Genomic DNA, 130,030 nt, shown 5'->3' with positions numbered 1-130,030 from the left:
ACTTACAGATTTAAACGTTGCTTCGGAGCAAGGCGATCATTTTCATAACGACATCATTTGGAGACGCACGACATGAAACACAGCAGAGTGAGATCGCCAAGGAAACAATACCAGAAACTGCTTGACAACCTGAGACCGCGAGTGGTACAGATGGATTCAGACTTCAGGCGTGTGATGGCGCAGAGGACACCTGCTGCTCAATATCTTCCTCGGGTGCGAGTCAGTGCGCCAAGCCAGAGAGACAAATCCCCGAGGAGGAGCTACCAGAAGCTGACGGACCAGCTGAACCAAAAGCCAGAGGAAAGAATGACGATGGCCCCCAACCAGTCATGTGAACCTGAGCATCATCATCAACAACAAGAAGAACAGCAAAACACTGAAGTCAGGAAGGGAAGATCACCCCTGAAAAACTATTCCAAGCTGATTGTTGAGCTGAATCATAAGAATGCACAGACAAAGTCATTTAATAAGCAGCACATTCCAGTGGATGATGTCTTCCAGAACCTTTATTCCACTTTTGGCATTGAAACACAAAATTTGCCCGGATATGTACAGGAAGGTGGAGCATTGTCAGACTATGTTCTAGAATGTCGGGGGGCTCCATCTGAATCTATTGGGAGGGATTCAGTTGCTGAGTCTCACTCTTCCTTTAGAAACGATGACCCGTGCCCCGTGGCAAGGCAGCAGGTTTCTGCACCGTATCGCCCTGCATTGAGTGAAGTGCAGACCTGTGAGAATCATGCACCACACTCAAACCCTCCTGGAATAGTAATGGTGGGGAAAGACCCGCCTCCTCATTATGTCCAGAGGAACCCTGAGCATCCTGGATCCATGCAGTTCCTGCCAACAGAGAATACAAAGATGGAGGACATGGACGTCTCTGACACCTGTGACTGGCCAAGAATGGACGTGAATGCCCCTGCATCCGTGAGGCCTGATTCAGTCCAGGCGGTCCATCATCATGCAGGGCATGAGTTCAGGGGTCAGAGATGTGGACATTGCAACCCCACCCCGGTGCAGATGGTCGCTGCCCATGCAGATGGACATCAAAGCTTTGTGCAGGCTCATTCAATATCATTGCCTCCAAAGAAAAGGAGCTTCCCTGTGCTTCCTGCCAGCACTGTTCATATGCAGGCCAATCAGAGATATCCACAGTATGTGGGGCATCCTGGTCCTGGAATGCCCTGGAACAACAACCCTGCTGCTCACTACCCCCCGCCGCCCATGCACCTGATCCACGGACAGCAAAGGATGATGCAGTCTTATCCAACTTCAGGTCCTCCAAAAATGTTCCCTGTGCCTGCCGGGGAAATGCCCCAAATTCCATGTGAGCAAATGTACCCGGCTTACAATGGATGGCAAGGGTACAATAACGCTCCTCCATCAGCCAAGATGATCCAATATGTGTCAGGGAACGGTGCCTGGATGCAGCAGGTTCCTGCTCAGGATACTCGTATGTGGTACCCCATTCCCTCAACCATGAGCAACCCTGGTCCCAACCCAGGTGCTGAGACCTCTTCCTTCAACATGGAGCAGCAGGCAGAACATACCCGTCCTTATGAATTTAAGAGGATAAAGAAGATAGTACAGGATATTCTTGCGCAGGGTCCCATGCGGCCTGAACCAAATGTCTCCAATGAGGAGCCAGTGCCTTTTCCAACAGTTCAAAGATGTGTTCCATATGCAACTCATCCTTGGGCTGGAGAGACCTGGAACAACCCTGCTGCTCACTACTCGCTCCCTAGACAGATGATCTCTGACCATAGGAACATAAATGAGGGATCTATGTAGTCAGTCACTCAGTGGAGCCCAAACCTGCTGCTTAGAATGCTGCTAACTGAATGGACTTTCAGCTTCTGTGACCTCTCTCTCCACCGACCATCCAGAGGATATCGTAGAGGGCCGTGGATTATCACATTGCTATGAATCACATTTCAGTCACAAATTCAAACAATTAAAAAAATGCGACACTTGAATTTTATGTGTTTCATTCAGCAATGCCATCCAAATATACATTGCTGTGTACAGTGAGCTTATCGTTGTGTTTCTTTTTGTGGAATATGAGAAATTGATATGGACATGGTGACATCGGGCCTGGGAAGATGCCAACATCTGTCAATCACGATTGAATATTTGGATATACGCCAACTGTTTCAAAGTTTCCTGGGGCAGAATCTGTACCACGTTTTGGTGAAGATGTGACATCATTGTCGTAACTCCTTCCTCTTTGGATGACATCACTGTCAATTTGATGACTTCACTGTCAGTTTGATGACGCCACTCTTGGTCTAAGCTGAGAGTGCGTTTGACTTTGCAATTCTGTTTGTGAGGCTCAGACCAAGGAGTGGCACATCTAAGCTGAAGAGGCAGAGACCTGCAAATACACTGAGTCAAACAGCTGTTGCTTCAAATGTTGTTTACAACAGTGTCAGACTCGAAAGCTACTTTACTATAGTCATCAAAAAACCAAGTGATGTCATCCATTCCTGGATATAGTTCTTATTGCATTTTGTTGCGGCGACTTAAGTTCTTATGAATGGCGCACATGTCATCAACCAATCAAGATATGGTTTGATTCTGCCAACATGATTTTCGTGACTAGTCTTCTTCACAATGTTCTTTCTTGCGACCTAAAGCAAGCTCTGAAACGATGGGTTAGATGTCACACACTCCTTAGAGCTTCAGTGTCAGACTGACATCATCACACTGATACAGGCACAGAGATTGATACACATAGGACACATCAGATAGGTTAGGTAGGTAGGTAGGTAGGTAGGTGGATGCAATTTGCATCTACCACTGTATCAAGTAGTAGTGTCAATACTGGATGATCAGGATGCATGAGACACACTTGTAATAGTTACCCAATTTGGGATCAATTAAGTATATCTATCCATCTCAGGGGGGTCATACTCAGTTTACCCGGCGATTTGCCAACTTGGAAGCCCAGAAATGTAGGTTTTTATACCGTAGAATATGGAGTCCGGCCCGCGACTTAGTCCCAGTTTTGGTTTTGGCCCACTGTGTATTTGAGTTTGACACCCCTGATCTATCTTATCAATTAACTGCTGCAATTCCAACTTCTGCCAGCAGATGCCAACGTTGAGTTTCGAAACTTTTGAAAACATTAGCATTGAAAGTTCAAACCATATAAATGGCCATCTCTTTGTATGCAGGATAAAGAGAGATTGATCAAATGTGTGACTGCCACGTTGTATCACACACATCTGATAATATCGCAGAGATGGGGCTGTAAAAACTACGGCGCGCTGTTTGGAAATACTTTGTATTTGTGAAAACGTAAAGATCACGGTGCAATATCGCCATCTAGCGACCACTACATGAAACAACTTGTTCATGAAAAATAAAACTACGAAATGCAATAGAAACGTAGATATGATAGGATTCTGCAGTATATTGCACATTGCTTCTCATTTATGTTGTAGATACAAAAAAGTGTTTTATTTTTACACATTTGTAATCAATTAGCAAAGTAACAAGACATCCATCAATTTATGAAGAACTCGAAATCCATTTTAAAGTTATTTATAAACCCATGTATAGAGCCTTCTGGGGGCTGATCTTTATAATAATAATCACTGCAGGAGACGCAAAGGTGTAATTTGCATTATTGTTCTTAACTGGAACAGAGCCACCAATAATGTTGTAACTTACACCTCTGCTTTACTACCACCATGGGATTACACATTATTAAAAACATCTGGCAACCCCCCTAAAATTAAACTGCTTTCTTGTATTCTACTTATGTCTATACTGCAAACAAACATGTGAATACTTGGAGAATGTTTTGGTTTGAACTGTGGGCACACTATTGGCCACAGTAGGTTAGAATGACCCAATCCATAGATTTCATTAGATCATCCCCACTGCAGTGCCTGCTGTGGGCCTACAGGGTCTCAACTTGACCAACCAGTCTCAGCAAAAGGCAAAACAACAGGAAGACTTTCAAAACTCTTTATTATTTTATCAATATATTAAAAGCCTGGCAATAACTTAGATCCTTGGATATCAAAAACATTGTGTCATTCATTGCAACTGCAGTATAACTTTATAATAGGTCCTTAAAATAAAATAGGTGCGTGTGCGTGTGCGTGTGCATGTGTGTGTGTGCGTGTGTGTGTGTGTGTGTGTATAACTTTCTTTCTGCTCATACCCACATGTGCATATTGCTCTTGCGTGTATATTGTGTATACTGTTTCTTGTGTGTATACTCTATACTGTGTGTATATTGTTTATTGTGTGTATATCGTGTACATTGTGTATACTGGTTCTGGTGTGTATTTATCTTGTATTCTGTACCTTTGCTTCTATCTATCTATCTATCTATCTATCTATCTATCTATCTATCTATCTATCTATCTATCTATATCCAAAAAGGAGGCAAGATGGTCAGTTCCTCAATTATCAAAAGGAGGAGAAAGCTCAGGCAATACTTGTATAAGGGGGATGTGTGGAATGGAAGGTGTGTTCATGGTTACTCTGAGAGGGAGCACAAGCAGGATCACAGTCCCCGAATAAAAATGAGATTCTCTTTCATTTTCAGCCGATAGTGCAGATTTGAGTGTGCTCCGGCTTTTACTCCTCACCATTATCCATATAAATATGATAAACAACAGTGTGAGTCATGGCAACCTGTTTCTTCATGTAGTTTTTAATGAATTTCTTGTAGAACGTTATTGAACTAATAAAGACAGCAAATCAGATTAAACTGAATGCACAGCTGAAAATATTTACAAGAAGAAATAAGTGTGCTTAATGTGAGATGCAGCTAGTCATGAGTGTTATTTGGTAAATATTTGTATTCTGTACCTTTGCATCTATCTATCTATCTATCTATCTATCTATCTATCTATCTATCTATCTATATCCAAAAAGGAGGCAAGATGGTCAGTTCCTCAATTATCAAAAGGAGGAGAAAGCTCAGGCAATACTTGTATAAGGGGGCGCAGAGGGTCAGATAAAGGCCAAGGGCAGGCTGGTTGCTCCCACAGTTGTTAACACTTTTGAATAAGGCCGGTACCAACTTCAGCCTTCAGGAGGCACAACTCTGCCTTCAGACTGTGGCGTGTGGAGTAGACTGCACACAGAGAAACACAGGAAAGACGAGAGGCCTGCAGAGTGGAGACACACTCAGTCACACCTGCCATCAATCAGCACCTGATCACAGCCACTGAGACACGGGAAAAAGTCAAATCCCATACACACACAGAAAACCACAGAATGAAGGCGAGTTGGTGTGAATTAGTGTGAAGGTGAATCAGTGTTGAAGGTGACCATACAGGTCACTATGGTTACACACCATCTAAATAGTTATATTCTGTTGTGCAGGAGTTGATATTGAACTAAAGTTGGCTGGACCCTGGCTGGATCTCAAAGGAAAGTATCCATTTATTGTTGTCCCTAACTCCCGTTTTCAATAATGTGTAATAATGTGAGAGAGAGAGATAGAGAGAGAGAGAGAGAGAGAGAGAGAGAGAGAGAGAGAGAGAGAGAGAGAGAGAGAGAGAGAGAGAGAGAGAGCGCCAGAGCCAGTAGAAACAAGAAAGTACAAGGAATATTAGGACAAGGTCAGATCTTGTGGTTAACAACAAAAGTAGGAAGCTGTTGAATGAGGATAAGGTGAGAACGTGATATGTTGGGCCGGTGTCGCAGCAACGTTAGAGAGAGAGACGAGATCACTTTTATTTGCATTATGGTTTTGCTTCTTTAAGTGGAATATGGGCCATTAGCACACAAAACAGTGTTTATGAAGATGCCAACATCTCCCCTACTCTTCCACATGATGTGTGGAATGGAAGGTGTGTTCATGGTTACTCTGAGAGGGAGCACAAGCAGGATCACAGTCCCCGAATAAAAATGAGATTCTCTTTCATTTTCAGCCGATAGTGCAGATTTGAGTGTGCTCCGGCTTTTACTCCTCACCATTATCCATATAAATATGATAAACAACAGTGTGAGTCATGGCAACCTGTTTCTTCATGTAGTTTTTAATGAATTTCTTGTAGAACGTTATTGAACTAATAAAGACAGCAAATCAGATTAAACTGAATGCACAGCTGAAAATATTTACAAGAAGAAATAAGTGTGCTTAATGTGAGATGCAGCTAGTCATGAGTGTTATTTGGTAACTTGCAGGGTTCAACGTGGGTGTGATTCTTGGAAAGCTATGATGCATGATGATGATAGCAACATGTGTGATGTCACAACTATACTGGTCTAACCTTTGCCCCAATTAAAGATCTGAGATGATGATGTCGAGGAATCATTAACCTGGCAAGCCAATGATGTCAGAGAAACATCATCAATCACCTTCAGGAAACAGGAAGGAAACTATATTAACAGATTTAACATAATTTAATAATAATTCAATAAAGCCTTCTGACCTGTTTAATCAATCGCAGCAGGAAAAGCACAAGTGTAGTTAATGTTATTGTTCCTACTGATAATATTATTACCTACACTTCTGTTTTTCTTTTTAACAATAAGAAAAATCCACCCCGCTTACACATTCCTGAAAACATCTGGCAAACCCTCATATCAGTGTCATTATTCATGACATGGTACAGGCTCCCACATCGTTAAACATAACTACTCGTGCATACAAACATACAGTACAGGTACATCTCAAAAAATTAGAATATCATGAAAAAGTCCAATATTTTTTGTCACTCTTTTCAGAAAGTGAAACCCATATATTATATAGATTAATGACACATAGAGTGAAATATTTCAAGCCTTTATTATCTTGAAATTTTGATGGTTATGCTTCTCTATGGGGTTCACGTCAGTTTTCTGGCCAATCAAGCACAGTAACACCATGGTCACTGAACCAGCTTTTGGTACCTTTGGCAGTGTGGGCAGGTGCCAAGTCCTGCTGGAAAATGAAATCAGCATCTATATAAGCTATATAATATGGGTTTCACTTTCTCAGATGACTGACAAAAAATATTCAAATATGTACCTGTATATGTTTACATTTGGCTCATCAGTTTAGCACTTATTGCATTATGGTCTTGTTTCTTAATGTGTAATATGGGGAATTAGAACAACGGCATGAAGTTGCACCATCTCAATCTCAACCTCTTATTCTCTCTCAAATCATGACATCGCAGTGAGCGTTGGACTGTGGATGTTTACATGTATCTGCTTCAGACAGTCACACAGTCAGATGCGTGTGTAACAGCGTGTGTGTGTAATCCAATGAGCAGAATAACCCAGGTACGATAATATACGAGATACGATTGAAAGGGTACCGGCATTTACTGTGTAGGAGAAGCTTCACTAACCGTTTGGCAAACGAGCTTAGCGGTGCATTACCGCCACCTCCTGGCTTGGAGGACTCATCAATCTCGTCAATCAGAAAAATAAAAACAAACCATAAAACAAAACCTTGAGTGCGAGTTATGGCGACTCCTTTCTCAAATATGTACTGTTCTCACATGGAGGCCTGCACGAAAATGGAAAAGATAAATATTATTCGTTTTTTATCGTTTTATTTAATTGTTTCCCCCGAACGTTAGTAGACTAATAAATGCGTCAAATCTGATATCATTGAATGCTTCAAACAATTGGGACCTCTACACAAAGAGCCTGCGGGTCTTGCCGATCGCAGGTCCTTTAAAGTCCGTTTCTTTGGGGGAATGGGTCGTTTTTAGGTTGGCTCCGCTGGGCAGCTGGCGACTGTGACGTCAAAAGTCCATGACGTTGAGGTACGTCCTGTCCCCCCAATTTCACAGTGTCCTCGAGCTGGCCCCGTGACGTCAGAAACGGCCGCATACATATACGTTGGTAACGTTCCAGGTAATCATTTGCAATACGAGTGTTGGAGGGGAAACACTGTACTGTAAATGACAGACGAGGCTCCGAGCCAGACACAGATGAGCGTCCTGGAGCTGCCCACTGGAGGGACACACTACAACATGAAGGAGAGCAAAGCCAAATCACCGCGAAAGGAATACCAAAGTTTACTGGATACACTCAGAGCGAAGGAACAGCAAGATAGGGATTTCCGGCAGTTGATGGCTCACGGAAACCTCGCTGGTTCGTACAGCTCCATGACAATGACAGTCAGCAGGTCAAATCATAGAGAGAAATCGCCCAGGAGAAGTTACCAGAAGTTAACGGATCAGCTGAATTTGAAATCGGACGAAACACTAGCGTGGCTCCCAAAGCAGCCGTTTGATGACGAACAGCCGCATATGGACGCCAGGAGAGTAAGATCGCCCCTGAAGAACTACACCAAGCTGATTGTTCAGTTGAAAGAAAAGGATGCACAGCTGGAGACTTTTAACAAGCAGCATATTCCAGTGGATGATGTCTTCCAGTATCTTTATACCACTTTTGGCATTGAAACACAAAACCTACCCGGGTATGTGCAGGAAGGTGGAGCGTTGTCAGACTATGTTCTGGAGTGCCAGGGAGCTACAGCTGAATCTACTGGCAGGGATTTAGTTGCTGATTCTTGCTCTACCTTTAGGAGCGATGACACGTACACGGGGACAGGGCAGCAGGTTTCTACATCATATGTCACTGTGATGGGTGAAGTCCAGACCTGTGAGAGCCACGCAGTCGCAACCTTCAGTGGGAAAGATCCCGCTTCCCTCTATGCCCAGAGAAACCCCATCCAGACAAATGATCATCCTGCATCCATGCAGTTCCACCCAAAGCCAACAAAGAAAAGGATCCTGGAGGAAGTAGAAGTTCAAGTCTCTGAGACCACCAAATGGGCCAGAATGGATGTAGGACCTGCATCAACAATCAATAGTTCTTCCTCTGTCGGCCCATCTGATTCACTCCAGATGGTTCAAAACCATGCAGGGAATGAGTCCTGGGGGCTGGCGGGTCAGAGATATGGACCATACATGGGACATGCTGGAGCTGGAGTGACCTGGAACAACTCTGTTCCAGGTTACTACCCCCGTACGATGCAGATGGTCCCTGCCCATACAGATGGACATCAAGGCCACATGCAGAACCACACAAGCTTCTCTGTGCCGGCCGCCAGCACTGTACATCTGCAGGCCAGTCAGAGATATGCACAGTACCTGGGCCATCCTGGAGCTGTAATGACTTTGAACAACAACGCTGCTGCTCACTACCCCCCGCCACCCATGAAGGTGCTCCATGCCCAAATACAAGATGGACATCAGAGGTTTCCACAGTCTTATCCTCAAAATATGTTCCCTGTGCCTGCTGGTGAAATGATGCCAGCTTCATGTGAGCAAAGCTACCCAGCTGTCAGTGGATGGCCAGGCTACAATAACGCTCCTGCATCGGCCAAGATGATCCAATATGTGGCAGGGAATGCTGGCTGGGTGCAGCAGGTTCCTGCTCAGGATGCCTGTATGTGGTACCCCCCCACCTCAACCAAGAGCAACCCTGGTCCCAACCCAGCTGCTGAGTGCTCTTCCTTTAACATGGAGCAGCAAGCAGAACATACCAATGCTAGTGAATGTGATAAGGCTGAGGCAGACTGGATAGCCCAGGCCATAGATGAGTTCCTTGCAGAGGATCCAACATTTCTGCCCGTTCCTGAACCAAATGTCTCCAATGAGGGCTCGGCCCATTTTCAGACAATACAGACAGTGCAGACATGTGTGCCATACATAAGCCAACCATGGGCTGGAGAGAACTGGAAAGACCCTCCCCCCACGCAGATGGTCTCTATACATAAAGGATCTATGCAGTCCCATCCAGTTGAGCCCAATCCTGCAGCCATCGCTCTTGCCGAGAAATCCATGATGGAGCAGCAGGCTCCTCCAGTGTTTGTGTCTGCCTGTGAATGTGAGGAGCCACACCCCTCTGAGTCCACGGAGCAGCCTTTTCCTGTCGCAAACGCCTCCGATTATGGCACTGAACATACACAGCCAAGTCAGAGTGCTCAGGATGCTGATAGGTGGTACCCCGCAGCCCACACCATGAGCAACCCTGGCCCCAGTCTAGTTACCGAGACCTCTTCCTTCATCGTGGAGCAGCAGGAAGAGCGCGTCTATACATACGAATGTGATGACAGCTCCTTCGCCGAGTGGCTAGACAAGATGGTCGACGAAATCCCTGCAGAGGAATCCGCATTGCAGCCTCTTCCTGAATCGACCGTCTCCAATGATGACCCCGTCCATTACCCGACAGGTCAGAGATGCGTGCCATATCTTGGGCATCCAATGGCTGGAGAGACCTGGAACAACCCTGCAGCTCATTACCCCGCCCCATGCAAATGACCCCAGGCCTTACAAGCACCTATCAAGTAGAACTATCCAGCTGAGCTCAGACCTGGAACACTGTCAACGTCACTGAGGACCTTGCCTATTAATGTACTTTAAATGACTTTTTAACGCTTCGTCGTCATCATCATCTACCTTCCCCACTGCCTAAGCACTCGTTTTCTTCAATGTGATCAATAAATCTTTTAATGAATTTTAAAATAGTGTGGACATTAATTCCCCAGATAGTTTCCCCCCTGCGTGTTAATTATGGGATGTTGTACGGCACAAAGAGCAGCCTCACATTAGTCATTTAATTGTTTTACATTTAAAACATAGAAATACAATCTTTTAAAATAAGACAGGTGAACAAAAGTATTAAAGAAACGAACATGATGGAATGTCAACAAATGGCAATTAAAAAAAACCACAAGGCACAGACACACACACACATCTGTTACCGCAGTGCATAAAGTGAAGGCTGCACCCATAAAGAACCACAGAGTGCAAAGTGAATCAATTACATGGGTCAGGCAAAAAAAAGTGCTTTTCATGAGGAACATTCTCACCGGGTTCAGGCACCAATCACATTTCACAGTTCCAGTGCACCTCTCACAATCTAATAACCTACTTTACAAAAAGGAACGTACTCGGAATAGAACTGAAACGGTGTCAGTCAACATGAACACACACAGTGAACTTCTGTTTGTCAATAATATATTCAAATGTACCACATCCCAAGAACTGTGAAACCACTAAGTACAAAACATGACAATCCAAGGTTTTTGCCATCGGTATTTTCATAATTGGGAATTAATAGAATAAAGACTAAATTTGGTTTTGGTTCACCAGCCAGCATACACAGGTTCTGCATCACAGGGAATCCCATAGTATCGACCCTGAGGTCGCTCTTTGCGTAACAATGGAGCTCGAGACACAGACAGCTCTCCGTCCGTGTCTCTCCGTCGACGAACTACCATTAAAATGATGAAAAGTAAAGCCACTGGAAGAGAGAGAGGACAAGCACCAGGGAGTTATTCTGGAAAGCATCATGCAGTCAGCCTGAAAAGACACCGATGCCTGACTGATTTTGGTCCTTACTGCATTCCATATGTTTATGTTCCATTTGATTGTGATGACAAAAAAAATAGATTTCTTCTTCATTGACAAATATCTCTGTACTTCTCCCTGCAGTGTTACTCACCTCCACCAGCAATGACCAACAGAGCAATAGTGACAGGAGCCAGTTCACAGGTTTCTCCTGCTTTACGGAAGAAGGTTTCCATGCAGTAACCAGGAGCAGTGCTGCCCGCCGGACAGAACGCATCACTGGGGCACTTGATGGCGTTCACATCTGGACTCTGCAAGAACATCCTCCGTCACCAAACACACGCAGAGGCCAAGCATGTTTTCCTGGTGCGTGCAGAGGGTGCAGTACTCACAGGGCAGTAGTGATCCTCTGGGCAGACATCACAGCTTTCCTGGCCCCAGTGTATCTGGAAGAAGCCACTGTTGCAGATCTGACACATACTCTGAGGCGGAGGCTTGTGCATGCCTGTCCAAAATCAGAGATCAGCTGGATGAATGTGGGGAATCCACGCACCCCCTTTGGATCTGCAGCACACCTAAAATGCCGAAGAAGAACCTTGAAGTTTAAAGTTAGTGTGTTGTGAATTACCGGGCCGACAGGGTGTGCAGTTTGTAGCAGCAGCCAGGAGAGACTCTGTGCCTCCAGGACAGTTCTGACACCTGGGACAGCTGGATGAGCTGCCAGAGACACAAATGCTTGTTTACAACACAGACCAACACAACATGAAACAGGTATGTACTATTCTTCATTGAACAAAAATCATCATCACCATCTACCTTTATCTCATCTTGAAGAGGAGGAAAGAACCCGTATCGGCATCAAGTTAAACAGAAATGTCAGAAGCAGGATGCACAATAGCAGTCGGTCCACTACAATAGCCAATCTATCTTCTGTATTAAGCACAACTGTAGTGGAAATGACCAAATGTCGGCCATTTTCAGGCAAACAAAATAATAGATTTGCTTTTTCAGTGGTTCAGTTTTCTTGTTCCAATTCCCCTCAGATCTAATAACCCAGACTAATGTGGTGCATCACCCTGAGTTTCAGTGTCAGCTGTTCTAAACAAGGAAGGTGTGAAAACATTGGTCCAAACATGGTGATCTAAGTGTCTGCACATGCAGTCGTCCTGGATTTGGCCTACTTTTGATGAAACCAAAGTTTTCCTTTTATTATTTTTTATCAAATTCAAATGTCATCTTTGTGATGATTTTAACAGCTAAATATTTGGTATAATATTCATTACATTCAACTGCGACTTACCTGCAAAACGTTCCTCGTTCACATGGTTTACAGGAGGTGGAATTCTGTGTGGAAGAGAAACCTGAAAATAGCGGACAGAATTTAATTGAGTCATCACATCAACATCATTTTATTATTGCTAAACTTCGATCTAGGCAAGCTCAAGTTTAAAATATATTTGGCTATGTATGATACTGTGTTTGTCTGTAGAACTAAAACCAATTCACTATGTCCAAACTGCTATTAGTGTTTGTGTAATTCAAAGTAAACGTACCAGGGGAGCAACTTCCACAACTGTCTAAGCCGGTCTGATTGTTGAAGGATCCAGCAGGGCAGGGCTGACATAACGGGCTCCCAGTAAAACTGTACAGCAGATGTGAAATACACAAGAAAGACAATTATCAAAATCGACAGTAAAATTAATACCATTACAGTCGAAATATATTCGATCCATCCAAGTCATTTTGCAAGACACTGTGATAGATTGCTAGTCTATCACAGGCCTTCAATGTGGCCAAAAATATTGGCAGCCTTGCAATTTTCTGAGAATGTTAAGCACAGGAACGACTAAAATGAACACGACAGTCCAACAGTGTTCTGTACTCCTACTAACAGGTGTGGTTTCCTACAAAGCAAATAAACAACAGAGAACATGAAACAACTAATTTGACTACGCAAAAGAGATACACGACTACACGGACATGCTAGCACTCACATTATCCACTAGGTGGCACTCTAATACCACAATATGTGCAGCATAACGATGCGAGCGAAAAACAGGGACGAAGATAAGAATATTTGACGTGAAACAATCACCCAAACTAATAATGAATAAATCGTATTGAGTGAGGACGGCTATTTCTGATTTATGGATGGATACGAGCAGGTTTCACATTAATAAACAAAGAGAAAAAACTCAAACCCAAGTCAGGCTCGCATCCTCCGTCACCGGGGTTAACAACATACTGCCACTAAACAACACAAGGAAGCCAACTATTTAAAAACTTTATCTGTAAATCTTTAAACGAGCTTGCTGATTTCCAAAACATAAAACTTCTCCCCGCATCTTAGGTTCCGGTCTCCTGTGACATCACTTTCGGGCACACCTGTCCCTCATTATATATCCTCCCCCCTCACCTGTCCCTCATTATATACCCTCCCCTCGGGCGCGGCAGCCATACAGAGTTCCGCCACTAGGTGCGGCCTCTCACATACTGGATTAACGCATTAAATAGCAAAGCGTGCTAGCTAGCGAGCGTAACCACGAGGGGGCGCTATACTACCACGCTCAACTTGAAAGCTTTCACAGGGTAAACAAACAATGCGGGGAAGACTACCGATACTCATGAAACCCCCCAGTTACTGTGTACCACACCACAGAGAGAAGTAGGACAAACTCCAGGTGGAACCGACTGAGCTACATAACCACAGGCTACTCTGGAGATGCTGTACCACTAGCATAGGGGGCTAAAGATGGAAGCCTTTCAAACACCACTATTTCCAGAAAGTTGTGAAATTAAAACTCTTGGTATCTACATATATATTTCATTGCTTTGCAGACAAACTAAACAAAAAAGCTATAATAGTCCTATCCGAGAGATAGAGAGAGTCCTGACACCAGGACAATATTATTGGCACCTTAGAAGTTGATTCACCATGAATAAAAAATGTAAGCCTTCAAACAAAAGAACCCTGTACCATGTCTCAAACACAGAGGAGGTTTTTTGTCAATTGCGACTTCTTTTAGGGACAATTGTGAGTTGATCGTTTTTTTTCAAATGTGCAAGGGAACCAATATTTTCAGACACTGTTGTATGCAGACAAAGTCCTTGCTCTTACTCTGAGTAGAAGCCCCGGCTGCAGGGCATGCACTGTTGTTGGCCAGCCAATGGCTGGAAGAAGCCCTTAGAGCAAGGCATGCAGGCTCCAGGAAATAAACACATGCCAGATTCAGCACAACATGAGCACAGCAGGATGTCTAAGGAGGAAGAGAGAATCCTTTCTAACTTTACTGACATTTTCAATCATTACAGTGAGCAATTCTTTCTTTTGATTTGTGTCAAGAGGTTTGTCAGACTCAGCAAGTACATAGTAAACAAAAATGAGATTAGGCCTGATCATAAAGTATCTCGCAGAAGAGTAATCAGATCGATCATGTTAAACGTCACAGTGTGAGTCTCACCGTTGTGATAGTACGATCCTGGTGCACAGAGCTCACAAGTGGATAAGTTGAATGCTGAGCAGCCCGGGGACGTGGTGAACAGAGTCATGGGAGTCGGAGTCAGAGCAGTCACATTCTCACTGACTGTGGTGTTCATCACGGCAGGAGCGAGTGTGGTCTGGCTTACTACCACGCCTGGAATGGGATTTAACAGGCAGCCTTCAATGCGTTATTAAAAAGCATGACATCAAATAATACATAAAAAAATAGATGTGTCATCATCAAATTGTATCACTCCAAAAATCTGAAGTGTATTTCATTTAGCATTCTCTAACCACTAAGAAGTGGGGGCAACCTTTACAAAGACATCAGCCAAACAGAGCTCATATTGTAGCAGTAATCACATTAGCCCTGTGCTTAAGTGCTTTCTTGAATAAGAGCCATCCTCTTCATGAAATACAATTATTCAGAAAAGAGGTCATATGATTTCCCTGGGTTAGTATTCTCTGAGTTGGCAACATTTCTCCCTCAAAATGGTGAGACATCATTCTTGATTAAGATGGTAGAGGAAGAGGAACTGTTTTATTTTAGTCAAAATGTTTAGATGGATACAATACATACTTCAGCAAAGCTATACCTCCCTATAGGCAGAATATGTTCAATTAAACTCCATAATGTGGAATGAAGTAAAGTTGAGTAACACAGAATTGTTGTTGTTGTTAGTTTTATAAGGCAAGGTCATCTAACTTATAAAGCGTATTTCATAAAGGCAATTTTTGTTGTAAAGTATGGAGGCAGAGCTGAAATTACATCACGTTTAGTCAATTATTATCCCAATCTTCATCACAATGCAACTACAAGCAAAGAATCCTCTTATATATTAACTCAGATCGTTGTACTATTTCACTGTTCAGGAAGAAAACTCGTTCCGATATCAAACATAGTAAATCAGTGTAAATGGTGAATAAAGATTTAAATGCAAGGATTTTTGCAAATGTTTTGTGTTTTATGTCAAGTTAGAGGAGTACATGCATGTAAATCTTACCTAAACAAGCGGCGGCTATCACAGGTAGAACGGCCCAACAATCCATCCTCCACATTTTATCGAAGACTACCACTAAACAACATGAAGCCGCAGCATCTTATCCCTGACAAGTGGCCAAGTCGCCTTTGTTTGTGCAGAGGACGCAGCAGCTCGCCTGCAGAGGTTCAGTCCTCTCATCAGAGTCATATGACAAAACACACATCATGTGATTCTGCTTTGGAAGGCAACACTGGCTAGAAATTGTTCAATCGTAGCAAGTTATGGGCAAGTCATGGGTTAAAGTACGATGGTCTCGTCCAGTGCTCGGGCTTTTAGCAAATTAGATGACAATATAGAGAAATACTAACCAATAAGCCAACTCCATATTCTTTATTAAAACTAAATTAGTCTACATTTAACCAAGACAACATACAATAATGTCTAAATCAACGAGACTGCTCCGCGCACAGCCAAACAAACGAGGAAACTTAATAAACAACTTTATGGATTCGGGACGCTCTCCTGTTTTTACCCAGCACAACCTACAGGGGCGCTAATGTTTCTTTTATATTACAACCCAAACTGTGAGAGGTTAATGGAAGTATTAAGTAACAAAATAACAAAACAAAACAATTACTCATTTTGCTGTTCTCTCCTGGCTGATTACTAGAAAAAATTGTACTTCAACCCAATTAAAATGAGAGTTCTCAAGTGTTCAATCAAATTCAAAAACACAGTTCCCCTATTCCAGAAACAGAGTCTGTGAGAGTAGATAGTGAGCAGAAGAGAGAGTGAGTAAATTATACTACATAAATGTTCCTTGTAGAATTGTATAAAAGTAGATATTACTGTAGTTCTGTCTTGTAAAGGGTTGTCCTGATGTCACTGAGTCACAGTTAGTACAGCAGCTTATGACTGACACATGTGCAGAACAAACAAGATATAAAAATATCCTCAATGCTACTTTTAGGATGAAATTAAATTTCCAGAGAAGCATCCCATCAGTGTTCTAGTTCCTGTTTCACGTCTCTTGGGGAAATGAAACATTTCTTATGGTTACATGACATAACAAACCTCAGACAACACCCAGCAGAGTCATTACTGCTCTAATGTATCATATAGTGAAGATTCAGATAAATAATAAAGAATAAATAAAGAATCCTGGAATCGCACTGTGACAGGAGAAATGCTTCAATCGCAGTTTCATGCTAAATTATTCGCATTAAGATTGTAACTAAACGTGAAATGTAAATTATTCCATGCATTTTTCTTGCAGCAAATGTGACCGAAGCTTCCAATGAGCATTCCTGTGGAGAGTATAAGCACATAGTTATGTAGTGAGTGTTTTCCTTGATGAAACAATGTCAGTTGCTTCCGTCTGAATTTGAAGCTGTAACTCCTTCTCCAGCTGCGCCCAGCTTTTCACCTTGGGGTTATTCTGGAAGGATTGGAATAAGGAGATGAGCAAGGCAGATTATTTATAGGTAAATGCACAAACAACACTGCAGTAACAAAAACAGAACATACTTTGACCTCGCTTACAAAGAGAAACAAGCTGATCTTACTTCTGAATTTCAAACTCACTTTCTGTGCTGCCACCTGTCCAGAGGTTTTAGTCTTGTTGATTTCAATTTGCTTAAGTCTTTGGCGCTCTTCCTTTATCTCGTCAACCTTCTTCTTTACAGCCAACATTCTCTCATCCTGAGCGACTGCCTGCAGAAGATCCAGCCTGGTGGTCCTCTTCACTTCCGCTCTACACATCAAAACTCTCGTAAGCATTTATGATATTTGTGGGTCCCAGTTTTACTACTGTCATACCACAGAGCCTGACTTTTTCCTGACCTGAGAGCAGCAGCCTGTGCAAATGCTTTCTTGTGGAGGCTGACGGCATCAATACTTTCCACAAGATACTGCTGTTTGCTTTGCTGCTCCTCCACGACGCGCATCCGTCTCTCCTGCAGCTCACTTTGCTGTGCCACTTTAAGAAGAGCCAGCCGCAGCTTGAGCTCTTCCAGGGACATCTCTCCCAACACACTGTGGCCTTTAATCTGACACAAGACAATAGCTCAAATAAAACACAGAAGCACCACATCTGTGTGAAGTGAGATGTTTCTTTCACTCACCTCAGTGTTGTCGAAAAGATTCCCTCTGATGTAAGGAACTGTTTCAATGGCGTGTAACTCCTGAACAATCTCCCATCTTCTGCGTTGATCAGCCTGTGCTTCCTTTAGTGCTTGGTGACGAAGAGCTTGATTTTGCTCTGAGACTTCTTTTACTGTGACATTTGCATGACAATCGTGAGATTAAAATGATCTTCATATCTAAACCCAACAGAACCACACTTGTTAAGTGAGATGACTTACCTATATTCCGTTTCAGTGCAAGCAATTTCTCTTGAGAGGCCTTTGACTTCTGGCGTCCTTGTTCCGCTAAATCTCTTATTTCTTTTTCCTGTTGCAGCTTTCTCTGAGCATAGCTCCGCATCTGCTGGGCAAACTGCACAAAACAGCATGAAACAACCATGAAAAAAACATTTTTCCTCCATAACAACCAACCCTTTCTGATTTTCATCTTGAAGGCCTATCTATAGAAGCATTTGTCCATTCATTCCTTTCTTGACACACTTAAAGCACTGTGTAATCTTCTGTAAATGCCTTTTCTGACTGGCCACTGGGTGACCTTTACAGACCTCTTCTTTGTGAAGCTGTGCAGCCTTCTGGTTGTGTTCCATTAAGTAGGCGCGAGCTATAGCTGCCTTATCATTACTGATGCGACCTTCCATACGTCTGGCCTCACTCTTCACGACCTCCTCCTGAAGGTCCCTCTCACGCATCTCCTTCTGCCACTGAAGGAAGGAAGACGGCTCACCAGCTCCTCCAATCAGATGGTCCAGTCTTTTTCATCACACACATAAACACACAGCAATGACCCTTGAACACTGATCATGTCAAGCCGTCAAATATGCAGGTATATAAAAGATTAGCCTAAGTGATGTTTAATGTGCTGTACCTTTGGTGCTCCTTCTCTGCCAGACGCTTATGCTGTGCCCTCTGTCTGAGGATCACTGTGCTGTTCAGCTTGATTGGCATGCTGTTCATCTATCACAATAATAAGCAAAGAAAAATGGTTAAAGTTAAAAGAATTGTGGTTCTTAAAGTTTAAAGCTGTAAAATGTTGAAATGTTATTTTTAGCTGAAACTATGCTGAAGTTTGAAGGTCTAGTATGAGGTCTGGTGAGGTCATGAGGGATATTTCTCCAGTGCATTTAAATTGGCTGAGACATGCAGAGCATTTTGATGTTTGAACAGTGTGTGAAGGTTAAAGTATTGAAGTTGTTAAAAACTGTACAGAACAAAAGTAATAAAAACAGAAGAACATTGGCTGTGACTGCCTGCAGCAATCACAGAAATAATACGACACACGATAAGAGATGGACACACACCAAGTTACATTTCCATAATATCACATAGTGTCATTAGATCTCACCACCTTGTGACTGGCAGGAAGTGCAGAAGATTGAAATGAATCAAATCTGAGCTTGGAATCAAAGTCTTCGTGAATCTGGGACAACACTTTCTGCAATACAAGGAGTGGAACAAAATGTGGGCGCTCATGAAAAAGATTCACTGAGAGAACATGTGCTTACATAAAACACTATGGACATTAAGGACTGGGAAGGGGATTGCATAACTGGTTTTATTTTTGCCTTTTAAAATTAGACATAAAACATAAAAATAACTTTAGAAATCGATGCAAAGAACAGAAACTATAGTGTACCTTAGTGCGTTCAGACTTCTCTGCATTTCCACATCGGAACTGTTTCGCATTTGCTTCATACAGGATTTCCTGGGGGAAAGTAAGCAACAACGCTATATGTATAAGAATAACAATAGTTTTATTTGAGTTTCTAAGGATGGATTGGATAACTGCATGATGCACTTACTTTAATGGATCTTTTTTGTTTTTCTTATTTGCAGTAATGCCTCTTGTGCTTCAGGATTTTAGCTTTTTGTTGGTTTCGTCAAGTGCCAAGTATTGATTCTGAACTGTTTGATTTTCATCTCTGTGCCAGTTACTTAGTTAGGCTTCTTTTGACCCAAATTCACCTCCCCACTGTTCTTTTATTCATCTTTTACCCTGTAGATGGACTTACCTCAGCCTCTTTTCGATTCCTTTGTCTGAGCTCCTCCATCGTCTGCATCTCTTTTGGAGTCTTGTATGTGCTCTCTGGTACCTACAACACAGAAAGACAATTGTACATTTTGTTTCTATGATATTTTTCAGGATTGAACTGGTGTTAGAGAACAATAGAAGGCAATACACACTTGTAAAAAAACTCTTCAAACATAGTGCGACAGAGGTTAGAAGAAAGAGAGTTTAGTCATGTAAACGGGGCTGACTGGTTTGTGTTGTTCCTGCAGTGGGATGAGTTCAGGCATTGGCAGAGGACGAGGTTTAGGTTTGGTGAGGGAGAACTCCTGCGGTGTGGTGATGTTTAATACTTTCTTGACTTCACACATGCTAGAAATTCTGGCAGCAAGTTGGTCCATGAGAACATTGATCTCTGGGCGCCATCTAAAGGACAGAAATGGCAGACACATAAATATTCATCATTCTTTGACTTTGGAGTTGTGAATGTCTTTGCCTGAACATGAGCATCATCTTTCACCTTAGCAGAGGGGCAATCCAGGTTTTCTCCACATAGGTTGCATCATAGATTCGACTCCACTCCCCCTGTATCCACGTTGTGAGGTTTGTGAAGAAAAAGCCCAGGAACTGCAGCCAAAGACATTGCATAGATTTACACACATAAGCAGGGTGACCTATAATATATACATTGATGGTTATTTCTAATAAAATAACACATATGTCTTGTTTCTTACTAAGTGCATCTTCTTGCTGCCCAGAGATTTCACAATGCTGCTAAAACACTGAAGTCCAAGATCATCAAGGGCAAACGTGAGGAGGTAGCAGATGACTGAAGCACAATGTAGAGTCATAGATTGCTCAATCCAAAGTATAGCTGATAGTCAGTGAAAAATGATAAACAATAGATAAAAGGTCTTTAAGTTACTAACCGACATACTGACTGCGATCACCAGCAGATACGCTCTTCCACTCCTCGACATAGAAGACGTCGATGACTATGTCCAGTAACGTTTTGTACTCGATGCATCCAGAAACAATATCTAATATGAACTCCTTGTCCATAGAATCGTCGCTCTGCAACAAATGACGTAGTTGTGTGACAGTGTGGAGAAAAGCAGCGCTGGTGGGATCCAGGCTCGTTGGACGTTGTGTTTTGTTTTTACCTGCAGAGCCTCCGAAGCTTCCTCCGCCACATCACCTAAACACCCCCCGTCAGCGCCCAACTCATCGAGCAGCACACAGACCCTCCTCACCAATAATCCATAAATCGATGCCATTTCCAATCAAAGTCTGGCAAGCGAACGCGCGATAACCGAGGTGACTGAGCAACTTTCGACCGTTGCTTAGCAACACACAGTCGTAAACAAAGACCCTAAACACGGAAAGCTGACAGAGGAATAGAGTCAAGTTGGATTTTATTGCTGAGGGGTTTTTTTTCCAATTGGACAGTTTTTTATCATGATTTTAATGATCTTGATTGTTTTACTTAGTTCGGTGTTTGTCATGATAATAAGAATTACGCAACATGAGCGTGACCGCAGGCCGCTATGAGGTCACCGGACCTCGGTAATTATTTCATACTGAAAAATATAAATTGGCTATATTAACTGTGTAAATTGTCAGGAACGTATCTTAAGTAATGTTTGCCTGGCCGGTGTGTGTGTGTAGCCCCGACCTCACCCACCCAGTCCTCCCCCAGGTCCGCCACTGACGTGAAACTGACAGATAACAAGCGATAACTCGTGTTCACTGGTAAATCAATTGGACGAGGAGTTCTGAGACGGTGCGATGCGTCTGGCCACAAGAGGACCCGGGGAGCCCTGCATGGAAAGGTAATACATGTTTTGAAGATTAGAAACCCAAGATTTCCCAGTTGGTTTTCCTCTAACTGATTACCATAACCCACGTGTGTGTCTTATTGTATGTGATTTCAGTGGGCCACGAAGTGAGAAGTTGAGGGAATGACCAAGGGAAATGTCCAATCAACACAGGTTCTTGCGTACACACGTATAGAGAACAACACACACACACACACACACACACACACACACACACACACACACCCTGGACCCCACTCATTTCTAAACCCTGGCTACGTCATATTATGCAACGAGTATTCAAGTCTTATGCCGCCTTCTTAACAATTACAATTTATAGTATCAACATTTATAAATGGATATATAGATATTAAAAATACACATACATATATACATTACCAATGCAACAATCTCAATCATTCATTTATTTTCGTACACGATAGCAATTCTGTATGTAACAACAGGTAAGTCTGAGTCACTTAATTAAAAACTGCAAACTCTCACTCAAATGTCATATTTACAGTGGCTCCTTCGTTAGTATTCCTAAATAAAGCGGTGGAGTGGGTGGTTTACGTGCAGTCCTTTAAGGCAGCATTTCGTTGGAAAGTGGGCGGTGAATGTTGTCAAAGTGAGCGTCATGAAGCAACGATAGCGGGGCAGAGAGCAGCAGAGCCGTCGCTGTATCGTCGGGACTTGTAAAGTGGCCGGGCGGGGGAGACAACCAGCCAACCCCAGGACTGAGAGAGAGGATGGGAATAAGTCATTCTTTTCCAGTGATTTATTCCTACGTTTTCAAAGCCGCGTTGTAGCGTTTCATTTTCTACTTTTATTGTCTTTTGTTCATTTTACCCCTTTTTGAAAGCCACCGCCTCTAGCTAGCTTAGCAACAACCCTACCGCTGATACCGCCAGACACAGGTAGGAAGCGGAGGAGGGCTCGGTGACAAAGGAAGGTGGCGAGGTAACGATGAACCGCTTCCGAAAGTGGCTGTACAAGCCCAAGGTAAGTCCCGCTGCTTCCACACGCCGTGACAACTCTCTACTCGGCTCATTCTTTAATAATGGCTTTCCAAATATCTCTGTCATTGTGTCTGGCTAGCACTTCACACACTGACAGGCATCTGCTAGCCAGCATTAGCCTGAGCTCCTGATGTTTCACTGTATTCACCAGCTGCTCCTTTGTTGTTCATGCTGTTGTGGTCATTCTGGAAGCACCGATCACGCACAGCCTCCTCCAGCTGATCGTGTCATTCATTCAGAATAATAGTTTACGATATCAATCACGTTAATGGACCTTAATGGAGGTATTTCAAAACATTTTCCTCCGCTAGAGGAGTTGTAGTTCCTCGCTATAATAATAATAATAATAATGACTTCAACTCTGGTAGTATGCTGTATGTTCATTGTTGAGAAATGTCTGTTATTAACTGTATAGTCCTTTAAAAATGCATCGGCACAGCTAAAACGCAAATTCTTCAGCTGGATTGTGTGAATTTAAGGTAAACAATTAAGTCAACAAAAATAAAAATGTTAAAATTTCCATTATTCGCCTAATTGAATGATTGTTGTCTTAAACCTATATGTGTTATTACTGCTATGTTAAAAATGGCCTTTTGCTACCCTAACAACAACAACAATACTAGTTTCACTGTACAAAATTAACTAAATGTAGTGAAATATGTTCTTATGGAAGTAGAAACAAACATTTCACGAGTCAACACTCCTCATTACTGCTTGGGTGAATGTTTGCTTAAAGCTCAAACGTTTCAAATCCACACCGGCTCAGGCCCCGGTCACATTCTTTGCAGGCACCATCATTTTGGGGAGACGGTTGGGGTGTGATTCTTTAAATCAAGCTCAGTGTGTGGAAACACGCCTGACACAGCAGAGCATGTATCGAATGCTCGGTCGCTTTGTTAAATGAACACTTTTTCTTTATGCCAACAGCAGCGGTTTTTAAGACAAGTGAATGTGCAGATTTCTCCAGGGAGGGAGTTCTTGTTAACCCAGTTTTAGGGGGAGAACTGTGGACGATTCATCTGACGTTGTGCATGAACATATTGCTGCTTAATCTCCCGGCAGGTTGTTGCTGCTTCTCTACAGTATCACCTTAATACACTTGGATGCTTTAAAACACCAGTGGTAGATTCACAGGCTCCTACTCTGCCTGCAGCTGGAGCTTTGACTCTGAACCTTGGTTATTTGAATATTTAACAGGTTCACAGCTAATGTAGTCATTACCTTAGTCCCAGTATTCATATGGAAAGTTTGGCATTTACAGCGAAGATTAACATTAAGTGTCCAACTCTTTTAAAAGGAAATTCAGCGTGTGTGTGTGTGTGTTCGTGTGTGTGTGCGAGTTGTGTCACTTTGGCTATTTGCGTATGAACATTATGGACTAACATCTTGAAATCCATGTCCCCTTTTTTGGTCCTGATCCTTATCCAAAGCTGGCTCAAGGTGTAAAGTTCAATGCTGCAGCTTACAAACCATAGAGCAGACATAACAAGAGCCTGAACAATATAGCCTGGGCATTAACGTGGCGCTTCCATGCTTTGTGCTCATCACTATTCACACAGAGAGCCACATATGAAAGAGTGAAGTACTGGTGACTGTACTGCTGTGTGACTGTTGTAGCTCTGCTAATAGAAAACAAACTAGACCCTGTATATTTACGTGTCAGCTGGTGTTGATCAGTCTATCAGACAGGCTGTCATATCAAACAGTTTGAGCAGGCAGACAATGACATTACTCAGAGGTTTTTGCAGCTCTAATGTCACACAGACCTGTAATGAAATGCTTGAGATTACAGATAAGCCATTTATGCCCTTCACCACAAGCAAACACACACAGACACACACACACCTCACCTGACCTGACCTGACCTGCGTCACAGCCCTTTTCTCTGTGTCACCGTGTTTGCTGTCACAGCGTTTCTGCGGTCTATTGTTGGGGTCAGGCTCAGGTGTTGGGGTTCACCAGAGCATTGTGACGTTCATGCCTGACTCCTGCCTCTGAAGCAGGGCTGAGCTATTACATCAGAGCCTTTTCTGCCAAATCACCTCCTCGGTAAGAATTAAGCGAATTACACATAAGTCTGTGGTTTTTAAAAGACCTGTACTGCCTGAGAGGGTGAAGAGAGAAAAAAAGCACTAAAATCCTGGGTAATTATGCCAATCAGGATGAAAAGAGAACAGCAAGGAAAGGCTGTCTGAGGTCATCTGAGGCTCCGGCAGTTCAACTGCAAGCTTGCAAGTTTCCTTTTTTTCTGCTCCTCAGAGAAAAATATTTCAGTGTTGATGAGAATCTGCGGCCGGCCCTCAGCGCCCTGGCATTCATTGTTGAGCACTGCGTAGTGTTGTCATTGTGCATCACTGTAAAGCTGTTTATTATTGAACGATGTTGTCCTGGAGATAGAAAACTGTCCGATCAGCATGTTCCCTTGACTGAAGCAAACCTATTGATATTTCCAGAGCTGCTCTTTACTCCCCCCTCCCCCCCAGCCCCCCTCCAGATAAGTCTCACTGAGGAGGACTTTCTTTTTGCCCCTGCTACACTATCTGGTCCCTGTGCTGTAGAGAGGACTGTGCAGCGCCGCACGGGACATAATGTACCTGTCTATTCTGTCTGACTGGTTTGTCAAAGCGCCGGCTCCTGGAGGAACATTGGTAGGCTGTCCTAGTCGACTGTTAGGCTGGAGGACAAAGGTTTTAATAGCTATCTGACCCACATTTAGGCTTTACTGCTTTTCTACATCGGTCATTCCCTTCTAGTCATTTAAACAGGTCTAGCTGGTTTGTGTGTGTGTGTGCGTGCTGAGCCAATCTTCCCCTAAAGGAGATATCACACTCATGGGTTGCTCTTTGAATGAGCATTGTTTAGGTTTTAGGTGTGGGCCCTGTATCAGAGCGCATTGCTGAAGGCACTAAGACGAGACCTGGCTCAGGTTTCTGAGCTGCCAAAATGGCAACTATCTATTCACCTTTCATTCATCAGTGGCATACATGCAGAGTGAGTGATGGAGAAAGATGTCATGGGGCTAAACCTGTGCTTTTCCTCTGTAGCCTGTGTACCTTTCTCCTTTCTTGGTTGCTTTTCCATCAGGCATTCAGGGGCTGACCTTCAGCTCCACATCGCCTCATCCGTCAGAGTGACAAGGCTCACAGCTCGCACCGGGCCGAGTGCACTTCCCTCCATCTGCGGCGTGCTACTCATTTGTCTTTCGCTCCCTCCTTGCCACATGTTTAGTGGGTGGGTAGCTGATACTTTCCGCACTTCCATATTTAAATGTCAAATAGATATCAGTGGCACGTCTCTGCCCTCTTCGGCGTGGATGTGTGACTTCTCCTAAGTCTGGCAAACAGCTTCTTACTCCCACAGCTAGACGAGGTGATGTCCCGCTGTGTTGTCAAATTAGGAAACACAAAATGACAAATTTCAGTGTACTTCCCAATGCAGTGTACTCCAGACAAACTGTGTCGCCGCTTCCAATTCCAACAACGCTATCAACAGTGTCAGTCTGTCCAGCTTACTTATATAAGCAATGTTGATGCCATCCACGTACGTCACAACAATGATGTCATCCAATCATAGTGACTGCAGTGATGTCACCACAACAGGTATGTCATCAAAGTTCATAGTTCGACAATGATGTCACATTTATACGCCACACAATTAGAAATTCCTCTCCCTTGTTCTTTCTTACTTCCACATGTGTGATTTTGGTATTTAGGAGGCACTTCTGTTTATCTGCCTCATTGGTCTCCAGCTTGGTTTGTTTGCGATTGTCGTTAGCATACAAGTGGAAGAAGTGGGTCTAGGTAAAGCAATTAGGAGCTTGTCTGCCCTGGGTGAGGTCTGCACAGTTGGCACGGAGTCGATAGAGGGAGCAGCAAAGTGCTGAGCGGCGGCCGGCACGGCTTCATATTTACCCTGCTTTTCGTAGCTCTTTGTGGAAGTCCCTTTCTGCTTACACACCAGTCATGCAGTAATTGATTTGGTGTCAGCTGGTTCGATTTAGAGAGCTGACCCCAGTGCGGATCGAGACGGGCCAGGCGTTTGAAGGCCTTTTTAAATTCATGGCAGGAATGGAAATCAGAGCCCTACTGTCCTCAGTGTGAGGAAGGCAGAGATGGAAGGAAAGTACTGTGAGTGAGGTTTAAAGGTGCCTTAGAGAGAATCAGCTCCATCCAAAAGTCACAGAAAGGTCTATAATAACTGGTACCCATGACGACACTGACTGACACACAAAGCATGGCACGATACATATATATGTCCTTTATGATGTATCATGAATCTTAGAGCACTTAGCAGAAGCTCTAGAGCAGGGGTGGCTGACCTGCCTCTCTGAGTTAAACAGAAATCATTGAAGAGCTTTAAAACCCCCAAAGTCTTAAATGATGACTTTAGGGGTCAGCGTAAACAACATTTGGTTGAGTCCTGAAATCTGTGATTTGTAGGTATTGATGAATCAATAGGTGGTATCAGCCCTACTGGACTCTGAGTGCCAGCACATTGTTTGGGCTCTTAAGAGTTCAGTTTCCAAGAAGTGATAGATTTTCATAATCTGCCAAGCGGGAAAGATCGTATGAATCACAGTTTTCACATCAAGCACCGCCAGGCAAAACAAAACAGTCAACACCTATTTGAAAGAGTGGAAAGATGCAAATTGGGTTCTGTTGGGATCTAGAGACGATGCAATTTGGTGGATTTATCAGTTTACAATTATCTGTGAACCCCTACTTGAAATAGGAAGAAGAGTTTGTGCGAACATGTGATCTCAACACGACGCCGACTCATTCTCAATAACAATGACATGTATTTGCACACAATTACCCTGAGGGTGAACTGTGATTCATCCTGAGCTTTACGAGGGGATATGGGTCAAAACCACAGAGAGACCAAGCCAGCGTTTACAGCAGTTTGTGTCATTCTCATTTGCTGTAGGTCATTTTTAATATGTAGCAGTGTTTTACATATGAGACATGCATCTTCATCCCACTCGTCACTCCTTTTGTGTACAATTCTCCACTAATCTCACCATCTGAGTAGTGTATAATCTGATTATTTGAACATAGTAGGACAGTGTTGTTTCTGTGTGCCACTCTGCCACCAGGGGACCCAGGGGATTCTTGTAGCCGTTTAAATCCTCTTTGTCCCCGGCCGTGTGTGTGTGTTGACTTGGCCTGCCCTGCTCCACCGTGTGCCAGGCTCAAGCACGGGTCATTGCATAGTCCACATACCAGGTCAGGGCAGGGCAGAAGAGACAATCGCATCATAGCATGACACCAGATGGACAGACGGAGGGGGAGAATTTCACTGAAGGGATATTTTGTCTCTAGTTTGCTTGTATGGATTCAGCTCAGCCACCAAATCAATCTGCAGTAAAACTGGGCTTTCTTATCAGTTCCATTGACTGCTTTACATACTAGCTTTGTAGAATGTCCCAGAACTCCTTAAAGTGTGAGAAAAGATTGCAGACAGCTGGAATGGCATGTTTAAAACCTTACTTTACCTAATTATCTGTCAGTCCACCTCAATAATCAATAATGGGGCGATTGTAACGCTTCTAAAACACTTAACAGCAAAAGATAAATTGCTCTCTCATTGTGAAAATATGATTGAAAAAGAGCCTACATATTTGGAATATATACTTGGTATGATCTTACCAGCTATTAATCCATTATTGATGAATCTAACGTCCCAATTTCCCGTCACTAACTACAGTCATTGAGCTGGGGGGGGAAAAGTCCTGATGCAAGATGAGAAGAATGACTCGACACAATCAAACCTGCCTCAGTTGAACGCCTCATGCACGGTAAACCCGGTGTGAATAATGTTTGAAGACGTTTCCCTGTTTACCACAATGTTTGGCTCTCTTGGCACAGCTTTAACGCCTAGGCCTGAATTATAAATAAGGTGATAAACTGAGTACAGCTGCTCTTATTTGCCAGTAACTGAGTGGATGAAGTGGAATGAACTGGTTTCCCCCTACAGTATTTGCCTCTGATCCTTGGCAGGCAGCCAGAAAGCAGCAAATTGAGCCTGGAATAGAGTTATGGAGGGCAGAGGCAAGGTTTCTCTTAAGTCCCCTAAGTGGGCTCAGTGTGCAAGCACCAATGCTTTGGATGCTTATGAAGCATTAGCCTGACACTCTCCGTCATCTGCATAGTCTGAATGGAAATGAAGCCCAGAATTAGTGCTCAAAGAGAAAAGAAATGATGAGTGTTAATCATTCATTTGCACTCTACACTTTAAGAGACAACAGCACATTTTAATGAGATCAGAATGTGACTGAGTTTTATTGAGAAACAAAAGAAGAATAGAATAGAAGAATAGCAGCTTCCTTATCCTTGTGTCACTGTCAATGTTTGTGATTGAGAACGTTTAAGAGTAAGAGTGACTCTGGGTAAAATTATGGCAGACTAATGATCCAAGATTATAGGTTTGTCATCTCAATGGATAATGTGTTGTCTTAGAGAGAGGGAGAGGGAGAGAGAGAGAGAGGGCACCAGGGACACCTGACAGCAGGAGAGTGGCAGCCCACAGGGGGCTGGAACACAAACTGCTGAATCACTTCCTTGCTTATGCAAGGTATAGTTGTCATTGGTAATGGTAACACAGTTTGTAGCCCCCAGACGGTCACACACTTACGTTTTCAGGTTCTTGCTCTGAATATTTGAATAAGATGAATAAGACTGTAGTTTCTTTTGCTTGCCTTGCATTCTTGCGAGTCTCATGTTTCAGAGGTTCTTAAAATTGGGTCAGAAATTCTTTTGTGACAGCGTTCCAGTTTGTTGTTATAGTAACTCAGTGAATGTGTGTGTGTGTGTGTGTGCAGGCCAGTTTCTCCTCAGCACTCCACTCTGTACCACATACCTGCTACATATGTATGAGAAGGTTTGAATAAAGCTTCAGCCTAACGTCACTCACTTTGTTTTCATGCAGTCAATACTCATCTGTTCATACTTGAATGACAGGGCAAGATTAACAGGATTCCTATGTTCCAACAACTTATCAAACACCTTATTGTTACTGTGGTATTCTGCCATATTGTTGCCATAGCGTTGTACTTGTGTCAGCTGGAACCAGATCAACAAGCTGTCACTGAGGCTGAACTGAAGCCCAGGCCCTGTATCTGCATGAACGTATTGACTGCACTCTGCTACCACACGATTGCGTGAATGAGCATGTATGCACGTCTTCCTAATGAAGTGGTCGGTCAGTGAACACAACACACTTTAGTTACAACTCAGAGGTGAGCAGGTTAACATGCCTGAGTACTGTAAATATTTCAGGATAATCCAGCTGTGTTAAACGCACTGACTCACTCACAGTCTATGTAACAATATACAGCACGGTAAATATTGATATCAGGGACTTCAGATTAGCATATCGGGCTACGGATGAGTCTGTGTTTCATGGTTTCGATGGCCTCCTGTCTGGGATGTATCCGCCCTAATTGGCTTATGCTATTGAATTTGACGTTTACGTAGCATAGCCGCTTTGCCAAATATTGATGTCAGAAATGCAGCGGCTCTAATGGAATGAGCGCAGTGAAGGATCTGTAGTGTTGATTTAAAGATTCTGGCTTCTGTTCTCTTTATCAGGCGTGATTTCTTCTCCTCGTACCTTCAAATTTGTCTTAAATCATTGTACGATGCACCAAACGTGTCGCCCGTGTGGAACATAGTTAAGGTAGATCAGCGGTCTTGAACGTTGCCTTACGACCGACTTCCTTCCCGTGATGCCACGCTGCAGGAATGTTCCCTCTCCAGTGTGGAATGCAGCACGAGGAGGTTATAGGATGCTTCGGTCTCAATCGCTTCTTTTCTTCCTCCATGGCCTGTGTGCTGCAGAAGTCTGTGAAGGAATGCCACCCGTCTGTGGGCTGTGTTGTGTGTGTGTGTGTGCTGGAAAAGGTCAGTGTAGCCCACACTCCCAATTTCCTACTTGTCCGTCGGGACATTTGAATCATTAACTCACTCCCAGTTATGCAGTTGTATAAAGTCCAGTCAAAGCTGACATGGCACTCTGAATCTAGGTCCTCCCATTGTTTAAAGGTTACGTCCTCGTGCCAATGGGTTCATTTGTTTTCTTATCTGTAATTAATTTCAACATAGTTTTAACTTAATATCCTCTAGCCTTCAGCCCTCACTTTCCCCTCAGAAAACCCACTTCTCTCCAGAGCCATAACCCACAGCATGTGAGCCATCAAAGCCTAATGTGCACCTATAAAGAAGTTATCTGATAATAAAGTTTGTGTGAGGTTTTGACATGATTTCACCGATTTTACATCTTATTTTTACTGATTTCCCCTTGTTTTGCTATAATGTCTGAATTCTTGTTCTCCACAAATGGATTTACTGTATGTGTGTGTATGAATATATAGAGATAGGGAGAGAGAGAGAGGGAGAGAGAGAGCACGTACTTATGTGACCTTGTTAAGAAAGAACACTTGAGATGAGTGTGAAACATTTGCTATATTTGCTGGCTGTAATAGAGACTCAGAAGTTCCATAGGATTGTTTATATAACATGCCTTCTCTCTGTCCTCCTCTTCATCATATGCAGTCAAATCTGAAGGATTTTGCAGTCCCTTTTTGTCCATAATCTAATCAAACTGGCTGCAGGGCTGATTGTGCAGTGGGATCTCGTCTCTGTCTGTGACGACGAGACAACGGCAGGGATGAATCTGGAGTCGGGTCGAGTTTGTCCCCAGAATCAAAGAGATAGAAGGTCTTTCGGTATCTGCCCTGCTGAAGTTCCCTTGAGCACTTCCTGCTCTGTTACAGGCCGCTGTTGTAAGATCACGCCCCCTATAGGTGCAGTAGGTTACATTCCTGGATCAATAAGGAATCACACGTTGAGATTTTGCACTACTAAAATACAAAACTTGGTTAATTGTTGTTATTATTATATGATATTTTATTTTGTCCTTTCCAAACGACAGTGTTGCATCGTTGTCTCACCAAGTCAAAATGTGACAAGTAATGTAGCTGTAGGTTGCATCTCTGTGTTTCCTTCTCGCTGTTTGATTCATTATTGATGAGAGGGAGTGAGGGAACAGCGCTGTGTATCATATTCAGAGAGAGAGAGAGACGCGCTGCAGGAGCTGCACGCAACAGGAAGTGTGGCAAAGTTGAGGGAAAGGGTCCTGCAAGAGGTTTCAGTAAACGGCAGTATTTACCTCAGACAAAACATTTCCAGTCTTTCACATGGCGAGCCGGCCTGTTGTGTTCCAGTCTGCAGAGTCATGCTGTCGTCTTTAACGGCCCGCTCCTGAGCCGACATTGGCTCCGTGTGGTTTGTGATGATGCACGTCTGCATGTGGTCGCCATTTGCAAAACCATTAACCTTTCAATCAACCTAAGCCCTCTCCAGGATGTGTGTGTGTGTGTGTGTGTGTGTGTGTGTGTGTGTGTGTGTGTGTGTGTGTGTGTGTGTGTGTGTGTGTGTGTGTGTGTGTGTGTGTGTGTGTGTGTGTGTGTGTGTGTGTGTGTGTGTGTGTGTGTGTGTGTGTGTGTGTGTGTGTGTGTGTGTGTGTGTGTGTGTGTGTGTGTGTGTGTGTGTGTGTGTGGCTTGTTGTGTACATGACTACAGAGAAAAAGCATTTGTAAGTAGGGTAACTAGCGTCGTAGTTAAGGAACGGCTCTTGTTTGGATGGATTTAATATCAGTGATTTCATTCTTTCATTTATTCACTTTGTAATGAAGCTCAGACATGAATTCTTGTATTTACACTCCTCTGCCAGTCTGTCGGCTGTGATTGTACCTGTGACTCATTCGGAAGCAGCAGCTCTGTTGAAGAAATATGTACCTGAGAAGCTGTGAGCAGAAAGTGTGTGTTTTGTCTTGACAAATGATTTGATAACTGCTTGATTATGGAGATGGATCCATAGATTAATGGACTGATTGTTTCCGCCGTAATTTTCAGCCAGCTGTGCTTTATTACTTCCTCTAAATCCCCCCTGAATACCTTTGCTAAAATGAGAGCCATCTGTTGTTAACCTGGCCTATATGACGTCCTACTTACCTGCTTTGTTTCTCTCCCTATAGCTCATCACTAGGTTGCTGTGTTTTGCTGCCTGTGTGTCTAAACTCTGCAGCTAAAATCATCAATAGACCTCTGGGTTAGAGCGTTCTGTGCTGGGCTCAGGACTTATCAATCACTTAAGAATTTATTCCAGCGTGGACACAGTGACACCGGTCCATTGTCGGTCGCCCTGCCCTTGAGCACAGGATGAGTTATAGTCACCTTGGCTGGACGCTTTCAGCATCCAGGAGCAGCAGAGCAGTAAAGCACTCTGGGTAGAATCTTAGAGAGCTCTTCGTCCACCAAAGCCAACGCTGCACTATATTACAATCACACCCAAAATATAAAGATAAAGCTAAATAATATAATACTGCTTGCAATGTGTTGTGCGTGGCAGCATTGAAACTGAACTCCCTGTCTCTCTCCTTTGTCTTGGTGCAGAGGACAGACCCGCAGCTCCTGGCCCAGTTCTACTACGCCGATGAAGAGCTGAACCAGGTAGCCACCGAGCTGGACAGCCTGGATGGCAGGAAGGACCCTCAGAGATGTACGCTGCTGGTCAACCAGTTCCGCTCCTGTCAGGTCAGTTGGAAAGAAACCAAACTCATCTCTCCTCCCAAGTCTGTTTGGATTTCTGTTTGTTTTTGTTTCCTTTGTGGCGCAAAACTGGATCAAAGGTATATTTAACCCCCGACGGTTTAGAACTTGACCTGGAGGAGTTGTTTGTTTTTTTAGATTCCTCTCGTCTCACACGGATAAACACCTGGCTGCACTTTGCTCCGGCCTGGGAAAGCTGAAAATAGACAACACCCTTATCACTTTGTTCCGGATATAGGCCCGTGTTATTAATGCTCGGGCCAAGTTCTTATATCGAGCAGCTTCACAGATAAGGTGAGATAAGGAGACATTGTTAGGAAGCGGCCAGGAGGCACCGTCCTCTTTGCTTTGATACAATCAGGCTCTGTGTTATGTAGGTTAGTAGTATAAATGGTTACTACGGTGACCAAAGAGGTGTGCAGCTGTGGTAATTGGGTCCATATCAGCACATTGAATTGGTTTAGAAATGTTTTTATCAGCTCATTCAGCTATGTTAAAACTCCTGAACAGAACAGCAAAGCTTCAGTTGTTGCAGCTGTCTTATTGTCTGGATGCTGATGTGCGTTTAGAGGAAGTGGGCAGGAGTGATGGCTGCCACGCTGCGCCCCGCTGAGGGAGAGCTGGAGGTGGTGGAGGGAGGTCTGCATCTGGCCCCTCGCCCCTCAGCTTCCCTCCCACCGCCACGGCACACAGGGAAGAACCGCTTAATAAGGTCATCACTCTGCGTCCAACTGTTCTGTTTCCCCTCTGTTCTTCCCTCCGCACAGTGTCACTTCATTTTGTGTGTCTCTTCTGTGTTTCTTTGTCCTCTCTCATGCGCTCACTCACTGTTTTGCTTTGTTGCTGTGTTCCGTTATCAAATAAATTCCCAAAGGCCTTAAACCATTTAGCTTAATGGAAATGCAAAATCTGAACCTTAAGCTTATGTCTAAACCTTAGACTTGTCTCTGATTACTACGCTCTATACGTTGCCTGGCCTGCCTCCCCGGGCTGAGGAGAATAAATTAAGCTGCATGAAACCCCACAACCCGGAGGCCCCAAGAATAGAAGGCAAGGGGCTCTGATGCCCAAATTTGCACTTGAACCTGCCACTGCTGCTATCAACTCTCCTTCAAGGCTCTCTGTTGGGGGGACGCTGGAATGCTTCTCATATTATGTTGGCATGGCTGTTCTCACAGTCAGTGCGTCTACATACACTTCCATCAGACTGCTGTGGGTGCAGTGGCACGCCGTCGCCCTCCTCAGCGTAGGTGGGCCACTACTTTGGTAAACATGGCAAACAATGTTTTGTCACAAGCACAACAGGACTAGATTCCTTTGGTGTTGTTTATTCAGAAAACACAAAGTCAAGTGTACTTTCAGCTGCTCTTATTAATGTGCGGTCAAAAAACGTCTGCGTCCAGTTCCTCACAAGATGATGCCATGGAACTACCTGATGTCATCTTATCAGCAATGACAGCACTGATTTTGTCTGAACAGATAGATTTAACTATGACGTCACACTGGATTTTCCCACCTATTTCATGGCTTTGGCGTCCACAGCAGAGAGACAATTGCATACAATTATGTAGAGGTGTATTCATTTTGTTTATTTCATGTTTCACCCCAGACTTTCCCACCTCTGTGTATTTCCTGATTGGGAGGACTCTCATACTGCCATTATATAAACCACACATACCCTGAGAATGATGGCATTGTAGTGCGTGTAATGTATACGGCTTAGTAACATTTTAAATGGGCATTAGGATGAAAACAAAAGAATCAGTATTGTGTGCATGTAAGCATACTATCTGTGGTCTGATGGAACAGGCAAGTGTGTGTGTGTGATGCAGCAAGAAGGAGGTTAAATCAAATGACATACTGCACACATGAGACGCAGAAAGAGAGGCTCAGACAGTAAATCAAGTAAAGTAGGCTGCATAAAGCAAAATCCATTCTTTTGTCAAATGCTTCTGAGCCAAGCAGAATGATTTGAAACCAGCAGCGGTGAAGGTTATCACCGGGTCCCAACTGGGAGAAGCTCAGAGAGAGAGAGAAGGGTGGTGCTCGGACTGTGCCAAGACACACACACACACACATAGCACACAGCCATAAAGGAAGCCGTGGTTAAGCTTTTTAAGGTTGCTCCTGGGGGTGACCACAGAAAGACGCAGTGCTGTGCATAACAAGATTACAGTGAAGGCTGCAGAGTGAAAGGCTGAGTGTAAGGCATTGTTAGGGGCTGTTGTACATGCCAGCGGCACATAAGCTCTTGATTAGCTCTCGCTGTGTGTGACACTGTGTTTTCACCACTGGAATAATGTGCTTTCATAGAGGGATCATGGAGCTGTGACGGCTCTAATGGGCCGTGTTCCTGTCAAATTGTGTTCATGTTAATCTCATTCAGTGCTAAACATCACATTACAATGAGCGTCCTGGAAGAGGTGAGTCCTTTCTCAGCTCGGGTGATTAGCCAACATTAATTAATCAAAGTAAACACTGAGAATATTGTTTTTAGTAAACAGGCATTCCTGCCCCGCCACCGTTTTCACTCACCTTGATTGAATCTCAGATTTATACCTGCAGGTCCTTTTGTTCAAGCTTGTTTTCTGTCATCCTTCTGTTTATCTCCAGGACAATGTGTTGAATATTATCAATCAGATCATGGATGAATGTATCCCCAACGATCGGGCCAACAGAGACTTCTGTGTCAAGTTCCCTGAGGAGATTCGTCATGACAACTTGGCGGGCCAGCTGTGGTTTGGGGCTGAGGTAGTGTATTCCCCCTAGCATCAGCCTGGAAGAAAACAACCTCACACAAGACCTACAGTACACACGTACAGTCACACACATACAGTCACACACATACAGTCACACACATGTTACACACACGAACATGAAATACATAAATGTTAACAGATGCGGTTCCTGTTGCTCATCAAACGTGACAACATAAACATCACTTTCTGAATTTAAAGCTCTGTATAAATAGAAGTGAAGGAGAGAACGTTTCTGATCTATGGTTTCCTGTGCAGTGTTTGGCTGCAGGTTCCATCATCATGAACAGGGAGATAGAGAGCATAGCAATGAGGCCTCTGGCTAAGGATCTCACTCGCAGCCTGGAGGAGGTACGCAACATCACCAGAGACCAGGCCCTGAGAGACCTCAACCTGTACACAGACCGCATGAAGGACGCATTGCGTCATTTCGACAGCCTTTTTGCTGAGTTTGAGCTCAGGTAAGTCATAAGTGCTGTAGATGTTGTTGCGTTCTGGAGTATCATCATGAATCATCCCCTCTCTCTCTCTGTCTCTCTGTCTCTCTCTCTCTCTCTCTCTCTCTCTCTCTCTCTCTCTCTCTGGTCGGTTCTGCAGTAACATCTTTTCCATCCTTGTTCCGTCCCTTTCTCCAGCTATGTGTCAGCCATGGTGCCTGTGAAATCTCCCAAAGAGTACTATGTACAGCAAGAGGTGATCGTGCTCTTCTGTGAGACGGTGGAGAGGTGAGTTGGCAGAGGAACAAACAGAAGAAGAAGAAGTTGAAGACGAACAGAAGAGATGAGCGGCGCCTAATTTGATCCGGAATTTTCCCCGAAGCTAAATCTGACTTGTGCTGGGAAATAACGTGGTGAATTTTTTATGTTGTGTTTTCTTTTGTACTTTGCCTTAGAGCCCTGAAGCTGGGCTACCTCACACAAGACATGATCGATGACTACGAGCCCGCACTGATGTTTACAATTCCCAGACTAGCCATTGTGTGGTAAGTGTAGCCTGTCCCTCTCCATTCTCCTGCCCGCCTCCTCTCCACCCTCTAAAGAAACTCTCCCTGTATTGATTTGCAGTGGGTTGGTTGTGTATTCGGAAGGACCTCTCAACCTAGACCGAAAATCTGAGGACATGTCTGAGCTGTTCCGTCCTTTTCGCACGCTGTTAAAGAAAATCAGGTAAAGTTGAACCATGCAAACATGTAGAGCGGTTTAATGTCCCCGCCTGTGTAAATAACAATGTTTGACAACGGACAAAAGAACAGTGTTTGAAGGTTGTTGTCATGCTTTTCCAGAGACCTGCTGCAGACCCTGACTGATGAAGAATTGGTTACTCTAGAGAGGAACCTCTGTATCTCTCAGGATGGGGAGTTCTCAGCAAGCCAGGCGGCGGAGACCAGCACCGCACCAGCACTAGCACCAGCACCGGCACCAGCACCAGCACCAGTCCAAGAGAATCAGTCTTCCTCCTGCCTCACTAATGGCACTTTAGCAGGGGAGAGCGAAGAGGAGCAGGAGAATCTGGCTCCGTTTGTCTGTCCCAGCCAGGAAGAGGAGTTGGTGGAAGTGGAGAGGGGCTGGGAAAAGGTGGAGAGTGAGAGTGGAGAGGAGGATCAGGAGCAGATTCTGTTGTGTGAGGAGGCAGAAGAGGCTGAGCTGGCCTGCTCCATGCAGTATGATGAAGAGGAGCTGGAGCAGCTCAACATGATGGTGTACCGTGTGGGAGACGAGATGTCCACTCTGCTGTCCCCTCCCAGCCAGGGTCACTCTCCTGCTCACAACCCACACAGAGGAGTATCAGGGAGCTCCAGCGGGGCTTCCAGCACTGAGGCCTCTCCCCGCAGGCTTCTGAGGGGGCGGGGAAGGACAGGCATCTATGTAGAGGAGGAAGATAAGGTCTTCTTCATGGAGGACCTGGATGCAGCAGGTGAAGGCATCACCAGCATCTCAAGAGAGTGTTGTCTGGCGTCGTCCTCCAAAGCCTCAGATCCATCCTGTCCTGTGCAGCACAGGCAGGCAGGACTCCTGTCAGAACCAGCTAGGAACGGCTGGCACCCTGAGGCCCAGTCAGAGCAGCCATGTCCACAGAACACACTCTGTCCTGGCACAAAGCGTCCCCCCTGCATCTCCGCCCCCGGCTCTGAGCCCCTGCCTTACACCAACGGCTGGGAGACGGGTTTGGAGGGGACTGCGTCTGAAACCGCTGAGGTCATCGCCCACCGCATGGGTGGGATGAAGCTCTCGGCTACCGTCATCTTCAACCCTCGCTCGCCCAGCCTTACGGAGCTGACGGTGGACAAGCTGCTGCTGCCTCAGCCCGCTCCCTCTGAGATCGAGCCCTGCGGCCCCCTGGTGGCCACTCACTGCCTGCTCAACTCCTGCGTCTGCTGTGGCAGCTGCGAGGATGGCCACGAGGATGCCATCTCCATGGAAACCCCTGGACTGGGTCTGGGCCTGGCCTTGGGATTGGACAAACATGGCAAGACTCCACCCTCCAGCGCCGTCATCCAATCCTCCGCTTGCTGCCTGCCTCCCCGCGGTCACGAGCTCCTCAGCAAGGGGGAGCTGATGGCGGCGCCTCCCTCCCGCTGCTCCGCTGAGCCCCCAGTAGAGGAAGGAAGCTCTCCGCTCTGCGAAAAGTGCCTGGTGGTGGCGGCTCCGGGGCCCAGGCACCAGGCTCAGGACTGCGGCTCTAACGGAGGATGCGCCTCCTCCCTCTGCAACCACCAGCCGAGGCCTGCGAAGAGGCAGCAGGCGAGCGGCGGCAGACAGGGGGACGGGGAAAAGGACAAGCCGGGGAAGAAAGACTCGGACAAGGACGGCAAAGAGGACGGCAGGAAAGCATCCAGGTGGGCTTCATCTGCACGGGCCTGTAGATGAATGAGGGGAGAAGTGCCTATGAACTCCACACACACTTCCATCTGTTTAAGCTTTCATTTCACCGTATTTCATCATAAATTCAGTTTTTCTGTTGCTTTCATCTACGGTTTGTTTTCATACAGCTCTTCGCCTTATGTTGCCTCAATTACTTACTCTCTCATTATTTATTTATTTTCCCCCCCTTCTTTTTGTTGTTTTCTCCAGTTTACAGAGCTCCCCCCTCAGCTCAGTGTCAGGTAGTGACTCTGAGAGTGTGTCAGTCACCACATGTAGTCTGTCCAGCAGTGAATACACTCACAGGTAAACCTCTCATGCATCATTGTTGTATGCTTTCTGTGCATATATAGGATTTCCTGATCATAAATCTGACTGCCACCCTTTCTCCTTAATTGACTGAACCTGAGTATTCGGTCAGATTGAACTCGAGGCGACATCAAGACAGGAAACGCAGCTTTGAGCGAGACGGATATTTAGGGAGTAGATATGTTAGTTTCGATGTCTGTTTGCCGTTTCCATACACGTGTGTCCCTGCTTCCTGCAGCCCTGTCAGCAGCCTGACCCCCAGCTCGGGCACGTCAGACGACCCCGACCATCAGGAGATCCAACTGGCGCTGCAAGATGCCAAGGTGGCTGCACGCAACAAGATCCGCTCCCGCTTTCACAGCAGCAGCGACCTCATCCACCGCCTCTTCGTCTGTATATCAGGTAGAGTCACGCTCCTGGTCGCCTTCCCTCCGCCTCTCTGTGTCCCTCAAGCTGATATCCGTGTCGCTCTCTTGTAGGGGTCGCCGACCAGCTGCAGACCAACTACGCCAGTGACCTTCGTAGCATCCTCAAGACGCTTTTTGAGGTGATGGCAACCAAGTGTGAGGAGGGAGACAGCGATATGCAAAAGAAAGGTGAGGGACAAAGTCTACATGGTCATGATCAGGTTAGAGGAATATTGCATGTAACACTGCCCTTCTTGTTCTTTGGTGATCTGGGAACTGAAACTCTTTGTTGTTGCTCTGAGGGGTGTAAACTCATTGCTTATGAAAGGATAATGTGTATAAATCTGCAGATTCTGCTCTCTAAGGTTGTTTTTCTATCCTTCTGTGTTTTCCAGTAGTACCTCCTCTGTGTAATGCAGCGCTGGATGACTGTGCTCTCTGTCAGGAGACCATTTCCTCCTCTGAATTGGCAGCGAAGGCCCGAGAAGGCCACTTCGAAGGTTAGCACACACACAGACACACAGACAGAGCACACAAGCGATACACAAACATGACTCGCACATAGGTTGCCGGGGTGGCCGTGGGTCAAAGGTATAGAGTCTTGCACCCAGGTTACAGGAAGTGAGTGCTGACTTGATGTGTCAGGGACTGTAATGCATCCAAATCCAGAGAAAAGGGACAAAAGCACAGAAAGGAAACATCAGCTCTTCTCTCCTCCTCCCGTCCCTCAGCAGCAGACATACTGATGTATCAAACCTGCTTAGTGTGAACTCTTTCTTGGCTTCATGCAGACCCTCCAGACTGGGTTCCTGATGAAGCCTGTAACTCCTGCATCGCCTGCAAGGCTCCGTTCACCGTCATCCGCAGGAAACATCACTGTAGGAGCTGCGGAAAGGTACCAGCCTTCTGTTTGTGTTTAACCGACTACAGTGAGGCCAGAGTTTCATCTTTATTCTGCTGAGTCATTCCTAAGATAGATGGCTGATGTCTGATGTGTCTCTGTGTCTTTTCAGATCTTCTGCTCCCGCTGCTCCTCCCATTCTGCTCCTTTGCCCCGGTATGGCCAGGTGAAGCCAGTCAGGGTCTGTACACACTGCTACATGTTTCATGTCACACCCTTCTACAGTGACAAGACTGGCATCTGACCTCTGGTGATGAAAAGCACACAGCCCTGCCTCTCAGAGAGTGTATGCAAAGGACAGATCGGACGCTGTGTATAAAGAGACTGCCACGCTGCTCTGGTCCTCTGTAACGGCCCCCCTCATCGTACCTGCAAAGAAAGGCTTCAGAATAAGGCTGCCGTGGAGAAGAGAGCAGAGAGATTGGACACAGCCACGCAATTAATTAGACCCTTTTCTGTTGCTTCAGAGATGCAGTGCCTAAGCAGGAACAGCAGAGGCTCAGAGGGAGGAGGGAATCAACGGCAATAACAGATGTTGAACTGTTTCTGTCGCGGTTTGCAGCACAAAGTCAGAGGAGCGGGCCGCCTAATGTTGCTTTGGTGTATATGAAAGGACACGTGACATTTTCCTATGCTTTAGCGAGCTTCCTACATTTGTGCCAGAGCTCCCACGGGACTCGGATTATTCAAAAGAATGTAAATCATGATAACCATGTAAATAAGGATAATTCTGGTAACTCCACTACATTATCTTCAGCTAACAGACGCTGTATGCAGGATGTATATGGGAATTGTAAAGCAATCTTCACCAGGCTGCCGGTCTCAGCAAAGCAAAAATGACAAAACAGCTTTTATATGAGATCCTTTGCGCTTTTAATGGCAATGAATGTAATTGTGTATTACATTGCAAAACCGTGTCTTGATCCCAACAGGATTGATAGAGAGCCTTCTATCAGTGACTCTGGGCTGTGCCCATTGCTTTTACAGTTGCACCATAGCATGTTTAAGTAGTTTTTTCTTCGGGACTCTACTGCACACTGAAATGGAGTAAAGGGATTCCATTAGTCATCGCTGACAGGTCTGGAAGGCCCCCTAGTGGAGAGTTGACCTCTCTTCATTCACTGAAGCGATGTGGTGTGCACATTTCTTTTCAACCAGAGGCCTTCTCAGGTGCTGGCCGACTGAATACAGGCCAGTTATTGCCCATGGATTTTCACTTCCTCTCAGCTGTTTAGTGCAATATTGTGACTACTAACTGCAATGGTCCTGCACATGTTACTAGAGACAACCCTGCGTTATTTAAATGATAAATATTGTACATTTCTAAAGAGCCTTTACAGAATTTAACTAATTTAATCTTTGGTTCTGGACGATCCATCTGACTTCCATTCTTTCTTACTTCCTCTGTGCTGTTGGTTCTGCTTCCATTGCAGTGACCAATTAGAATAATCTTCCACGCTCTTGATACACAACAACTCCGACACGTAAATGGGCTAAAGTGGCCAATCTAAGATACAGACCTCCAGGCGGCACCGGACTATTTTGCAGTTTATGTGCAGTTAGCTCTGACCTAAGCAGTTTCTCAGGCATTACATTGTTTGCAGTTGGATCATCCTTGTTTTTTTTCCATGTCAACTGTTTTTCAAAAGGTATGGTTTTCTTTTATAAAGGACAAAAATAATGTATGGAGCTAATTTTACGTTTAAGAAGGAATCATGCAGTAATTAAGGGGTGGGATATCGTATTTCAGAGCTTGATCTTATTTTGTAAAACTACACTACATTTCCATAATAAGAGCTGTGTAAAATACTACAAAATAAATAATGTTATATAGTTTTAAATGCGATGTAAATTAAAATAAATTACTTTTTCCTGATTAACAATGCTGACTGATGACTTGATGCTACGTGTTACTTCTTTACCTTTACAGCATAATGATATTACATTTTCTTCAGATGTATCATGTTGTGGACAGATGTAATGCCACACTCACGGACAACTCCATAGCATTTTGTTTACATATACAAATATTTTGTTAACCCAATCATCAGTGGGACATCTCCAGAAATGGCGGGACATCTTCTAGTGTGTGGCTTTCAGAAGTGCTTCGTTTTGAATGTCAGCCGTGACTGATCTGAGCTGCACTTTGAGGACTGACCGCTAGGTGGCAGCACTTAGTCATGGTCTGTCTTGCCGTTCATAAGTCATAAGAAGATGCTACAAAACGTAGAAATCGTATAAAAGTATTGCAAATAAGTGTGAGATTAGAATTTCCTTTAAACGCTTATGTGCATTGAATTTCACACACATGTCACACTTCTTACTTTGGGATGTGAGAATGAAACAATGTAAGTATTTAGAAACCACAGCCGCCAGGTAATTTAATGGAGTGAGAAACTAGAGGTATGAAAAGCACCAAGTAAGTACCTCTTAAATCCAGTTTATGAATAATTTAACAGTTTTATGAAACATTTTTATCATCCTCACACTGAAATATAGACCTTGCGTATGAAATGATAAGCAATTTAATTTAAATGTGTTTTTCCAAGGATACTTTACAAAAAACGAGCAGGAAAATATTATGAAGTCAAACAGGACAGAGATTCTACAAAAATAAGTGAATAAAAATTAAGTATTAAAACATCGTCGACGCAGTTTGACAAAAAAATTGAAGAATCACACCGGATACGCCTTTTTGAGAAGGTGATGCGACGCTGAAGGCGCAAGACCCCCATGGTGTGTGAGTGTGTGTGTGTGTGTATGTATGTGTGTGTGTGTACGTGTATATATGTATGTGCGTGTGTGTGTGTGTGCGTGTGTGCGTGTGTGTGTGTGTGTCAGAGAAAGAGTTAACCGTGTCCGGCCTGTGCACCGTGTGATTGGCCCGGAGCTGCAGATCTGGGCCGGACAACAAGGCTCCGCTGTGCCGCTCTGGAAAAGTCACTTGTGGACTAAGCGGACTGCACACACTTACACACACACACTTACACACACACTGGGTCTCCTTCACCGCGCTTCAACGTCACTACACGGGACTTTTTCTGTTGTTGCGATTTACGTGAAAGTAGCGTCTGGACCTTCCCGCTGTTTTTCCATGAGTGAGAGCCGAGCGCGGTGCGGTCAGTCCGGGTCGGTGAGCCGTCGCTGTCACGGTTGATTCATGGACTCTCCGCGGACTTTAGCTCACAGCGGCTGATCCGAGGCTTACTCCATTCATACACAACACTCAGGTAACGACTCACATACACACACTTACACCCAACTTTCTGCCTTTTACAGCTGTGATTTATGTCTTTATTTACTTTCGCCCTGCGTGTAAACAACAACAGGAACGTTTCCCTCCATGTAATAAACATAAATACGCACAAAACGAACAGTAGCTTCACAAAAAAAAACGATTTATACGAATTTTCTCGACTTAATTTCCACTCCAAAACTCTTGACACACTTTCTCATACTGCTAGCTTATTACAAAGGTAGAAATATTTGAATTTACATCCCAAAAGGACTCAGTCTAGTCCTAAAACTGAGGCTAAACACTTCAGATTTGTTGTGACCTTTTGTGTTCCAAGTATTTCTAAATTCTTATATCGGCTCCCAATGGATTCTAGTTTTTGCAGTGTGTATTTATAGCGTGTTGATGTTTGTGCCTCTCAGATTTGGGGAGCATGAACTTGTCTGTGGTTACCATGGGAGCCTTGAAGCTCCTGATGTTCATCTTCCAGGCTTTTCTGCTGACAAACTGCGCCAGAGGTAAGAACAGAATGATCTCTATGTCTCCGTTCTTCTTGTAGTCTGGGGTCTCATTAGATCCTCACACATTCATAACTTGGGATAAATGAGGTTCACTGGTTCGCTGGTTGGCTTGAGGAACATCTCAGCGGGCTCTGACGTCCTCACACCCACGGAAAAACCAAAAACTAAAGACCCTCTAAACACGGCCCAAAGTCAACACGGGGCAGGGGAACGGGAGAGGGCACAGCCAGCACTTATGGCTCTGTGTGTGTGTGTGTGTGTGTGTGTGTGTGTGTGTGTGTGTGTGTGTCCGCTCTCTCACTATAGCTTAGCCAAACAAACATCCATCAGCTTCCCAGAGTGAAAGAACACAAGTCAGTGTAAGTCCAGCTCTCCCAGGGTTGGCCCAGGGACTCTGTCACATCACCCTGTGTGTGTGCGCGCGTGTGTGTGTGAGCGGAAAGTAGGGGGGGGGGACCTCCGTTTGACCACAATTCACTGCGCTGTTTGTTCAGTGGTGCCAATACCAATACTTTGCTTTACACAGACAGCTTGCAGTGAGCTTGTCAACAGGTCGTGAATAACTGTCGAGGCAATTTGTGTGATTTCATCCACCATCAGCGCTACCGAACCTCGTCTGATGCAATACAGCGCCACCAGTGAAAGACGGGAGGCCAAGCGCACACATACATCTGAGCTTTAATGAAAGGAATCTGACTGCCAGACACTTTTCCCCCTGGAAGACCTCTGACTGGCAAAACAAGCTCAGGGATCTGGAGCTGCGTCTTTATTCTCTCACTCAGCGTGGAAGTGAATTCAAGAGGCGTCTGATAAGTACAATACCTGCATGTGGCTATCAGGGCTTGGAGGTAGAGGGGCATGGGGGTGGGGGGGGGGGTTGGCGGCGGCGTAGAGGGGGAGATTAGATCTGCGGGCCTGCAGACAAAGCCTTATTCACAGCGTGGCAGCAGAGCCTTCACGGCGCGGAGAAACCAAAAGTAAACAAGACGTGAAGGCTAAATAAGATTAGACAGGCAATTTTGTATGTTTACAGATTAGCAGATGTCAGAGAAGGACAAATCCAAAGGGGAAGCTGACGGTGGAGTAGCTGCCTGACTGACTGGCTGACTGACTGACTGACTGACTGGATGGATGCTCTGTCTGTGTTGCTGATTTAATCTCCCACAAAAGCGAGACGTTGTGTCCTGTTCTTCATAATTCCTCTCTGAAAGTGGTTGCAGATGCGCAGACAAATCAATTGGTACGATGTGTCGATGGCTGACGCTGCGTCTGCGAGGGTTTTTCGATGATACTCCACAATCTGTGGAGTGTAAATATCCCAGAGTTCTTCCAGATGAATCCGGCGATACGGTGAAGTCTGCGTCTGTGAAATACAGCCGGTAGTTCCGAGCAGAAACCTGCGCTTTTACGGCGAAAGCGAAGGCCTGCAGTGCCGTAAAACTGTCCCAATAAAAGTTAACAATGCATGATGACATCTTTGACAAATGCAAATTGAATTATAGAAGACAAACACCCTTTGGCTGGCGGTGTAAGAACACAGTGGACGTGTTGGTTTACTGCCGCTATCTAAACATGTGTGAGGTGAAGCCTGTGGCTGTCACTCACAAGATTACATCAGACCCCACAACCCCTGGGATCATGTCACACACACACACACACACACACACACACACACACACACACACACACACACACACTTCTGGGGGCTTCCTTCTCTACGCTGCAATTGGCTTAGAAAGTATTATTCCTGAACACACTTCCTCTGTCCCAGCCTCCCCTCCCTCCCCTCCTCCGCCCCCCCTGGTGGTCCGCCGGCCCCCCAGCAGCTGGAGGAGGTGCTCAGTGATGTGTCCCAGCAGAGTCTCTAATGTGGTGACAGGCCAGGGGACCACTGGGCTCCACTGACTGAGGAATGCACCGGGGCTGGACACATGGAACCCCTGCAGAAGTGCATCCTGGGAGAAAGAACCAGGCGCCAGGTGTCTCTGTTATGTACCAGGGGCTCACTAACAATGCAGCAGACACACACACATACACAGAGGGAGGCAGGCAGGCGGGCGGGCGGGCGGGCGGGTTGGGCGGGCGAGCGACACACACACACACTGAACAGAGCTGTTTTGTTGCTCTCTCTCATTACAAACAGGCGAACACCGCATCAAATAGTGAAGTGTCTTTTTTCCTCAAACGCTTGAATGTGACTCTGGTTGATTGAAGTTGTGTGTGTGTGTGTGTGGGGGGGGCACATGTTTGCTTTCCTTTACCTCTGAAGCCATCTGGTGGAATTTAGAAACACGCAAGCTGCTTTGAAACCATTTTTTGGGCAAATATACATCTTTAAAGCAGAGTAACTCCGTGGCTTGGTAACAAGAAGGTAGGAGAAGATAAATTGTCTGCCAAGGGCTTTTAAAAATCACAAGGCCATTTGGATTCCAGAGCGTTTTCCATTTCCTTTACACATAATGAGGCTCGTTTCCCAGTAACCAAATGCCCCAAAGTCCTCTTATTTATTTAAATGGGTGCTGAATAATAAGAAGGTGAAGCAGGAGCGCTCTGACTCACGGGCCGAGCAGGAGAAAAGGCACCGTTGCTTTTATTATCCTTGTTCACGTCTCGCTTTTAGGCTGCGTTTCTGCTTCAAAACTGAAATCCGCTTGCTTCATCCTTCTGTCAAATACATCAGAACACAGAATCCAGTGAAGCAAACGTCCCCGTCGTCCTCATCACATCACATCCGTCCTCTGTGGAGCTGCGTGCTGTCCCCTGACACACGTCCTCCCCTGCCCCCCCCTCCTGTCTCTCTACCCCGCGTCTCTCCGCATTTCCTCCCATTTATTACTAGTGTAAAGTCGCAGGAAGTGAGTTAAGTTAATGTGCCGTCGTTAAAGCAAGGCATGAGCTGACCTTTACTCCCGCCCCGGCCTCTCGCAGCTCTCTGGCTCCATTTGCGGGGAACAATGGGGTGGATTATTACGGGCGGCGGGTCCCCCAGGTTGGACAGGGCGGCAGTAATTAATTTTAAACACTCCTCATCCCTGCAGACCCGGAGCGGGCGGCAGCAGCTGAGGGAGTCGCTTTACAGAGGCGCTGCCGTTTAGAGGTGCGTGAGAAGAAGTTACGAGTGCAGGAACGCTGCCTTAGTACGCCTGAATACAACTCTGTGTGTGTGTGTGTGTCTGTGTGTGTGTGTGTACCCTAACCAACAATTCCCTCTTCATCCCACTTCTCCACACCAGGTGGAAATAATATTCCCCCTCGCTTCGATCCCTCTGGCTCCTTCAAGGAAATTATGTTACCACTTCCACAACAATCCGTGTTCCCCATCTATCAGCGCAAGCGGCTGACCCCCCCCCCCCTCCTCCCCTCTGTGCCGAGTGGGAGGAATGTGTCAGACTCCCCTGGCTGGGGAGAGAAAGGAAGGAGGTGGAGGATGTGATAAGTAGTGGTAGTGGAGGTCAGTGTGTGTTTGCTTTAGCGGGGTCATATAATCCCCGTGAGCAACACTCGGCTCATTCACACACTAATGGCCACTTCAATTAGCATTCATGTGGAATTTCAAGGTATTTGTCCCCCGGTCAGTGTTCGTCTCTTTCAGCTGCATGTAAACGCTCCGACGCACAGAGGAGGATTCTTGTTTCTGGAGGGGAAATCCTGCGGAATAATATGAAGGTCTGTCTACAATGCTCATTAGTTAGTTTGGGGCAGTTGGCTCTGGCTGAGGTGGTTTTCAGACCACACACACACACACACACACACACACACACACACTCCCTCCCTCTCTCTCTTCCTCTCTTCCTGCTGCTTGAATGGGTTTGGGCTCAGTTGAATAGAATTCCATTTGTTCCCGTTAACCTTTCTGAATCACCATGCAAAGGATAATCGTCTTTATGTGCGCCCCTGGGTTGAGATCCACACGTTGCGCCACACGCACCCAACGGGTTTGGATCAGCGGAGCGTTTGATGTGGGGGTCGCTGAGCGGCGATAACAAATAGCTTCTCAGTCTGTGGAGTGAAGCGTCCATGGCGGATCACATGCAGGAGAAGCAGTCAGGGCTGCTGTGTTACACACTCGGCCAGAGAGCTGCTGGAAGCGTGCCGGTGGAAGGTGGGGGGGGCCGGGAGGGGGGGCCGGGGGTCCCGCCTCGCTTGGACCCTTACAAGTGACCTTACAATAACATTTCAAGCTCCACAGTGGGAAGTGTTTGTCTTGCGCAACCCCTGTTTCCAAGCCTCCGTCGTTGTTCGTGCTCTCTTATTCTTCCTCCTCCTCCTCCTCAGCGACCCCCCACCCCCCATACACACATACACACACTTTCTCACCCGTTTTGTGCTCCACAGCTGTTCACTCGCTCACTCTTTTTTCTCTCTCAGTGAAATGATGAGATTCCAGCAGCTCTTCCTCTTCCCCCCTCCATGGGAGAAGCCGGCCTCGTTTTCCTGTAGATTCTAACGTGCAGATTTACGGTTCAGACTCGGGGGGTCTGAGTGCAGCTGTGGGTGAGGGGAGCAGAAACCAGAGCCCCTGTTGTTACTGTGGCGCTGCTGCTCTCCTCCTCCTCCTCCTCCTCCTCCTCCTCCTACTCCTTCTGCTTCTTCTCCTGTCCCTACCTCCTTGTGGCATCTTCATAACCTTGTGTTGTCTCTCCGTTGCGTTCCTTTATTTACACAGTGGCGGTCTGTTGTTTGGACTGAGCAGGTCCCGACAGGTTTTGGGAGTTTTCCTCGTGTTGTTTAGTGAAGAAGAGGCTGATTTGTAAATAGCAGAAATATTATCTGCCTCATCTTTATGCTCATGTTTGCCGTACTTGCAGCGACCTGCTTGACTGCTTGACTCCGTGCTGTCGTTGTGTCTTTACTTATCTGAACACTAAATCAGGTGTCTCGGTACCTGTTGCATTTAATTTGAAGATTCTTCTCTAGTTTCTTCTCAGCATGTCTCTGTCGTCGCCCTGTCTGTCTCTCTCTCTCTCCTGTGCCATCAACAGTTTCATTGTTTCATGCTGTTTATGCCTTTGGGTAGCTGTGTGTGTTTGTGTCTTAGCAGCGAGAACACACACACACACACAGCGTCCCCATGTACTGCCTCCCCCTCCGTGTGTTTTGTTCTGCAGTTAAAAGGTTGATTGAAAGTTATGGTGGCAACAGCGATGGCTGGCTGGACCTGAAGAAAGCCGAGCCATGGGACGGCCGGGATAACGAGCTCTGAATGAGGCCTCCGCTGCCTCCGACACACACACACACACACACACACACACACACACACACACACACACACACACACACACACACACACACACACACGCACACACACACACCCCCGGACCCTCCTTCCAGTTTCCATCCTCCCCTTTGCCCCCTTCTTTCAGTTCACCTCCGATGAGCTTCAATGAGACCCCACATGGCTTTCTGGCTTTTTCACTTCCACTTTGTTTTTCAACAGGGAATTCTTTTGACCGAGCTCTGAAATTCTTTGTGCATTGTCCCTATTCAGAGCGGCGTTTGGGTGATTCCTCGTCTCTGTGTGTCAAAATAGCAGTTTTCATGCAAGTGTAGCCTGTCAGGAGGGAATTTGTGTGTACTTATTTTCAACTCTGGGCTCGCTCAGCGCTGGAGCGGAGGCGAGGAGACGAGGAGGCCCGGAATTTTTGGTGAAGGGGACCCGCTGCATCTATAATGAACGGAAAAATCTGCCCCTGCTCCGAGCTGCAGAGTGGAACAGGACAGGGGAGGAAAAATCATTTCTGAGTATAAGAGTCATATTTTACAGCACAGCTACCGGTATTCCAGACTGGAATTCTGCACCATGCAGTGAAACTGATTTGATTTCCTGATGCAGAGGGATGTGAGTTTGGGCCTTGGAGCCGGCCCCAGTCTGGCACATAGGGACACTGCTCCATTCATTCATTGTTATTCTGCATTAGATTCAGCTGAACTGACTTTTATTCTCTTATTCTAACTCTTTTTTTTCCAAGGCATTTTGGAAAAACAAAGACAAACAACCCATAAAAGTCTCATCTCATCAAAGACTCATCACCTTAAACACTACAGACACAGGAGGGAAGTATGGAAGGATTGAAAGTATCAATACTGACATTTTAAAGCCAAACTTTCTACTACTTCCAGAATTGATTTGAACTTTTAAAATGAAGCTTTTGTCTTTTGTGTATTTTCTCTAACCCACCCCCCGGTGTTCAAGTTGTTATTGGAATGTCAACCCTTTATTGATATAAATGCTATACCTTTGACAACGCCACGCCGCAGACAGCAGCTTAATGGGGGAGACGGGGAGAGAGACAGGCAGACGAGGGGGGGGGGGGGGCGGGGCTGGTCTGGTGGACGGAGGGGCAGTGACCTTTGTGCGACTGAGCCGTAAGGTGAACTGGCTAAGCACTGAACAAATTGTCAGTGTGAAAGGGCGAGTACCACGTCGTAATGACAGGCTCAACAGCTCCACGCTGACAGATTGATTTCAGACAATATTCCCGGATTGTCAAGAGGCCCTATTGCTGTCAGTGAGAGCTTTGCCAGCTCCTCCACCCCCTCCGTCTGTCTCGCCCCCCTCCGCCCGCCCTGCCCGCCCCTCTCTCACCGCTCTGTCTCGCCTCTGTCTCACCCTCCCTTCTCTTTTCCCTCACCCACCCTTCTCCTCGGCTGCTCACTCCCTCCCTCCCTCCCTCCCTCCTGTCTGAATCGCTCCATTCTGCCCAAACACTCCTGCTACATCACATTCTGTCATTGGCTCGCTCCTGAAAAAAGGCCTTGTTGACAAAGGCGCTGGTGTAAAGCGCTTCCCAGTGTCATGGAGACGAGCCGGTCCTCTGGTGTTGGGTTCCTGGAGAAAAGAGGCTCGGCCATCATCATCATCATCATCATCGCCGCCGCGCAGATGTGACTCTGTGTGTGTGTGTGCGTGCGACCACAACACACGCTGGTCTGCCGGTGACAGCATGTCTGTCTCCAAACGGCCTTGTTTATGGCGTCTGTGCCTCCGTGTCAGTCAGTGGAACATCAGGGAACGGTGACTCTACTTAATAAGAACATCTGTATCTCATTCCACACCTCCACAGCCACAGACTCCCCGCTGTGTCAACAACACGCAATCGGCCGATTAGAGGTTGGATTGTTGCTTTCCCGTGCCGTGGAATGCGGGAGAGACACGGGGACGGAGGAGGCGTGCAGGGCGTGCAGGGCGTGGCAGGATGCACGGCTTTGTTGACTGATGGAGGCCCAGGAAACAACAAAAACACACAGGGGAGGCAGAGCAGGCGGCTGCAGGAAGGAAGGAGTGTGTGTGTGTGGTTAAAAGCTAATCTAAAGTAAAGAGTTTAATCTTTAACAGCCTTTTGTGTCTCAGGCAGGTGGACTAGAGAGCAAACGTGCAGATTATGAGTTTCCACATGGGTCCAACTTTCCAAAGAGACAATATACACACAGCAGCCACGTGTGTGTCTGTGTGTGTGTGTGTGTGTGTGTGTGTGTGTGTGTGTGTGAGCGTTACCACAATGTCTCATCTGTGCCGAGGGGGTCAAGCCCTCCTCCAACCGCATGTGACAGACAGTAGTAAACAGGTGCTTGTTTGTGCCCCAACTCTACTCTCCACACACACGCACATGCACACACACACACACACCCTGCACACAGAGAGAGAGAGTGAGTGTGTTTGACTGTGTCATGTGGCTGAGGCTGAGTCCAGGCCAGGGAGTGGGGTGTGAGATTGTTGGGATTCCTGGTTCCTGCCGCCTGGGCCCACCTAATCCCCCCCCTCCCCTCGCTCCCCCGTCCCTCCGCTTCTTATGAGCTGTGTGTTAAACAAGGCCTCTGTACCATCTTAGCCTCTGCTCTCTCTAAACCAGACGCTCATTCTCTAACCCCTCGGCTTTCCTTTCCCTCCATCGACCCCTTCTTTCTCTCCCTCCCTCTTCTCTCTCTCTCTCTCTCTCTCCCTCTCCCCCGCTCGCTCCCTGGTCCTTGCCCGACCTTCCTCCTCCTCTCTCCCTGCCCTGCCCTGCCCTTCCCAGCCGGTTGCCCCGTCCCTGATAAGTGGCCCTCGGCACACACTCAGCCCCTGTGTGTGCACCGGGCCTTAGCCTAATGGAGTGAGATAAAGCCGCTAGAGTGCCACTCACCCTGCGCGCTCTGTGATTGGCTGAGAGCAAAGAGTGACACGCCCACAGTCTGCAGGGAGACGATGCCAGGAAACGGCTCAGAGGGTAGAATCCAAAAAGTCTCATCGTACAGGGATGTTGATGGTGATGCAGTTTTGACTTTGAATTAGAAGCTTAATAATGTTATAGATCCTTATTATCCTTATTGAACTTATTATACGTATTAACAATCAATACTTGATGTTCCACAAGGGCAAGAAATGTACTTATACAACTCCTTCTAGTACTAAAAGAATGGAATAAGTGTAATATAACTGCTACGTGTTTACAGCATTCAGTAAGAAGACATAAATATAGTTTGTTTATGTGTTTATGTATGTTTAACGTCTTTATATTTTACATTAAAGTCCAAACTAAGCAGCGTTTCTACTCGACTGTATTCACGCCTCATCCAGGGCTCATTAGCCGAGGTTAACAGTTTCTCATGCTTACACAGAGAGCGATCAATGAATTATGCAATGAATATCATCAATCATGAAACTGCATCACATCAGGGTGCAATCACACTGAAACACAGCTCAATCTGCTCCCTGTAACGTTTACTTCTAACTGGATATCATAGCCGCAGCCTGGATCTGTGTGTTTCATTCGCTTACACACACACACACACTCACACACACACACTCCCTTCTCCCCCCACAGAGGCAGCTGGGGCCGGGAGAAGGCAGTGGAGTTTAATGAAATATAGCAGCTTAGAGTTCAAAGGCTCCCCAGTAGGGCCTGTTAAGGGTTTTTGGCCGCGTGATGGAGATGTTGCCAGAAGCTTTATGACGCTGGAGTAATTTCTCTCTCCGCTTCTTTCCTGTTCGTTTGATGCGGTCGGCAGGAGGCTGTTGTTCTGGAGCCATTAGGGGGAAGTACAGCACAGGCAGATTCACTGACCTTTTACCAAAAACATTGCAGCCGCAGCCGCCTTCTCCCGCCGCACTTTAATCACACGGATCGACCGGAGCATCTCATTCTCTCTGGCCCTTCTCTTTTGATTGCGGCCCCCCCCTCTCCTCCCCATCACACCCCCACCCCCACCCCACCGCTCTTTCTCTAGTCTCCACGGTCCCTCATGTCACCCAATAGCGTCTCCCCCGAACCATTCCCACCACTGAAGCGGTCGCTATTCAGCCCCACATCAGATGGTGCCGAAGAAAGAGCCATTGTCTGCGGGCCGGTCCTAACCCCGGGCTTATCTATTGATTGGAAAGCCGAGAGGGGAAAATAACAGGTATTGATTACCACGCTGGGTGAAGTCGCCGGGCAAAGACGTCTGGGGTGGAGTAAGAAAAGACGGCGTTCTTTACCCTCCGCTGCCTTGCTGCGGTCAGGACGCCCTCTGGCCACCTATCATCCAAAACCCCTGCCGCCGCCACCGCCGCCACTGCCTCACCCGCCCTCCTTTCTTGAATTGCCAAGGTGTCTCTCTCTCTCTCTCTCTCACTATCTTGGCGATTTCTATCTCTTCCTTGTGAAATCTATAGCCAACACCAGTCTCCTAACAGAAGTTCTGGCCTTTCACACACTCCCCCAGCCCGCCGTGTCTGCCTCACCTTCCTCCCCCCCTCCCCCTCACCCACCCCTCCAGTCTCCAGTGGAATCACAGGGCCTGGATTTGGTTTCTAGCTTTCATGTTTCCCTTTTCCCCCCCTTTTTTCATGTCATTCCCCCCCGGCCCTCCCTCTCTCCTGCTCCTTTCACTGCGTTCTATCTCCATACGAGGCCGCAGCGTCCTTCCCCCCCCCCCCCTTTCTCTGTTGATTTGTATTCCACAAGTGCCCCTGAGGTTTAAATAGACGTATGATAGAATGTGTCCCTGGAAGCACAGGGTCCATTAAACTGTAGTTCCTTCCTCCCCTCACGCTGCTGCCGGCGTGTTTGTGTAGCGAGTCGGGCTGGTCTGTCTGCTCTTGTATGGTCTGCTGAGCGAACACAGAGCCGCCCAGCCGAAAGGAGAAATTCTCCAACTTTCATCCGTTCCGTCTCCCCGTCATCCTTTATGTACGCGGAGGCAAATTCGGTGCGATGGGTGTTTATCTCCGTCGTGAATCATTACAGATTGGCAGTGTGCAAGAAGCCTGTTGATGCGTAAGAAAATCTTGCATCTGGCTGATGATTAAGGGCCAAATCCTTTTTATGAGTGGATGTTTACAGCGTTGTTTGAGTAGCCGTGTCCTGTATGGGGCAGGCAGTGTTGCGTGCCTTATCGAGTCGTTCTCATTGCGGTTGGTAGAGTTCCAGGTGTTCTCTATTGGAGCGCCTGTCAGCAGATGAGCCGGCTCTTTATTGACATGTTTGCAATGACTAGAAAGATCAAGGCAGTTTTTGTATGGAAGAAAAAATGTGAGCACACATCGTTACAAACCCACAGGTGTTTAGTAAAAGAGAGAATAAATGAGAAAGAGGTGCCGGCACATCTGAACATCTCTCAGGTCAGGCAGTCTGTAGAGCTGTTTAGGAGTTTAGGTGGATTCTTCTTTCTCTTTCTTTGGCGTTGGGTCATTTCTTTCTACGTAGATTTCCGTCTGCAGGTCAGATCAACAGTTCATTAACTCGCCCAGAATGTGTCACATGTCTATATTTAGTCTGAATCACAAGAATGTCCCTTATCGAATCCCTTTCTCTTAAAATAATCCATCACCAAATTGAGCTTAGAAAAACAGAGCTAATTCTGTGAGTCGCCAGGCCACCTCCTCCTCCCCCTCCTCCTCCTCCTCCTCCTCCTCCTCCTCCTCTTCTTCCTGCATTATGAAAGATTCCATTCACACATGAAGCTGGGCTAAAATAAGGACGCGTCGCGACCCTGCAGTGCGGGGAAAGCCCATGCCCCCCCTTTACAATGCCGATAACAATTCTAACAATTCGCACAAACATTCTGAGATACTCACCAGGTTTGTCCGATTCCCATCTTTCAGCCAATCAAAGCCTTTATAGGACAGTGAAGCTCTGTTCAGTTCCAGGAGCTGAGAGAAGAACAGCAACAGCAGATTCTTCCCTTTAATGTGATGTGATTACATTTTGGGAATCAGACATCTTGAACTGTGTGTTACAATCAAGCAGATAAAGCAGTGAAGTCCCCTCTTCTCCCAATGAAATGTTCCACACTGGGCCTCTGTGTTGTTTTCCAAGGTTAAGAGAAGTTGTCCTTGAGAAGGCGGAGGAGTGTGTTGCTTTTGAAAGAAGGAAGGTGGTCACGCAGACGCAGACGGCACAAACGCTTATTAAGTCATTGAGACGCCGGCCTTGATTTCAGCACCTCTTCATGCCTTGTTTTTCAAAAGAAACTTCAAAAAGCTTTTAAGAGCGGCGGCGGCGATGGAGGGAGGAGATCATTTGTAGCACATTCCAAATTATGAAGGCCCCCCGAGCTCAGGAGCCGGCCTGGGGTCCTGAAGGAAGAAGTTCAAGTTCAGTTATTTATATAAGGAGCAGGAAAAACAGCAAAGAGAGACACAGATGGAAAAAAAACAAATAGAAAGAAGAAGAAGAAGTAATTAATGATCAGGCCGCAAAATGAAAATGTCCCGATGAGGAGACGGATCGGTGGACCGAACCTGATTCAGCCTCAACGTTTCCTGGCAGCGACGACATGCGAGCGCCGCAGCGGCCAACACAAATAAATAAATAAAAAGAAAGAAGAAAAACCTTAATAGGAAGAACCTCCAGCTGGCCAAAGCAAAGACGGATCCTCCAACAGAATAATGGAGCCGGGGAGTACGTGTGTGTGTGTGTGTGTGTGTGTGTGAAGAGCACAGAGATCTCAGAGCAACACGGTGGAGACCTGAGCTACTTACAAAGAAGGAGAAAGGCCTTGAGATGGACCTCTGACTGTCTAAAGAAGCATGTTGGACTTTAGTAATACCTGAGTGAATGTGTTTTGTTACAACATGAATCAGTCCTTGTTTGTGTGTCACATGTCCGCCCCACCTCACCCTCCCCTCCGTGACGCTCTAACACAAACAGAGCCGGTGTTTTACGACCCTCCGGACCTTAAATCACAGCAGATAACTGAGCCGTATTTGTTCCTGCGTTCTGGCTGAAACGTATTTATGTTTCCCCGGGTTTGCTCTTTTTTCTTTTTTTTTACGAGCGGCCCGCTCCAGTGTAGCCCCCCGAGCCGAGCCGTGACCCGTTTGTGGTCCTGAACAGTGAGCGCCTGTGTTTCTGCTGCTTTCCTGGTAGCAGAGCGCTGAGATATGAGTCCAGCTGACAACAGCCAGAAAGACTGCGGTCATATTTTCTCCACAGACATAAACAATGACACTTCCAATTTCCTGTGCACGCTGTGGACCGGGAAAGGCCATCATCCAGAGAGGAAGGGAAACTCGGAGCGCCGCTGGTATGCGTGCACGTGTGTGTGTGTTTGGGAGAAAGAGAGAGAGAGAGAAAATAAAGGAGATCGAGGCTTTTCGCTTAGTCTACCCACGATTCCTCTTTGTTTCTGTCTGTCTTTCGCTGTGTTTCCTTTTCAGGATGTGGGCGATTGGCGTGACGGCGTGCGTGTGTGCGTGTGTGTGTGTTTGCTGGGCGAGTCACAGAGCGTGTCAGCGGCATGCGTGCCCGGCCGGCGGCTCACATCCTGTACCTGCATTCGTAGATACATCTGTTGGCAATGTGATGAATCAAAACACCAGATGGGAGTCGGGTTACCTGGGCGCCCACCCCATACACACTCACACACACACACACACACACACACACACACACCTCCCCCCATCCAGGCCTCATCCATGTAGCTACGCCGCTTGTTTACCATATGTGTAAAATGCACCAATGGAGTGTGTGTGTGTGCATGTGTGTGTTGGGAGAGGCCATGTATATTTACCCTCCTCATTGTTTTTACTGCTGCCAGACTGACCATTTGTTCCGAGGCACAGACTGAGCTCTGTGTGCTTCTGAGGCCTGCTGGAGCTTTAGGCTTTGGTTGCACCTTCCCCCCCCCTCCTCCTCTTCCTCCTCCTCCTCTCCTGTTTCTCTTTGGTGCACAGTCTGCTCAGTAATTCAGGGTTTTGTTTAGCTTTTTTCGGGGGGTTAGTTCAGGGCCGGTGCTGCTGGTGCTTCAGGCCTCCTAACACCATCACAGGGCGTTTCGGCCCGCTCCACTTCACCAGATCTGAGGGAGCAGACCTGAGCCAATTAAGAGCAGAGAGAGCAGGGAGAGAGCGCGCCGCTGTCCGTCTCGCTGTGGCACGCCCCCCTCCCCATACTCCCCCCACCCTCCTCCCTCCCCTCGTCCCCCACCGTCGCTTTGATCTCCCGCACGCTACGGCAGAACCAGAGCCAGAACATCTTACCCTCTCTGTGCTCAACGGACAACAGAGCTCGTCCAATTACTGCAATCTGGTTTCTACATTTTTGGGGGTAATCAGACAAAAAGATGACAAATTGCCTTTTATCTCATTCCATCTGCCCAGAGCCAAGCTGCTCTGAGTCAGGGGAAAGTCAGACGCAGAGGTTTGTCTCCCTTTAAACTCGGGTTCCCGCAGGTAAACCCAAAACTCAGAACAACGCTTGCTCTGGTCACTTTATGCATTTAACTCATTTGTGCTTATAACCAAATGTCCTGTTGCTATTTTGGGACATTGTGTTTCAAACAAACATAAATCACCAAATCATGTTTCTAAAAATATTTGCCTTGAACATGGTTAAATATGAATCTGTTGTGTGTTTGTGTGAACCTCAGAAACCAATGTTTAAAGTTATTATGGTCTGCAGAATCAACCACATGATCTGTTTTCCCAAAAACCATATTAAGTCATTATGCCTTCAAGGTTGTACAGATTTCAGCATCAGTGCGTGTGTCTGTGTGTGTGTGTGTCTGCCTCAGGACCTCCTCGGGTGGCTGAGAAAGTGGCTCACAGACAGACGGCTCGGCTCGGCAGTGCCATCAAGCTGCCCTGCCCCGTGGACGGAGACCCGCCGCCCCTCATCATGTGGACCAAAGACGGACGCAACATCCACAGCGGCTGGATCCGCTTCCGAATCCTCCGCATGGGCCTGAAGATCAAGGAGGTGGAGGCCGACGACACGGGCACCTACATCTGCAAGGCCACCAACGGCTTTGGGAGCGTTAACGTCAACTACACCCTCATCGTCATCGGTAGGAGCAGATGGAGGTTATGTGTGTGTGTGTGTGTGTGTGTGTGTGTGTGTGTGTGTGTGTGTGTGTGTGTGTGTGTGTGTGCGTGTGCGCTTGTGACATCAGTGTGTATAATTAGAAAGTGAGTCTAACCTGTTACTCTGCAGGTCTTTGCGATGACATCATTGCGGGTTATAAAATGTGTCCCTCTTGTTAAAAAGCTACAGTTTGTTGGATTGAGCGTCTATAAAGGGTGAAGTCACGTGTCTGCTAACCATGAGCAGAGACCACATCGTCTTCCGCAGCGGACATGTTTTCAAGTCAGACCTTTTTTTCCCTCAACACTTCCCCGCAGTCAAACATCTTACCACATATCAGATGTTAAAGACGGAGCCCCTCATGAAGGGTCAAGGTCTCAAATAAGTGGATTTCTGGAAGGTTAGTGGTTGATCCTCTCATCTATGGGATGTGTTGCAGCCCTCCCACCTCTTCCTGCCCAAAATCAACATGGACACGGGATATTGTTTCATACTACTTCATCCCCTGTGAGTCGCTGGGATCTGAAGTTCTTCCTCTTACCTTGGGCGAGTGCAGCAGAAGCAGGAGGTCTGCGGCTCGCCAATCAGAAACACATTCGGTGTAAAATCGGCGGTTTGTCCCTGAAACTCTGACAGAGCTCTTCAATGGGACGTAAAGGATTTAAGTGGAGTCGCTCCAACGCGGCGCTTGAGTTTGTTACTCCGGCTTTGTCCGTGTGTGTGTGTGTACTACATTTTTTCCTCTGCACTGGAGCAGAGCGTGATGAATGAGCGGAGTGGAGCGTGAAGGCTGTGTTTAGTCTAATTACACTAACATGCCTAATTAGGGCCAGAGTCTCTGCGAGGCGAAGGGAGGCCAGGGGCCGGACGGAGGAGCGGCGGCCGGCAGCAGCCCGGTCTTATGACAGCCCGGGAGTTTAGAAAAAAAATTGCCCCGAATCAGGCAGATGTGGTAAACAGCAAACGGATCATTAGTGCAGAAGCTCCATATGCTCATAAGTGGAGGAATAGACTTGTTTTGGAGTCTTAACACAATGTGACGCCAATCAGATCAAAGGGAGGGTGTCTGCTGAGTTTGCCCAAATGAAAGGCACCCAGACGGCTTTAATGTCAAGGTTCACTCTGCAGTCCTGCCTTTTGTGAGTTAGTTGTGGGCGTGTGTGTGTGTTTCTGACAGACAGAAAGACCGAAGCATTTGCAGTCGTGAAAGAACGTTGCGAACCTGAAGGAACGTTGATTTCTGCGTTTAAACTCGTTAAATGTAGGTCACAAGAATAGACGAACCCAATCAAACCACACTCGTCTTGTATATGTGGAGTCACCAGCGCCAACAGGAGGTGGATGATGCAACAGGACGATGTCATCAGACCAGACGGCGACCCAATAGAGCTGCACTTCATTATCATTACAGCGTTATGAACCAAGAATCTTTCAGTTTGGAGATAATACTGACTTATTTCACACACACACACGCACACACACACACACACACACACACACAGTCAATTAATCAGGCTGATAGATAACAACTTTCTCCCCGTGGTGCGTTTATGTGACAGATCATTTGTCTGCCTTGGCTTCTGCTGCAGTGTGTGTGAGTGTGTGTGAGTGACGCTGGCGGGGGGTTTGCAAACGCTATACACCCCTCACTCTCTCTCTCTCTCTCTCTCCTGCTCGGCCATTTACAGCAGATTTGTATCAGCTCGTGTGTGATGAAGTTACCTAGAGACCGTTTGGCCCGAGAACCCTGCAACCTTCAACCTGATCTCCGGCTCGCTTTGTTTCCTTCCATGTAACGGTGGCGTGTGCGTGTGTGACATAGCAACAACACACATAACACACACGCTCGTTTGGGTTTTATAAGACCACGAGGACCCCCCCACCCCGCCCTCTCTCTCTCTCTCTCTCTCTCTCTCTCTCTCTCTCTCTCTCTCTCTCTCTCTCTCTCTCTCTCTCTCTCTCTCTCTCTCTCTCTCCCTCCCCTCCCCCTCCTGCATTTTCTTCTTTTTTGGTCCATCATCCAGCACAGGCCCTGGCAGCCATCACGCCAGGTTTGTTTTTATAGGTAATTGTTCCATTAGGGGCGCGTTGCATTCACAGAGCCATTTTCACCGCCGAAATTAAAGGGGGCCTCGTTTTCGAAATACTTACAGGGCTGCAGCCGTGCTTAATACGGCCAAACAATGTGTGCAATTATCATGAGTAACACTTTCCATCAACGCTAGATGAGCTAATTGTCAGCCAGTTTTGTTTATTGTGTTGCTCATTTTGCTGCTTTGTTGCTTCAAAGAGAGAAAGAGAGAGAAAGGGGGTGGGGGGGGGCGCGTCGTCGCTCTGCATACAGCATCTATATCTGTGTATTATTTTTACTGGCTCGCAGAGTGAAAGAGAAACAGAAGTAACTGCATTTAGTTACCGAGGCGGTCAGGGGAGCCGGATCAGTGAAAACCTGGCGTGGTTACAACTTCAGCCCCAACGTGGAAGACCTCCATATTTTATACATGGCAAAGCGACATGAGGAGAGAGAGGAGAGCTGAGGAGTGGAGAGGAGAGGAGAGGAGAGGAGAGGACAGGACAGGACAGGACAGGAGAGGAGAGGAGAGGAGAGGAGAGGAGAGGAGAGGAGAGGAGAGGAGAGGAGACATGAAAACCCCGGCAGGGACGCCAAGGAGGATGAAGAGGCTGAGACAGAAACAGGAAAAATGGAGTGAGATAGAAAGTGAGAGAGTGAGGTTTTTGCAAGGTGATGTAAGGAGTGTGTGTGTGTGTGTGTGTGTGTGTGTGTGTGTGTGTGTGTGTGTGTGTGTGTGAGAAGGAGGGGGGTCTGGAGAGATATCCCTCTCCCCATCTGCCAGCAGACAGCCTGTCCTCCCCCTGAGCTATCTGAAGAATCTGGTCAGTCAGTGCAACATGGCGCCTCCTCAATCCCTCCAGCTGGCTGTTTGGGCCTGTTTGGGGTGGTCTCCTGACAACTGGGCCCATCACCTCCCAGCACCCCCACCCTTCCCACCCCACACACACACACACACGTATTGACTGATACATGCACCTCCTATCAGTGCTCAGCTGCTCGGGCTGCAGGAGGCGGCACATTAGCATTAACACAGGATTGTCATATTAGCATTGACAGGATTTTAATGCTTATGTCTGCACAGATACACATTACAGGGCGGTTACGCGGCTGGCAGCGGCTCTAATGTCTGCACGGATACGCCGGCGCTTCACCGCACAGACATATCATACATCTCCTCTCCGGGCGATGTTGTCAGGCCAACTGTTGGATAAACGGCGGCGGGTGTGAGAGAGTGTGAGTGATTACATGTGGTAACTGTTTGCAGTCTGCTCAGTGTGATGCAAGGCCACTGTGTGTGCATAACTTTCCCCTTGGACGTTACAATGTCCCTAAGACACATCTGGAGCTCATTGTGACCCCAAATCATCAGGGCTTTTTCCTGTGATTCCGCTGGCACATCAGGCCAGTGTAGTAACCTGTTTCCTGTGGCTGGATTTGTGAATGAAGCGAGTCAGAGCGCTCACAATGAGTGGATTCAAGTCGGCAGCGGCGGCGGCGGCGGCTGTGCAGTGGAAGGTCCCACTTTCCAACAACACGAGCGTATCACGGCGGGCGTTTACTGTAATCGTATTTCCGTTTGCATAATGATCCATTCATTTAGGCTTCACTCATGTACAGATTGCGGTTTGTCGACAGGAGATCTGTAAGCGTTCCTACACGTCCACCTTTCCTCTCCTATACTCGCTCCTCATCTATGGATTATTGGTTCCACAAATAGCAGTCATATGTCAGCCGTGAGATGCCCTGCCTCTCCCTGTCTGCGGTGTAGTGAGCCAACATTGTTTGCAGACAATAGCGGCTGGGGGGATAGCAGCACCAGGGCAGATGCATAAAGGGCACCATTGTTCCCTGGAATCGCCCAAAAAGTAAGAGAGGAAATAGAATGAGGGGGAAAAAAGTCCAAAAGAAAACCCCGGCAGTGTGGGACCGCGTTCTGTTTGGATTGGGAGGTTCAGGAACCGGGAGGAATGTGGAGAGCCCAAGTGAGCAACAGAGAAATATTTCTTTCAGTGGAGGCTGTTTTTTAAAGGAATGGGTTATTATAGTTGGCCAGTTAAACCTCTTCAAATAGCCATGACATCATGGCTGGGCCCGCTGCTGCAGGGGACAAACAAAGGAGGGCTTGTACCCGAAAGAACCCATGAGAGCGATTGAGGGTTTTGGGGAGACTTGGACTTGGGGTGGGGTTAGAAGTCACATCTGGTCCTCTCTACCTGGACCAATCACAGCCGGAGAGGGAATCAAGTGTGCCAGATGAATTCAGCTCCAGGCTGCGGCGAGGCTGGAATCATAAATGAGACGCAGAAAGTACAGAAGCTGTCGGTGTGTTGCTCCTGTTGCTCTGCTGCTCGGACGACGCTCACCTGGGCTTTGACAAGGTCGCAACATCTCACTCACTTATGGTCGCAATGTTTTTGGGAATATTGTGACTCCTCAGCGGCTCAACATAAACTCTTTAACACCCTGAACTGGAGTCATTACCTGCTTTCTGTCACTTAGCCTCCACATATCAGCCAGAAACCTGATACACTTCATAAATTCATCAATAATCGACAGGTGTCACAAACCATCTATTGGGTTTCCCACTATATTCTCTCTAAGCCCCGGTCTTAGCTCCGCTGCATGATGTCAGCCAATGACATAAACTCCACAGCTGTCTCCTGGAGCAGAGCTCATGAAAAGCGATCGTGTTACTTCCAAATGCTGCAGTGTGTGTGCGTGTGTGTGACCTTAGCACGCACCTCAGGCTCAGAGGGCCGTATCTATAAATGTTAGATTTACTCAGATAAAGCCTAGACCTCTCTGCTGGGGTCACTCTGTGTTTGTGTGTGTGTGTGTGTGTGTGTGTGTGTGTGTGTGTGTGTGTGTGAGACAGTGAATATACAGGAATGGAGCGGCAGATTACAGTGTAGAAACTGGCGGCAATCTGTGGAACAAAATGGAAAATGAAAAAGTGTCTCTGTTTATCAGCCCAGATAATCAGATGACCTCATATCGTCTCTATCATCGCTGTCATTGAAAGACTTTCTAAGACCTTGGCTGCCTGCTGATGAAGTGCAGCAGCTCTCATCACTTTGACTCCAGCTGGAATTCTGTAAAGCTGCAAGTTGTCTTTTATCTTAATGTGTGTTTGAGTCCTTAAATGCTGACCTGTTGTCCCTGTGTGTGGACAGATGACTCGGGGGCTGATAAGCCTGAACCAGGAGTCGCTGATAGACTGGAGTCTGAGTTGGGGACGGATGTTTTGTCAGAGAAACTAGGTACGTAAGCAAAACAGAATCTACTGCCATGTTAACTGCATTGAGTTCCTCCTTCCCCTTTAACGTTTTGCCTCCGTGTTGCCTCCAGTGCGTCCCCGCTTCACCCAGCCAGCTAAGATGAGGAAGAGGGTGATCGCCCGTCCCGAGGGCAGCTCGGTGCGGCTCAAGTGCACGGCCAGCGGAAACCCTCGCCCGGACATTTTGTGGCTGAAGGACGACCGGCCGCTCACAGAGCAGGAGGTGGGCGAGGGCCGGCAGAAGAAGTGGACTCTGAGCCTGAAGAACCTGATGCCCGGGCACAGCGGCAGATACACGTGCCGGGTCTCTAACCGTGCGGGGGAGATCAACGCCACGTATAAAGTGGAAGTCATACGTACGTGCTTTAAAGGTTTACATCTGCAAGTATTATGAAGTGATTAAGTGATGAGGTTCAGTAAATCATCTTCCATTAAATGCTTAACTTCTGTTTGGACTGGCAATGGTGACATTTTGGTTATTGTAGCATGAGATTAAAGTAGTGAGCATGGACATACGTAGTGTGAGTGTAATCAGTGTAATGGAGGCCTGAGGAGGAACTGTAACCTCTCAAATATCTCCTCTCTGATCTACCCCCCCCCCCCCCCCCCCCGACTTCTGATTGTGATCACCGGGTTGAATTCATATCCCTGCTGCATTGATGAATGTGCCGGTGTAATCACGTATATGAAAAGCACATTGAGGAAGCAGGAATGAGAGTGAGAGCTTGTGCCCTGGTGTTTGCACAAGGGGGAGAGAGAGAGGGAGGGAGGGAGGGGGCCTGTTCAACCTAGAGACCCTCCACCCAATCTGGAGCTGATTAAAGCCCAGCTGTCTGCCAGATCTGCAGCCCCCCTCCTCCTCCTTCTCCTCCTCCCCATGAGAAATGTGTGCTGTACAACCAGGAGCAAAGAGAGAGAGAGAGAGAGAGGAAACTAATCACACATACTTCTTGTGTTACATGTGGTATTCCTCCTTCTCCCTCAATTATAACTTCTAAGTCTGAGGCTAATAATGGCAAAGACAACCAAGGCCTCTTCCATCTGCCGTGACAAACCCCGTCTGTGTGCGTCCTGACCCCCGTGTCCCTTTGTGCGTCCCTACAGAGAGGACAAACTGCAAGCCCGTCCTGACCGGCACCCATCCCATCAACACCACCGTGGACTACGGCGGCACCACGTCCTTCCAGTGCAAAGTGAGGAGCGACGTGAAGCCGGTGATCCAGTGGCTCAAGCGCGTGGAGTCGCACGAGGAAAGCCGCTACAACTCCACCATCGAGGTGGGCGACCACCGCTTCGTGGTGCTGCCCACGGGCGAGGTGTGGTCGAGGCCCGACGGCTCCTACCTCAACAAGCTGCTCATCACCCGCGCCAAGGAAGAGGACGCTGGCATGTACGTGTGCTTGGGCGCCAACACCATGGGGTACAGCTTCAGGAGCGCCTTCCTCACCGTGCTGCCAGGTGAGACCACAGGAACGTCTGCTAACAGCACAGCACAGCACATCACACACACACTCTGTTATCATGTTTTATTCCCCATTAAAGAAATTAAAAACCAATCTAATCAGCAGGTACAGAAGGTGTTTTCGTTCGTCATCTTTCTCTTATTTGTATGTTTCATGCTGCAGTAGTTGGTGGCGTTTGTTTTGATCTTCCTCTTCCTCCCCCTCTGCAGACTCTAAGCCTCCCATCACACCCATATTTGCTCCGGCCTCCAGCTCGCTCCCCTGGCCTGTGATCATTGGCATCCCCGCTGGAATCGTCTTCATCTTTGGCACGGTGCTGCTGTGGTTCTGCCAGAGCAAAAAGCACTGCCCCCCTCCCAGCGCCCCGGCCGGCCACGCCTCCCACCGGCTGCCGTACCGAGAGCGGGACAGGGTCTGCGCAGCGACGACACCGGCGGCGGCGGCGGCGACGACCTCCTCCAGCTCGTCCAGCCCGGACAAAGACTGCACCGGCTCCATGAACTATGAGGACTACCTGGCGCAGCAGCAGCTCCTCCTCAGCCAGGGGGGTGGGCCCACGCTGCCCACGCTGCCCACCAAGATCTACCCCAAAATCTACACGGACATCCACACGCACACACACTCGCATGTGGACGGGAAAGTGCATCAGCATCAACACATTCATTTTCAGTGTTAGCCTCCGTGCCAAACCTCCACCATCGACTGCTCCAGCGTCTGACACGGACGCTGAGCTGCCGGCTGAACCGAACTGAACTGCAGCTCTTGAGTGATATTCACCCGCCATTATTCTGACCTCTGCTCAAACTCTTCCTTTAGCTGGACGTGGTGTGGAAGTGTGTGTGTGTGTGTGTGCGAGATGTATGAAAACAAAACAAAAACAGTGGCCAGTCGTACAAAACTTGTGTGATCTCATCCAAACTTTGATACTCGGTGCTTTATCTTTACGTGTCAAACTCTCACACCACTAAGAATCCATGTATCCCCGTCGTGCACTTAGTATGATGAAACGACAACGAGGGATTCTGCAGCGTTGTGTGGGTTTCATTGCAGCTACACGAGCCGAGCTGGAGGGTTTCTTACATTTACCTAATTGTCTGATACTCTTCACCTGCTGTGGGGAGAGCGGCAGAGTTTGAACCAGAGCTTGGCGCGTCTTGATGATGATGATGATGATGATGAAAGCGGTACTCAAGATTTGCAAAAAAAAAAAGGGCTGGAGAAGATTCAGCTTCTACTCAGGTCGTCCCTTTTTGTTTGTTTAAAAGTTTGGAATGCACATGCGTTTAATGCTGACCACTATCCTGTACATGGCCTCCCTGACTGTCCTTCCTCTGTTCATAGTGACACAATTAAGTCTGTTCAGCTTTATTCAAAGGTACGAAACCCTTTCCTGCGACTGCAAGGAGAGGAAGCGAGTAATTAGTCGTCGTTCTAAATCAAATTGACTTCTCGTAGGTTCCTACCGCTCCCTCCCTCACTCACTCAGTCAGTCAGTCAGTTGCATGTTCCCCAGTCAGAGTTCCCTTCTTATCCAAGCTGTCATCCTTTGTAATCAATTGGAGTCATGAATATTTAATTTATTTTGTTAAGAAAATGTATCAAAAGTTTTATTTTTCAGAGTAAGGCGTTTTACATATCGATGTAAGTTAAAGTATGCTGTTGTTTGTGTTTAGTACATTTGGAGTACTTTGTCCCCCAGGTTAATCACATTTACGTCATGCCATTATGTAGGTACTTCTGTATGGAATTGGTTGTATTTGACAATCCTGTATGATATATTCTGTCCAAGGCTCAAGAACTAAACCATCTGAAGTTTGATGATTTAGTCGTTTGATTAAATAATGACCTAAAAACGACTCACACACTCCAATGCCTCACACAGATGAATGGATTTACTCAGATTGATTTCTTTACTGTTTCTTTAACTCGCACGTGTGCACGGAGGCATCTGGTGGACAGCCGTGAACGCTTCTTCAAAGGCCGCACTGATGAAGACATAGAAGCGATGAAGAGGAAGAGGCCTCTGTGACGGTAAACGTGTCCCGGGCGCAGACAGGTGGGCTTTTTTCCTCTTGTGTGGGGCTCTGACTTGTCTGCTCAGGGTGACGCAGGGGGCAGCCAGCAGAGGGGACACGGGTTTTCTTGGATGAATGGACAGATAGAGTGCAGAGACAAGAGCGGCCTCGCAATCCTTTTTAGATGAGTGATGGCCCATGCAAGACTACACCCAGCGACCAGAATCTTTACCCCCATTTAAGTGAGTCGACCCTCTCTGCCTCCCCCTGGTCCGCACCGCCACCTCATTCAACTCCAATCTAGGTAGGATTTCCTTTCACCATTTAGGAAGTGCATTGTCCTGGTCTGGGAGTGATGGGACAGAAGCCTGTGATTGCTCTGGAAAGAAGGGGAGCTTTGTGTCAGGAAAGCTCTTGTTTTGTTGTAAGCGTTGCAGGATGGGATGAGCTTTGGCTCCAGACAGACCAGGGTGGGGTGGGATTGGGGGTGCAGCTCTGAAGGTTAAGTTTAAATGCACGTATAGAGGTCATAAAATGAATCATCCGAAGAAACGCTGTCTTAGGTTGCACAAAAGAACCAAAGTACTTAGACTAGATGGGACCAAGTCTTTGTTTTGTTTTGCAAGGTGCCAACGCCAGAGTACAAACTATAGATGCTGTAGTTTGATCTGTATTTATTATTTTCCACCAAATGTATTTATCATTTGATGGATAGTTTCAGGTCATTTCCATCTGAACTGGGTCTCTGACATTGTGTTGTGTCTGTTGAAGCATTCTGTCCCTGTGTCCTGTATGTTCACAGTATCTGCAACATTTTCAGCTACTTCATGGTAATATGATTGTATAACTTCATGTTGTGCGGCTTTTGTTCAGCACAGGATCCCTAAGTGTGCATTCAAATGCATATGGACCTGGTAAGTGAACACCCAATATCTCCAGAATGCTGCAAGAAAAACCCCAAAACAATGACAGTGACCTCGTTCAGATGCAAGTTACCTGAAAAAATGTTGTAAAATCCCTGGAGTCTGTTTGGCTGGAGGTTTATATGAGATCCAGTCCCTTTTCTCTGTGGTTCTGCATCATGGAGCCTTTTTGTTGTTGTGAACAAAAGCGTCCATTTATTTTTGGCATCATGGCTAATATTTAAAAAGCATCCCTGCTGTCGGTCGTTGTTTTGTGCTTTCTGGTTTGTAGACTGTGGCTCTGATTCACCACATACTTTACATTTGTATAACTTAAACTGCTTTGATCCGAAGGTTCAGGTTCACAGAAAGTCTCAGATATTTAGAGTCAGAGTGGAGTTGCAGGTCTGCTCATGTGAAGACGACTCTCAAGTTACCAAATTTAGGACTCGAGTCCAAGTCATGCGACTCCACACTCCCGGTACATGGGTTTCCATTAGTAGAGTGCTTAAATGTAAAACCCACTTGACGACTTACACGCCAACACTGCCCCCTGCTGGAGTTAACCAAGTAAAACCAGCATAGTCATATTCACTACAACGATCATAGACACCAATGAAGGAATCATAAGAACTTTATTTAAGTACTTTAAGAACATGAATAAGACAAACAAACATCTGAACAAACAAACAATCAAAAGATCTGAACAACATGGATAAAGAACACAGACAGTAGAAACATGGAGCTCAGACTTTCTGGGTGTTGGCGATGAGTTCGTCACAAAGTTTAGTGAGTTCTTCAGCTTCTTTCACCTGTGGAAGAGAGAAACAAGGTTTATAACATCTAGATTCTATTCAGACAAATCTGACTCGGGCATAAAGTCCCATTCTGAGTCACACACACACACACACACCTTCTGGTCGAAGCTCTTCTCCAGTGATTGCACCTTCATCTGCTCCCTCCGCAGCTGAGCTTGGAACGCCGCCGCCTCGCCCCTGAACCTGGACCGCACCTCGGCGATCTCTGCGTTTGCGCTGATGATGACAAATAAATGAGCTACTGTAACGCTAACGAGGGTCTGCCACGCAAACACGGAAGAGTCTGACGCTTCTTACTGGTTAAGTTTCTCGTCGGCGTGGGCTCTCAGGGCCTGGTAGCGCTGGTTCTTCTCTTTGATGTCGTCCAGATACTTCTGAGCACAGGTTTTCAGGGTGGTTTCATTCTGGTGGAAGGGGGAAACCAAACACAGGTCAACCCTCTATAGTCATTAGGAATCACAAGATAGAAATGTCAGGAATTTGTCAGTTATGTGGCAAGACTGCAGATTTCCGTCTGTTCTGACCTTTTTGTAACCTTCGATGGCGTCCTTGTACTTCTCCATTCTCTTGAGGAGGTCGCCGAACGACCTCTCCAGGGAGTTGAGCTCGGTGGAGAGTTGCTCCTTCTCCAGCAGAGCCTTGTTGACCTTGACCTGGGCCGCCTCCTTCACCGCGTCCTGGTCGGCTGAGGAGGGCCAGAAGATTCACCTCCATTTAAACTCAGGGTTAAAGCGAGGAGACTTAGCGGCATCACTTTGTACCCGAGGCATTCACTCACCTTTGTTCGTTGCAAGATGGCGCTCCAGTTCATTATTCTGTTTCCTGGAACAGAAGGGAAACAATGCAAAAGGTTTGAAACTTTGATATTGAGACAGAAAGTGTGTGACCGATGCAAACAAAGCACAACTCACCACATGAGTTCAGCTTCTCCAGACAGTTTGTCATATTTCACGGCCCACTCCTCCTCTTTCTCCTTTGTCTAGTCAAGAAAAGGAAAGCTGCGTCTTAACACCGATCCTCAAACCTGCAGTCTACTTGACGTACATCAGGACTACTTCCTGTCAGAGCGATGAAGACTTGCCTCAGCCTGCGCCTTGGCCATGGCTGCATCCATGTCCTTCTGACTGTACTTCAGGACTTCGATGATGTCCTCCTCCGTGCTGGCCGACTGGCAGAAAGGTGGGACGAGGCTCACGAGCAGCAGAGGATTCTGGGTTACAGGTACGTTCTGAACAAATCAAGCGGGGAGTTGGGTTCAGAGTTCAGAAGCTTCATATTTGACACGGTGAGGTTTTGATAAGATGAAGTCTCAGCTTGTATCGGTTCAGGAGACTTACTGGTGCGGCTATGTCAAAAAGTGGGAAGTCGTCCCTCTGCGGCCCGTTTGCTGCCTGTTTCTCTGGCATGTGTGCGGCATCCAAACTGAAAATAGAGCAGCACACTATGGTGTCAGCCTTTGGGGACATCTTAGTGTTTGCTCCACAGAACAGAACGGCCCAAAGCAGGACAGATTAGAGTTTAACTGCGCGTGAAGGCAGCAATTTAACTGAGTGAAAACAGTGGAGCATGTACCGTGACGCAAAGGCGGCAGGCAGAGGGCCGTGGGCCTGCGGGGCCGGGCCGGGACCCTTCTTGGGGCTCTCTCTCAGGAGGGGGTCAAACTTAAGGTACAGAGACTGTTTCCTCAGCGCAGACTCTTTGAACTGGGAACAGCAGAGGAAGAAGCAGATGAAGTCACTCACTGGCAAGAAAGAACGGATTTAACTCACGTAAAAGAAAAGTAAAATACTCACACTGCTGGAGCCAAACTGCTCAAGGTAGTCCATTTGTCCATCAAAGTCAGCGGACATGACTGGAGACAGAAAAAGGAAGTTACCATCTGAACATCAGGGTCAAGACCTCATCCTGGTAAACATGGACACCATCAGTGAGTCTGGCAGGTTCAGTTCTTGTCTTACACTCGGTTGCGGGGACAAAGTTGTCCTCGCTGAATTCCGGCTGGTTGGCCTGCGTCGTCTGCTCAAAGGGATGATCTGGGAAGCTCTGCACGGGTCGCTCCCGTTGAGGCTGAAGCTCCGCGTCTTCGCTGTGTGCGGCCGCGGCGTCCTCAGCCTGAGAGAGTTCATTTCAGACGGGCGGGAAAACATTTATCGTGAAGAACGCACAGTTCAGCGGAGGCCCGTTTATTTAGATAGAATCAAGCTGGGTTACCTCTGGTACAGCTGGGGGGTTCAGTTGGGTAGCCAGGGCGATTTCTTCAACGCTGCAGAGGGAGAAAAGCACACAGACGTTACAAAGATAAAACAAAGAGTGCAGTTTTTAGATGACGAGCCTGTTTGGTCTCCGTTTGTTCTGGCAAAGCTCAAGTGTCTGTTGCAAATGGATTCTTGGTACAGTCGGGACAGGAGGTGAACATACCTTGCTGCTGATGAAGCCTCCTCCTCTGACAGCTCCTCCTTGTGCTCGGGAACAGATGTTTCAGTGCCCGGAGGGGAAGGAGGAAGAGCAGGAGGAGGTGTGTGAGCTGCAGAGGGGCACTTCCCACTGCTTTCTGGAGAGTTGCTCATTTTTGCATTTGAGCCAAAGGGATTGAAGTTCGGGTCATCGAAGTCAAAGGCGTAACAGCCCTTGGCGGCTGGAAGGACGTCCATGTCAGGATCGACAGGCTTCACCGCCGCTTCTTTAGGCGGTTTGGAGTCTGATGCAGCGTTTCCCTCTTTTGGTTTTGGGCCGGTCGGCCTCTTGCCTAATTTCTTGGGTGGTGGTTTACGTTTAACCTCATTCCCGTCGTCAAAGTTAAACTCAAGCTTGACTGGGCCGGCCTTGGCTGGGGCGGCTGCTTGCTGGACGTCCTCAAGCTGAGCAGCGTCACTGGACATGGGAGCCACTGCAGCTGTGGGCTTCTCCTCCGCCTGGACCTCCGCCTGGACCGCCGCCTGATGGGCGTTAGCAACACTCACTTCCAACGCCTCTGCAGGTGGACTTGCCACTTTTCTCCCAACGGGGGAGTTCTGAATTTTAGAGCCACCTGTTTGGAACGGGTTAACTGAATCAAGGTTGTCGAAATCAAAGTTGTAAGAGGCTCTAGGAGGAAGAGGGGCTTTTTCTTCTTCACCGACACTGGCCCATTCTTCATCTTGATGCACACTCGGACACGTGGTTTCTGGTTGTTCTTCAGGCTTGGAAAGAGACGAGTCTTGCTCATCAACATCTGGTACCTTCGCCACCGTGACCACACTGCTGTCTGTGGAGGCGATGTCAGCAGAGACATCGGCCAGCGAGTTCTCCACAGACGCGGTGAAGGGAAGTGTCTCGTCTAACGCTGTATCCGTGTTGGCCAGCTCCTCCGACAGGTTCTCTGCCTGCTCACAGTGGGACTCCTTCTGTACTGCAGGAGGCTGCTCAGCTGCAGGTCTGGGTGGAGACAGGACCATCTGAGTCGAGCCCTGGAATGGATTCAGCGCGTCAAGGTTGTCAAAGTCCAGATGATAGCCACCTTTGCTTTGTATTGGCATTTCTTCGTCAGGATATTTGGCTCCTTCTGTGGAGAGAGGACCGAAATTATTATTTGTTTTTCAGCCGCTGCGACACGTTTCAGGTTGTCATCTTTATGGATCATTCAGTTACCCAGTGCAGATGCATCAGTTTGCTTGGTGACCTCTTGAGGCAGACTGCTGTAAAACACAAGAGGCTTAGTCAGCCGACTCAACCATCAGGTCATCAGTCATGGTGCAACATGCCACAGACACTTGTATTTACTTTGTTTTCTCCAACTTTAAGCTTTCCATAGCTTTTGTGCACTCGTCCACGATTGCCATCTTGACAGACTTTGAGGGAGACATTATTCTTTTGGTCACTGGGTCTCGTCTCGGAGTCTGAAAACAAACCTGCGGACGAACGATGAGGTCAACCTGTGTGTAGTCAAATATAACAATCAGATCGGCCTGCAGAGAACGGAATCTATTGTGAAGTGGGATTTCGTACCTTCCCCCCCTTTGGCACAGTCTTGCTGGGTAGATTCTCTGTCTGACGCAGGATGGAAGGCCTCCCTGTCGGCTGCTCCAGGGCAAATATGTCATCAATCGAGCTGCTTCGCTTTCCTCCGAGGTTGACCCCGTGATTCTCATCATTCACAGCACCACAACTCATCCTGGAAGAACAAACGGCACGTTAAATAACACAAAAGGCGAATTTCGCATGATTTGACGAATATTCCGGCCCACCATGTTTGCGTAAAAATGTTCTAAGGCAGCTCCGAATCTGAATCACACCGTAAGATCAAACACAAAATTCGGTAATCGCAGGTAAACTTAATAAACAACCGTACACAAACTTTTAGCACATTGTTTGCGTAGCCTTTGTGCGTAGACGCTGGTCGTGAATTAGCCCTCAGTAAGAAGTCATGCGGTTTTATGAGACAATCTGCGTCAAGTTGTTTTTTTTGTTCAGTTTGTTTACAGTCTAGTAGTTAACATAAGTAGGTTTGAAATGTGAAGTGAAGAGTAACACAGGAATTTTGATCGACTCAGCGTTGGCGTAATTTGAATTCAACAGCTAACTACGTCATTAACCGTAACTTCCAGCTATTAAGCAACCAATGAATTAACATAAATTACAATCTTAGCTGGTTTGGCTAACTTGACTATACGTTACCAGGAGTTTGTCTGAATGATGGCAGAGATATAAAGAGATGTTACGTTGTCTAACTGAGAGTAACAGTGGCAACAGCATTACACGATCTGGGGGTATAAATCAGGTTCCGTGAATATATCGCGTTACTACACAATCAACCGCGCGATTTAATGTCTTCCTTTATACACCACCTACCTGAAAGTTGGTGATGTCGCTGGGGTCAAATAAGAGCACAAAGAAGAGTATAGAGCAGTCAGAATGTAGAGCTTTTGAAAACCCCTCGTCTTCTGTGACGGCCGTTTAGAATTTAAAACTTATCGACCAATGAAATCGTTGGAAACATTCGATCCCAAGCGCTTCCTTGTTGTTCAACCAATAGCATGAAGAGTTGACGTGCCCCAAGTGCGACTGCGCGACCGAGCTCAAAGAGTATGTAAATACAAAGATTGTTAAGTGCTTGGGACGATGTAGCTGTTAATTACAGCAAACAAATACATTACATTCAAGTCTTGTTTGTGCTTATGCGAGAAAAATGTAGCTGAAGACGGCAACAGTATTGACATTGCGGGAAAATAAAATGTGTAATATAATTGTAAACGTTGGGAAACTTGATATACAGAAGTGAAGGTAGGTGACTTTTCTTGTTACGCTTTTAACTATACTACAAATACCATTGAAAGTGTCGCACTGACCAAATGAATGTTATTGAAAAGCAGTGTTAAATATTATTATTATTATTATTATTACTATTATTATTATTATTATTACTACTACTACTACTACTACTACTATTATTATTATCATTATTATTATTATTATTATTATTATTATTATTATTATTATTGTTGTTGTTGTTGTTGTTTTTGCTGTTTTGAATCAGGTTACGGGGATTATGGCCGGGAATGAAATTGTAGACACATTTGTAAAACAGTCTTTAAATTCATGGGAAATTGCAGAGTAATGTCGCTATTAGTATACCAGAAGCTAAAGGGTCGATTAAAAAGTCTGTGTTAACGTCCAGTGGGTGGCGGTAATGCACTTTTTACTCCTCAAACCATCGTCAAATACCACAGAAGAAGAATAATACCTTTTCGCAGTTCAGCCCGCCAATTTGGAAGGATGTAAACAGATCCGCTGCTTTCCTGCTGATGCGTGTGGTCGACAAATATGTTTTGAAGAACGTTTACGAGCCATTTGCGAATATCTCTTTTTAGCAATGAGTGCAAACGGGAAGGGTAAGCTCATCTTACCATATTATCTATCAATTCTTTATATTCGTAAACCGATCAATCAAACTTTACGGAAGCTGCCTTCCTCTTGTTGGTCACGTTAGCTACGTGTGTGACTCGGTTTGCTAGCAACATGACTGTAGATTGTTAGTTTGAGCAAATTAGCCAGCAGACGCTAACCAGACCTAATTTTGCTTCATTAGTTTTAACTATTAACTAGTGTAATACAAGATTAAGTTAACGTGTCGCTTAATCAGCTCAAATACTGTATATGCCCACTTACAGTCAACTACATAACTTAAAAAAAAACAAAAACAAAATAAACCCTCAACCAACTTAACAACCTTTTCTTATTTTGTTTACAGGGTTTGGCGATTGCAGCCAGCTTGCTGCCTGGTAGGTACACAGGTGGCAAACGCTACAGCCTATTTATTTATTTATTTGCAACATTTTGTTTATCTCTAATGTTTCTCTTCTTTAATGAGTTTTCAGTTCATCTGTGTCAGGTTTAGATTGAGAGTATGAACTGAAAATACACCCAGAGCTCTGACCTGCTGACACCAGTGATGTTTGAGTCTTCCTTGTTTTCTCCGTCGTACAGCGGCGACAGTGATTCCATCAAAGTGTTTGTGCGGGTGCGACCTCTGACCCAGGGCAGGGGGCTGTCCACAGATGGAGATCAGAATGTGTGTCTCACGGTCACCTCGGCCAACACCATCCGGCTGCTCTCAAAGCCAGAACCACGAACCTTCACCTACGATCACGTGGCTGACATGGACACGTCACAGGTTGGTGGGACAACAAGGACATTTGTCTCTGCATTGATGCTATCTTGACTAAACTGACTTGTATGAGTTAAAGGAGTGTGTGTTTGTGTGTGTATGATGTATTGTTTATAAATATCCCTTCATCTTTCACTCAACAGGATTCTGTATTCAACAGTGTGGCAAAGAATATTATAGAGTCTTGCATGAATGGATACAATGGGACTATTTTTGCCTAGTAAGTAACCTTCACATTGTTTGTATACAAAATCCAACCGAACTTGCCGTTGCTATGACCACCATGTAGTGCTCCTTATATACAGCACATGTTCAGTTTCTCCTCTCTTGTGTTTGTAGTGGACAAACAGGCTCAGGAAAAACGTTCACAATGCTCGGTGAGAATTCCCTTTACTCTGTGTACTGCTACATTCTTTAAGCTCCAATGATGATGTCACACCAATGATAACTGCTCTTTTCTCTCTAGGACCGTCTGAATTGGATAACTTCACAGATGAACTACGGGGTGTTATTCCCCGAAGCTTTGAGTACTTGTTCTTTCTCATCAACAGAGAAGTGGAAAAGGTGGGTAGAATATTTGCAATGTGTGTGTGAGTAGTATTCTGTGTGGGAGTAGTATTCTGTGTTTATATGCTAAAGGGATTGTTGTTTTGTTTCTTCTGTTGTACTTTAACAGTCTGCCAAGGCCAAGAGCTTCCTATGCAAATGCTCCTTTATTGAGATCTACAATGAACAAATCTATGACCTCCTGGACACGGCCTCAGCCAGCCTCTTCCTCCGGGAGAACATCAAGAAGGGTCTGTTTGTAGAAGGAGCTGTGGAGAAGTTTGTCACCTCAGCTGCTGAAGCTTACCAGGTAGGAGTTTCTTGCTTGTTGTATCATGCACGTCATTTGTTGTTTCATAGGAGTCAGAGAGGTGTTTCATTTTGATTTTGTCCATACTCAGGTGTTGTCTATGGGATGGCGTAATCGAAGAGTCGCCTCCACCTCCATGAACCGTGAGTCATCCAGGTCCCATGCAGTGTTCACTATGACTCTGGAGTCCAAAGAGTCCGTTAATGCAGTGGTGAACATGCGCATGTCTCAGCTAAACCTGGTGGATCTGGCCGGGTCTGAGAGGCAGAAGGACACACACACTGAAGGTTCCAGACTCAAGGTGCAGCTTCCTGCCTGAATGCTGATTGGTGAAGTGGTGTTGCAGTTTATTGGTGAGTGTGTTTGGTGTTGGTTGCTTATGTCTGTGTGCACTTCTCTTTCAGGAGGCCAGCAGCATCAATCGCTCCCTCATGTGCCTTGGTCAGGTGATCATGGCCCTGGTGGATGTGTCCAATGGAAAGAGCCGGCACATCTGCTACAGGGATTCCAAACTTACCTTTTTGCTTAGAGTGAGTTACTCTGTTTGGTTAGAAATGAGACGAGAAGCAGTTTGCTTTGTACAAAAACTATTTCTAGGTTTGTATGTGACTAACAAATGTCCTGTGGTTTCAGGACTCGCTTGGAGGAAATGCAAAGACTTACATCATAGCCAATGTGCACCCAGGTTCAAAGTGTTTTGGAGAAACTTTGTCCACTTTGCACTTTGCCCAGAGAGCAAAGTTAATTAAGAATAAGGTATTTGGGGTGAAACGGGACTTAAGCCAAGAACACATAATTTGTAAGTCCAGGCCTGTGTTGTTTCATCACCCTGCTTCTTTTTTAATAGGCTGTGATCAACGAGGACACACAGGGAAATGTGAGGCAGCTGCAGGCTGAGGTGAAGAAGCTAAAGGAGCAGCTCGCACAGGCGCTCACTTCTCAGGCACACGTGGTGGAAAACAGCAGAGATGTGGCAGCAGGTGGACCCGAATTCCCAACGGGTAACGGGACACACACGAACACACACACTGTTGTTATCCTTATTTCACTGTCTTCCAACAGCAGTCCTTTGGTATGTTGAGCAAAAGTAAATCCCCTTTTCACTCTCTACAGAAATCCACCCTGATGTCTCATACAGAGCAAAGTTTATGGCTGCTGTTCATCTGTGGAGAAAGCAAGAAGAGGAGAGGAGGGTATGTGCTCTCTCTCTATCTCTATCTCTCTCGCTCTCGCTCTATCTCTTTCTGTTTTATGCTGAGACAAGAATGCTTAGACGGACTGTTGACTGCACTCAGATGCTGCTGGGGAAGGTGGCTCAGCTGGAGGAGGCCTGGACCCAGAAGGACAAGTTCATCCACTCCAGCCGTATGATTGTCAAGTTTCGGGAGGACAACATTGCTCGCCTTGAAAAGAAATTGAAAGAAGGATCGGGCTTAATGTCAGACGAGGAGAGTCAAGCTCTGATTGACCAGCTGAAAGAAGAGATCAAAATCTTAAGACATCAGGTACAACATCAAGTGTCCTTTCAGCATAGTATTGGAGATGACTGGTGACTAAACAATGGCCATAAATCTACTAAAATCTCCTTTATTTGAGCATGTATTGTTGCATCTGATTGACACCATTTCTTTGTACGTTGGTCTGTATCTTTAGGTTGAACATCACCCAAAGATGACCCGATATGCAGCAGAGAACTTCAGCTTGAGAGAGGAAAACCGTCACCTCCGTTCTCTGGAATCTGTGAGGAACATCGAGGAGGATGCAGCTCATACTGCTGCTGAGCTGGAGGAGGCCTTCCAAAAAGCTGTGGAGATGGAAGGAGTCACAAAGAGTAAGATTATCATCATTGAATAAACTCAACAAAGGTTCATCACATCCACTGTACACACGTTTAATCATTTCATTTGGATCCACAGTTCAGCCAGGATTCTCAACCCCAGCCACTTCATCGGAGAAGCTGAAGGCTCAGTTGGTTCAGAAACAGCTCGCAGAAACCATTCAGGCATTTGAAGAGTACAAGGAGGTCGCCAAGTAAGGAGACAAACCAATGTAACAAACTAATTCACATGTGTTTAATCCTGAAATGCTGAAACAGATGTGTGAGCGTCACGTAAGACACGTAAACGTCCTGTCATCAATTCAGAGCCCCGTTGTATACAGGCTTTATTTTTCTGTTTCCCATGCACTGATTTGATGGCATTAAAGAATGTGTGTGTGTGTGTGTGTGTGTGTGTGTGTGTGTGTGTGTGTGTGGTGTGGTGTGGTGTGGTGCCTTGTGTTTTAGGCAACAGATGTCTGAGTTGGAGTCTGAGAAACGATACCTTGACAAGTCCAACAAGCATTTGGAGAACATTCTGGAGGCCACAAATGCTTACAAAAAACAGGAAGTGTCGCAGCTGAACAGAATTCACATTGAGACGATAAAGGTGAGAGGGGGTTCAGATATTTGGGAACCAAATTCTTGCTCGTGTTTTGTGTTTATGCTGATACCCACAATAAAAAAGAATGTTGCAGTTGCAAGACCAGGCATAAAATGATTCCAGAGAAGACACAAAGATGTCCGGTAGCGGCGTGGAGCAGAGATTTCTTCTTTTATCCCTGTTTAATGATTATCCTGTCTGCTGTTAATCTCTTGCACTAGATACTCACCACACCCACAAAAGCATACAACCTGCGCTCCAGGATAGTTTCTCTCTCTAGTCCTGAACACTTATACGGCAACGAGGACAGTGCAGAGAACATCTGGGGAGAACTGCCTCCACCAGGCATGACCGAGATGGCCTGCGAGGCCCTGACGGAGGAACTGCAACAGGTGCAGGTACGGTAACGAGGACCATCGCTCAAATGTACTGCGTGTACATCGAGCTGTGAGCCAGTTGTTACTCTTCATCTATCCTACATATGACATTTTCTGTGGTTCCTCACCAGGAGCAAGCGAGTCACGTGCAGACCCAGCTGGACGAGGAGGAGCTGAAGAACAGCAAGCTGGTGCTACAAATTGCAAAACTCGAGGAGCAGATCACTGTGTTATCTCAAGAGTCTGACCGCAAAGAAGAGGTGGGATATTTACAATTTTAACTTGTATAGAGTTTTTGAGAAATATATGTTGTTTCTTTCCTCATTAATTATTCTTTACACCTCGTGTAGCAACTTTCTACTGAGCGAGCCAGCAGGAACAGAGAACAGCTCAACCTGCAAGAAACTATCTCCAACCTGCAACAGAGCCTCCAGTCTGAGCAGCAAGCAGCAGCAGGTGAGGTAGTGGTGGGGGTGCACGCGCTTCGAAATTTGCGCTGCAATCTGCCGGTCTGTCTCGCTCTCCGGATCGGCTCGTAGACTAATTAAGTGAAGTTGGATAATTTCCCAAGGCACACCTGACGATCTCTCATGGCACACTAGTGTTACAGTGTTTGGAAAAACACTGCTCTTGGGATTAGATGGGTCCAGGTTTGATCCCGGGCTGTTGAGCAAGACACTGAACCCCTATCTGCTAATTAGATTTGTATTCTGAATTGTAAGTGACTGACCCCTTTCCTCTTTCTCAGTTCTGAAGAGTGAGATCCGTGACCTCCGCGTGGTGCTGCAGTCGTCAGATAAGGAGCTGGCTGCTGTGAAGATCCAACTGAGAGACGGCCACAGCGAGCAGCAGAGCGAGATGAGCCAGCTCTCCAACAGTCTGATCAGCACGCAGCTACAACTCGACAAAGTCCAGTATGCACCAGTCCAAGACTTTTCTCAACGATTCTCTGTCTGATTTGTCTGCATTTATCTGCTCACAGTAACTGTTTGTGCCTCCCAGGCTGGAGTGGGAACAGCTTCTGGAGCAGCACACGACCCTACAGGATTCCTTTGACCAGCTGCAAGCCGAGGCCAAATTTGAGGCAGATGAAGTGCGACAGCAGTTGCAGGGCAGGCAGCAGGAGGTTGATGAACGAAAGGCAGAGATCACTGTAAGTAAGCTGATAAAGGTGTATTAGTTGATTTCATTTTTGAATTTCTTGAGTTTTGATTCATTTTTATCAAAGGAATTGAGGAATTCTCTGCAAACCGAGCAAGGACAGACGAGCGCCCTGATGTCCCAGTTAAGAGAAAACAAAGAAAGTACATCAAAGTAAGTTCAGCAATGTATAATTTATGTATTTACCTTTTTGGACAGCCAACACAGTGTTTTATATTAACACACAAACTCTTGTGTATGCCTTCAGAGAACTCGTTGAAACTGTGGAGCAGAATACTCAGCTCAGGAAACAAGTCTGTGATCTGACAGCACAAAATCAGCAGCAGGTCAGTACTAAGTAACCACGCAATGCAGATTTGTAAAGTCTAAATATGTTCTTTTAGTATTTTAACGATTGCGGCTCAGTGGTTCACCCAGTTTTGACACAATCTTAACCTTTTTCAAGGTGGTCAAAGTTGCCAACCTGGAGCAAAATCTCACCTCTACAAAGGAAATCCTAACTGGTCTGGAGCAGAAGATGGAACAGAACAAAGTAAGCCTGAGTGAATAGTTCCTTTTCTGTCTTCAGTTTAAATTGAATCATATCTACTTTAGCTCTTAATATACGTTGTGTTGTTTGACAGGGTTGTATTGTAGATCTGATTAACAAAACCAGAGACCTGCGCTGCGAGCTGGGCGAGAGGGACCAGAACATTACCCTCCTGACGGAAGATAACAAAGACCTCACTGTACTTTACTTTTCCTCACACTTCGTCCTTGATTGCATTTGTTTATTTGAAATCCTCTTTAGTTTGACTCTGGGAATTTTTTTTCTTCCGCCAGACCAAATACCATGCAGCGTGCTCTGAACGAGAGGAACTCTATGACCAGAACTCTAAGATGGAGGCTGAACTTTGTGACCATAGGGAAACTTTAGACCGGGGGGTGGCATCCAACAGAATAGAGGAAAGATGCATTCTATGAAACTCTGCTGCTGGTGCTCTTGGGTAGCAATTGATGAATGCTATCTTCATGTTATGCTCTGTAAATGTAAATAATAATATCTGTGTAACTCTGTAGGTGGAACTCTTACAGGAGGATGTGACTTATGCCACTGAGGATGTGGAAAGACTCACCAAGATGTTGGATGAGCAGAACAGCCTCCTCCAAAGCTCTCAGGAGCAAATGATGCAGAAGGAGGCCACCATCAAGAATCTGCTGCATCGGGTAAATATTCCATCTAAGTGTAAACGGTGTCGAATATTCAGTCGTGTGGAGAAAAAGTTACAGCTAACGTCTGACATTAAAAGTACTAATGTAAGAAAACCTCTCTTGTACCAGCTGAAACAACAGGAAGACGCTATTGAAAGAACAATTAGGAATGGAAGTTTGAAACCTGTGCTTGAGGCAGCAGTCACACCTAAATCATTACCTCGGGTAAGTAAACATGCCTGCACTTTGTTCTGTTTTACTTGTTTTTTTGTAACCACCCATTAAATTTCAAGTCAAAAACAGCATATTTTATTTCTCTATTCTCAAGACCCCTTGCACTCCAGGAAGCTTCAACAGGGATCTGTCCCAGGTCCTGGAGAGCCAGGAGAGGGAGTTGGAGAACCATCGCTCCTCCATAATGACCATGGAGATTCTTCTAGCAGAGCTGAACACTGAGAGAATGGCCAAGAATGAGGAGATTGAAAGACTCAAGGTATTTATTTATGACTGTTTTATCAATTAGTAATCAGTTTTTCATTGTTACACCCATATATTCACCCAGCTTAATAACTGGAGGTATTTTCCTTCTATGCATTGTTTATTTGTAGTTTTATGCAGCGTGGTGTTGGTGGACTGAAGTTTAACATGATTTAATAGATTCTATCTTCTCTGTCCCCAGACACAGCTGAATGAGAAAGAGATGGTCAGAATGAAGATTCAGGGTTTGCTTGACAAGTTTTGTACAAAGCAGCCGGAACAGACAGGAAACACAAATGGGTTGAGTTTATTAATGCAATGATTCTAGCAACTACAGTAAAAAAAAGCAAAAACATGTATAGCCTGTGTGAATTATTGTTATTCATAATTTGTTTTGATGTTTTGCAGCGAGTCTATGGATGAGGCCACTGATCAGTCCATACTTAAAGAGCTACAGGAGGAGAGGACAGAGAAGGTTTGTACCCCTTCTTCCCCTGTTTCTGTTCTTTCATTTGATACAAGAAAAGGGATTTATTATTTGTTTTATCTGTCATCCATTAACAGAGTAAAATACTGCAGAGGCTGTCTGAAACTCAGAAAAGGTGAGTACTTGTGTGCAGGCTTGTTCTGATCCTCCAGAGATGCTTCATGTTTGACAGGAAACTCTGTTTGTGTTGTGGGTTAGACTGCAGGAACAGGAGTCCATGTTTGGCCAATCTCAGACTTGTATCCAGGAGCTGACCACTGAGCTTAGGAATCGCTGTTTAGAGCTGAGAGAGCACAACCAAAGGGAACAAGACGATGAGAAGCTACACCAGGTGAGTGTCCTGCCGGCTAGAGTTACAAATTCAAAAGTATTTAATTACACGATACATCTTCGCAATGGCTGCCCACCATTGCCAACTTGACTAAGAGAGCCATTTGTGTTATTGTGCTGATATTTTGTGTTTAACAGGAGATGGAGGTTCTCCGTATGCAGGTCACTCAGTTGTCTGAGGAGAATGGAAAGCTGGTGGGCCATAAGAACCATAAACAGAAGATTGAATATCTGGTGAAGCTAAAAATGGATAACACCAGGCTTCAAGAGGTAAAAGATTTAATCTCTATTATGATCAGTGCACTCCTCTATTCAGTAATGAAAATACTGTGAATCCATTACATTAATCTATCACATTTCATTTGTTTCAAAGGAGATGCAAAAGCTCAGAACAGAAATGGGCATAATCCGAGACAACGCTGGATACCCTGCAGCAGAGACCATGTGAATCCCTGACTTAACTCTGTGGGATGGAGATGACCTCACATTCTGTCAAATAATATATTTTTTTAACATTTTCATCCTGTCTGGATTGACTTGAGCCACATTTTAACAGTTGCCACAACAGGCTGTGACATTCATAAAACTGTATTTGTCCTTTTTCATACCAGGGATATATGTTAAGGGTACTATTCTGATGTTTGACATTTGATTCCATTATTACAGCTCAGAGGTTGTGCTTGTTGCATACCATACATTTGTATTGATCTCATTGTTACAGCGTAGCACGGCCATCCATCTTTAACAGAACAGTATCGTCCTTTCTGGGGCTTACTGAATGACATTTTGATGTGAATTCTGTAAATTGGGCATTTGTATGTTCTTAAGTGTTGGTGCTTAATTCTGTCTGTATGCTGTGGTGTGATGATCAGTGTCATGGTTGTATTTTATCCAAGTGTAGAGCTAGTGTCATCTCTGATCTCTGATACTGATCAGTAGTTCTTTTTTCATCATTGAAAATAAATATTTTTAGCCTTCCTCCATGTTTATGGCTACAGTACTTCACCAGCAGAGGGGTTTTTGAAATTATAATATTACATTTCCAAATCATGACAAAGCTAGAAATCTAACTGACTTAAGCCTTTGAGTTTTGCCTCTAAATGTCCCTATCATGACCAAAGCAAACGCGCCGCCGCTAGGGGGCGAGAGTGCGAACTTGATTTTGCGTCAGCTACGTGTATCTTCAAACTACCACGGCTGAGAAAATATTGAAACATCGCTCAAAGACCCGCAAAAATGCAAAACCCGAATCCAGCCAAACATTTGTCGAGCTGTTTCACCTCCGAGACCTCGAATGTGAGCGTGGAGGTGACAGAAGCTGCGGCTGAAGGAAAAACGGACGAGCCCGCGGCTGAAGTGAAGACTGACGAGCCCGCGGCACACCCGAGCAGGTAAGGAGATGAAATCATGAAACTAGCTTAAGGTGTGGAGAGCACCTGCACTGGTAATTAGATACGAACAAATAGTGTGGGAGTCGCTTATTTTACTGTAGACACAAAACAAACGCACCATAAGAAATAATATAAATATTATTTTTCCTTTTACATGTATATATTAATAGTTCTTCAACTGTTTAGTTAACTGCATAGATGCTCTGGTGATGTTAGCCCACGTGCAGCTGTGGGTGAGGCCGTGACTTTGGGCCAAAGTTAATATTGGAGGATGGGGGGGGGGTTTTTACCGTTAGCCTCCAAATGTTTTCTTATTCTGTAACTACAGCTATATTTTTTAGCACTTTTCATCGAAATATTGTCCATGAGGTTTTTTTTGTTGGTGTTCAAGAGGTGGCAGTGTTCTTCGTATCAACATGTTCGATATTTTTTTGGGTTCCAGTCGCCATTTTGTGAACATGGTTTAACCCTACAACACCTTTTATAGGTGAAGGATTAAAAAGGAAAATAACGTTCAACCCTAAGTTTTTCAATATTCTAACCAATAATGTTCTACAATGTTGTATTTGTTCTCTGTTATTTGACTGAGAATGTCGGAGTAATCTGGAAGTATTCCTCTAATTAGAAGTGAATTTAAAATGTGTTTTTTTTTTTTGTAATTGTGAAGACTAGATGAATTTATCAGATTCAGTATTTTATTTTATTTTCTGACTGAGGGTTTTAACGCAGCGACAGCAAAGAGAAACAAATGTTGATACCGCCCCTGACTCATATGTCTTACTATGCCTAGAAATACTTATATTGTATTCATTTTCAGTCCACCAGAAGAACCTGCTGATCAGACCGACCCCAAAGATGTGAACCCTACTGGAGCTCGGCCCAAAATAACTGAACATGCAGGGAGTGAGTGTTAAAATGACTCTGTGTTTATTATGGTTGATCAGACTGGCAAAGGCTGTCCAGCACCACGTCTCATGTGGGTTTGATTCTGACCCTCAGGAACTCCTCCTCCTGTACACACCAGCTATGATTACCCCATCCTGCCCATCACTAAAAACAGAGAGAAGGTAAACATGGAGTGTCTGCACTACACACACACAACACACACGCACACCGTGCTTTGTTAATTTCTGAGTGTTTGTTTTGTGTGTGTTTCCAGCTGATTTCCCTGATAGAAAACAACTCTGTATTGATCGTCCGAGGAGCCACAGGCAGCGGTAAAACCACCCAGCTGCCCCAATTCATTCTGGATCACTACAGTGAGACAAGAGCAACATGCAACATTGTTGTCACTCAACCACGCAAAATCGGGGCCACCAGTGTTGCTCGATGGGTTGCCAAACAGCGGAAGTGTGCACTGGGCAGTCTGGTGGGATATCAGGTCGGTGCGGTATTTAGATGGCCTCCCCACCTCTGCAGGGAAGCTTTTAAGCTAACGTAGAGCCCACATTTTGGCAATTCTAGTTTCTCTCTATTTGTTCCCTGTCAGTTTTAGGATGTTTCAGTAAAGCTCTGCATATCTGTTCTTCAGGTAGCGCTGGAGAAGTTGGCCAATGAGCACACGCGACTGATTTACATGACCACAGGCATACTACTGCAGAAACTGGTCTCAGCCAAGTCCCTCACTGAGTACTCCCACATCTTCTTAGATGAGGTGCAAATAACACACAGATCAATTTAACGTACATGATCATTTAACTGATCTGGTCCTGGCTGAACTGTATGTGATCATTTCAGGTTCATGAGAGGTGTGAGGAGATGGACTTTCTCCTGCTGATTCTGAGGAAACTCCTTCATACCAACTCCCGATACGTCAAGGTAGCGTTGTCATCAGTGTGAGCGACCTCTTCTACCTCCGCCGGCATCGGCTGCAGTCTCAATCACTGAACCCTTGTCTTTTCCAGATCATCCTCATGTCAGCTACCATCAACTGCAAGGAGTTTGCGGAATACTTTGGCAGCCCAGTTTGTGGCAAGATGTTCCCGGCCTACGTGTTTAAAGTGGGGGGTGCGCCGCATGCCATAGATGACTTTTATCTCGATGACCTCCGAGCTATGGTGTGTGTCAGGCAGGTGGTCTCCGCTCATTCAGAAGATCCTTACATTTCAGTAGAGATGTACAATGTCGCTATCGGGCTCATCCAGAGCTTTGATGAGCTGGAGGAGAAAGAGTACAGGTGAAGATGTGCTCAGTATTTCAACACACTGAATCTCACACAAATGGACTGTGATATCATTCTGTTTGTGGACTCTATCTCACTTTGTGTCAGCAGTAAAGCAGACAAAGAGGGTGGCGTACTTTTGCCAAACAGAGGAAGTGTGCTGGTGTTCCTTCCTGGTTTACATGAGATAGAGTACATGCAAGACGCCTTGGCAAAGCTGTTCCATAAAAGGTGAGTCTGAGGCTTGTCCCTTAAGAATTAGTTGTGGTCCTTCGAGTTGACCTGCAGACTGACTGTGCTGATGTTCTTCAGGTTGCAGGTTTATCCTCTTCACTCCAGTGTGGCTCTGGAGGAGCAGAACGGTGTGTTTCAGGTCCCAGTGCCTGGATACAGAAAGGTAAAATTCCTTTGGCTTCTTTCTTCACACACTGCTTCCTCTGTGCAGGCTTCATTATGGATTGCTTCACGTTCACAGGTCATCCTTTCCACCAACATCGCTGAGAGCTCTGTCACTGTGCCCAACGTCAAATATGGTGCGGCTGCTTTCCTTTTTAAGGTGAGGTTTCATCAAGCCACAGTTGGTATTTATGTTTTTTTTTATATATTTTTCCCCAGTGATTGACTTTTGCCTGGTTCGTCGCTTGGTCTGTGACAAAGAGACCAATTACCAGTCCCTGTGTCTTACCTGGGCGGCCAAGACCAACTGCAACCAACGCAGAGGTAAGACACTTGCACGACGACTTGAACCATATGTTGTGACTTGTATCCTCTCACTCTTTCAACTTCTCTTTCTCAGGTAGGGCAGGGCGAGTATCTAAGGGCTTTTGTTACCGTCTGGTCACCAAACAATTCTGGAAGGCTGACATTCCAGAGTATATGATCCCAGAAATGCTGGTTTGTGCTTCAGAGCAAAGATTTTTCAGAAAAAGGAGAGAGAGAGAGGCTGTTTTGATTGATTGCACTGTGCTGTTTGCCTTTCTTCTTTCAGCTTGCCCCTCTGTCCAGCATCATGCTGAAAGTGAAGCTGCTGGACATGGGAGACCCCCGTGCCCTCCTCGCCACTGCTCTGTCACCCCCCCACACCAGTGACATAGTGAGGACTGTGCTCCAACTCAAAGAGGTCGGTTAAAGACTCCAGACTGATGATTCTTCCATGAAATACATATGACAATTCGAAATTCATGTCCAGAAGACCCAGTTGCAGAAACGTCAGTGTCTATGGAGATCCTGCTCTTAAACGGAATGAATGTTTCCCTCTGCAGATGGGAGCGCTGTCTGCACAAACCGATGGCAAAGGACACGATGAGGATGGTGAGCTGACGTTCCTGGGCAGAGTCCTGGCTCACCTGCCCGTCGACCTGTACCTGGGGAAGATGATCGTTCTGGGCCATGCCTTTGGCTGTCTGAATGAGTGCCTTATCATAGGTCAGTCTGTTACATACACAACCTGGGATACTAGAGCAGCTTACAGGGGTTTTTAGGGGCAGAACTTTCAACGGAAAACTGTCCAAATTCAATAATGAAATGGACGCATCTGCAGCCTTAGTTTTGGCTCTCATAAGTCAAAGGGAGAATTAAAGGTTTGTTGCACATGAGGGGAACAAAGACAAACGGCTCAAAGGACACACGAGACAAAAATGTTTGGAACTACGGCACCATACGAGTCCTCAGTGCACGTATACTCCAATAACAGTCCTTGTTCTCCACAGCGGCCTGTCATTCTCTGAAGAGCTTTTTTGTCATACCATCCATGCTGCAGCTTGCAGGGCACAGGTGAGTCACACCACACTTCCCCCAAACATGATGAAGGCCCCTTATTTCAGTTTTATAAGGCAGAATGTAGAATCTTTGGGTGATTTTGTCCGATGCTGGTTTTCATCCAACTACTTTCTCACATACTAATACTACATGCATCCATAGCCATCTGATTATCATGTGGGCGTGTTTTTTCCAGATTGGTTGTATGTTATTTAATGGTTATGTATTTGTTTTGTCTTGTATATCACATTCACAACTTAAAGGAGCAAGTTGGCCTTTTCTCGTGGCACCCAAAGTGATTCCTTAATATTCATCAATGCCTTCAAGGTACGGTTTGTTGCCACGACAGCAGCAGGTTTTGTTGTTTGGGGGATTTACATATTTAGCTGTTGTTTTCAGTTCCCTTATTGATTTGATCTCTTACTGTCAGGATTGGCAATCACTGAGAAAGAGCGGACAGCTGAGGGACCCAAAGGTAGAAACGATAACATCAGCTGACTTCAAAAACACAAAGTTTGATGCATATGTTGTCATGATTTATGAAAGTTATGTAAAAGTCTTTTTAATGATTAAGGAATCTATGTGTTGGTTCTGATGAATAAAGACTAGGCCTGTGTGTCTCTGTCCTCTCAGGATGAGCTTGCCTGGGGGAAAAGGAACTTCATTCAGATCAAGAGGATCAAGGAGGTATGAGGGCCACTTTGTCCCAACCCTCTCTATCCATCAGTGTAGGATTTATTTATGTATCACTCAAGAGGTTGATAGAGTCCCACTGGGCATTTTGAGCCCACTTGAGCTCCTCCATGTCAGAGTTTTGGGCTCAGGAGTAATTCCCGGTCCAGGTTGCAGAGCTGTACGAGGACTTGAAGAAGCGCGTGTCCCAGTTCAACATACACGTGGAGGAGAACGCCCAGGTCTATGACTACACCACCACACACAGACAGAAGTTCATTCTCCAGGTTAGAGCCGTTGCTGGGGCTACCAGATATAAGATTCATTATTTTGTATTAAATTGTCATTTTACATACATGTTCAGTCCGGACTTGATAAGAACCCAGTTTTTTTCCTTATTCCTCCACATGCAGTTTTTTTGTTTTGGTAAAGCATAAACATGCACCTGCCCTTTTTCTTAGGTGGTCATTGCTGGTGCCCACTACCCCAATTACTACAGTCAGAGAAACTTGGATGAGGAGATGGCATTCAGGGAGCTGTTTGGTCACAACCCCAGAACTACAGTCATGGTACTATGACATGTTGTGTTGGCTCAAAAAGATAGATAATGGATGCTTATGGATTAGAATAGTTTGTGAAATATGTAATCTGTGTCCATAACACCAAACCCTGACTCTCTGCTCCAGCTCAGGGGCCTCCCTCCATACAGTTTCCTGTACTACAAGCAGCTGCAGGCTCTTTTCCGCCGGTGTGGTCAGGTCAAAACCATTTCTTTTGACAGCAGCAGGTACCTTTCTGCTTCAGCTTTACAATACAGCCAGTGTGCATCACCTCTCAAATACTCCTTTCTTATCATTTCTGTGTGTGTGTGTGTGTGTGTGTGTGTGTGTGTGTGTGTGTGTGTGTGTGTGTGTGTGTGTGTGTGTGTGTGTGTGTGTGTGTGTGTGTGTGTGTGTGTGTGTGTGTGTGTGTGTGTGTGTGTGTGTGTGTGTGTGTGTTTCAGAGCATACGTGGAGTTCTACAGCACATCCCAGGAGTCCGGGATGCTGCCCGAGGCGTCTCTCGCTCTCCTCCTGGCCCAGTCCAGAGTGCCTGTGGAGCTGTCGGTCTACCCCCCTGAAGAAGTGGAACGTTGTGTTGAGAGCAGACTCGTACCTGAACTCAAATACACACGGTACCCTTCTCTAGTCACGCCTTACTGTAAAGAACTGGAGCTCTTAACAAATCTTTAAATAGGTTCTTGGAGCCCTACATTTCGTTCAAAATGCAGGACTGTCTGACTTCTGGCAGCTGAAAACTTGCTCCTTTAAGTTGTAGATTCAACTTAAAGAATCAAATGCTCAGATCTGTAATGCTTCAGTAATAACATAGACGAATATATATTTTTCAAAGCTTACACAACTGAGAACTAGGTATAAACCTGCTGATTACATCAACGTAAATATCATGTACTTCCCCACACACTCTTATGAGTATGTGAAGTGAGTACAGTCTAAGATATGCTTACTGACCTTTTGAGGGAAATTGTCATAAAGGGAAAACACATAATTTTCAGTTAAGTTCTGTGTGTGATCTCCTGTGCTGTACAGGGTGAATGCAGACTTTGCGAGTCAGTCTATCTGCCCAGTGGAGCTTCTGAGCTGGAGCCTTAACCCTGAAGAGCTCCCCCCCAGCCGCCTGTTTGTGGTGAACATCACTAAGGTCAGGCCAAGATTGAGATATGAGTGTAAAATAATAAAAGCTGGTTCTTGGTCAAGGCTATGAGGACTAAGATTCTGAAGTGTCTGACCTCAGGTGGAGGACGTGGGTCATTTCTGGGGATTTCAGACAGATGAGAACAGCGTCGGCAAGCTGCGCCATCTGACAACACAGATAAATGGGCTCAACCTGCTTCCTGTGACCGCGTCTCTGTACCCCAACCTGCAGTGTCTGGCTCCTTACTCAGAGAGCAGTGAGACGCTCTACTACCGCGCCAAGATCATGAAAATGAGTGGCAATAAAGTGGAGGTGAGTGTTTTCTTTAGATCTCTGACTTCTCATGATCATATTGTTGTGGGAGAGGTATTGCAATACCATTATAGCTTTAATACTGCTCACTATTGGTTGTTTTTGTGTTGCTGATCAACAGTATGAGTCTAAAATGGGTAGGAGTGGTTATGATTGTATGATTATATCAGTGCACATGTTCTTCCTGCAGGTGTTCTTCTTGGACTTTGGTAACACTGAATCGGTCCCCTGCAGCAGCCTGAGGGAGCTTCCCCCTGATTTGTTGTCTCTACCATTCCAGGTAGTCCAACTGTGTATTTCAATAGCGATCATTTATATGAAATGCACACTTGGATTGTCCACATTGCCATTGCATTGCAACACTGTGCTCCTCGTCCCAGGCACTGGAGTTCCAAGTCGCCAGTATCTGTCCCTCAGCTCAGTCCTTGATCCTGGGGAACCCTTGGAGCAGCAGCGCCCGCTACCGCTTCATCTCGCTGGTGAAGGGCCACGAACTCACGGTGTCCCTCTACTCCATCCTTCATGGTGTCATGCGCGTGGAGCTGCTCGTTAACTCAACAGATGACGAAACGGCAACAGACAGCGTGGCAGACATCTTGGTGAAGGAGGGACATGCTGCCAAGGCTGGGGAGTGCTTTGATTCCGAGGTGCTTGATGGGCGGTCAGGCTGAGGGGCTGTGTGGTTACAGAAGTAACTCAAACCCACTGCCAATGATGTAATCCCTGTTATCTCTCATGTGTTTCTAAAGGCTGGTCATGCTGCTATTTTGGCAATGCTCATTTCTAAACACATGCCAGGATGATGATCCCCTCATAATATTCTCTTTTCTACTTGCAATACTGCCCTTTCCCAGTAGATGGCACAAGTTTCACTGCAAGCGTCATTGCTTCAGTTCAGTTTAATTTAAACCAAGGACAGTCAACTGTGACATTGAAGGGATTGTTGAGGCTTTGTGGACCTTTCCATTGAAGTATAGATGTCTGATGTTTGTGTGCTCTTGCAGCAATCCCATGAGGATCTGGTGTCCCTGTACCGGGACATAGAGGCAGGAACATATCAGCCCACCTCCATCAGCAGTGTGTACCACGATAGCAAGAAAGAGGAGAAGCAGCTCATTGACAGCCTGGTCACTCACTTCTGCAAAGGTCCACAGGCCTGTTCCAGGAGAAAGGCAAGCACAGCACATTGTGATGTTGACCAGCAGTGCTCCGTTCTTTAAGGCCACTCAGCTGGTGGAAACGATGAGGAGTGTGTTGGTCTCTGTTAATCCAGAAGATGGAGCCGTTTTGGTAGCTAAGCTGGGGAATTAAATGTGTGGTTGTATGAACATTCTGTCCCTTGAGCTCATTTATGAGTTCATCTGTGAGGTGATGCTTTAATGTGCCGTGAAATGCTGTCTGACCTCTCTGATGTCACAGGTTCGTGTGAGCGGCCCACACAGTCCCTATAAGTCCAGCTTCTCCAGCATGAGCCATAAGGCACACTTGAGGTAGGTAGCACACACACACGCACACACACACTGATCAGATTAAAGTTGTGTGTAAGTCACTAGCCCTCCCCTGTCCTCCTCTCAGAACTGTGTATGTTGAGAAGCTGAGTATCAACTCCTTGGCCATAAATGAAAACCCTCAACACCAGCACATGAGGATGCTGGTGGCGGGCAGTGTGTCGGTCGCCTCTTCAGGTCACAGAAACTTCATCTCATCATAAACACAGAGACACACACTGATGAGGATTCAGTGCTCATTCGCAGGTTCTTTTGCAGGTTCACATATTGTGTTGAGAAACACTACCCTGATGCCCGACATCCCTGGACTGCCCGCTCTCCTCACCATGCTCTTCACCCCCGTGATGGAGTTGCGGTCAGTCTAACACACACACACACACACACACACACTCATTCTACTGTATGATGTGTGACAAAAAGTTCCTTTATCATCACAAACCCATCTAAATGATTTTTTCTGCCCTCTCTTTTTGTTTTAGCACTAATGAAGAGAGGACGTGCTACACTGGTGCTCTCTGTGGGATGGGGTGGAACAGCCTCACTCAGGAGGGCATTCTGCCTAATCACGACATAGAGCTCGCCTTTGATGTCCGGGTCGATGTTGAAGACATCTTCGAGGTAGCGCTTGTTTCCGTGATCCTTGTTTACGTTTAAATCAATCAGGAATATGAGGATAGGAGTTTCTAAGTGCCATAGCTCAGTCACGCCACCTAATTAAACTTTCATACCTGTAAAGTAGAAACGCACTGTCGGCTACACATCCACTGGCATCAGCGATTTTCTACTGATCAAAAATTGATGATAAAAACTTTGTCAACACCATTTACTTTTAATTCCCCCAGCCTTGGATTGTGCATTTGGTTTGGTGCCAGACGTAATCATTTAGCCGTCAGACACACACTTGAAACATCTGTAATAGTGTAATAGTGTTAGCATTGCACACAGTGGTGCTCATGTGTTTCCTCTCTGGTCAGATTAATGCCTTGCGAATGGCTATAAACAAGCTGGTGTGTGAGGGACCCCATGGCACTCTGCATCTGGGGCCTGACAGGATCAGTCGCCTGCAGGAGAACTGTCAGGACATCCTCATGAGGTCATACTCACACACACTCACACACACACACACACACACACACACACACACACACACACACACACACACACACACACACACACACACACACACACACACACACACACACACACACAGAAATGGTTAATGACTTAATAAGTGGGTGTGTAATTATTGATCTCTGCTTCATGTTGTTAAATGTAGTTTGTTCACCAAGTCACCACCCAGAGAAAATGTCACTCCACAGCTCCCTGAGAACCCAGAGAGATGGAACCAGGTGGGTCTCATCTATCAGTAGCGTTGAGAATGATACTGATACTTTTAGAACGTGCCGGTAATTGGAACTGGTTAAATGTGTGTGTGTGTGTGTGTGTGTGTATGTGTTTCATACCTGCAGGTTGAGCCTTCTCTGAAAATGATCGTTCCTCCTGCAGATACAAAGACCAAAGCCACTCTGTTCCAGCTGCATCCTCTCACTGTGCTCAACTTGTGAAGGTCGTTTGTTTTACCCGCACTGTTGTTTCGACCTGTTTGTACCGACTGCACCTTTCAAATCACAGCAGACCGGAATGTGTTTTAATTGAGTTTGTTTGTTTTAATTTACATGTCAGACACACTTAAAGAGTGTGAATTTGTTATATATATATAACCTTCATTTTATAGAAAGGCTTTTCTTACTTGAATGTAAATATACATTCCCAGCATGTTGTTCAATTGAGTTGTTTGAAGAGAGATGGCTTGAAGTTTATATGTGGCTCGTTGCCACAGTAACCAGTCACATCTTTGTTGTAACATTGCCTCAGCAGTGGTCTATTAAAAACAGTTTGGTTGGAACGGATGAGGCTGGTCAGTCAGTCTGCATGCACACTGAGGGACACTGCATTGTGACCTGAGAGCCAAGTTATTTCTGTCCTCTCACAGACACAGACACACACACACACGGCTGGTACAGGCTTTGTATTTATAGTCCACCCTTCTGATTTCCCTATCCAAAGTGTTTACTGTGCGCCGTTTACCCACATGAAGGTGTAAACTTTCATAAACCATCAGTAACATGTCTGAAGAAATGTTTTACATCAAGGTACATTTATTGTTCTTATTGTTGTAATTAAATACATACTGTAAGTGCAAATAGTTAGAGTCCAAGGTCTAAAGAACTACAGAGTATACAGTAGTAGAACATAGTACAAAGTTGGACAGCTATTCAAACAAGCTACATATCACCGCATAGATACTCCTTGTCTTCATAGTAGTTGAACAACAGTACCTAGAACATGAGCGTGTGTATTGTTCCCTATGGATTTACAAAAGCAAAAACCCCACAGTTACCACATCTAAGACGCATATTGTTAAACGACTTTGTGCTTGGAAACACCAAAAGGAAACCATTTTTGATATTTATATATATTGACATATACTGAGAGAAGCCCCGCCCGCTAACTCAGAAACACCAAGCGCTATTTAACACACCGGCGGCGGCCCAGCACGTCTGTGGGCTATCAGCTTTTTTTTTGTGCTAAACCTACCAGTTTGTTTTTTTTGTTCAACACTGCAAAGCAAAACAAAAAGAAGTAATGTAGCGTGATTTTAAAAACTGCACAAAAGATATCAAATATTATTTACCCAAGGCTTGACTTCATGCACTTCATAACAAGCAACACAAAAAAAGCTTCTCTTTGTTTCGACTTGTGTACTTGTCTATCTAGAAACAGGATTGTGTGTGTGCGTGAGCGTATGTGTGTGTGCGCGCGTGTGTGTGTATGTGTTAGTGTTTTAACTGCTATAGACAGGGTGACGGCTCCCTCAGTGGATGGTTTTTTTTAGAGAACACCAAATGACAAAGCACTACGGCCCACAGATGACGAGCAGCCTCTCCAAGCAGTGAGCGAGCTGCCTGCCTCTGAGCTGGACTGGACTGTCAGCTTAGCGGTCAGGTGAGATGGGTTCACTCCTCCTTCCTCTTGGCCCCGGGGATCTTCGCCTGAATCCTGAATAGAGGGGGAGCACATGGGTTAATACTTCCATTCCCAACAAGGCGCCCCATGGTAAGTTCTCCAATATTGTTTTCTTCATAGATATGTGGAATGACGTCAGTTCTGTTAATTCAGTCTATCAGTAATTCATTGCCTGTAAGCCTTTAGACTTTCCCCCCTGTTGATCCATTCATTCTTTGATAAATACAAAATGCAGAATCTTTGGGACCCAATCTAGGTCCTCCAGTCTGTTTCCATGTCTTGTGTGAATGAATTTGCAAGCAAAGACGCAAGCAAACTTTGTCTCTTGTCTATTTGTCGTATTGCTTGGTGCCAGAGTTTGGCTGGTTGGCTGTAGGGGTTGGGGTAGATCTGCTATGTTGTCTTTCTGTTGCCGCAAAGGGAATCCTGCAGTATATGTGTGACTCAGAATGCAGCTTTAACATACCTTAACGTTCAATTGCATCTATTTCATCCTTTATGTCAGGAACAATGAAGCTAAACGCTGACTCATGAACATTAAAGGTGAAGCGGATACTCACTTCCCCACCACAGAGTTGACGTGGGTTCGTATTAGCCCCACATACTGGTCAATCTGTGCCTGGAAACGAGAGAAACAAGAAAAATGTTTAAATTTGAGACTAAATCCTCCAAACTACAGTTGCTTGATTGGATGTGAAAGTTGAAAGCCCCACCTGATGTTTCTCGTAGACCACAGGCATGGTGAACATGGAGACCACAGCTGTCAGGGGCGGGGACGAGTAAAGACAAAGATTAAAGCGGAAATTTGTTGAAACAGGAAGACATTTGTGTCAGCGTGGCCCCCTGGCACACCCTGACCACGTCCTTATCTAACGTACACAGCCCAGAGAGCCTCATGTTTAACCACTGACCGAATCCATTCAGTTTTGACATTGTTTCATTAGATTCTTGCAAAATAGCGTGCTCACCTAAGATAAGCAGTGTCAGGCCGTTGAAGAGAGCGCCCACGTAGGTCAGCAGCCACATCAGCACAGCAAACTGGAGGACAAACACACACCTGCTTGAGTCACAGTACACACATCTATCGATCATATTGGGGGGGGGGGGGGTTTGAGGGGAGAAAAGCTTCCAAACCTTCAATGAGTCGACCAGGTCTTGTACCAGGAACAGCCTGCGGAGCTCCCTCATACAGGTGTTGGTGTACAGCAGGATTTTGTCAGCATATTTACTAATCTGGTCCTGGGACAGAGCGATCTCCATCTCCAGGTAGCCTCTGATTAGAGAGAAAAGACAGGAGAGACAACGTGATGAACGGCCAATCCTCCTGAGCCAAACATCCCTCCCCTCCCCCACTGTCGCTCCCCTACTCACTTAAACGGATGGCCTTCATCGGTCTTCTGCACGGCTTGGAGCACAGACTTGTAGATCCTGAAGCTGATGCTGGCAGAGAGGGCGGCCAGGGCCAAGTAGGCTCCCACGCTGACCACGCTGAACTGGGTGAGGGAGAAGAGAAGCAGGAGCACGCTGCTGAACACGGCTCCAGACTGCTTCACATTCCTCCAGTAGAGCAGATCGACAGCTGTGTGGGGGGACAAGGGGGGACGGGGGGGACGGGGACGAACACAGAACAAGGACAACAACAACAGGAGTTAGTTTGTGTAGGAGCCACTGTGACCTCACACGGAGCCGCCCGGGCCTCCGAAACGGCGTCGATTTCAAAGTAGATTAGGCCGCGGCGCAGCGTTCAGCACACATTTGGGTCAAATCACTGGAAGCTGTTCACTACCGAACATCCTCAGAGGGCCTTTGGGCGTCACGTGAGCCTGCCTTAACCCAGCTTCCTAACCCAGCTTTTCATTAGGTTAGATGGAGCGCTGGAATTGGCTGCTGAGGTGACGGGGCGACAACTCATCACTTCGGTTTCCTCTCCACTATATATAGAGCGACCTTAGCTAAAGATAATGACCAACCCTTACTTGTTAGGCTGCTCAGTGCTGAACGACGGGGGAATGAAGTTCTCACTCATCAGCACCAGGTTATTACAACATGAAGATTTGAATCCTCAGCTCATTTCCCTCCAACGTTTATCTCAAAATATTACAACTTAATTCTAAAAACGTCTCTTTACTCCTGATAGGCCATCACAGTGTGGCCATGTTCCAGATCTGTGACATTTCTTTACATCTGACAGGTGCTTATGGCTGCGTTTGATCACCTGGCCTGCTCTCATGCATTTACCAAGAGAACAAACGCTGGAAGGCAGACCTGCGTCGGCTGTTTACAGAAGAGAAACTCACTTAATGATTGACTTGCAGCAGAAATAGAAGCACTATCAGCAGCTGGCAGATAACAAAGCAAAGGGACCTGCTCAGACTCAGACTCAGACGGGTTAGTGATGAAGGATCTGATTCCCGCCCTGTTCCGCTCCGTGCTAACGCTCCGCCTGTAGCTTAAGGTTGCTGAGGTCTGTGATGCAGTCGCAGCAGTAAGAATGAGAACAAGATGTGATGTATGAGGATTAGCCCAGTGTGCCGTTACAGCTCCGGATCGTCGCCTGTGCTGGCTGGAAACATGGGTGTGTTTCCATGAGAACAGCCGGCTGCTGATTTGACTCCCGGCGTGTTTGTTTGCCCTCCTTCTGCCGTCGCTCACACCTGGAGGCTCTGCACGTATGTACAGGCGTTAAGAGCAAACCTGCTATCTTCACGTGAAGTTAGAGGCCTGTGCAGATGAGCAGATAGCTGCCGGGGGGGGGGGGGGGGTGAGGGTCTCCAGCGTCTTCCTCTTCCTCCCTGAGCTGTCCAGCCTGCCTGACTGCTCTAATTTTAGATGTGGAGCTGTGAGCAGCATAGTGATGACGGCCATCTTTACTCTCTATTCAAAGGCGTCTGTGGATGCCAGTGAGACAAAGTGAGAGAACACTCATCATGACTGCTACTCACAAAGCAACTGTTCAAAACCCTGCATCTAGACACGTATGACCTGTGTTCTGCCCACGCTCCCACATCAAACACACTCATCCAGTAACCATGGGAGCAGGATCCATGTTCCTGCCCGTGTCCCGCTCCCCACAGAGACCCAAGATGGATACACTCTGCCTGTCTCCTGGTATGCATAGAGATGCTGAGACACACACACACACATAAACAGGCACAGGTAGCACATAGAGCAGCTGTTAACGCACACACACACACACAGATCAAGGCGAGAGACACGTGTTGGCGGGCAACAGCGTCCTGTGATCCCTGTGAGGTGCAGCGCAGACTGAGAAGCTTTAGCTTTAGTGCGGTAGAAATGTGTACTGACCTGCGGCTCCCATGGCTGAACAGGGAAAGAGGCAGCTGCTTTATCCACAGACAAAAGGAGAGCAGTGGAAGGGGAGGCCACCCCCCCCTCACTCACACACACACACACATAGACACACAGAGGAGGGGAGGGAACAAAGCCACGATGGCGAATCATCGTCCGCCTGAGCAAGAGGGAGGGAGGGAGGGAGTCTGTGGGGTGCGGTTGCTAAAGAACCACATTGCAATCCAGCACAAGCACACTTTCTGTACGATCTATTAGAAGGGCTAGAATAAAGGCAGCCAATCAGACGCCTCCTCTCATACGCCCTGGCACATTTAAAGATTCCATCCCACACCACAGAGCTGCAGAAACACGGTGAAACGTGGACTCAAGCCCGTTACATTCGCCGCTCCATTAGACTGCTCAGGCGCCAGCGATCTGCTGAGCACCTGCCTGATGCAGTTACCATGGCTACCGTGCTCCATTTTCTCCCCGCCGCTCGCCAAGAGATGGAGAGATGGAGGAAGGGAGGGGCTGGAAGAGGGAGGGAGGGAGCGTTCTTTTGGGAATAAAGAGAGATTCATCTGGTCTAAATCTGGGGAATCAGCGGCACATAATGTGTCTGCGCACCCCGACAGGAAGAGACAGCCGATCCCTTCATCCAAGAGGACAAAGGGACAATGGGCGGGTTCACAGCCACAGCCCTTAGCCGTCCAGTCTAAGTCAACTCATTAGAGAGCGCGCTGTGTTAAGCCTCAGACACCCTGAACTTGAGACTGACATGGAAACATAAATCACTCGACGCGTTCTTGCTTATGTTTATATAAAACCTGTTTAGCATCAGACAGTAAACTGATTAACAGGATGAACACAGGAACCAGAGCAAACAGGAAGTACAGGGCCTGCCTCAGATATTCAACACGCTGAGCAAAAAGTGATGTGATGTTCCAACACGGATGATAACGATCCAACCCCCCCCCCCCCCCCCCCCTCTGAAGTGAAACTAGTTTAGCCTGACCTCATTAAATCACTGACGACATGCGTGTGGCCTCAAACACGCCTGCAGTCAGAGCCAGCTAACATGCAGAGCACAGATTTAGGAGCCGAGACCGTTATGAACATCCCACTTCATATTAAAGAGGACAAAGTGTAAACGTTACCGTGCTCAACCTATAGGACGTCTGCAGCAGCTTTGCCTCTCTACACTCTGTACCTGCTTGGGTGGAGGAGTACTTCTGTAGTTTGATCCGTGTGTTTCATTTGTGTCACGCTACCTGAACAGACATGAACTATATGATTTTGCCGGTGTGTTTCCTGTTATATAGATGTCGTGTCCTAAGCCCTTAGCTGTCCTGTCTGCACCTCAGGAAGTTTGGATGTGAGAGTTTGATTCGTCAAAGCCAAATTATGAAGCATGAATAGAATCTTGGATTAACCGTAAACTAAATTCCCCAAACCTCCTCCCTTGCTCACTAAACTATCAGCTGGCTTCTGTGTGTACCTGCTGTATGTGTACATGTGTATATGGTGAAACTACAGGCTTACATCATAGAGTATATGTTATCTAATGTTGATATGCTTGTTGACGGTGTGGTTGAGTCCAGTCTGCACTAAATAGCCCTGAGCTCCAAACCTGCAGCTCTCCTGTTATATCAAAGTGCATAAACCTGCTCCACTTTGCTGTGTCACCTTGATGTAACGGTACAGAATGCAGTGTGTTGTGTGTGTGTGTGTATGTGTGTCGATGATCCCAACAGATAAGCTGGGATGTTACAGACTCTCAGACGGGAATTCAGGCAGTGACTCAGCAGAATTTGTGTGATGCGGGCTGTGTCATTGTTGGCGGTTTTTGCTCTGGTGCAGATCCAAAATCAATCAGAATCGATTCCTTTGCGTTTTCATCGCTCATCGCAACCTCAAAGGACACCAGATACTAAACCACAGCCTGTGTGGAGGACAGGGAGCCATTTTCTCTCCTGGTTCTGTTTTCTGGCTCCGCTCATCAAACCCTCCACACTACGGAAAGGCGACAGACGGCCGAGGCTCTCCCCCGGCCCGCTCTCTGCAAGGTGCCACGGCAGCCCGGCGGATAGGGCTGATGTAATCCGGATGGGTGTGCCCTGGTTACCATGGAGACAGTCTGTCAGTGCCGTCCGGATGCTCCCGACTGCCTCATTGCACAAAAACAGAGCATACGCCACATAAAAGCAGCTCCCCTGCACGGCTGCAGAGCAACAATCACACACACACACACACACGCCTCGACCTGACTGAAGCGTCCCAATCAAACGCACCCAGCATGTGTGTATGAAGGCGTTTATCTACTGAAACACACACCAGCGTCTCATACCCCCCCACATCTCCTTTCTCATCTATACATACACACACACATACACACACACACACACACATACACACACACACATGCAGCAGAAAGACTCAGCCATCAGGGCGTGTCCATGAGAAAGGGAGGCACAGGTAAACATTGATGTTTGATTCCCCCAAACAATAGATGACACATGTATACATGTTATACACACACACACACACATACACACACAGGTACACGCCTATATGTTTCATAGAAATGGACCCAGCAAGCAGCGATGACAGTCCATCTCTCACATCTCTCCCCCCACACACACACGCACACACACAGACGGTCGATGAGCAAATCACAGTAAACACATAAGTACCCTGGCCCTTCCAGCCGCTCCAGGAGGTCTCCTTCTTCGTCACGTCTGCAGCACCCTGCATGCTGGTGATCAGTTACGTCCCGGCTTTTCTCTCTCTCTTCCTCTGTATATCTTGCCCCTGTTTTCTTCTTTGTCTCCCCTCTTCGGCAGCACAGGCTCACTCACTCATCCCACACAGGCATGAATGGTGGAAACGGTGCAGGGAGAGAAGGCAGCGATGACAGAGCGGGTGGAAGGGAGGGAGGGAGGAAAGGAGGAAAGGTTTCCAAGGTGCTGCCGGCTCGCGGGGCTCACGGACTGATGCTGTGGAGAGGCGCTGACTAGAGGAGTAGCGGCAGGGAAAGTGCGTATATAGATGTCTGCCTGTGTGTGTGTGTGTGTGTGTGTGTTGGGGAAGATGAGGGGGGTCAGATTGTAAAACACCACACCACCACACAGTTGCTGCTGCAGCAAACCATCCGTGCGAGGATTATAAGCCTGGGGGGGGCGAGTGGGGGTGGAAGGATGATTAGCTGTTTTCTTGAAAGATAAAGCTTTCACAATAAAAGCCTCAGAATATGCTGAGGGGGCAAGCAGAGGAAGAGTCACGCCATAGAGCCCAAATAAGATGAGAACCTATAAAGCTAAGAGATGCAGCGTCACGTCCCCGAGCTGTAGCAATGTAATGAATACAGAGCAATAACACCGAGCGTTACTAACAGCCTCTACTGCCGGCTTTGTTCTATAATGTTCTATAAGGCTGAGGCTGAGGCCATGTGCTGCTAAATCAAAACGTGCCATCTGTTCTTTATTTGAACAGAACAATTAATGTTGTAGTCGGAGCTCCAAATAGATCTTTTCCACTATGGCTCACTAATTATTAAAGAGCCAAAGTGCCTTAGCTTAATAATTCATCGATGGAGACGTTGTTCATTACAGCACAACACTCCCTAGTTTAGTGTCTTCTGGATGTGTTTCAGCTTTACTGTTTCCTGCCCAGGACAGGATTTGTAATGCAAATGGGTAAAGATCTGCGTCTGAATGCTGAAAAAGCTACATGCAGACCAAACGGCACAGTCACCGTGGTTACGACATAAAGCAGGACATGTAGAGAGGGGGGCTAATGTGAATCTAAATCCCAGCCCCCCCCCAACACACACACACACACACCGCCCGCAGCCACAGACAGCCACACCTCACAGCGTCTCACTGCCGCACTGACAGGCCTCACTGCCAATAGAGACCGAGACAAAAAAATATATATTTCGCTTAACCAGTGGGAACATGCGCCATCATCGCTGTTGCCATGGAAACTGGCGTGGAAGCGCACACAGGCCGATGAAAACAATGAGTGCTGCTCTACACGGCAGCTTCAGTGACAAAGACGCCCTACGCCCTCTAGTGGTGGAGACCAGACACACATGACCTGCTTTTTTTCCTTTTTTTAGCATTTCCAGAACTTTCTTACAATTGAATAAACAACTCAAAGGGAGTTTTTTCCCCGGCCGCTTTTCAATCACATCAGCTTGTATAATTATACATTTTTAGTGTATTTTCATGAGCTGAGACATCAGGAGGACACACAGGCAGTTTGAGCAAAGTCATGCACCTTCATCACTGAGGCCACTGAGGGTCCAGAGCAGGTCACATTTACTCAGAGGTGATTCCTTTCACATAGAAAAAGAAGAAGAAGAAGCACAAGCAAAAATCCTTTAAGCCCCTAAGCAGGAGGGCGCCCCAGTTTTGACATAACAGGATTATGTAAACCCAGTGTTTACAGGGACAGAGCGAAGAGACTGCAGACAACAAAATATCCATTTCAACATCAAATCTGCAGCTCAGGCAGCACTCATTGCTCCTAATTGTGTTATTTGATCACAGGATGTTAAAGAGCAGCATTAGGGGCCGGATACTTTGTTATAAAGCAGAGAGGTGCTGCTTCTTTGCCACAATGTGAAGCTTTATTGTTTAATTCTGCCTAAGAGTTCCACCAGGGAGCAGCAGAGCTCACAGTTGTGCTTCACCAACACAGTCATCCCCTACCCAACCCAGATAGAGACACTCCCACCTACATCCCATCTCTCTCAGCGGCCTCGCCGGCCTTGTCAGGCAAACAAAGCAACACCACACATGCTCCACATACCAGGAGGTAAACAAACACAAACACAAATCCTTTCAATCATTTCCAAGCTGTTTTCATACTTGGATATCAAGGTGTAAAGTGTTCCAAACGCTGTGAGCATCATTTCTAGAGAGCCAGTAAATGATTATGGCTCGTAAACCAGACTGAAACCAGACACTACAGACGTAAGAGTGGGGAAAAAAACCTTTGACCTGTAGGACTGACCTTTTTGTTTGTCAAAGGACTCCATGAGGATTGAGGCGATGGGTTTGCCTGAGTCTCCTTCACCCTCACTGGTGTGCTTGAACACGTCTTCCTGGCAGGGCCGGACCTCTGGGGGCACGGCGGCAGTGGGGGGCTTGGGCTTGGTGGGACGATCCTCCTCTGTTTTCACTGGGGTCTTGACCGGTTCAGGGATCAAGGGCTCAGCAGCAGGCTTCACCTCAGCCGGACTGTGGGGTGGGATGGCAGGGGAGGCCAGAGGAGAGGGCGGGTTGACTTTGGGGGCACTATAGCCCTGCTCTCTCTTTGGGCTCTCCTCAGATGCAGACTCGATGAAGAGATCACTGTCGAGCTCTGCCTCTCTCTCCTCCCTCAGGATGCTGTAGGCTGTGGGCGGAGCGTGGTTGCCAGCCGGGCCGATGCCGCCCTTGGTGGCTGGGGGATTGTCGAAGGGGTTGTTAGGTTGGCTGAATGTGCCCTTGCTTTTAGGCGGCTCTGCAAATGGGTTACTGCTACTGGTCTTGGCTGCAGACTTGGCCTGACAGAGGGGGGGCTCCTCATACACCAGCTCGATCTCTGAGTCTCCAGACTCTGCGCTGCTGCCATCACGCTCCATGCAGCCGCTCCTGGGAGCCGCGGGCTTCGCAGCATCGCCCTTGAACGCGTCAGGGGAAGTGAAATCTTTCTCTGCTCAAAAGGAAACGTGGAGAAAAGGGGATAATAAACATGATACATACTGTAGAAACCCACAATGGACATGTCTCACATGTCTCAAAGGCAGCTGAGTAACACGGATGTTCAGGCATTCACTGTGGGATTAAAGCATTTACATGACAGGCTTTGTGTGTGTGTGTGTGTTTGTGTGTGTGTGTGTGTGTGTGTGTGTGTGTGTGTGTGTGTGTGTGTGTGCAGTGCTTACGTGTTGGTGAAGCATTGGGAGTGGAAGCGGGGCTGTCGTCCTCTGGCTCTGACAGTGTCACTGTGGGGACGCCCTGCAGACCCACACTGAGGACGTTCTCTCGCTCAGACACGCTGACCGGAGGAGGTTGTGTTTGCGGCTCAGCTTTGAGAGCTGTAGGCTGAGACTCGGTCAGGGTGATCTTCACTGGGCTGGCCGTCTGCGGGGTTCCTCCAATGTTACGATAAGAGCGGTAGTCTGACAGCTCTTCATCAGACGGCTCCTCCACATAGGGGAAGGAATGGGAGTCCAGTGCTGGACCTAGATTCTCCTCTTCATCTTCCTCCTCCTCTTCCTCTTCCTCCTCCTCCTCCTTGTCATCTCGTCCAGGGATCTTGTCCATGTAGCCGCCCAGGGAGTCTGGTCCAGTTGAGATGGTGTCCACCAGGCTGTGGCCCTGCTGCTGGCCCAGGAGGTCGTCACTGTGGCTGATGTCCATGTAGTTGTAGGGCTCAGTCTTGTCTTTCGGCATGTCTTCATCAAGGGCAGAAGTCTTCTTTGTGTCTGAGCTGTAGCTGCTGTAGGTTTCACTGGAGAACTGGTCCAGGGCAGAGAACCCAGAGGAGGACTTAGTGGTCTTCGGGTCGTCTGACAGGTATGAGGCCTCTCGACTGGAGGTGAAGCTCTGATTAGACAGCAGGGATGTGTACACATCACCATCGTCACTCATTGGCTTCCTAAACAGGCCAGTCATGAGGTCGTCTGCAGAGATGAACAGAATCAGAGAGGAAATTGAAGCATAAAACTGACAAGGAAGAAAACAGAACAATAAGTGAGATTCCTCAGGCTGCTCTGCTGTCGGGCCGAGGCCGAGGCCGTGTGAGAGCAGGAGCGTCAGGCTGGATGCATGGCTGTGCAGATCAGTGAGGCAGCAGTAACAGAGGGCACTTGTACCCCGGGGAGGACAAAGGGAGATTGTTCCGACCCCCAAAACCACAGTGCCACAACAAGAGTCTATTCTAAATGGTGCCAGCAAAAGGGGGGTATCTGCAGTCACGTCCCTGTAATCACTAATCCTGCATCTCCCCAGACGACTCGCACGGGAGCCACCAGAAGAAAACACGCAGAAGCCACGAGCGAGCGTCAAAGCTCTCTGCCATTATGCAGGATGGGATGACACAAGATACTTTCAAATCCTGTTTTCACACTGTGCACATGCTGTGTGTAGTGTTAATGATGTTTTCAACTCCATTTTACAAATACAAAATGGACAGTCAGCATCGGTGTTAAATGATGGATTTGCGTGTTCTGCTGTAACATCTCACATAACAGCTCTGTGACGGCACTGACTCATTTATAGAGGAGAAAAAAGGGAAACGCTCAAATGAAATGCAAACAACTTGATAAACAGCTTGATAGAAACACTATTTTCAAACCATGCCAAGGCCCAAAAAAGGCCTAGTCAGCATCTTCTTAACTCAAACTCATTACTTAAAGTATGAATAATTGTGCAGACAAGAAATGTTGTCAACAAATCAGTTTAGAAGTGGACTTCCTTCTCTCCTGCTCTCCAGCCTTCTCCTGCTTGTCTCAGGCCAGCGGTGCTTCTATAAATAGGCCGCGTCCAGCTGCAGTGCTGGGTGAAAGGGGAGATTTAAAATAGCAGACTCTGAGTTCTGTCTCACTCTGGAGGATGCAGACGGACTGACAGAGGAGCAAACAGGTCAGGACATCCCGTCCCCCCGCCTTCTGTTTCCTCTGTGCGGCCCCACCACCCTTCCCTTCTGCTGCCCTTTCAACTGCTGCCGCCTCTGCACACACTGCTGCAGTACAGGGTCATTAACAATACATCATACTACAGCACAATACATACACATGACACACCCATGATGGGGGGGAGGCGGGTTATGATGAAGTTGTAGGCCCTGACACTCTTTGCTTTTGTGTAGGCTGTAATGTGTAAATGCTTTTCAATGACATCAAGGCCTCTGATGCACCACGCACACTAACCAATAGATAATCCTCTTAGTGTCCTGCCATGGTCCATCACCCTGGCAACACCACCCTAATCTAACGCTCACTGACTCACTGAACAAATACCTACTGTGCAGATGTAGGATGCACTCGGAGCCACTACACACTCTGTAGAGAGGTGGTCTCTGGAACTGTGAACTGCCCACCTGTAGGCTACACACACACACACACACACACACACACACACACACACACTCTTTACCAACACGTCGCTTAGTGCAACAGAGTGAATCACCGGCAGTTACATGAGGCATAGCAGACAAATGCAAGTGGGGCAGAATGTGGCAAGAGAGGAAGAGAGGAATTTATCACTCACATAGTCGCCACATGATGTAATCATGTCACTGAAAGCATGGTTGAGTAACGTGCGAGAACAGAAAATATAAAAAGATCTGAAACATGAATACATTAAAGGCTGCACCGGGGGGATTTGACACTGAGTGGAATATTCCCTCGTCAAGACGCTCACAGATCTACAGCAGTTTGATTTGTTTCCACATGAATTGAAAATGTGATCGACCAACTCGTCTAGATAACTGGAAAGTGTTTGACTCCGCTCAGCGTCTGTGGGATTGCTTTCTGTAAGCAGGAGTCACATGTAGAGACAAAGGAGATCTACAGCCCCTCTCTACTCCACAACAACAAGAAGCTGCAAATGAATCATATCTGTCCGCCCTGTGCAGTTCAGGCGTGACACATTGTTCACCTCTGCACTTTTACAGCTTTACTTTACATCTGTGGCTCTACTTTATGATAATGAATGTTATTAATCCATTTGTAACCCTCTCAGATTTCGGCAGCTCTCTTTCGCTCCTTGACCTTGTGAAAGCCAATCCATTAAAGGCTCTCAGGGCTCGTCTTACAAAAGCCATCTGCGCCAATTCTGCGAGTTAAGATGTCATAATGGCGTTAATCTTGTACTACTTTTGAATCGTTGTTCAATATTGAGTTATTATTGTATATGCAGCTATTCTTTACTCCATCATAAACGGATTTAAAATGGGTCTTCACAATATTGTTTGTAGCCTTATTGTCTTGTTGGTAATCTCTTATCCTATGTGAAGGCTCATTTTAGGCATTGACCATCTTTAATGTCAGTGAAGAAGAAGAACATAGAAGGACACAGACATAATCTATACTGAGACCGGAGGTACAACATCATTACAAGGAGAGGTTGACAGGAGAGCTGCTGTGCTGGGGGATTCAGAAGCTCTCAGTTACATTGATCCGGGACTTGCAATGACTGACGGAAACATCAGACGAGTCACCATTGAGTCAGTCAGAGGCCACACGGAGCAAATGCAGTTGTTTCACTGCTCTTTGGCAAATCAAACTGCAGACAGATTAAATCGAATTAATCTGTCTGCGTTCATATCCAGGAGCTGCTGTTGGTGCGCTACCTGGCCTCCACTCTATCGATCCGGCTTTCCTTGCTTGGACGGAGTTTTGTGGATAAAAAGAGAAGATGTGGGAGGATCTGCAAGCTGTCTGCTTTGGGTCAAAGCTGTCAGTTTGCTACGACTTTGTACTGACATTTCACTTTATTGTACAGACAGGATTTGGCATTCAGGAATACTGAAGGAGACAGAAAGGCTTTTGTTGAATACAATAACCCAGACACGGCTTAGACGGAACATGCCTGCAAGTGCCTCTGCTGAAAGACGTGAAGAGACTAGAAGAGAGACGTGAAGGTTTACAGACACTCTAAGGAAACAGCTGACCTGTAGAGCGGCTGACTTCTAACTGCTTTAATTAGAAGTCCTTTGAATGCATGCAGAGTTATTTGTTATTCCACTATTTTCCCAACAGTCTGAGACTTTGAACTCTCACCAGCTTGCCTGGCTCCTGCCCATCCTCCCCCACTGTATTATCTGGAATCTTTATCATCTTTTCTGAAAAGACCTTGCTCTGCTCGGCCCCCTGGGAGCTCGGCTCTCGCTCGCTGAAGGCACAAATGTACAGTGCTGCTGGCTTATGCAGTCCGGTGGAGTCCACTAAGTGCTTTCTGTATCTCAAAGATGTGGACAAAACCCAGACAGACACTTTGCTGTCTCATCCTTGTCACTAGAGATATGCTGTAAGGGAGAAAGACTGAAGCCTGCACCGCCTATCAGACGCTGTGGAGGGTGGGGGGGGGGAACATGTATCATTCGATGCACTTTGTCCAGACGTGACAGTTGTGATTAAAATGAGGCAGACAGCTACAGTGAATGTTGTAAAGAGTGTAAAGTCCAAATGAGGCGTTGCTGTTCGGTTGCCAGTAACGGTGTGGTAATAGACGTGTTTTTGTTTTGGTCTGCTGGAGAGCAAGGGGCTACAGACAAAACCATCTGCTCGTAAATCTACTCACTGTGGGGTGTTGATAGCACATGATGCAGCAATATCTTTCACATCCCTATTTTTCGTGCATCTTCAGCGCTTCACTGGAGCTGAAAGCAGCTTCAGTATACCGAGCTGTTTGGGATCCAACCCTAGAGTTCTGTCCTGTGGTAATCTAATCCAGGTGAAATCAGCATTATCACAGGCCCTGTGGGGAGATCACTCTTGTGAACAAGATTTAGGACAGGCACGGATCGATTACCTAGAGACGCAATTGTATACATTTTGAAGGGATACCATTTCCCTGTGCCGGCTGGTCCAAGGCGAAACCACGGCTACAGCCTCGGTGAAATAACTTACATTCTTCCAATTTTGCTTGTTTGCAGGAACCATGATATTTGTTCTCAAAGCAGAGCATGAAAGCCTGAGCGAGCTGTTACAGAGGGGGACGCCAAGTGCAAATATGTTTGATAAAGATCAGGGCGGACTGGCTGTGCAAGGGGCAAACATCCACTCTAACCTGCGAGCTGTGAAGAGATCTCTGAGCCCAACAAGCACACAGGCGTCAGAGTGGATTAGTTCCCTGTTATGAGCAAGAGAAAGACTCTCAGCAATAAGACAGAGTGATGTTTTCTTCTTCAACTTTTTCATTCATTTATCCAAGGTCCAGATATTTTATTAGAGAGCAGTTTGTACATTCAACAATGCTCCCAAACTCCATTTACCCACTAAAAGCACTCATTTTGCTGGTTCTGGCAGAATGAATGAAGTGACAAAGCCTCAAAGACAGGAAACTAGGCAGTGTGTTTTTTTTCCTCAAACATCATCTCATGAATATTTCAGTGGCTTCGTGAATGAAAGTGCTGGGCTCCAGTTTTGCTGGCCGACTGAACGGTGAGCCCTGTTTTTCTTGGGGATTAAAAATAGCAGCATGAGCCGAACCGTGCTGAGCAGAGTGACGGACTTAGAAGTGAGGTATGCATGATGATGCTTCCTCGAAAACAATGACAGTGTACCCACAATGCACGATTTCACCTGCTCTAAGGGAATACACAAAGAGGGAAATCAGGAACTGGAAAACTGGGGAAATCATCGTTCTGTCGATCATTATCGGTTTACAATGCTTTTCTATCACTGGTTATGAAATCTACACTTAGTTATGCTCTATTTATATCATCCCTCTTCCTCCATATAGTGTCAAAACATGCCGGATATGATATGTTCTATTTTATTACATCATCTTTAATATACTGTATACGTCCATAGGCCACTGAGAGTTCAACAGGCTATTTGTTAATGCATGTTGCATCCCATCTGGGTCATCTCTCTAATCCCATCAAGACTATAGCGTGGAAAACAATGGCTCCTGTTTGATCTTATAGAACTTAAGGAGGCTGTAACTGTAACCAAGGCTTTTAATTGATTCGAATACATTGAAGTTATTTCCTCGGGAAGTTTTAACTCTAGTGAATGTGTGTGTGTGTGAGTGCGTGTGTGTGTATCAGATGGCCTCTCTCGCTGTATTTACACCCCGAGAGTCCGGTGAGGGTTTGTTGTTGACGGAGTTCCTCTGGGATCTAAATAAGAGCTAACGTGGCCCAAACGCGTAAAGACATAACTACGATCAACCCCCTTTTTTTTTTTTTTTTTACCTGTGGATGCAGTTTCCATAGTAACAGGGGGCCTTTTCCCATCGTCCTGAAAATGATGAAATTGTTGATCCAGGTCGCCCACCGCCTCGCCGCCCCTCGGCTTACATTCCTCGCGTAGCTCGTCGAACCTGCCCGGTGTGTTTCCGAACAGGCCGTTTTTCTCACGGTCGTCACCGAACCACTTCCCCTCCGAGCCGAGATCCTCGCCGGGCTGAGCGGACATGCCTGCGCCTGTTGTCGGTCAGGGGGACACGGTGGTGTGCTGGGGTACGGATGCCGCCTTTTGCGCTAGGATGGAGACAAACACGTTGCAGCTTCCTCAATGGCTCCTGGTGTCTCTGAGCGCCGCTGCTGAGGCGGTGCGGTCGGTCGGTCGGTCGGGGAGCAAAAAAAGAGGAGCGAGGTTGATTGTTTTAGTTCAGTGCTCCGACGCTGACGTCATTGTGGCCGTGTGGCAATATGGCCAGGACTTTATTCAGGCAAATACGAGTCAAATGTGAACGGTATAAAACTGTCAAAGTGTGTAATAAAGTGTCTGAAGGTCCTCAAAGGAATAGAGGATTTATGTGGGACAGGTTGATTCTCTTGCTTTATTTAATTCTGCTGAACTGGAAGCGCATCTCACATAAAGCTGCAGTAAATAACACTTTAAGACCAGAAGAAGAGAATGGAGGATGGTTGAAAGTAAGTGGAATTGTGAGTGTAATGTTTCATAACAGCGTCTCCATTAAACCTAAACCAGACATTACCCAATAGCCCCTTTACCTGTAGTATGGCGCCCTCACCTGGTCACATCTAGTATGACCGGGACGCCAAAACTTACCAACATGGCTCCTTAGCAACCTAACGCTCCTGCCTGGAGACGGACTCATGCCAAACATTTCTGCACTCTTTCGGACACTTTGTGGCGGTATTCATTTTTTTAATTAGTTAATTCTACCGTGTTAAGTGGAGTTCATGTAACATAAAAATTAAAAGTAAGGTGACGCGAACTAGCATAGCTGAAATGAACTCTAGTTTGAGTAGCTTAACTTTAATGTCTAGCTAAGTTAGCGTTTGCGTACACCTTGTTTTGCTAACCTATGGCGTCGGATAAAGATGGATATTTTTAATACTGCAGCGCTACTAACTATCCGAAATCCAACCAAACGCGCAGGCAGTAATTAAATACGTAAAAATCTAGCGCTCTGACGCCATACAAACCTAAGAGTGTTAATTTAACCCTATTTATGCTTTCTGCTAGCTGTGACTACTACGAGTTCTCCTTAGTGTGCCTGCAGATAGAGGGAGGGATTAATGGAGTCTCTTTATTGGAACAATTTAGCCGTTTTAGTTTCAATTAAATAAGTCCAACTGACAACAGTATGACACAAAGTGAGAGACAAAAGCAGCGCGATGACGAGGGGGTCGTCAAAGAACTGGTGAGTCTGAAATAAATGTAAATAAAAGAGTGCTTTGTGTATATTTAGGCCATTTACCAGTTCGTCTAGCATCGAATTCAGGTTACAGAGGTGTTAATTTAGCTCTATAATATTATATATAGTTTGGTGTTGCTGTTATCTTGTATATGACTTTATATTGTATTAGTTTCTATACTGATTAAGTACAAGCTCAGAAGATTACATCAGTATAAACATTTGCTCACACAGCTGTAACTCAGGAAGCAATTCAATTCAAAACAACACAATACATCTTATAAGAGATTACAATCAATATAGATATTGTGACATAATTACATCAGGCTTGTTAAGAAGGAGAGTGAACGGAGAGAAGGAGGAATATGATCCTGGCTAAAGGTGTTTTGCTCTGCAGTGTGTGGCCAATGGAGTGTCATATGAAAATATTGCACATGATGGACTCAATATCAGCTCCTTGGAGGTCTTCTTCTCTGGTTTCCCTCGGATGGTCGGGCTGTCCTACTTCCCCAGACTCTGTCAGCTCACCATAGTAGGCCAGAATGTGAGCTTCATTGAAGGCCTGGAGTTCTGTCCCCTGCTGCAGGAGCTCTGGGTGGTGCAGTGCCAACTCACTGTAAGTTGAGCGCCTTTTTCCCCAACTTTCCAAACTGTGTAGGTCCTGCACCCATTTAATTTGCTTTATACTCACTTTATTTCAGGGAATATCTGGACTACAGAATTGCATGCAACTGGAGAAACTCTACCTTTATGATAATAAAATCAATGAAATAAATAATTTGGAATTCCTGTTTAACCTACAAGTGCTGTGGCTCAACAACAACGGCATAACTGACATACAGGTCTGGATTACACATTTGTACAGGAAAAAATATCTATCTGTCTCTCCGTCTCTTTCTGTTGTATATTTATATATTTCCTTCATGAGACTCGTGTTTTTTTTATAGGGCTTGAGTTTGCTTGAAAATCTCAAAGAGCTGAACCTTGCCGACAACAACATTGAAAAGATAGGTAGGCTTTTCAATCCATTGTATTTTTTATGTCAATTACATTTTCATTGACCTGAATTTATATCAATTGAGTGATGAAAGAAAACCCATTTGTGTCTCCCTGCAAGGACATAGTCTTGATCTTAACGTCAACCTTCAACATCTGAATCTGTCAGGGAACAAAATTAAGTCCTTTAAGGTAAGATATATTTTTTTATCCAAATTTGTATTTCTACCTTAGTTTTATTACTTATTGTTATCGAAAATCCTTGATCAGATTTTTTTAATGAAACATCTGGGTCAACATCAAACCTATTTCCTACGACAGGTGTGTTAGCCATTCACTGAGATACTGAATGGCACAGTTAACATATTTGTCATTCCAGATTCCATTATTCCATATACACTATTGCGTCTGTTGTAGAAATGAGCCCTTCATGTGCTCAGTGTAATCGAGCCAAGCCTTGGATCTCGATGGACTACATAGTGTGGGTTATAGTTTGTCCTACAGTTCTGCATTTGTATTATATTGTATTGTATGGTACATGCTATGCATTGGTCTGAGTCATTGCCACATTCAAGGACATTCTAAGAGGACACACTTCCATGGGATTTAATACCTCTGATTATACAATCCATCTTTTGTCCAAATCCAGCCTTTGCTTTAAAGAATACAATTACTGTCATTTATGGCATTGAGTGCCTATTCTAGTGCTACAACCGAGGATTTGACGCTAAGGCCCTTTTAAGTGTTTATCAATTCAGCAGTCTCTTCTGTGTTTAACGTCTTTCTTTTTGAGCTGCTTTAGTGAGTATTGAGAAACAGCAGAAAGGAAATGACGGTTTCTTTGGAAAGGTATTTAACTTATTGAGCAATCTAATTGGCACATAGCTTATTTCTTTCAATTCTTTTTGAATGGCAACACAACGATTATTGTATTACAGTTCAGTGCGAGAAAACGCGGAATTTACTGACGTCTATTCTTGAGTACAGCCTGTGTTTAACTTTATACAAACTTGTGCTCTGCTGTTGTAACAGGAGTTGACCTTTCTTGCTTGTCTACCCGATCTGATCGAACTATTACTGAAGGACCCCATGTCAGCCCCAAACCCAGTCTGTCTGCTGTGTAACTATGCCACACATGTTCTGTACCACATCCCGAGCCTCATGCGACTCGACACCAATGACGTCTCAGGCAAGCAAGTTAAGGACATAGCTGAGGTATTGAGAAGATTGAGCCCACCTGAGTCTTGGTTTAACAGCTTCTTCGGTTATGTTGAACATCTCTGCTTTTTCTCCTCCACAGTCCACAGTGATAAAGAAGATTATGTACTACAAATTGCGTGTACGCACTGTTAAGAGGAACCTGGCAACCACCCAGGCCAGACTCTTAGACAGTCAGAAGACTCTGATACAGTTACCTGTAGACTGTTTGAGGAAGCTCACCTATGCCCTGAAGGAGGTATGTTGAATACAATCACAAACACTCTGCAGTTTTGTTTTCCGATGCCATCTATAGCTGCATTACTCTTCTGTTCTGTTCTTCCCAGCTGGAGTGTGAACTCGCCAAGTTACAGATGGGTTACAGGAAGCGCCCCCGCAGGTTGGAGGAAAGTCCACCCCCCCAGGTTGAAGGTTCATTGCATAGAAGTGGAACAACGTTAGATCACAATCCTAATCGAATCATGGAACACAAAATCCTTGGCAAGGTGGAAGCACTGAAACGGAGACTGGCTGTGTGGAGCAGCAAGATGGAGGAGTCAGTTTGTCTATTGGGATATGATAACAGCGCTTTTTTGTAAACATACAAATACACACGCTTCTGAGCAGAACCGTGTCAAAAGAATAATATTCCTTTGTCTGTTTTCAGGATCGAGGCATGGTATCAGCTGGAAATGTCCCTAGCCTCAAACACCACGGCCAACACGGTCCACTTCCTGTTGCTGGAACTCCAAACTGTTGGGAATATTCGTTTGGAAGAGGGCTGCCCAACAGATCCCTGGTAATTATTGCATCATCTTTATTAAAACTGCTTATATCGTGTAAGTGAATCTTCTATCTCATCTGCCCAACAGGTTTACTTCCTTTTTCGACCTCCTGCTCTCTCGTTTCTCTCACTTGGACTACAAGTCTCATGGCATCAGTGGCATTAAAATCAACGGTGTCTTCCGCCTCCACAATCACGGTTTGAGGCTTCGCTTTGAGGAGAAACTCCATACACTTATAGCCAGCAAAGAGTCTGCCGTTTTGTCATCGTAAGTGAATTTGTTAATAGATCTTTGCCAATAGCTTCAGAGACATTCAAAGCTGTATAGCCTCAACGCTGTGGAACCTGAGTTTTATATTGCTTTATGTCTTCAATGGGACCTTCAGACATCAGGGTAATGCAATTTAAACCTTTCAAGCAGGAGTAGCAAACACTGGCTGGAGCATTTGTTCTATATACCAGACCCTGAACAAAGCGGCGAGGTGAATGAGACCTTGTACATTTTAGAGGAAGGTTTCAAGCCAGCAGAATGGTATAAGGTGTGTATATCACTCTGCAAGTCAGCTGAACATACTGTCCTTCCTATTGACTATCACTGCCATATACATGTGATGTGTTTTCATGAAGCAGACTGTAATGAATATCACAAGAAAAATAATTCCACTTTTTTTTGAATGTTGATTTGATCCCAGGCCTCTGGGAGAGAGGGCGGTGTACCTTTCTCCAACAGTCTGATTGTGGCCGAACAGCCAAGGATGGAGTATGCTGTGAGTCAGGCCAGTCAAAGCCTCCCCAAGAAAAGTGTGGATCCAGTCCCCTTCAGACGAGGTGGGGTAGCTCCGCTCATTGTCACCGCACATTACCACTTGTGAATACTTGTAGTAATAGTAATAGCTGAACTGTTCTCTGCCTTTGTCTGTAGGCCATGTTATTGTTTCTAAAGTGTTCATAGGCTTCAGTGTTCCTGTCCAAGAGGGAGCACCAGTGGACAGGAACAACTACCCTGTAGCCCATTCTGTTTACGCCAACGTTAAAAACAGATCTGAGACCAGTGAAGGTACACAGCGTATCAAACAGCATGTGCAGGAATCAGTTTTCACCACTTTATCTCCCAAATGTTGTCGTACTTTTGTGTGTTTACCATTCAGAGACACTCCCCCCCTCCTTCAACACAGACAGGAGCCCCGAGTCTGTCAAAAGACAAAGGCAGTGGTTTGTGTTTGACCATGAACTCGTCCTGCCAGAGTGCATCATATACTTTGAATACATCTCTGAGGTAAGTAACTCTTCCTCATGTGTGGCCCTTTTCATATGTCAATTGTGCTTGAATGTGTTTCCTCTGGGTTGCACACTGGAATAACAGAGTTTAAAGCATCTTTTCCAGGGAGGTTAAGAAACACAACTTTACCAAGATGAGTGGATTAGAAAGGCTTTTGTCACTTAAAAATTGTTTAACAGAATAAATGAAAGAGCTTTGATTTGGAATGCCCTTGGTTTCCAAATCACAACTCTAACTGTAGTTCTAAGTGTATTAGAAAGTAACAGACGTGTTTTTGCCTTTTCACCACAGAAATTCCTGCATGAAACCCTTTTGTGTTTGCCTTTGACATCATTAGGAACAAGATCATTCTTCCTCGCTGGGCTGTGGCCCGTACAGTGATGACTCTTCCTGTGAGGTCGCCCGGGACAAGGACGTTCTAGGCATGGAACCTGTGCTGAAACCACATCCCAAGCTGTTGAGCTTGGATGATAAAACGCTGCTCAGTGTGGCCAGAGCCAACATACTCGGTCAGATCACTGTGAGTATCTGTGACTGTTCATTCACAGTATTTTCATACAGTGATGTACACACACACACATACACACCATGCACCATCAGTAATGTTTTCACTCCTCAGGTGTTGAATCTTCACGGCAACAGTCTGAAAAAGCTAAACGACATTTCCTGCCTCACTGCTCTGCGGCATCTTACCATCAGCTTCAACAAGTTCACACACCTGGATGAGATTACACATATGGTGAGAATGACAAAACACAATCAAACTGTGGAGCTTTCATTTAATGCTGTGTTAAATGTTTGTGTTATCTTTGTGAATTCAATATCCATTTTGTCTCACTTACATTCCAGCCTAACCTGGAGTTTCTGGACGTCAGCTATAACCACTTAGTTACCCTACATGGACTCAGAGGGCTGCACCAGCTCAAACAGCTGGACCTGCGCTGGAACAAGCTGACTAAAACCAGGGAGGATATGAACGTCCTGAGAAAACACACCCCTGCCCTGCTGAAGCTGGACAGTCGTTTCAACCCATGGAACAGGGTAGGTGCTGGCATTTAATCAATAATAATACTGTAGGTGTGAAGCTAAACATGCCAACAAGCTTAACTTGCTCATTCATTACAGAAATCTTGACATAACTGCCGTAGACCGCAAATAAAAGCTGCTATAGAGGCAGAATGAGTGGATACAGATTGCATTGCCATTTTCTCTCTTCTAGCCAGAGCGTGTCAGAGTGACCATTCTGGGCCGACTGACCAACCTCACACACCTGGACAATGTGGCGATAGCAGAGGAAGAGGCTGCCAGTGCTGTTCAGATTGCTGCTGGAGCCGTAATTAACAAGGTTAATGTCTTACAGATATTGCACGTGTGACTGAGTAATGAGAAATGGGAAGGAGCATGATTACATTTTCTTGTGACTGGTTCCAAATGTCATATAAGTTCAAATGTTGATTAATAACATGCTTCAGGATGCAGGATGTATTTGAATTACAAAGTGTCTTATAATTCAATCAGACCTATTGACACTCACAGGCATCTCTTCTGGCTCACTCACGTATCCACACTGAGCGTCCCCGGGGTCTCAGCCTGCTCTCAGCAGCCCAGCTCCTGTGTCAGCTCAGTCCAGCACCCTGGGACCTCAACCAAGACCCTGAACCAGGCTGGCCTAGAAAGGTGAGTTTTCTTTGTAAAAGGGTGTTCAGAAAAGTAAATGCTCCAAAGCTTGACAGTGTTGCATGAATGTACTTGAATGCAGGAGTCTGTATTGCATTTGTTGTGTATAAGAAACTACCTTGCTTCATCATTCAGACAGCAACCTACACAAGCATCTGTTTTTGTATTGCTTTATAATTAGATATAGAATTTTTCACAGAGTTTAGTTTATTTAAAGTGTTTTAAAATGTCAAATAAAAGTGTGAATGCATGCAATTGATTTGTGACCAGATCACAGCCCTGAACCTGGACAGCCAGAGGATTTCCAAGATCCTCAACCTTGATAAGCTGGTCAACCTGCGCTGGGCCTCCTTTAACGACAACGACATCTGTAAAGTGGAGGGGCTTGACAGCTGTGTGAGGCTGGAAGAGCTCTCTTTCAGCAACAACCGCATCAGCACACTGAACGGTCAGTCATACATGCAACGTGAACAATGAAACTCTCTAAACTGAAGGGAATACTGCCAATCAGGACATTGATGAATGGGAGTATAGTCCTCAAAAATCAAAGGACAAACGTTGTATACAAGCAGGTTGATGTGTATTTACACCTACATAGATCTGAGTGTTTGGAGGTACAGGACCATCACCATCTGTTATTTGGTGTGTTTTTCCCAGGCTTATCCAAACTGCACTGCCTAAAGAAGCTGAGTGTGGATGGGAATCAGCTGTCTAGGTTGGATCCCTCAGTCCTGGACCAGCTGCCCAACCTGGATTTTCTGTCAGCGGAGAACAACTGTATTACTTCCCTGCATGGCATCCAGAGGGCTCGCTCCCTTCTTGAGCTCTATGTTAGCGGTAACAATATTGGTACGACAAAGGACATCTACCATCTCAAGGTGAACATCTAATAATAAAACATACAGTACTCTCAAGTTGAAAGTTTTGTAGGTTTTCCTCCCCTTCCATTGTACCGTCTGAGCCCTTATTCTCTTTTCAGGGACTGACAAACCTCATCATTCTGGATCTTTACCGGAATCCCTTGGTGGAGAAACTGGAAATGTATCGACTGTATGTGGTTTTCCAGCTCCCCTTCCTGAAAGCACTGGATGGGGTTGCAGTGGTATGCATTCATAATTGCAGCCAATCTTAAAATGTCATATGTTGTAGTTGTGCAAACATATTTTTATAAGAAGATTATTGTTGTTGCTTTTTTTAGGAAATGACCGAGTTTGAAAGTGCAAAGGATGTGTTTGGTGGCCGACTCACCCCTGACATGCTAACAGAGAAGCTGGGCCACTCTAACTACAACGACATCATTTACCTCACCCTGCAGTCCTGCTCTATAAGGTTATAAACTGGATCAATAGGAACTTAAACTGAAACACTCTGGAAGGTAACATGAATAGTAATATAAGTTAGGTGTGCCAAGTTACTAAAACCTATTTATCCTCGCAGGATGGTGGATCTGACTCCAGCAGACTTGTTCCACAACCTGCAAAGTGTCAACTTAGAGAACAACAACCTTACCTCCTTTTCTGGCCTCGTCTGTCTGCCCAACATCAAAGTAGGAGTTACGCTGAAAGCAACAAATCAAATGAACAATTGTGCCTCTGACAAACGAATAACTTCTCCTGTCTTCTGCAGGTTTTGTGTCTAAACTATAACCACATCAGGTCCATCCTGCACAGGCAGAAGGCACAGGCCCATCTGACTAACAGACAGATACTGTACCACAAAGTTCACTCCAGCGGCTACGGACAACGGAATCCATTCAAAGGCCACAAGTAATATAACACACTGCTCATTTGAATTAAAATCAAAAACATCGATCATATAATTTTGTTTTCACATTTTTCATTCAACTTCTGCTGTGGAATATAGACTGAATTTGTGGACTGAGCCATTAGGTGGCAGCACTGACCAACACATGTGTTATCACATCAGTGTGTGGCCATAAAATCTGGAAACATTGTTTTAACAAATTCTAAAAGGCCAATTAAAATGTTTTACTGACATTCATCATTATGAACCATAAATATTAAATTAAAAGTTCATTGTTGACATTATACCTTTTTTTTGCCTTTTTCAGTTTTCTGCATAATCAATGTGGAGCATAATGGAATATTTTTCCTGTGGCACAAAACCAGTACAGTTTCCAATTCACCAGCGCAGCGATCCTTTATAGTACAGGAGGTGGTCTGCAGCACCTGTGCAGTTTGACCAGCTCAATGAGGCAGCAGGAGGGAGAGAGATGTTCATTTAACCACAGAGGTATCAAACTGTCATTCTGTTACTGTGTTTAAGGGACGTCAAGCCCACAGGCAGCCTGGAGCCACTGATGGGAAGCCTGGAGGTGCTGCATTTGAGTTACAATGGCATCTCCGATATGGCCAATCTGCAGCTCAGCAGGCTCACCAATCTTAAAGCACTCTTCCTTCAAGGTACGTATGGTCGATCTACCGCCTCTCCATCACAAAGCCTTTTAAAAGTGCAGTGTATAGAGCCTGTGAAAAGGCAAACGCAGAGAGCAAGTCTCCCATAGACCATAGGCCAGGTGGCAGATGAGGCTTAAAGAAAAGAAAGACTGACTTTCTTTTCATGTGCTTTTGATGGATTTTGATTGTGTTTTGCTTTGTCAGAGTGATTTGCCCCACAAATCAGACCTTACTTTTCTGGTCTTTCTTTTGCATCAAACCTCTGCCCAATATTTTCTGTGCTTTTTACACAAGGGCAAAAAAAGTCCCAAGGTTTATAAAAATCTTGTTTTTTCCGTTTTCCTCAGCTGTTTGCTGTTCCACTCTGTTTTATTGTTTATATAAACTCCACTCCACTGTATTTTCCTTTGATATACATTTTTTTCGTTTTGTCTTTTCCTCTTACCAGGTAATGAGATCAGCCATGTGGAGGGCTTGGAAGGACTTTGTCAACTGCGAGAGCTTGTGCTAGACAGGAACCAGATCAAAGTTCTTTGGGAGGACTGTTTCACAACACAGAATGTCCTGCTGGAACTACACCTAGCAGACAACCGTATCCGGGAGCTCAACCATCTTCAGCCACTGACGGAGCTCCGCAAACTAGTTCTTGACAAGAACAAGGTCCAGGTACTCTCATCCACTTCAGCTGATGTAGCTTCTTTACCGGATGGATTTGTTTCTTTGTATATTCCGATTTTTACTGGAACAGCCTTAAATGACTCACACCATTTTGATTTCATGAGGTGGCCAACAAGGTCACAGTCTGCTTTTCTGTACTTCTTCACTTACCACCAATGTTTACTGACGTTTACTGATTGATTCACATGAAAAATGCTTCAGGTGTTTTAACAGTGTATTTTATTCACAGTCAATGGCAGTATAATTTGTCCCTGTGTTTGCAAATAAGCCATGAAGTATAGTAATCATGAGTCGTTTCCACCCCACTGTGGCCTATGAAGGGTAGCATTAAGCAGAATCAACTTTGATTGAAGGTCACCGCTTAACATATGAAGAGTGAGGGGGAACAATCAGGACAAGGTGTAATCAGCTTCTCACCCCGCATCTCCTTTTCACCTACTGGGAGCGATTTGCACTTTTGTTGGAAGTTCCGTCTTCCCTTCATTTCCCTATTTCCCTTCTAATATATTTCCTGCGCATTAAATGTAGACCAGATCAATTACCGTGTTCACCCTAATGCACCTGTCGCCACAGTGGGGGTGTCTACAAATCACAGACAAGTCAAGCCACGTAAACATGAGAATGAGAGAAACACTGCTGTGTCCTTTCACATGCCCAAACTGTCTCAGGCTATTATTGAGAGCTCATACGTAAACACAGTCTCTCCCAGTAGCTGCTTCAACCATCCCTCTATCAGAATTATGAAAGACACACGGCACTTTAAGATAGGGAATGAGGGAGCTGTTTCAATATGTCTCTCTCCCTCATTTTGTAGGATATCGCAGAGCTTGAAAAGTTGGATGCTCTTCCTTCACTGTCTGAGCTCTCTGTTGTTGGCAATCCTGTAAGTATTGTGTTGTATAAGTCAATGTGTGTGTGTATAGATATATGTTATTATCCTTGATTGCTTGTACAGGAGGTTATATGAAGTAGCTCAAATATAGTACATATACTATATTTGATCAATTTATTGTCCTTTCTTGATTATGAGCTTTATGACGAGAATCCACCAGCTGTCAATCACAGGACACAGAACACGTTCATACATGTAGTATCTAACAGGCTTAATTTCTCATACAGAATATAATAACATACACAATATCAGTAACACAGTAACTCTGGCCAGCAACAGCGACAAGTCTGTTGATCAAATGGCCAAAGTGTGACTGGCACGACCACTCATCTGCACCTCATCGATAAGGACAGTATAGAGCCCTGAGGGCCTCCCTCATGTCCATGGGGTCATGCTCACTTGTGATAGTCTGTTTACCAGAAGCCCAACCCCCTTCTCTTTCTAGCCTGTGGTTTAATCCTGCCAGGGTGTAGAGGCCAGCACCCACTCTGGAGACAATACCTCCTGCTGTCAAACGCACAGCTTCACCCATGTTCCAAATTCTTCCTTCTCCTCTTAACCGGATGTCCATTTACACACACCTACATTCCATTTGCCAACAGTTCTCCATATGACTGGACAGGCTGGGTTTCTACTCAGGCCAGAGGGTGCCCTCAGCTGGGCCGGGAGAGGAGAATGGCCAGGGAGTTACAGTATCTGCTTCTCTCAGCTGGGTCACTAAACCCACTGATCATAGTAGCTGTGTTGAACATACTGCAGGACCTATGTTGGGACACAATATCCCATATTTCCATGGAAGAGATTCAGATGCCATATTTGTATTTGCTTGGTGCTTCTTCTAGGTGGCTCGTCGTTCTCTCCACAGACCAACAGTCGTGCTGCGTCTCTCCAGACTGCAGGTCCTGGATGGAGTGATAGTTACTATGGAGGAAAGGACTAAGGCTGAACTCCTCTCTGCAGAGGCAGAAGCATCAGTGAGAACCTGTGTACACTTGCACACACATACACATACATGTGCACACGGGTAATGGGCTCAACATAACTAGGAACAACCCGGCTGATGACTTAAGATGGCTTCATACAGACATATTTTAGTCCTGTGATGTTTCAGCGATCTTTCCTACCCCAATGACCTACAGATAAACAAAGACATTGTTTATGTCAGAGCCCATGATGGGCCATACCATGTGAGACGCAGTCTAAATAAAATAACATATTGGAAAGACATAACAACCAAACAGCAGCCACCATCAAACAGAAAAACATGGAACAGACTGGCTGACTGATTTGATGCTCACATAATGAGAGAACAGGCCAGTAATTCTCTTCCAGCTCTGAATTAAAAGCATCCTAAGCCTGCTGGCATCATCCTGCTGATTAGATGAAATGTGCCTGGCCGATAATGCACCACAGGGTTTACCCCCTATTAGCCAGGTCAACACAACCCCCTCTGCTTTAAATAGTAGTTGTGGAATGGCAGCACAGAGACCCTGGGTTTTCTCATTAACCCCCCCACCCTTGGCTTATTACTCTGCCATTTCAGTTATATGTCTTGCCCACGCATTTGCTGTTTTAATGTGAACATTGTCATTGATGAGTAGTAATTACTTTTTAGAGGAAAGATGTGTTTATATGTGGAACAAGAGAAATTTCCTGACAAAGCAGAGTGCTAAGCATAGGGTTAGAAAAAACACTGCAAAGAGTGACACATGACAGTATTAGTCCAGTTGAATTCTCTCCTTGAATGTTATTTCTGCCTCCTTTCTGTACTCCCAGTGCTCTGAGGCTTCTCTTACCCCTGCTGAAATATACTTCCCTGGACTGCAACCGGCTATGCCTCGTAACACATCTCTAAGAGTAATGGGTCTGAGTGGAGGAATCCAGAACTTAATGCATGCCCATGACTTACGGCCGTGCAACGTGGACGAGACCCAACCTCTTGACACGTGTAAGTGTGACATATCTGCTCTCTCAGATGTCTTGATGAAATTAATTATGCATCACACAAGCTTCAAATATGCACCGGCCCTTAAGAAATGTAAATTCTCAATCACAGGCAAGAAACCCAAACACAGTAATCTGTGTCAAAGTAATCAAGCTGAGGTCACCACCAAACACTGTAGAAGAAAAGGGAGTGGCTTACCAAACACTGGTCTGTTCCCTCATGGAAACAGAGTCGTCTTCACTTATCCTCGACATGACCGAGACTTCAGGTTGGTGATTATGTTTCTTCATAGTCATTTGTCATCTCTTTCAAAGAAAATAGAACACATTGTGACTTCTAACATGTTGTCTATATATCTATTCCAGATTCTCAAATGGTGGCAAACCCCCACCCTTGTAGCAGCCGTGGGAGGAAGGTGGAAGAATACACTGATACTTATCATCAATAAAGAGTCCAAAAGTGAACTAATCTGATGCCTGTGGTAATCTAAAAATGACACTCCACTTGTCACATACTGTACAATCGTAATAAGTACCTACCTTTACCCTAATCTGAAGATGAGATGCCTTTGGTGTCACTTCTTCCTGTTTTTCCATCATTGGCCCAAACAAGTGCAAAAACACCCACAGATGTAAGGGTGTGTGAGACTGGCATGCTGCATCCATCAGGTCAAATGCATCCCCAACAAGCAGATAATCCAGCTTTAGCACACCTCTCTGTGGACAATATTCTGCAGTCGCTCGGATAAAGATATAATCCTGAATGAAGTCCAAATGGATTTGGGAGATTGTCAGTTACGTCACGTTAGCCTATTTTCAAAATAGTGCATGTTTGTCTTGTCCCTGTGAGGAAAGCAGTCGCCTGCTGCACCAACAGTATGGAGGAATTTGATATGAATTCTGTCATCCTTTAAGTTTAGACCCATAGTTCTGCAAATTACAAAACCACTGTCGGGAAGCTTTTCTTCCATGGCCATATATGTCATAGTACCAACCTCCATCTGAAAGGTTTTGAATAATGTGACAGCTAGACCCACATATGTCCCTATAAGCCTGAATGGTCAACTTTCATTAACAATAAAGACTGAAACAATGCTTTTTTTTAAATTCCTCGCCGCATCAACTGCCGATTTATGTGTCAGTTGTGTTTGCATGACCACTAGGTGTCCTTCAAGCTCCATTCCCCATCTACCTCTATGACACTGTTAATCAGCCTTCGGTGGCTTTACATCTTGATTGTTAGGCAGCAATCTATGTCGAAGGCCGTGTTCGGTGCATGTGAACATTTTGATGAACATGCAAGGCTACATACAAATTCTAGACAGCCTAAGTGAAAGGCTCTTCCCAAACAGGCTCCTCTAATGCATGTACTTAACTTCACTTAATTTGTGTTAATTCCCAGCATTAAGCGGGGCTAATGACCGCATGGTCAAAGTGAGTGCACTGTCATTACCTTGCTCTGCCTCACATCAAATGGCAGCTGATGGGCTCACACTGAAAAAAGGAAAACTCTAATGCACAGATTTGGGGGCTCAGTGAGAGAGTACTCTAATGTGCCAGGTACTGCAAAGAATAATTGTACACTTTGCTTTATATTTTTGTGCAGTATGTTCAGTATGGATATCTTAGAAGTAGAACTGTTTTCATGGTATTGTGGTTTTGTATATTCTACAGTAAGACTGTAGTGACCGCACCACTTCACACTGAATGTTTCCCCCTTGCATATCTATCAGTATTTTAACATTAAAATGACATTAGCATGAATATTATGAATAATTCATCAGTTTTGAGCGAGTGAACCCAGATGCATTGCTCTCTCTCTCTCTTTCTCTCTCTCTCTCCCTTTCTCTCTCTCACCACAAGGTTCGTAGCTAGTTTAATGGGATGGAATGTGACAGGTTATGTTTTCATCTGCCTGATATGGAGCCTTGCCTGAGAGGGAGGGAAAGAAGAAGTGAGTGAGAGAGAAAGGGGGGGGGGGGGGGGGGGGAGAAGGAAGGTGGCGATGGAAAGTCAGTTGGTCTCTGCAGTTATAGTCTGGATTCATAATTAGACATGTTTGCGCTTGTTGAGAATCAGTTAGCGATGATGCTCTTTCTTCCATCCCCACTGCACACGCGCAAGCACGCACGCACACACATACACACACACACACACACACACACACACAAACACAACACATGCTCTGTATGGGGCCATTACTTCTGGTCCACTGACTCCCTACATTCTGCTGCGTCTGTGCATTCAGAGTGCCATTAGTCCAAGACTCTGTAAATAATTGCTGAATGGAGCATGTTTTCACTGCTATCTACTCAGGTTCCAGTGTTGGGGGGTTGATGTTGTGGGTGAAGTGAGAGGGATGAGAACACTGATTGATGTTTGAGGCCAGTCACAAAAATAACACTGTATCTTGTGCAATGCTTATTGAAGCATTATGTGTAAGAAATATATGAGTAGCATTAAACCCTACATGTCTTGCACTTTTACCAGCTTGTATTAACTGTCAGAAGTGCTTCAGTTGAAGTTACAATCATCACTTGACTTTGAATTGCTGTTGTGAAAATGAAATGTTCTCCCCACATTTGGCTGCTGATGGCAGATGCAGGTCATCATCAAAAACTGAATTATTCTGTTTTCAGAAGGTGCATATTATGCCCCACGTTACTTTCACCCCCACAAATAGATCCTTCATTCAAAAACAATCTTGCCATATTGCTTCTGTAGAAATCTGCCACTGAATTATCACTGTCACTTGTCATTTTCCAGTAATTTGTTTCCGGCTCCCCGCAATGAAATAGAGGGAAAGAAGAGAAGAAAATACAGATAACAGACTGGAGTGGGAGTCATAATTAGAATGAAAAGAAAATGCTTTTATTTTGTGTAGACATTCTCTTGAGAGCACTTCTCACAGAAGCATTAAATCTTAACCGCTATTCATTTCTGGACTTGTGTGTCATTTATCACATTATTTTAATCACAACAAACAGGCTGCTCGGGTGAAACGACAACACAAAAAACCTGTCAGAAACATATTTTATAAGTACTCTCAGATGGTCTAAGCTTTTGCAGATAGACAATTTTTTTGATTAGCATTTCTGTGCCTTCTTTAATGATACTCGAGTCTTAATTCAAGCAGCCATTCTTCACCCTGCAGTCCTAATATGAATGGAGTACTGTTGAGTGGTGCTGTGGAGCATTACAGGGTGCAATATTGTTAAACTGTAGTCATACACAGTGCAGAAATGTGGTTTATTTCAAGATAAACGTTTTTATTCTCCCTTCCTCCATCAAAGACGGCAACAGCAATAAATCCTCCAGATTATATTTTCTTTTAAACTGAATATTTTGGCCTTTTTAATTGACAACTTGATGATCCTCCTCTGTGACAAAACACACTACACACATCACATTAATTATGTTGAATTAATTGTAGTCTTTGCTCTTTTTTTATTGCAAACACAATAAGGATTTAGGCTGCAATCATATTTTTAATCCTTTGTCAGTTTTGGGGGCAGAGCAAAGCGCATTTGCTTCAGGATTTAACCCCTTAAAGATACTGACAAGTGGCAAATAGAAACAAAAAAATAGGATATGGAGCATTAGCAATCCCACCACATGTGTCATTTTAATTTACTCAATGTATTTTTTAAAGGAGATTTTCACTTTCACGTCACTCTGAATGCTTTACGCTCTGTAACCCTTGGTTGTGATCAAAGTGATCTCCATTGTGTGTGTGTGTGTGTATGTGTGTGTGCGTATGAGTGTTGTTGAAGGGGTGGTTAGCTCAAAGGGCGGGGCTTACAAATTCCTGACCAATCAGTGAATTTTCTCTCCCCTCTCTCCCCTCTGATTGGCTACTATCTCTCTGTGTATCACGCTGATGTTGCTTGGCTTTCTTGCAGGTAGCTAGCGGCTAACATCACCGCTAACGCCTGTTTCCCCCCCAAACACGGCATACCGGCAAATATTACTCCTCCATCTCTCTGTCCGGCCGTCATCGGTAAGTTTACCCAACCCCGGTGACAACGCGTCTCGACAACCCGCTGTTATTCTGTAGCCAGCGCCTCAGAAGCTAACGGGTAGTCAAGATGAAAACAGTGGTTGTCGTAGCAAGCTAGCCTCAGATAGCAAACAAAGGTAGAGCTGAGAGGGACAGCAGCAGGCACAGGGGAGTCCAGAATACTGTTTACTTCTGACTAATCTACATAATCGCTTTATTATTGTTATCTTAAGTTTGAGTATGTGCCTATGCGGGTTTGTCACGTTAGTATGTCATCAAACTATTCTTGCCTGTGAGCTGTTTTCATGGTAACTAGGGGCTGTTGCTCATCTCTTGTATCTTAGCTGTTGCCACTATGTAAACACAGATGGACTATGTGTTAACCTTCAGTCCTGTCACTGTAACTGCATGTTCTCATATTGTTTTCTGTGCTATCAACTGATTCTATAAATGAGTTTGCTTTGATGCAATCTTTTATTTTACTTTTATTCATTCGATTGATGCAACACAATATTGTAAAAATATGATAAACAAATTCCTGCCATTGTGCTTTATTGCATTCAGCTTGTTGTGTCTGGGGCAATGAGTGGAAACGCTCCTTGGGCTGCGTGGAGATGACCTGCCGCCCCTCGGGGAATGGTCAGAATGGGGCCAGATGTGCCCCTTCTCAATGAGTACAAACAGGAGTTCTTCTGGAAGCGCTTCCCCCAGACAATATTGGGAGGCCCGCGCTTCAAGTTGGGCTACTGCGCCCCGCCTTATGTCTACGTCAACCAGGCGGTCTTGTTCCTGACGCCATGGCTTTTTGGAGGCATCGGCACTCTGCTGTGTCAGCTGCAGCTTCTCCAGGAGCTCCACGCCGCTGTGCTCTCTGGTATGCTTATGTTCGCGGCTGCAGCGGGTGTCCAGGCCCTGGCACTGTACGCTGTGAGGAGGAGCGGCGCGGTGGAGAGGCTCGGCGTGCCCAATGTTCTGGTAGATGAAGAGGAAGTGGAATTCACACACTGCGTCAGCCCGGAGACGGTCAGGTTCATTGCTCCAGGGAAGAGGTTTGGGCTGAATGTGGTGCTGCACACGGTGCTGGCTGGACTGCTCTGTGGGTTTGGGACCTGGTACGTGTTCCTTGGCAGACTGACTGCTCTTTATGGCAGTATTGGTGTGTCCTTGGTTGTCTTTGTACTGACTTGGGTGGCATTGTGTATAGCGGAGTATTCCCTTGTTGTAAATACAGCCACAGAGACGGCCACTTTCCAGGCACAGGACACTTATGAGATCACTCCCCTCACCCGGCCCCTCTACATTTTTGTTTTTATTGCTGTGGACTTGGCTGATAGGTGAGAAAGCCTCTTATTACACAGTACTGTGTTTTACAATCTCATATGTTTGCCTTCTGCCATAATAATCTTCTCTTGCTGTGGTTCAGGTTCTCAGGCCCTGTACCTGAACTCCAAGTGGCCAGTCAGGTTCTCCATGTGCTGTTCCTCTTCCTCCCTCTGCTGTGGGCTCTAGGGATGCTTTCTCCTCTGGATGCCCTTCTTCTCTGGGGCATGGAGCAGGCTCTTGTGTTTGGTTTGGGAGGCTCACCCATGTCCAGCAACCTCAGGTATGTACTGCACCTGAGGAAAATGTTCAAATAGAAAAACAGCACATGACTATTGTTCTGTGTTTGAAGTAGCAGGTTGTGGCTAAAGGACATCGTTGAGCGTTAAGAACAGTCTGCTCAGTTTGACTAACCTGTAAGTGTGACTGCAGCCTGTGTGTTCTCAGGTCTGGCCTTTTTGCTCTGTCTTGCAGGCTGCTGTGGATGTTTGGCATATCTGTCGGCATAGCTGTGTGTAATTTCTTCATCCCCTCCACACTGGGTGTTGTTCTCTTCTCCGTATCCACTGGATTTCTGTTGAGCCTGGACCTGAGCCAGGTTTGCACACTCTGTAGAGGGT

The 130,030-nt window shown here is 45.9% G+C and overlaps 10 protein-coding genes across 14 annotated transcripts in view; 6 read left to right on the top strand and 4 right to left on the bottom strand.

Moving 5' to 3' along the window:
- Nucleotides 1-10,519: 10,519 nt before the first annotated feature.
- On the bottom strand, nucleotides 10,520-16,411 carry LOC143007079 (uncharacterized). The gene is made up of 9 exons (XM_076158472.1): nucleotides 15,756-16,411; nucleotides 14,732-14,905; nucleotides 14,389-14,527; nucleotides 12,824-12,912; nucleotides 12,571-12,631; nucleotides 11,899-11,987; nucleotides 11,663-11,775; nucleotides 11,425-11,581; nucleotides 10,520-11,223 (listed from the first exon to the last, which is right to left on the bottom strand). Exons 1-9 carry the CDS (start codon nucleotides 15,808-15,810, stop codon nucleotides 11,066-11,068), a joined length of 1,035 nt encoding a protein of 344 aa, XP_076014587.1. The 5' UTR covers nucleotides 15,811-16,411; the 3' UTR covers nucleotides 10,520-11,065.
- Nucleotides 16,412-17,064: 653 nt separating this feature from the next.
- On the bottom strand, nucleotides 17,065-21,160 carry cfap99 (cilia and flagella associated protein 99). The gene is made up of 15 exons (XM_076158514.1): nucleotides 21,047-21,160; nucleotides 20,813-20,957; nucleotides 20,618-20,712; nucleotides 20,404-20,510; nucleotides 20,135-20,309; nucleotides 19,888-19,968; nucleotides 19,512-19,580; nucleotides 19,224-19,310; nucleotides 18,744-18,832; nucleotides 18,424-18,628; nucleotides 18,098-18,230; nucleotides 17,858-18,009; nucleotides 17,566-17,782; nucleotides 17,319-17,479; nucleotides 17,065-17,172 (listed from the first exon to the last, which is right to left on the bottom strand). Exons 1-15 carry the CDS (start codon nucleotides 21,158-21,160, stop codon nucleotides 17,065-17,067), a joined length of 1,938 nt encoding a protein of 645 aa, XP_076014629.1.
- Nucleotides 21,161-22,349: 1,189 nt separating this feature from the next.
- On the top strand, nucleotides 22,350-42,440 carry zfyve28 (zinc finger, FYVE domain containing 28). Its single transcript, XM_076158524.1, has 14 exons — nucleotides 22,350-22,702; nucleotides 33,174-33,314; nucleotides 35,943-36,080; nucleotides 36,344-36,546; nucleotides 36,721-36,810; nucleotides 36,978-37,067; nucleotides 37,150-37,251; nucleotides 37,368-38,921; nucleotides 39,157-39,252; nucleotides 39,494-39,657; nucleotides 39,735-39,851; nucleotides 40,058-40,162; nucleotides 40,454-40,557; nucleotides 40,676-42,440. The coding sequence occupies exons 1-14, from the start codon at nucleotides 22,667-22,669 to the stop codon at nucleotides 40,805-40,807; spliced, it is 3,072 nt and encodes a 1,023-aa protein (XP_076014639.1). The 5' UTR covers nucleotides 22,350-22,666; the 3' UTR covers nucleotides 40,808-42,440.
- Nucleotides 42,441-43,363: 923 nt separating this feature from the next.
- Nucleotides 43,364-67,180, top strand: LOC143007119 (fibroblast growth factor receptor-like 1). Its single transcript, XM_076158533.1, has 7 exons — nucleotides 43,364-43,793; nucleotides 44,221-44,316; nucleotides 58,297-58,569; nucleotides 63,834-63,920; nucleotides 64,009-64,293; nucleotides 65,042-65,395; nucleotides 65,610-67,180. The coding sequence occupies exons 2-7, from the start codon at nucleotides 44,232-44,234 to the stop codon at nucleotides 66,074-66,076; spliced, it is 1,551 nt and encodes a 516-aa protein (XP_076014648.1). The 5' UTR covers nucleotides 43,364-43,793; nucleotides 44,221-44,231; the 3' UTR covers nucleotides 66,077-67,180.
- Nucleotides 67,181-68,933: 1,753 nt separating this feature from the next.
- On the bottom strand, nucleotides 68,934-74,071 carry tacc3 (transforming, acidic coiled-coil containing protein 3). Its single transcript, XM_076158535.1, has 17 exons — nucleotides 73,963-74,071; nucleotides 73,120-73,285; nucleotides 72,895-73,022; nucleotides 72,763-72,809; nucleotides 71,554-72,676; nucleotides 71,347-71,398; nucleotides 71,094-71,247; nucleotides 70,929-70,987; nucleotides 70,708-70,838; nucleotides 70,473-70,557; nucleotides 70,217-70,363; nucleotides 70,047-70,114; nucleotides 69,914-69,957; nucleotides 69,660-69,820; nucleotides 69,433-69,539; nucleotides 69,231-69,351; nucleotides 68,934-69,129 (listed from the first exon to the last, which is right to left on the bottom strand). Exons 2-17 carry the CDS (start codon nucleotides 73,282-73,284, stop codon nucleotides 69,064-69,066), a joined length of 2,658 nt encoding a protein of 885 aa, XP_076014650.1. The 5' UTR covers nucleotide 73,285; nucleotides 73,963-74,071; the 3' UTR covers nucleotides 68,934-69,063.
- Nucleotides 74,072-74,872: 801 nt separating this feature from the next.
- Nucleotides 74,873-84,055, top strand: kif15 (kinesin family member 15). The gene is made up of 35 exons (XM_076158532.1): nucleotides 74,873-75,002; nucleotides 75,362-75,392; nucleotides 75,598-75,784; nucleotides 75,922-75,998; nucleotides 76,118-76,155; nucleotides 76,245-76,342; nucleotides 76,455-76,634; nucleotides 76,726-76,935; nucleotides 77,039-77,164; nucleotides 77,268-77,390; nucleotides 77,482-77,635; nucleotides 77,748-77,827; nucleotides 77,930-78,139; nucleotides 78,288-78,465; nucleotides 78,551-78,665; nucleotides 78,919-79,060; nucleotides 79,276-79,452; nucleotides 79,563-79,691; nucleotides 79,782-79,887; nucleotides 80,180-80,345; nucleotides 80,434-80,584; nucleotides 80,660-80,745; nucleotides 80,840-80,918; nucleotides 81,038-81,124; nucleotides 81,216-81,320; nucleotides 81,415-81,535; nucleotides 81,650-81,798; nucleotides 81,913-82,008; nucleotides 82,112-82,276; nucleotides 82,463-82,560; nucleotides 82,669-82,735; nucleotides 82,825-82,862; nucleotides 82,946-83,078; nucleotides 83,216-83,347; nucleotides 83,451-84,055. Exons 1-35 carry the CDS (start codon nucleotides 74,984-74,986, stop codon nucleotides 83,523-83,525), a joined length of 4,128 nt encoding a protein of 1,375 aa, XP_076014647.1. The 5' UTR covers nucleotides 74,873-74,983; the 3' UTR covers nucleotides 83,526-84,055.
- Nucleotides 84,056-84,313: 258 nt separating this feature from the next.
- tdrd9 (tudor domain containing 9) lies at nucleotides 84,314-94,139 on the top strand. The gene is made up of 34 exons (XM_076158484.1): nucleotides 84,314-84,468; nucleotides 85,286-85,371; nucleotides 85,468-85,535; nucleotides 85,628-85,849; nucleotides 86,000-86,122; nucleotides 86,206-86,286; nucleotides 86,373-86,644; nucleotides 86,741-86,860; nucleotides 86,942-87,026; nucleotides 87,105-87,162; nucleotides 87,245-87,349; nucleotides 87,426-87,523; nucleotides 87,618-87,749; nucleotides 87,892-88,054; nucleotides 88,339-88,402; nucleotides 88,651-88,714; nucleotides 88,818-88,862; nucleotides 89,021-89,074; nucleotides 89,230-89,346; nucleotides 89,521-89,628; nucleotides 89,746-89,846; nucleotides 90,063-90,233; nucleotides 90,649-90,760; nucleotides 90,854-91,066; nucleotides 91,257-91,346; nucleotides 91,447-91,713; nucleotides 92,071-92,238; nucleotides 92,486-92,556; nucleotides 92,642-92,751; nucleotides 92,833-92,929; nucleotides 93,054-93,192; nucleotides 93,549-93,667; nucleotides 93,851-93,923; nucleotides 94,044-94,139. Exons 1-34 carry the CDS (start codon nucleotides 84,314-84,316, stop codon nucleotides 94,137-94,139), a joined length of 4,047 nt encoding a protein of 1,348 aa, XP_076014599.1.
- A 506-nt stretch (nucleotides 94,140-94,645) lies between these two features.
- On the bottom strand, nucleotides 94,646-111,225 carry rtn1a (reticulon 1a). 3 transcript variants are annotated; one of them, XM_076158511.1, is made up of 9 exons: nucleotides 110,812-111,225; nucleotides 104,828-105,568; nucleotides 103,912-104,595; nucleotides 96,973-97,180; nucleotides 96,736-96,874; nucleotides 96,570-96,639; nucleotides 96,315-96,361; nucleotides 96,162-96,220; nucleotides 94,646-95,634 (listed from the first exon to the last, which is right to left on the bottom strand). In XM_076158511.1, exons 1-9 carry the CDS (start codon nucleotides 111,032-111,034, stop codon nucleotides 95,592-95,594), a joined length of 2,214 nt encoding a protein of 737 aa, XP_076014626.1. In that variant the 5' UTR covers nucleotides 111,035-111,225; the 3' UTR covers nucleotides 94,646-95,591. The 3 variants fall into 3 exon arrangements, with proteins under 3 accessions (XP_076014626.1, XP_076014627.1, XP_076014628.1); XM_076158512.1 differs by lacking the exons at nucleotides 103,912-104,595; nucleotides 104,828-105,568; nucleotides 110,812-111,225 and adding an exon at nucleotides 101,586-101,946; XM_076158513.1 differs by lacking the exons at nucleotides 103,912-104,595; nucleotides 104,828-105,568; nucleotides 110,812-111,225 and adding an exon at nucleotides 98,908-99,014.
- A 950-nt stretch (nucleotides 111,226-112,175) lies between these two features.
- On the top strand, nucleotides 112,176-124,765 carry lrrc9 (leucine rich repeat containing 9). The gene is made up of 32 exons (XM_076158525.1): nucleotides 112,176-112,232; nucleotides 112,624-112,842; nucleotides 112,928-113,068; nucleotides 113,174-113,237; nucleotides 113,344-113,414; nucleotides 114,255-114,437; nucleotides 114,523-114,678; nucleotides 114,767-114,975; nucleotides 115,087-115,218; nucleotides 115,292-115,471; nucleotides 115,622-115,742; nucleotides 115,896-116,031; nucleotides 116,126-116,260; nucleotides 116,352-116,479; nucleotides 116,820-117,002; nucleotides 117,102-117,221; nucleotides 117,332-117,527; nucleotides 117,706-117,827; nucleotides 118,019-118,159; nucleotides 118,430-118,607; nucleotides 118,817-119,037; nucleotides 119,139-119,261; nucleotides 119,358-119,488; nucleotides 119,597-119,705; nucleotides 119,786-119,925; nucleotides 120,446-120,582; nucleotides 121,025-121,242; nucleotides 122,069-122,137; nucleotides 122,989-123,120; nucleotides 123,923-124,100; nucleotides 124,203-124,359; nucleotides 124,457-124,765. The coding sequence occupies exons 1-32, from the start codon at nucleotides 112,176-112,178 to the stop codon at nucleotides 124,488-124,490; spliced, it is 4,521 nt and encodes a 1,506-aa protein (XP_076014640.1). The 3' UTR covers nucleotides 124,491-124,765.
- Nucleotides 124,766-127,971: 3,206 nt separating this feature from the next.
- Nucleotides 127,972-130,030, top strand: part of pcnx4 (pecanex 4) — an 8,838-nt gene continuing 6,779 nt past the window's right edge. Inside the window, exons 1-4 of one of the 3 annotated variants that reach the window (XM_076158529.1) lie at nucleotides 127,972-128,090; nucleotides 128,655-129,424; nucleotides 129,514-129,693; nucleotides 129,885-130,030. The exon at nucleotides 129,885-130,030 is cut by the window's right edge and continues 375 nt beyond it. In XM_076158529.1, coding sequence (XP_076014644.1) covers nucleotides 128,727-129,424; nucleotides 129,514-129,693; nucleotides 129,885-130,030 — 1,024 coding nt within the window. In that variant the 5' untranslated portion in view covers nucleotides 127,972-128,090; nucleotides 128,655-128,726. Of the gene's footprint in view, nucleotides 128,095-128,654; nucleotides 129,425-129,513; nucleotides 129,694-129,884 lie in introns of those variants that run through there. The other 2 variants (XM_076158527.1, XM_076158530.1) reach the window with 2 other exon arrangements.

The sequence above is a fragment of the Genypterus blacodes genome, unplaced genomic scaffold, assembly GCF_046128005.1.
Source record: "Genypterus blacodes isolate CSIRO-AG114 ecotype Tasmania unplaced genomic scaffold, CSIRO-AGI_Gbla_v1 ptg000082l_1, whole genome shotgun sequence".
NCBI lineage: Eukaryota > Metazoa > Chordata > Actinopteri > Ophidiiformes > Ophidiidae > Genypterus > Genypterus blacodes.
This window is presented reverse-complemented; position numbering and strand designations above follow the sequence as displayed.

Excerpts from the sequence above, each read along its gene's own strand:
- zfyve28 (XM_076158524.1), top strand. The coding sequence starts at position 22,667 with ATGAACCGCTTCCGAAAGTGGCTGTACAAGCCCAAG. Across the intron at positions 37,252-37,367 it reads ACGCTGTTAAAGAAAATCAG|AGACCTGCTGCAGACCCTGA; the intron begins GTAAAGTTGAAC and ends ATGCTTTTCCAG. Across the intron at positions 40,558-40,675 it reads ACTGTAGGAGCTGCGGAAAG|ATCTTCTGCTCCCGCTGCTC; the intron begins GTACCAGCCTTC and ends GTGTCTTTTCAG.
- rtn1a (XM_076158511.1), bottom strand. The coding sequence starts at position 111,034 with ATGTCCGCTCAGCCCGGCGAGGATCTCGGCTCGGAGGGGAAGTGGTTC. Across the intron at positions 96,640-96,735 it reads ACCTGGTCGACTCATTGAAG|TTTGCTGTGCTGATGTGGCT; the intron begins GTTTGGAAGCTT and ends TTTGTCCTCCAG. Across the intron at positions 96,362-96,569 it reads CCTGACACTGCTTATCTTAG|CTGTGGTCTCCATGTTCACC; the intron begins GTGAGCACGCTA and ends CGCCCCTGACAG.
- tacc3 (XM_076158535.1), bottom strand. The coding sequence starts at position 73,284 with ATGAGTTGTGGTGCTGTGAATGATGAGAATCACGGGGTCAACCTCGGA. Across the intron at positions 72,677-72,762 it reads AACTGATGCATCTGCACTGG|AAGGAGCCAAATATCCTGAC; the intron begins GTAACTGAATGA and ends CTCTCTCCACAG. Across the intron at positions 69,821-69,913 it reads CCATCTTGCAACGAACAAAG|CCGACCAGGACGCGGTGAAG; the intron begins GTGAGTGAATGC and ends GGCCCTCCTCAG.
- lrrc9 (XM_076158525.1), top strand. The coding sequence starts at position 112,176 with ATGACACAAAGTGAGAGACAAAAGCAGCGCGATGACGAGGGGGTCGTC. Across the intron at positions 113,069-113,173 it reads ACGGCATAACTGACATACAG|GGCTTGAGTTTGCTTGAAAA; the intron begins GTCTGGATTACA and ends TTTTTTTTATAG. Across the intron at positions 124,101-124,202 it reads ACCTCTTGACACGTGTAAGT|GCAAGAAACCCAAACACAGT; the intron begins GTGACATATCTG and ends TCTCAATCACAG.
- tdrd9 (XM_076158484.1), top strand. The coding sequence starts at position 84,314 with ATGCAAAACCCGAATCCAGCCAAACATTTGTCGAGCTGTTTCACCTCC. Across the intron at positions 84,469-85,285 it reads CCCGCGGCACACCCGAGCAG|TCCACCAGAAGAACCTGCTG; the intron begins GTAAGGAGATGA and ends ATTCATTTTCAG. Across the intron at positions 85,536-85,627 it reads TCACTAAAAACAGAGAGAAG|CTGATTTCCCTGATAGAAAA; the intron begins GTAAACATGGAG and ends GTGTGTTTCCAG.
- LOC143007079 (XM_076158472.1), bottom strand. The coding sequence starts at position 15,810 with ATGTGGAGGATGGATTGTTGGGCCGTTCTACCTGTGATAGCCGCCGCT. Across the intron at positions 11,988-12,570 it reads GAACGAGGAACGTTTTGCAG|CTCATCCAGCTGTCCCAGGT; the intron begins GTAAGTCGCAGT and ends TGTCTCTGGCAG. Across the intron at positions 11,776-11,898 it reads CTGCACACCCTGTCGGCCCG|GCATGCACAAGCCTCCGCCT; the intron begins GTAATTCACAAC and ends GATTTTGGACAG.
- LOC143007119 (XM_076158533.1), top strand. The coding sequence starts at position 44,232 with ATGAACTTGTCTGTGGTTACCATGGGAGCCTTGAAGCTCCTGATGTTC. Across the intron at positions 58,570-63,833 it reads CTACACCCTCATCGTCATCG|ATGACTCGGGGGCTGATAAG; the intron begins GTAGGAGCAGAT and ends GTGTGTGGACAG. Across the intron at positions 65,396-65,609 it reads CTTCCTCACCGTGCTGCCAG|ACTCTAAGCCTCCCATCACA; the intron begins GTGAGACCACAG and ends CCCCCTCTGCAG.
- kif15 (XM_076158532.1), top strand. Across the intron at positions 77,391-77,481 it reads CAAAGTTAATTAAGAATAAG|GCTGTGATCAACGAGGACAC; the intron begins GTATTTGGGGTG and ends CTTTTTTAATAG. Across the intron at positions 81,321-81,414 it reads AAGATAACAAAGACCTCACT|ACCAAATACCATGCAGCGTG; the intron begins GTACTTTACTTT and ends TTCTTCCGCCAG.
- cfap99 (XM_076158514.1), bottom strand. The coding sequence starts at position 21,160 with ATGGCATCGATTTATGGATTATTGGTGAGGAGGGTCTGTGTGCTGCTC. Across the intron at positions 20,958-21,046 it reads AAGCTTCGGAGGCTCTGCAG|AGCGACGATTCTATGGACAA; the intron begins GTAAAAACAAAA and ends CATTTGTTGCAG. Across the intron at positions 19,311-19,511 it reads AGAAGTCTGAACGCACTAAG|AAAGTGTTGTCCCAGATTCA; the intron begins GTACACTATAGT and ends CTTGTATTGCAG.